This window comes from Urocampus carinirostris, chromosome 7 (assembly GCF_059441175.1).
Source record: "Urocampus carinirostris isolate Australia breed hairy pipefish chromosome 7, RoL_Ucar_1.0, whole genome shotgun sequence".
Classification (NCBI taxonomy): domain Eukaryota; kingdom Metazoa; phylum Chordata; class Actinopteri; order Syngnathiformes; family Syngnathidae; genus Urocampus; species Urocampus carinirostris.
In genome coordinates this window covers 5,168,791-5,290,686 of record NC_142355.1, presented here as the reverse complement: position 1 = coordinate 5,290,686, position 121,896 = coordinate 5,168,791, and the positions used below count along the sequence as shown (strand labels likewise).

The window sequence follows — 121,896 nt, the reverse complement described above, 5'->3', positions numbered from 1 at the left end:
ATGTCCAGCATGGTCGCCGTGGCGACCGGCTGGCCCCGCCCCCTTGGCACCGGCAGATTTTCTAATTTGCGTCTGTGCTTCTTAAGGGCGGGTTTTGGGGATTGCCGGTTGCGGGTTCATTGCATTACTTTGCATTATTCTGTTCTGTTTGACTTGAGGAAACCTGTACTTGCCCGTTCTGAGTAAAAACCTGTTTTGTGAGTATTCCTAGTCTGAGTTCCTGTTTGCCTGTAAGCCTGTTTTTGTTTTTGTCCCTGAGTGTTGGACGACTTTTATTTCCTTAATAAAAGTAACTGATCGTTAACGCGAATGAGTTCACCCTTCCTGCCTCCTGCCTCTGATCTGGTCCGGTCCCTTGACAAAGTAGGAATATTAGGAAAACGTACACAAAGTTTTCTCATTTAACAGATTGTAGACAAAGGTCTCCACCCCAGAAGTATTTAGCTGAAAATAGCTCACCAGGGATTGGTTAGTGTGATTTTCCAGGAAATTAGACTTCTAACTGGCATGATGTTTTTTAGTGGTTGACTGAGCCTATTTGAACTCAATTTCAAATAGTTACAACCTTATAGGAACATAGTAACGACATAGTAAGAACATAATATGGTTGTAATTTTAGAAATACATATTAAACTGGTAGGCCTTCGTGCCAATCAGTAACAAAAAGTAGCTCTCAGCTTAATTAAGGCCGATGACCCATGTTGGAGACCATTTTAATTCATATATCATAATTATTAGGGCAGCACGGCGGCGCAGTGGTTAGCGCAAGTGCGGCACAGTTCATGTCATGGGAACCTCCTGCGTGGGTTCAAATCCAGCTCCAGACTTCCTGTGCGGAGTTTGCATGTTCTCCCTGTGCTTGCGTGGGTTTCCTCCGGGCACTCCGGTTTCCTCCCACATTCCAAAAACATGCATTTCAGGTGAATTGGCCGGTCCAAATTGTCCCTAGGTGTGACTGAGCGAGTGAGTTGTCCGTCCCTGTGTGCCCTGCGATTGGCTGGCAATCAGTTCAGGGTGTCCCCTGCCCACTGCCTGAAGATGGCTGGGATGGGCTCCAGCCCCCCCGCGACCCTAATGAGGATAAGCGGTACAGATGATGAGATGAGATATTTATTATTTTGAGTATTCTTTTTCAAATTTGATTATTACATCCATCCATCCATCCATTATCTGTACCGCTTATCCTCAGTAGGGTCACGGGCTTGCTGGAGCCCATCTCAGCTATCTTCGGGCAGTGGGCAGGGGACACCCTGAACTGGTTGCCAGCCGCAGGGCTCGCTCATTCACAACTGGGGACAATTTGGACAGGCCAATTAACCTGACATGTTTTTAGAATGTGGGAGGAAACCAGAGTGTCTTAAGGAAATCCACACGAGCACAGGGAGGGACATGCAAACTCTGCACAGGAGGATCCGATCCCATGACCTCAGAACTGTGCCACACATGCGCCGCTGTGCTTTCTTGATTATTACATATTTATTACATATTCATTTTCTTATTTTATTCGACAAGAAAAATATTCTGCCAAAGGGGCGATTGAGTATATTTTGCAGTGTGTTATTGCTCAATGCACATCATTAAAAAATATCCTTGAAATCATTTCAGTTCCAAAATGTTTGTGATAATACGCTTGGTCCAATAGAACAACCAGAAGTCGCACATGTGAAAACAGGCAATAAATATACATGAAACAGATTATACTCATTGTGGAAATGCGCTCATGTACGCTGATGATGTTTTTTGTGTTTTTTTTTTTCGATTTGTTGTTTTGTTTTTGTTGTGTCATGTTTGAAATACAGTGGAACCTCGGTTTTCGAACGCCTCTCAGTTCGAACGAATCGTTTCTCGGCCAAAAGTTTCGAGAAATTCTTGCTTCGCTTTTCTTTCAAAAATCGGAGTTCGAACGCCGGTACGCTAGGGTGCGATGCTGAGCGGCGTACGGGTGTAGATCGTGTAGATTGCCCCCACCCCTCGTGACCCACTGTTATCACGTGCGCACTTGCTTCTTTTCGCTTTTCGAGTGTTTTAGCCCCTAATTATGCCTCCGAAGAAGGTCGGTGCAAGCAGCAAAGTTGCTACAGGTGAAAAATGAAGAGTAGTGCGTACAACTATTGCATTTAAGAAAGAAATAATAGCAACATTTGAAGATGGTGTGCGAGTTTCCCTTCTTTCGAGGGAATAGAGCATGGTTTCTGCAGACCACCACAAAGGTAAGAAATCCTATTCATAATTCTTTTCTTCATCCTTTAACAGCTCACCACTTTTTGTGGAGACCTGGGTGCTAAATGACGTGTAAACGACCTGATTTTTTTATTTTTACACGTTCATTTTAACGCGAACGTACGATTAGCTTCATGTTTACGTTCATGGTAAACATTCAGGGTGTTGGAACGGATTAAAACGATTTTACATTACTTTTAATGGGAAAAACGATTTCGGTGATAGAACAAATCCGTTTTCGAACAGGGTTCTGGAACGGATTATGGTCGAGAACCGAGGTTCCACTGTAAAAGTTTTATGGAAGAATGGTGAGGCTGAATTTTCTAAGCTGGACAGAACGGAAGCATTCACAATGTCCTTTGTTTATTAAGCTTATTTTGGCATTGACACAGAGATGAGTAAAAAACAGCTTCTTAAATAAATCTTTCAGGAGAGCCGACATGACGAAAAAAAGTGAGGCATTCCCTTTTCTGTACGTCAGTATTTTTTTCGCTGTGTATTTGTGACGTCGCTGCTTTGCTCCAAGTTCCGTGCAGTGCTCGTCTTGTGCCTCCGTCGCCTAAAATGTCGTCGGGCTGGTCAGTCCACGAAGTCCACGTCATGTGCTATTTGACACTTGCTGTCCCAGAGCAGCTGAGAAAACATGACCCGAGCTGCTCTTGCCAGAAGAAATATGCTTTCAAGCCATTCACTATTGAAAGAGTCCGTAGCATGAAGAGACAAAAAACGAGAGTGGTCAGTTTATGGATCAGACGCTGCGGGGGGCTCGCTCCAGCTCGTGGGTCCTCCGGTTGCGCCCCTTTTGCCTCTCCTGAAGGTGTTTCCACTTGGCGGCCAGGCCCTGGTTCTGCAGATGGCTGTGGACATTCAGCACGGCCTTCTGCTGCGTCAGGTGAGCTTTCTGCTTCTTGTGCTTGCGCTCACGCTTCCAGACCTGCTCGCAGAACTCGTCCACGCTGTTCAGGGTGGGGTGATTGACCAAAGACAAAAAGTCTTGGTACCACAGCTTGCGGTTGTCCGTCTCTCGGGGAGGCGCGAGGTCCGGCACCTCGCCGCGGCCACCGTGCAGCAGGTCCTCGAGACGTTCGGTGTCGATCACCTCCAAGGTCACCTTCAGAAGAGTCTGCATGAAGCCGTGTTCCACGGCTTGGCACAGGTAGACCCCGGCGTCTTTCTTTCGGAGCACCCGAATCAGCAGGCCTTGTTCCGTGCAGATGAAACGGTCCTCGGATTTAATCTGTGGGGTGACAGTAAGGATTTTTAGATACGATACAACAGCATTGGCCCTGCGATTGGCTGGCAAGCAGTTCAGGGTGTCCCCTGCCCACTGCCCGATGATTGCTGGGATGGGCTCCAGCACCCCCGCGTCTACATTTTGTGCAGGCTTGGGGAGTAACGGAACACATGGAAGGGCAAAAATGATGTTGGCAAGCTGTTTGGATTTATTTTCATTTTGTTTCTGTTTTGCCGGAGATCAAAGAGATCAAAGCCAGGAGAGAAAGCTTACCACGTGTTGTGAGTCATCATTTTATTCATATTTAGTTTCTTTTGTCTTTTATTAGCCTATTTGGTATTGGAGTAATCCAAAAGTAATTGAAATTAATCAAGTTAAAGTAACCCTACCCAACCCTGTTTATATATATATATATATGTGTACCGTAAATTCCGGACTATGAGCCGCTACTTTTTTCCCAAATGTTCAGCCCTGCGGCTTATTCAGTGAAGCGGCCAATTTATGTAATTTTTCTAACGGCCACCAGCGGCGCTCGAGTACAAAAGGTAAAATTTAGACCGGTGGAATTGTTATTGTTATTAGTTTATGTTCGAATTGTTCATGTGACAGAGGACCGTTCCGATTATGTGGAAGACGCCCTTGATAGCGACAGTTATGAGGAGAACAACGAGGGCGGTTTACCGTGAATTTCGCAATTGCGGTACGGCTTTTTATAACAGTTACGCTTTGTGTGTAGCAAGCGTGTTAGGAGTAGCGTGGTGGTACCTTTCACAGGCACGGTTTGGGATGAAAGTTATATTATTATTATTATTAAAGCTTTGAAAACTCTCTCGGTGTACCGTCTTTCTTTGTAAATATGTGTAACCATGCATAATATGTATTTGCAACTGTATATTTTTGTAATGTATTTATTTTAGAGACTTATTGTGAGCGAATCAAAAAGAAGGGGCGGAGCAAACTCGGGCTGACGGGAAGTGGGGTAAAGCTGAGTTAAATCTCTTCGTTGTTGCAGCGGACAATAGTGGATATATATTTTTCCCCACCCTTAACTTTGGAAATATACATTTTTTTTTGTTGGATTACTTTCAACGGGACCTGGACTTTAAAGGTTTGCATTAAATTCTAACTACCGATATCATTTTCCGTTCATGTTGCCGATTGTGGTGGATGAATTGTGTACTATTATTGCAGTTACAATCACGGCACCTAAAGTCAGGTTTGGGATGAATTTGTGACTGTGTTACATGTTTAAATGTTAGCGCATGCGGCTTATATACAGATGCAGCTTGTGTAAGGACAAAACCAATAATGTCCGCAAATGTGGTGCGTGCGGCTTATAATCAGGTGCGCCCTATAGTCCGGATTTTACGGTACTTGAAAATGCCATTCGAAACCACATCGTTTTGTCCTTTAGTTGATTTTAGTTTCCAATAGCATTGGCCTCATTTGAGTGAATCCATACAGTGAATGTCTTTCAGTGAGAACTGCAAACAGTAGTTTTAAGCTCCAAAAGCGTGGAAGAATTGCCCACCTCCCGTTTGCGTTCATCAGGAGATTGCTGAAAGTGCCAGTAAGTCAGCGCTCTCTGCGACTTGGGACTGCACTCCAGGAAGGTGCTGCTGTTCTCCACTCCATAAACGCTCTTGTCCTCCAGGGTTTTCTGCTGGTTGAGTTCATCTTGGACAAATAATCAGAGCGTATGCTGTAAGTCACGCATGTTTATACCTCACTTCAGAGCTCATAACTCACTCGACTGACTGGAGTTGAAAAGCGTGAAGATGTTAGGCTGATGTTGGATACGATCCATGATCCAATTATGCATGATGTGAAGCACATGTTGCTGTGTCAACTCATCTGTGCGCTCTAACATTGTACGGTCGTTTTTACCAAATCATTTGAATTTGGGCGTTTGCACGAGAAGAAAATGGCCATATCTAGACTATAGGTACCTTGTGAACAGTGTTCCCTCTAAGCTGCGCGCGTGCGTAATTGCGCACTGCTCGCACATTCTCAGCGCACAAGAAAATCTAGCCAGCGCACAAAAATAAGGGCTCAAAATTACTCATTAAGAAGCGACTTAAGTCAAAGTTACAGTGCATGAAGGTAAAAATACACGGGTTCCCCTGACGTTGTGTCCTAAATGCGGTATTTTGAAGTCGAGTCGAAGTAGAACGAAGTTGAGTAAAGTTAGTAGAGTTTGTCGAGAACCGGCTTCTTCGGCTCGGCTCATTAAAAGGAACCGGCTATTTCGGGTCCTAAACGGCTCTTCGGGTTGTTTTTGCTTCTTTAATCCCAACATGACCGAATATTATGTAAAACTATGCACAAAATGACTTAAAGGAAGGGGAAATAGAAGAAAAAAGAAAAAATACCAAAATGAAAAAAGTAGTGAAAAGCTGAGAAAAAAGAAACAAAAGGAAGAGAAAAAAAGAAGAAAAAGTTTAGAATAAAGCCAGAAAAAAAGAAAAGAAAGAAACGTAGGAAAAAAGTAAATAGAGAACAAAAAAAAAAGTAACAGCTCGGAAAAAATAAACACAATGAGGGTTTTTTTAAAGGAATTTAAAAAAAAGTAGAGAAAATACACGGAAAAAAGAAGAAAAAGTTTGTGTCGCATTCAAATAATTTCCAATTATATCAAGTGAATCATGTTGCCAACATTGTACTTCCACTAAAAAATGTGATTAAGTACAGTTCTGTATCTTACAACCAACTAAATAAGCCCCCCAAAATGTTAATATTATGCGACAAAATAAAAAAAATAAAAAAAAAGAAATGGATATCTTGTGAAAGAATTGTAAGAACAAACGACGTTTTTAGGCCGTACAACCTTTGCAATAGTACATGAGTCAATTCATTCAAAAGAGAAAAATAATTTTGCATTGCTGGAAACTCAGCTAAATGTAACTTGATGTTAAGTTTTGGACATGTTTGATAATGATTTAGTTTCCACACTTGGGATTGCTGTTGCTTACTGTTGTTTCAAGCGTTGCTCACCGACTTGGTGTGAACGCTCAGACCCGTGGAAAATTACAGGGAACATTTCTTGTAAAGCATATGTGTCAAACTCATGGTGCGAAGGCCGAATGTAGCCCAACAATTATTTTGAGTGGCCAGTGAGACAATACTGAGAGAAAAATGAGCCGCTGACAATAACTTTCAGTTATAAATGTATTCAATGGATGCCGCCAAAGCCAGGCGCAAAGTACCCAAATGTAGCTGTATTTGCTGACTATCATTAATCAACCAGAGAACATATTATATCCCAATATTATTTCACTTAAAAAAAGTCACAGATGTGCTGATCAAGGCAATGCAAAAATCTACTATTTAAAAAAAAAATACTACCTGGGTTTTTGGACCAAGCTCATTTTAGTGTGTCACTCACTTTTTTAAGATATTAACATTCTCCCTGAAATAGTATGTATATTTTTAAAAGATGGATACATTATCTTCATCTCATCTCATCTCATCTCATTAGCCGTACCGCTTATCCCAGCCATCTCTGGGCAGTGGGCAGGGGACACCCTGAACTGGTTGCCAGCCAATCGCAGGGCACACAGGGGCGGACAACTCATTCGCTCATTCACACCTAGGGACAATTTGGACCGGCCAATTCACCTGAAATGCATGTTTTTGGAATTTTTTTATGAATTATTGTAACATTTTATAACCCCTTAGATACCAAACCCTATTTGAGAACCACTGCCCCAGATATTCCAAGTTCTATTCATTGATGGTGCCAGAGATATTGTGAGCCATCCCAAAATTGATCGGCCATTCAGGCAAACTCGTAAAATTATAAATCTCGACCTTGCAATTTTAAGTTACAGGAGTATTATGTTTTCTCCCTTGTTTATTTTTTTGCAAAATGATACAGTATACGGGCAGCACGGCGGCGCAGTGGTTAGCGCATGTGCGGCACAGTTCAAGTCATGGGAACCTTCTGCGTGGGTTCAAATCCAGCTCCAGACTTCCTGTGTGGAGTTTGTATGTTCTCCCTGTGCTTGCGTGGGTTTCCTCCGGGGACTCCGGTTTCCTCCCACATTCCAAAAACATGCATTTCAGGTGGATTGGCCGGTCCAAATTGTCCCTAGGTGTGAATGAGCGAGCGAGTGGTCTGTCCCTGTGTGCCCCGCGATTGGCTGGCAACCAGTTCAGGGTGTCCCCTGCCCACTGCCCGATGATTGCTGGGATGGGCTCCAGCACTCCCGTGACCCTACTGAGGATGAGCGGTGCAGCTAATGAGATGAGATGAGATACAGTATACCCAACTCACAATTATGCACACAGTTCGATACGTTTTTCGATAGTCTCTAATTTCAAGTTAACCCTCTGAAAATATGTGCTCAGACGTTGTCTCGGAATTTGTAATCAGGATATTAAATGTTGTACCGTGCTCCTGCAGATCTGAACATTGCGTTAGAGGGTCTCCATTCCTGATATCTTGTCTCCTTGTTCGTCTAGAAAACAAAAAGAGCAGTCAGCTTTGAGGTTATCTTTTGTTGTTTTTCATTTTTTTCCCAGAGATTCTGAGTTGATCTATGACCTCAATCTGTTCAGTGTGTAAAAAGCTAGTCTTGTTTTGTATTTTACATTTCTTTGTAGATATGTAAATATTTTAATTTACATTTAGCGTATTTTCCAGGGATTCTATATTTGACTTCACATTTTTAAGGTGTTACAATGCTAAAAGTGTATTTCATGCTGTATTTGTTTGTACTGAAAAGTAAATATTTTTACTTTACGTTGTGTTGCGTCGTGTAGCTTTAGGGGATTCTGTGTTGCTCGACATGAAAAACGCTCAGTATAAACAACTAAAAGGTTTAAATTCTGCAAAGGTTTACTGTGCATTGAAACAATTACCAATATTATAATTAAGTGGCATAATACATGTCTTAAAAAAGACTATTAATTAATTTGGCTCATAATGTTTCCTTATTGGTATTATCTTAGATAAACAAAAACATGTGAGGAGCTGTTTGGGAAAAGAAAGAGCTTTGCAGTGAGCTGAGCTGAAAGAGCCGGTTCTCTAAAAAGAGCCGGACTTCCTATCACTACAGCATGGACCTTTAAACTTGTAGAGATTATTACTTGGAAGATTTGAGCTTCACATTGCAGTTTTTAATAAATAGCTTTTTTTTTTTCTTTAGGCTTCATGTTAAATACATTTTTGTGCATTTCACGAACAGTGCTGTTTTGGGAAAAAAAAGAGCTTTGCAGTGAGCTGAGCTGAAAGAGCCGGTTGTCTAAAAAGAGCCGGACTTCCTATCACTACAGCATGGACCTTTAAACTTGTAGAGATTATTACTTGGAAGATTTGAGCTTCACATTACAGTTTTTAATAAACAGCTTTTTTTTTCTTTAGGCTTCATGTTAAATACATTTGTGTGCATTTCACAAACGAAAAAAAAATGCCCCCCCAAAAAATCGACCTTTAACATCGCTAACTATATTTCTTGATACATAAAACACAAGCAATTGCAAAAAATTATACGTAGTCGTGGATAAACCAATTGCGGGTATGTCTGGCTAATAAAATGCATGATTTCAATGACTGTGATGAATTCCGTGTAATAATAAAAATACCAAAAAGTCATTTTGTAATTCTCATAACATCATCTCAAATCGCTCATTAAATTGCCGTAAATTCCGTACTATAGAGCGCACCTGATTATAAGCCGCACCCACCATATTTTAAGAGAATAACCGCTTTTGTGCTTACACAAGCCGCACCTGTATATAAGCCGCATGCGCCCACATTAAAACACGTAACACAATCACAAAATTAACCCAAACCCGACTTTGAATCCCGCAATTGTAATTGAATATAAAGTACACAGTCCAAAAACCACAGCCGGCAAAATGAAGGGGATGATACCGGTACTTAAGGTTTGATGCAGACCTGCAGAGTCCAGGTCCCGTTGAAAATAATCCAAGGAAAAAAAATGTATATTTCCAAAGGTAAGGGTGGGGAAAATATATATAAAACTATTGTCCGCTGCGTCCACGAACACGTCTCACCTTTACTCCACTTCCTGTCAGCCCCCGTTGTTTTTGCCCCTTCTTTTTGATTCGCCCGTGGAAAACATATCAGATAAAGTCTCTAAAATAAATACATTACAAAAATATACAGTTGCAAATACATATCATACATGGTTACACATATTTACAAAGAAAGACGGTACATCGAGAGAGTTTTCAAAGCTTTAATAATAATATTATAACTTTCATCCTAAACCGTGTCTGTGAAGGGTAACAAAATGCTACTAGCAACACGCTCGCAAAACAGCTAGCGATTCTGTTAAAAAAAACATACCGTGCTTGTAGAAATCATGGTAAACCGTCCCAATCTTCCTCCTTAGAACTGACGTAATCAAAGTCGTCTTCCCCAGTATGGGAAAGACACTTTGTCATATAGACGTCGTCCCACGCTCCCTTATTCAAAAACACGCTAGCAACACGCTCGCAAATTAATCGATTGATTTTAGCTTGAAAGCTGCGTCATATGCCTTCCTTTTTGCAATTTGCATGATGAGGATCTGTCTACGCTAATTTAATTTGTGCACAAACTGAGAAGTTGCAGTCTTCCTCGGCGCATATATTCCATCGATCTAAATCTTACCTTTTGTACTCGAGCGCTGCTGGCGGCTATTTGAAAAATGACATAAATTGGCCGCATCACTGAATAAGCCGCAGGGTTGAACGTTTGGGAAAAAAGTAGCGGCTTATAGTCCGGAATTTACGGTAATCAACCTTATCAAAAGTTAAGTGCTTTGATGTGATAGCTTGTTCCCAAAGTAAACCTTCTATCTGGTAGTTATTAGCTAGAAGAAAATGGCACAATTAGCAACTATGTTTAACTTTCTGTATCTTGGCATTCTCCATTTAACATCTCTCTCATCTCATTAGCCGTACCGCTTATCCTCATTAGGGTCGCGGGGGGGCTGGAGCCCATCCCAGCCATCTTTGGGCAGTGGGCAGGGGACACCCTGAACTGGTTGCCAGCCAATCGCAGGGCACACAGGGACAGACAACTCATTCGCTCATTCACACCTAGGGACAATTTGGACCAGCCAATTCACCTGAAATGCATGTTTTTGGAATGTGGGAGGAAAAACATCACCATTACCTCTTAGCCATGGGGAAATATCTGGAGCACTCAGTTCCATCCCATGCACAGTAGGGGTCCCTTGCAAGACAGCACTCAGCGCAGGCCTTTCCGTAAACCTCACAGCGATGCAAAGGCATTTGGGACACACCCATATCCGAGCCCAAGTACAGTTGTTGCTGTGCAGAAGGATCAGAAAGTATTATTTTTAGAGCAAAAAAAACACAGTTTTTTGTTGTCAATGTTTAAAACACAGGGTTCGTACGGGTGCATGAAATCCTTAAATATTCTTGAATTTTAATATTGAGTTTTCAAGGATTAAAAAGTGGTGGAATTTTGGGTGAAGTGCTTGTAATTGTTGCCAAGCTTCTCAACAGGTCGGCTTAAACATTATGCTGAAATTGCTTCCTAGTGGCTTAACTTTACTTTTGCATTTTTTTTTTCAAATGTGTTTATTTAGGTAGTTTAACATGATATATTGTAGATGTGTTTCGTTATCATATATATTGTTATCTAACATTTTGTTGTGAGGTACTGAGTTGCTCGACATGAATGAGGTTTATTATTAAAAAAAGTTCAAAAATTAGGTAACTTGGAACGGTCACTGTATAAGGAAAAAATATATGCAAATATAATTACGTGGAATAATACATTTTCTTATTCAAATTATGATTTCATTTTCTGCATTAAATAATTGTTGGTAATATACTGATTAGAAGGGATAACCACAAACCTGTCTTTCATTTTCTCCTTTTATACTTCCTTTTTTTCTTAACTTCTTTACACAACATAATAATTCATAATATAATGCATCAAAGCAAGTGAGCCGTTTGAGAGCCGGCTCTCTTTAATGAGTTGAGCCGAAAAAGCTGGTTCTCTAAAGAGAGACGGACTTCCTTTCACTACATAATGACCACATGAAATCCGAGGCGGCAGACGCATGCGCACAGTAGCATCAAACCGCTTGCTTCGTTTGCAATGAAAAACAAACGATACCGAGATAAAGGCTACCGCGGCGAACTCGTTTGACTTGATTGATTTGCCGTTTCGTGATAGTCTGTGTATACCGGATGGTACCAATAATTGACAAATCTGCGTTTTTCCGTACAGATTTTCTTGTACGTGGTACACGTCTTAAAATGCATAATAAACATACTTTGTACGGCAAAAACGTACACGTTGACAGAAGATTCGTAGTATTTGGTAGAACTCCATCTACTCTTCTCGTATGAAAGAAATAAAATCTCAAATGTAAGCTTTGGAGCACAACCACCAAACTGTAAGTCTGCTGAATGTGCTACTATTAAGAGTCCCGTCAAAAGCAAATGGCATAAACTATTACTCTGATTCTCCCTTTCTGTCAAACATACTTTTTTCCCATAACTTAAAACATATATATATATATATATATACTGTATAATATATATATATATATATATACCACAGCCATATCCCCGTAGTGGGAGGTGGCTAGAGTCATTTCTGACTCTTTCTGGGAGATTGATTTAGAGGAGGGGATTCCCAGCCCCTTCGCTCAACCCAACTGAGGTGTTGGGAGTCATTAGGTGACCAAACCCCCCAATTCCAACCCCTAATGCCGAACGCCAAGCAGGGAGGCAACGGGTACCAATCTTTAAGTCTTAGGTATGACTCGGCCGAGGCTTGAACCACGACCTCCCAGTCTCGGGGCGGGCGCCATACCCCCAAGGCCAAAGACGTCGATATTTGCAATTTCAAATACCTGCTTTGTCGAAAGCTCCATCGCTGTGATGGCCGTTGGCTTCTGTAACACATGAAATGTGAAGCTTAGAAGACCCGCGGGGCGAAGAATAACAAAAGTGAAGGTAGAATAACCTACTCTGAAAACTGTCATTTCCTCAAGCAGCACTTCCTCCAGGTCGTGCCACGAGCCCCTCGGGATGCAAACCACTTTTAGAATTGTTCCTATGTCTGGTATGAATAACGAGTTTTATTATTTGAAAAGCAATCAGCCTCTGAGTTCTCGGGCGAAGGGTTCTACCTGTGCCAATGAACAGGACATCATACTGTCCGTCTTCTGCTTCTACTTTATCCACTACTATCTGCGTGAACTGATAATCAACGTCGGTCCGAACAATAATGGGTTGGTTGTTGACGGGGTAGACGGGATTGAACATAGCCGGGTGGCTTCGGGCAAAGACTACCACTTCATCTGGTAGGTCCTTGGTCGTGCCAAATCCTCCGAATGTTTTGCTCGGACACTGTAGAGAAGAAGTGAGAGTCATTCGTTTAAGTCAAATGTATCCCGTTCAATGTTCCCTGTAATTTTCCACGGGTCTGAGCGTTCACACAAAGTCGGTGAGCAACGGCAATCCCAAGTGTGGCAACTGAGTCGTTATCAAACATGTCCAAAACTTGACATCAAGTTACATTTTGCTGAGTTTCCGGCAATGCAAAAATAAAATTTCACTTTTGAATGAATTGACTCATGTATTATTGCAAAGGTTGTACGGCCTATTTGTTTTTACAACAATTCTTTCACAAGATTTTCATTTCTTTCTTATTCCTGGTATCTTTTGTCGCATACTACTAACATTTTGGGGGGCTTATTTAGTCAGTTGCACGATACAGAACTGTATTTAATCACATTTTTTAAGTGGAAGTACAATGTTGGCAACACGATTGACTTGGTATAATTGGAAATTATTTGAATGCAACACAAACTTTATATTCCTTTTCCCTGTTTTTTTTTTTTTCATTTTTTTTTCCTAGCTGTTACTTTTTCTTTTTGGTCTCTATTTACTTTTTTCCTTTGTTTCTTTCTTTTCTTTTTTTCTGGCTTTTTTTCTGAATTTTTACTTCTTTTTCTCTTCCTTTTGTTTTTTTTTCTCAGCTTTTCACTAATTTTTAATTTTGGTATTTTTTTCTTTTTTGTTCTATTCCCCCTTCCTTTAAGTCATTTTGTGCATAATTTTACATAATATTTGGTCATGTTGGGATTAAACAAGCAAAAACAACCCGAAGAGCCGTTTAGGACCCGAAAGAGCCGGTTCCTTTTAGTGAGCCGAGCCGAAGAAGCCGGTTCCCCAAAAACTCTACTAACTTTACTCAACTTCGTTCTTCTTCGACCCGACTTCCAAATACCGCATTTAGGACACAACGTCAGGGGAACCCGTGTATTTTTACCTTCATGCACTGTAACTCTGACTTGAGTCGCTTCTTAACTAGTAATTTTGAGCCCTGATTTTTGTGCGCTGGCTAGATTTTCTTGTGCGCTGAGAATGTGCGAGCAGTGCGCAATTGCGCACGCGCGCAGCTTAGAGGGAACACTGAGTGAGACTCATTCACTTAAGTCAAATATATCACATTATGATTAATACACTCACTGTGCCGGGCCTTGGGTAAGGAACCCGCCCCTGGAAAGGCACCCACTGATAGTTGGGTCCGTCTCTATGGGCATAGGGACCTAGAAAGACCCTGCGGATGTCCGTCATGCTGTACATGCACACTGCTGAACCCTTGAAGATGTTGCTAACAGAAAAAAAAGAAGACATCCAAGTTTGGCAACTGTAATTACAATGACATTACTCCACAGTGTGCTCGGGTACCTAGATGTGGTGAAAACGGCATAGATGATTGGGCTCTTGGGATCCTTGGTGCTGATTAAAAAAACGTCCTCTAAAGGGAAAAAAGAGTGACATATCATCAAGACTTTTGCAAGTACTGCACATAAATTTGAAATTTATTTTCGGTAACTCACGTAGTTCATCGAAATGCGTGTTGATGCCGTTACTTCCTGGTACGGAGCACACAAGTCGAGCCTTTAAGAAGGTGGTCCACTTATTCACCAAACTCCTGTGCCCACCGAGGTCATTCTGAGGAATTGAGAGGGATATTTTTCATATGTGGTTCTCAAATGGGGGTATGTGCACCCCTGGGGGTACGTCAATGCACACCAGGGGAATGTGTGATTAAAAAACAAATTGAAAACCGTTTTAATCTGAAAAAGTTGGGACAAAAATTAACATATTCATGTAACGAGTTGCTCAGGAGGAAGAGCGCTCGTCTTGGGATCAAGTTCGAATCCCGGGTCGTCCGTGTTACATGTCGAAGTGTCCTTGGGTAAGACACTGAACCCCTAATACCTCCAATAAGCAGGTTAGCGTCTTACATGGCTGCAAGGCCGCTATTGGGAAATGTGGAGCACACTGTAAAGCGCTTTGGGAAGTCTTGACTTGAAAAGCGCTATTTAAATGCAGATCATTTCATTTCATTTAAAGCCACCTGGGTTAAATTGTCAAAATATTTGGTCGATATATAAAAAATAATACAAAAAACCCCCAAATGTGTTGTTTTTTTAAACAGAAAAACAAATAACTGAGTAATTTGTCTCATCTCATCTCATCTCATTAGCCGTACCGCTCATCCTCATTAGGGTCGCGGGGGGGGGGGCTGGAGCCCATCCCAGCCATCTCCGGGCAGTGGGCAGGGGACACCCTGAACTGGTTGCCAGCCAATCGCAGGGCACTTGCTCATTCACACCTAGGGACAATTTGGACCGGCCAATTCACCTGAAATGCATGTTTTTGGAACGTGGGAGGAAACCGGAGTGCCCGGAGGAAACCCACGCAAGCACGGGGAGAACATACAAACTCCGCACAGGAAGTCCGGAGCTGGATTTGAACCCACGACCGGTTCCCATGACATGAACTGCGCCGCCCTGAGTAATCTGTTTCAAACCAAAACTATTGTGCTGTGACAATTATTATTTTTTATAAATGATGAATCGGTCAGTTATTTTTTCCATTACTCTATATATCAAATCTAAAAAACACACATTTTTAATTTACTGCTCTTAATATTAAAGTTTTGTATGGATAGAATCATACTGCTCAAATCAACAGAATATTCTACCTACCTACCCTGGTCATATCCCTCGAGAGGGGTGACCGACAGCAAGTCAAAAACAAATTAAATAAAAAGGAAAAAAGTATTAAAAAAAAACACACACACATTTTTTCTTTTTGACCATGGTCAACCCAAATGCCCAAACACCAAAACAAGTTAAGCACCTCGGCACCTAAGTTAGTCATGCTTTTGTCCCTCCAGATAAAACAAGACACAAGAAAGCGGCCGTGTCACTCGGGTCAGGGTAACACAACACACTCTTCTATTCAACAACAGGGCCCGGCAGCTTTCACTGGTTTACCCCTGCCAGGGCAAATAATACACAGAAATACTAATGCCCTGCCCATCCCTTAGAACACGTCTAAACATCCCACTATCCTATTACAACACCTCTCCACTCATTCCTATCACCAACAAGAGCTATCTGTTGATATCTATGACAATAAAGACATTTCAATAAAAAAAAAATGAGTTTTGGGTTTAAAATACCCCAATTGAGGACATAATTTAACGCAAAAAAACAAACAAAACAAAAAAACAAACAAAAAAAAACAAGTTGGATCAAAATGGAACCAATTTGGGTATTTAATCCTCCCCCAAAGCACAAATATCTTAGGGGGTGCTTTTCTGAAAAACTCTGGAATAGCTCTCCTCCCTCTTATTAATCAACTCCAACTTCTGCAAAGATTATGTGAACTATTCAGTACTGCATACTTCTGTAGGGATCATGTTGGTGACATTGAAATTCTGAGCTCTTTTTGACATTACAGTGGAACCTCGGTATTTGAACGCCTCTCAGTTCGTACAAATCGGTGTCCAACCAAAAATTTCGAGAAATGTTTCGCTGTTCGGTCAAAAAATCGGAGTTCGAACGCCGGTAATGCGTGAGTGCGTACGCTAGGGTGCGATGCTGAGCGGCGTACGGGTGTAGATCGTGTAGATCGCCCCCACCCCTCGTGACCAACTGTTATCACGTGCGCACTTGCCTCTTTTTGCTTTCGCTTTTAATATCGGTGAACGGAGTGTTTTAGCCCCTAATTATGCCTCGGAAGAAGGTCGGTGCAAGCAGGACAGGAGAAAAAACAAAAGTCGTTGGTACAACTATTGCCTTTAAGAAAGACATAATAGCTAAATATGAAAGGTGTGGGAGTTTCCGATCTTGCTATACATACAGCATGGCTTCTGCTGAGCACCACAAAGGTAAGAAATCCTATTCATAATTATTTTCTTTATCTCTCCTTTTTTTTAATTTTTACACGTTAATGTTAGCGTAATCTTTCATACGGAATGCGATTAGCGATTAGGTACGATTAACCTGGGTTAGCTTTGTTTACGTAAAACATCCAGGGTGTTGGAACGGAGCCCCCTTTCTAATGAAGCGCTAGCCACTTGTGGAGACCCGGGTGCTAAATGACTTGTAAACGACCTGATTTTTTATTTTTACACGTTCATGTTAGCGTAGTCTTTCGTACGGAAGATTACGCTAACGCGAACGCACGATTAGCCTGGGTTAGCTTCATGTTTACGTTCATGGTAAACATTCAGGGTGTTGGAAAGGATTAAAACGATTCACATTACTTTTAATGGGAAAAACGATTTCGGTGATTGAACAAATCGGTTTTCGAACAGGGTTCTGGAACGGATTATGGTCGAGAACCGAGGTTCCACTGTACTTTCCATTAAGGTTTTGAGGCCCAATTGACTCTGGGATCTAAATATAACAGTAGAACATTTGAAACTTGTTTTCAGACTCCAGTCAAGTGTTCGCCCCAAAAACTGAAGCTTCCTGACCTAAAGAAGAGTGTGAGTGAGCCTGTGCGGATTTGTGAGTATGGATTATTTTTCCTACTTTGCAAAGCTGGCCAATTCGAGCGTGTGTGGCTTTTCCGGCATGCTCGCCATCGATGGCGTTCTCCCTGAAGAACAGGTAGATTTTATCATCTTCTGGGTTGTCGCTCTCTGGAATCAGATGGACACCCACGAATCTTGGATCTAGCCCATGGAAAAAAGAGAGAACCACATCAGGATTAGATCTTTTCATAATCACCCATTGGATGTGTAGCATGGAATTTGATTTATTGTTCCTATCAAGTGAAATAGCTGAGATAGGCATTATGACAAAAACAAACGTCAAAATGTTGGCATTGTTCGGTTGAAGTCTGAATTTGGGTTTCTGGATTGGTGGTAATTACCCGTTTACATGGGTGAAAGAGAAGGGCTACTGACATTTATATGTTCATCATTAAAAACCCAAGTTTCAATCGATGGCTGACATGGTTTTACAAACCCCAAATCTCCCAAATAATAAATTGTAAAAATGCCTTTGACTGTATAACGGCAAAGTCAGTGACTATGTTTACTTGCAGGGTATAGTCACAAGCAATGTTCCCTGTAATTTTCCATGGGTCTGAATGTTCACACAAAGTCGGTGAGCAATGCTTGAAACAACAGTGAGCAATCATAATCCCAAGTGTGGCAAGATAATTAATCATCAAACATGTCCAAAACATCACGATACATTTTGCTGAGTTTCTGGCAATGCAAAATTATTTTTCTCTTTTGAATGAATTGACTCATGTATTATTGCAAAGGTTGTCCGGCCTACAAACGTCGTTTGTTCTTACAATTCTTTCACAAGATATCCATTTCTTTTTATTTCCTGATATATTTTGTCGCATAATATTAACATTTTTGGGGGGCTTATTTTGTCGGTTGTAAGATACAGAACTGTACTTAATCACATTTTTAGTGGAAGTACAATGTTGGCAACAAGATTCACTTGATATAAATGGAAATTATTTGAATGCAACACAAACTTTTTCTTCTTTTTTCCGTGTTTTTGTTCTACTTTTTTTTAAAAATTCCTTTAAAAAAAAATCTCACTGCGTTTATTTTTTCCGAGCTGTTCCTTTTTTCTTTTTGTTCTCTATTTACTTTTTTTCTACATTTCTTTCCTTTCTTTTTTTCTGTCTTTTTTCTAAATGTTTCCTTTTTTTTTTCCTCTTCCTTTTGTTTCTTTTTTTCTCAGCTTTTCACTACTTTTTCATTTTGGTATTTTTTTCTATTTTGTTCTATTCCCCCCTTCCTTTAAGTCATTTTGTGAATAATTTTTCATATTTGGTCATATAGGGATGAAAGAAGCAAAAACAACCTGAAGAGCCGCTTAGAACCCGAAAGAGCCGGTTCCTTTAGTGAGCCGAGCCGAAGAGGCCGGTTCTCGACAAACTCTACTAACTTTACTCAACTTCGTTCTACTTCGACTCGACTTCAAAATACCGCATTTAGGACACAACGTCGGGGGAACCTGTGTATTTTTACCTTCGTGCACTGTAACTTTGATTTAAGTCGCTTCTTAATTAGTTATTTGTTTACAAAACGGGGAGACCCTGTATATATGCTATTTGGAAACAAACTGAGCAGGGAGACAACAACAAAAACCATCACTAAACAGATAAATGAAATTTCCACATTTAACTTTAGAAATTCAATAAAGAAAGATTTCATTCATTTTTCCAAAAATCAACTAAGTACCTCCGTTGTTTCTCTCGCCCCAAAGAGTGTGCTGTAATCTGATTCCTCCCTATTTACATATTGTGTTGATACCATATGCAGAAGCATAGACATACTATATAAGGATACCACTGTGGCATTTTCACCGTCAAGGCAGAAAGTAAATTGGAAATGTCCCAGAGAAATAAAACCAATACACATGAAGCTGTTTTATCGAATAGGCCAGTGTTTGCGTGTATCATTTGATTCTGTACTTCAAGTCTACTGTTCTTTGTGGTACCCAAAATACCTAGACAACATAAACTACGCGTGTGCAGTAATGCACAGGGTTGGGTAGGGTTACTTTAACTGGATTACTTTCAATTACTTTTGGATCACTCCGATACCAAATATGCTAATAAAAGACAAAAGAAACTAAGTATGAATAAAATTACTAAATTTTGTGAAGGCTTGGGGAGTAACGGAAAAATGATGTTGGCAAGCTGTTTGGATTTATTTTCATTTTGTTTCTGTCGCATTTTATGGTAGTTTTGCGGAGATCAAGGAGATCAAAGCCAGGAGAGAAAGCTTACCACGTGTTGTGAGTCATCATTTTATTCATATTTAGTTTCTTTTGTCTTTTAGTAGCATGTTTGGTATTGGAGTAATCCAAAATTAATTGAAAGTAATCCAGTTAAAGTAACCCTACCCGACTGGTAATGCGCACACAAATTTGGACTTCTTCAAGTAATTGGATAATAAAAAGATGAACCAAACTGTTTGAGTCGAAATGTTTGCATTTGGACTAATCCCTCAATTAGATATTTGTGAATTGTTTCTATGGCTTTAAATTGCCAAAATACTAGAAATAGTTTGATTCCGAATCATGAATCCGATCGTGTGTATTGCAGTGTAAAAATGAGATTCAATCTCTAAAGCGAGGCTTGTCATAATTCAGATATCTTGGAACTGTCTGGTAATCCTGGAAGGGGGATACCACATGTGCGGTCCCTTCTCAAGGTTTCTTCATTTTCCTCATGTTGGGGTTTTTTGAGTTTTTCCTTGCCCTCATGTTGGTTCCAGATCAGCGGATGGTGTAATAATAGTCTGAAAAAAATAGTCTGTGTAATAACCTGTGAAGCCCTTTGAGACTCTTTGTGATTAAGGGCTATACAAATAAAAATGACTTGACTTAACTTGACTTAACACATTGGACAAGGTTGCATTTTCTTCTTACGTGATATTGTACAAATCCATTTCAGGGAATGGAAATGTCTCACCATTGAGCCAGCGGGAGTCATGCTGTTCCGTCCTGATTGGGTGATGTTTGCCCAAAGTACGAAAGATGGCAAAATCCCTTCCCATAAAGTCAGCCGACGTGCCGGCGTACAATTCCCCATCTGAGAGCACAAGGACAGAATTTGAGAATCAGTACAATTGGCTCTTTTTAGGGTGTTTTCCCCTCTGGAATTGTCTAAAAATAAGAAAAAGAGCAGAAGTGAAAGAATGACACAAGGGAGTAGGACTGAGTCCACACTCACGGGGTTGTTCATCATAAGGTGCAGATAGGAAAGCAATTGCGAGAAGTGACAGGCTGGAAAGCAGCCCTCTGTCATTTTAAATGGTGCTATGTCACAGAAACTGACACGCAATAATTGGTGACAGATCACTGTCTCGCTCTTTGTCCAGAAAATACTGACTGATCACTTATTGCAACACATGGCTGAGGACGTTACCTGTGTAACAGAGTTGAAATGTGATTGTTGTGAATGTTTTTTTGAATTCTCACAAAAGCCGTGTTTTTGTTGTATTACTGTTAATATTCCGGTACCTCATTCAATTGTTAAGTCATGGGCGTCTGCGACTGTCATTTTAGTTTGGCACTTTATGGGCTTCAGGGCTTGCCGTAGCTTCAGCTAATTTGCATCGCGCTGAAGGTAAGATGTGCCCAATATCAATTGGATAAAAAATGCATCTTTTGCTAGATATAGGAGCTCCTTTCACAAATTATTTTTGTATATAAAGATATATAAGTTGTGCTAAATGATGTATTTTAAAAAAGCACTAAATAAGAAATAAAGCACCGTATTTTCCGCACTATAAGGCGCACCTAAAAGTCTTAATTTTTTTCAAAAGCTGACCATGCGCCTTATAATACAGTGCGCCTTATATATGGCTCAATATTAAGTTGCAAGGTCTCGCAACTTACGCAACAGCCGCCGACTCGATTTTCCCCCGAACGTGGAGTAGTCCGCGGTGTATGCTGGGATTTATATACCGGCGTTTCATTGGCTAACCAATGTGTCAATCATCATTTGAATCGATCGCTATTGGCTGAAGTTATTCGGAGCCTCGGATAGGCTAGACGGCCAAAACAAACCCTGCAATTGGCCGAAAAAGATGTGTCAATCATCAGTTAAATCGATCGCTATTGGCTGAAGTTATTCGGAGCCTCGGATAGGCTAGAGGGCCAAAACAAACCCTGCAATTGGCCGAAAAAGATGACTGTGAATAGCAAGCTTGCTAAAGTACGCCATAAAGAAACATGTTTCATTAGTCTGTACTTGTAAATATTTTACTCTCCTGGATGTACTTCACTCACGGTTGTAAGAAGACCATGGTTGGGTATCATTATTGAACGTGAGAACTTAGGTGAGCTATGCGGCTTTATATTTTCCCGGTATCTTGTTTTAGAACGATCTTGATGTTGCTGTGATGAGTTGAGTGAATTAAACTCAATTCCAAGTGTTTATTGTCATATGCACAGTAAAGTTGTGAGCGAAAAAGAAAATAGAGACTAAGGAATGGTTGGCATTTCTTGAATCCTAAAACTTTAACCTTCCGAATGATATTTGAAACGATGCATTTGAGTGACATCGTACGGACACCGCATCCGCACGTGTCAGAGACACGTATTTGCTTCTTTGCAAGCTTTGGGAATGTTAAGGGGGTAATAAGTTTGACTGAATCATCTGACTGTTTTGTCGACGCTCCCATTGTAGCGCCTTATAATCCGGTGCGCCTTATCTATGGAAGATATAGGACCGAAAACTATTTTTTGGGGGTGCGCCCTATAACCCGGTGCGCCCTATAGTGTGGAAAATACGGCTTGAAACGATGATGCAACATGTTTTGATGCAAACACGCCACGAGGTGCAGCCTTTTGAGTGATGACCCGTTTTAGTATTTTTAATGTTTTAGATGATCGCGGTCGTGAACAGATGCCCCGACTTTTGTATTGTTTTGTTTACTGAATGCAGATACATGGGAAAGTTATGTTCATTGTTATTATTAAAGTTTCACCATTAATGTGCTCGCATGTTGTCTGCTTGCCGTAGCTTCAGCTAATTTGCATCGCGCTGAAGATGATTGCAGTCGCGAACAGATGCCCTGACTTTTGTATTGTTTTTTTTACTGAATGCAGAAAATAAACAGAGTGACTGTGAAACCTTGTGTTGCGTATGATTGAAGGGTCGTTACACCTGCAACAATAAAAAAATAATATTTCAAAAGGAGATGCCCAGATTTAAAAGTTTACAGTTCTGCCATTCATAAATTCCAATGTTCTACAATGCATATCTGCACAAAGCATAAACAGTATGTATGCCCGCTTCTTTCATTTTTGGCATTGAAAAAGAGCAAGGAAGAAAAAGCTCTCTGGACTCCTATTTTTTGTTGTTGTTTTATGGGAGTGAAAATAAGTATTTTTGGGACTCACCAATAAGCATAGATGCAGTTAAAAGCCTCGGATCGTAGGGACTTTTTCCTCTGCCGTTTTCAGTGTGAGGAAGGAGTCGGAAAATGCTGTCCTGAGTCAAGGAAACACACATTTTGCTGGAATATTAGCTTTTCGGATAGGGATGGCCTGATATTACCTGAGGAAATCAGTCCTAAGTGTGACCAAGGCATGCACAACTGAATTTAGGTTGCAAGATATTGTCACTACCTTCTACGCTGCAAAATAGAAGAAAAATACAAATACATCTTAACCCATTCGCAAAAAAGTATATTCATTTTAATCAAGATTAAGTAAGTAAAATGAGAAAAACTCTATCTAAATTGACAATTCTTATAGGACAACAGGTTAAAACATAACAATAACAGATTTCTAGGAAAACAAAAATGAATCTCATTATAATTAAAAATTATCTGATATGACAGATGGCAGATTATCTTCCTCCTTTTAAGAAATATAATTATTAATTGTCATGATTGCCGATTGAACGCACCTGCGTCTGCTTAATTGGCACCAACAGCCTCGACAGCTGATTGGCTGATGCTCTCTTTTTAAACCCCCGGCTTCCAAGTGGAAGCCGTCAGATCGTTATGCGAACTTTTCCCCCTAGCTCAGCAAGCCTTTTCGTCCGACTCTGTTCCTGCCCTGCTTTTCTCTGCCTGACCTTCGTTGCCAACCTTTTTCCGGACCTGACTTTGCCCCGTTCTGCCTGCCTGTTACCTAACCTGTTTTGCCCCGTTACCTGCCTGCCTCTTGTTACCGACCTTGTTTACAAACTCGACACCGCCTTTGGTCTCCAGTCCCGGCCGATGACTTGCTATGTCCCGCCTGTCTCCGATCCTCCTCGCTAGACACGGATATGCTAACTTCAGCACCGCCCGCTCCTCTTGTCTGTGAGCCATCGGATCGAGGAAGCAAGCCCTACTCTCCCTCTTTATTAATAAAAACTGAGAAAACCAGCGCAATTGGGTCCTGTGTCCGTTTTTGGTCTTTGACAATAATGAAAATTATTGGTCGTCTGCCCTATCAGAAAACTTCTTTTGTGTTATTTGAAGTATTATTTTGCTGATTTTTTTTAAAAATATGATTAAATGAAAAAACCTAAAAATGGAATAAAGTCTGCCAGTGGGTAAGCAGTGTTTTTTAATTATGTAAAGCAACCTATTTAGTCTCATTCCTTATAAAAGTAGCCGAACATTTAGACAAACCTCTGGGAGTCTTTTTTTTTTGTTTTCTCTTGTTTTATAGCCATCGTTCATTAAAACAGTATCTTGGTCTAATGCATCGGTTCTCTTGGGCACGACCCATAGGGGGCGATGCCACTTCACATGATACTGCCACACAAATGTTTGCTAGCTGCCGTTAATCACGAGGGAAGAAGAAATGCATTGGCACCAGAGAGCAGTCATTTTTTAAGAAGACATGTTTAACTTTTCTTTGTTTAATGTGCGGTCTATTGAGTCAGCCTGCCGAGATACATTTACAAACACTTCACCCAAAATTCCAGAAAAAAAATTTAAACCTTGTGAACACAACATTAAAATTTTTGGATATTCAAAGATTTTAAGCACCCGTACCAACCCGGAAAAAGGAAGGAAACATTGAAGACGTACCTCTAATTTCCTGCCCACCTCAAGGTAGGAACACACTGGGTGGAATGCTCCTGTTCCACATACATAGAGGTGAGTCTGGTTGAATGGCTGCAACACTTTGACAAAATTTGCACACTCTCTCTGAAAAGGAAAAAAAGAAAAATATATAAAATTTCCTTACCTCCCTGGTCCACTTCCACGAATGCACACTAAAACGATTTTGTCATGATTGCAGATTCAGAGCACCTGCGTCTGATTAATTGGCGCCAACAGCCCGGACAGCTGATTGGCTGATGCACTCCTTTTAAACCCCCGGCCTCCAAGAGGAAGCCGTCAGATCGTTATGCGAACTGTTGCCACCAGCTCAGTAGGCCCTTACGTCCGGCTCTGTTCCTGCCCTGCTTTTCTCTGCCTGATCTTTGTTGCCAGCCTGTTTCCGGACCTGACTTTGCCCTGTTCTGCCTGCCTGTTACCTAATCTGTTTTGCCCGTTACCTGCCTGCCTCCTGTTGCCGACCTCGTTTCCGAACTTGACACCGCCCTTGCTCTACAGTCCCGGCCAACGACTTGTAATTCCTGTCCGTCTTCGATCCTTCTCGATAGACACGGAAGTGTCACTTCCGCATCTCCTGCTCCCCTTGGTCCGTCGATCCTTGGATTGTGGAAGCAAGCTTTTCTCTCCCTCTTATAAAAAAAAAAAACGAGTAAACGAACGCTACTGGGTCCTGTCTCCGTTCCTGGTTTGTGACAGATTTGCACACATTGCAACTAATGTCCACTAACGTGAAATGCCTGATTAGGCTGCTCATCAACATATTTTGTTATGCACCAGTTTAAAAAAGAAAGGCCCTCTCTCATGTCGCTCTGCATTACCCAAGGTGTCATGATTACTGATGCGGGGCATCTAAGACGCCAACGGCCTCGAAAGCTGTTTGGTTGCTGACCTCTTTTTAAACCCCCGTCTTCCTGTCAACGATTGTCAGTTCGTCTGCGAACCTCAGCCCCACGCTAGGCAAGCAATTTTGAGTCCTGACTCAATCCTGTCCTGTTTCCCATTTGATTCCCGGCACCGACCTCTTTTGTTAACCCGTTTACGTTTCTGCTTCTCCGTCCCGGCCATCGACCTGTTTTTGCCCCGCTCTCGACACTGCTGTCGCTCGCCACGGAAGTACAACTTCCGCGTTCCAAGCGATCTGTTACCCGTGACCGACGATCACCGGATCGTGGGTGCAAGCCCTTTCCTCCTTCTAAATAAAGCCGAGTAAATCGAACGCAAGTGGGTCCCGTCTCTGTTCCTGGTCTCTGACACAAGGTCTCATGAATGACAAGCCTTCATTTTCAAGTCATTTTATTCATAATGCTGCTTTCTTGTTGGATCTGAATGTGTTTGTATCTACAGTGGCACAGCCATATGGCCTATTTATTTCCTTGCAGCATTTGGCAGGCGGCCTTGACCTCAAATCAAACCAACAGTATCATCACATATTAAAAAAGGCAGCCAAAAAAGTCACAAATGATGCATAAGTAAAGTTCATTTTACTTTATAGGTTCAACCACTGTCTATTGCAGTTGTTACGCCCAAGTATTATTGATTAAATCAATGCAGTTTTAAAAACTTGTCAAGTCACTAGGACGTTTTGTCTATGGGTGGGGTGCTTGGTTTGAAGTGTCTTGAGGTGGTTTGTTCTTCTAATACACAGGTGTCAAACTGGCGGCCCGCGGGCCAGATCAGGCCCGCTAAGGGATTGAATCCGGCCCGCGAGACAACACTCAGAGAAGCGCAAGAGAAAAACGAGCTGCAGGTAGAAAAATGTCAACTTGATGTTGCCAAAGTTAGGTGCCTTGAACAAAGACACTGTACTTGTATTTCATTTTCTCTCTCTCTCTCTCTCTCTCTCTCTCTCTCTCTCTCTCTCTCTCTTCTCCACCCCTTTTCTCCCACTCTCTGTCTCTGACTCTTTCACTCTCTGTTTCTCTTTTTCTCTTCCTTTGTTGCTCTGTCTTTTTCTCTCTCTGTGTCTTTTTAACGTCTTTTGCTCTAACTTTCTTTTTTCCTTTTTTCTCTTTTCTCTGTCTCTCTTCCTACCCTTCACGCTTTCTTTTCTCTTTTCTCTCCTTCTGTCTTTCTATTTCTCTTTGGATTTCTTTCTTCCTCTCCCTTTCTTTCCCCCTTTCTCATGACTTTTTATCTCTATTGTTTCTCATGCTCTCTCCCTCTCTCTCTTTTTCTTTCTTTGTCCTGCCCTCTCTCCTTTTTCCTCCCTCTTTCTCTTATTTCTTTATCTCTCTTTTTCTTTCTCTTTAATCTACTAGTCCGGCCCCCGACAGAATGTTTGTTCTATCGTGTGGCCCCCGAGTTAAAATGAGTTTGACACCCCTGTTCTAATATATATGGAAACAATGCCCAACCGAGTTTAAAGAACCTTTATATACAATTTTTCCCATCACGCCTATCTGCTTTTATCTTGCTTTTATTATCGGTGCCCTGGTAAGGGAGAACATTAGGCGGGGGGATTCGGGTGAGGAGAGACATATCACGCTCGTGTTTATTCCAGGATTGAAATGATGACAGTAAGAAAATAATTGTTTCAAACACAAATCCCCCCAATAATGCAAGAAGAAGAGTTAATTTGGGCGCTTCCAAGACTTTCACATACTTGTATGCGCAACAAGAGGAGCTGCAAGGATGATTTTAGTAATACTATGGCATCAGCAAGTAGAATATTTTGACATTATGGACACCACATGTAAATATTTAGGAAAGGGAAAGATTAAAACAATTACATATCTGCTACATTTGCAATACATGAGGAAATAAAGTCAAAAGAGGCCTATCCAATATTTCTGCTAAAATATATTAATAATATACAAGCAGACATGTGCATGTTAAATTTCATCCTATGTTTATTTATAAATAGACCATTTCATCAAATTGATTTTGAAACACTCAGAATTGAAGCAAAGAACAAAAGCATATTTTAAGCACTAAATTTGATAGTACCCGTTGAAAAACTCCAAATGGAATTGGACTAGGTCAGACGTGTTTTGTTGCATGAAATTTGATAAATCTCTTGCAAAATGAAAAATACACATGGTTTAAAAGATGGCAAGTAGACTCACATCTAGCAAGCTATTTGCGCGTTGTCATGTATATATATATATATATATATATATATATATATATATATATATATATATATATATATATATATATATATATATATATATATATATATATATATATGTTCGATGTATGTATGTATGTACGTATGTATATATATAAATATATGATCGTCATATTTTTAGCATTTTCACGCGGCTTAAAAAGCCTGATGGGCTGCATGTGGCTTGTGGGCATTAGTTTGCCCACCCTTGGTTTGGACCAGGGGTCTCCAAGCTTTTTAACGGAGAGTTACTTCTTGTTACTAATTAGCGCAATGGGCACCCAGTCTGATATGCATTTTTAAATAGCAATGTATCATGTCATTACCATGTCGTTACTATGTTATTACTAGGTAGATAATTGGAAGTAGGTTAACTAGACTCAGTCATCCACTAAAAATAATTTTACTAGAAAATCACAATGAACAAGCATTGGTGACTATTTTCAGAACCGGTTGGTGGGCACCACAGCTGTCTTTAGGGGTACCCTGGTGCCTGCGGGCAACAGTTGACGACTCCTGGTCTAGACACTTTCCTCAATACAGCAATATACTTAGGAAACCGATTTATAATAACAGAGTATTAAACCGGTGTGAAAAGCGTCTTTCATCATGGAAGTCGAATGAGTGACGGATTGACCTCTGAGAGTATGCCGCAGGGTAGAAAAACATTCAATAATTTATGAAATGAATACAAGGAAGCAAAAAGTACTTTGCATTACTTTAGTATCTGTTCTTTATTTGCTAACATCATTTCTAGTATTGACACATAAAATTTGTGGTCGAATCCTCAACACAACCTGTTCAACGTACTCTTAGTGTCAAAAGCATGAGCTGTAGAGTTTGTTACTTTTATGGTTGAAGTAGTTACACACCTCTGAGATTGGTTTAAATTTGATTATTATTAAAGCACAAGTTACTAGAATAACAATATATATATATATTGGCAAATACTGCAGCAACCAACAGCAAGTGAAACTTCAAAAAATCAAGCAATAAAATAGTTTATTTTATTTCAACTAGGTAATATAATAATCTTTAATCTTGGTGCACAATTTTAGCCTCCTTAAGTATTAATTTTATTTTTAAGTAAATAAAAAAATAAATAATATAACACGTTTATAGAATGCACAAAATATTTGTATTTAAAGGAAAGTGTTTAAGAACGAAAAAAAAAAACCCAAATCGATTAAAAAATATTTCAATTTTTTAGTTATGATATTTACATAATTAAAATTAATATGATTATTCCCCTTCCCGTAAGAAGAATGAGTTTGCTCATTTTAAGTAACGTTATTTTACAAAATAAAAACAATGAAATGAAATGAAATGATCTGCATTTATATAGCGCTTTTCAAGTCAAGATTTCCCAAAGCGCTTTACAGTTTGCTTGACATTTTTCCCAATAGCGTCCGTGCAGCCATGTAAGGCGCTGACCTGCTTATTGGGGGTATTAGGGGTTCAGTGTCTTACCCAAGGACACTTCGACATGTAACACGGAGGAGCCGGGATTCGAATCGTGATCTCTTGATCCAATGAAAATCATGAAAAGGAAAGTTTTTATTATTTGAGCACTACATGTCGCCAGAATGTGCAGTTCAACTGAAAACGAATGCTAAGAAGCAGAAGAAAGAATATACACTACGCAGACCCCAAGTGACGAGAAATCCCAAATTTTCTTATAATATTTTTTCCCAGCCTTTGACGATGTTTTTTGTTTATTCGGTTACGCGTAGCAGCAAAATGACAGACAATGATGCCATCTCCCTCTAGGGAGGCTCATGTTATACTATCCATCTATCCATCCATTATCTGCACCCCTTATCCTCAGTAGGGTCGCGGGGGTGCTAGAGCCCATCCCAGTTATCTTCGGGCAGTGGGCAGGGGACACCCTCAACTGGTTGCCAGCCAGTTGCAGGGCACACAGAGACAGACAATACACTCCTTCATTCACACCTAGGGACAATTTGGACCGGCCAATTAATCTGACATGCTTGTCTTTGTAATGTGGGAGGAAACCGGACTGCCTGTAGGAAACCCACGCACGCACGGGGAGAACATGCACACTCCCCACAGGAGGTTCGATCTCATGACCTTCAGAACTGTGCCGCACACGCACTAACCACTGCATCGCCGTGCTGCCCCCATGTTATACTAAATAAATACAAATTTCTCGACACACTAGTATGTAAAAAATGCACGTTTATATAAAACTTTGTGTAGTTTTGCTAATTACTCAAATTATTACAGTTTTGTTTCAAATAAATGAAGTTTTACCACTAAGAGACACTAAATGATGTACACTGTCCCTTTCATAATAGCAAAAATGATTTGCTTTTGCGGCGGGCACAACCAGGATAATCTCTCATTTCATCATATCAGATTTTTTATTTTTACTGTGCATATAATTTTCCAGAAAACGTTCTACTGTCTTACAACTTTTTTTCTGTAAAATTCCTACTGTTACAAAATGTTTATCTCATAGCATCATTTTACCATCTGCACATGTCCCGATGGCTAACCCTTTGGATAAATCAAATTTCAACAAGAAAAGTGGGTTAAATGTTCAAATGTATCTTATGGGTGTAACGGGTGTAATAATTACTTTTGTTTTATTGAAATTCCTGCTGAAATATGTGTATAGTTTTTGGTAATTGTCCTGCAATGATGAGTCCAATAGTGCCACCTGCTGGTATGGAGTAGGGTTTGGTTTTTGCTTTTGACATGTGACCAGGAGGCGGGGTTTGTTGGCAGTCTACAGAGAGAGCTGCCAACGGTAAAACCCATCTTTTGGTGCACCACAAAAAAAAGTTAATTTTAAACATTATAACCACAGCTGACAAATCTCTCAACATGCACAGTAATGTGATTGATGTTGTCAAGCTGTTTGGATTTATTTTCATTTTGTTTCAGTTGTACTAAAATGTTAATTCCCCTTATAGAGATCAAAGAGATCAAAGCCAGCAGAGAAGCTAATGTTGTGACTCATTTCATCTGCAGGTAAATTGTATCCGTTTTTATACTCATTATTGTTCTTATTTCTTTTTTCTCATATAAATTAAAAAGGATGATGTTGGTTGGAATTTAGACTAAAGAAAAATATGTTGAAATTATTGTAAACGTTAAAAATCCACTTTACGATCTCTTGTTAAAAGTATCTTGTTAAAATGGATGTAAAAATGTATTGTGATATTCTAAAATTTATTTCATGTAAATTGAAAAGAAAGCTCTTTGATATGCTTTGGGCAGTCTACAGAGAGAGCTGCCAACGAGGTCGAAGAGATCAAAGCCAGCAGAGAAGCTAATGTTGTGACTCATTTCATCTGCAGAAACTGTAATAAAAAAAACCTCATCATCCAGTCCAGCGTGAATGTGGATCTTTGGTGGGACAGGTACACCGCGGTTACATGGGTACAAGAATAACCAACTTTCAATGTGCAATGTATTGCAATACCATGCAAATATTTGCACCCTTAAGGGGAGTCCTGCCATCAGTACATATTTTATTTCTCATGATTCTTTCAATTCATCTGGAATTCCCGATCTATGCTTGATTATTTACATGGGAAAAAAACACCCTCAGGCCTACTCTTATTCAACTGTGGCAAAAATAGAATTCAAAGGAACCCATGCTCCTTCAACTCCGTCATAGAAAAGCGTTGTTCTCCAAACTGTGATCTCGGGTTCGAGCAGAAGCATGGCCTGAAGCATCATATCAACTTGATGTGCTTACAAGAGATTTAAGAAATGTCATACTTGACTACTAGAGGTTCATGATTTTTCTTATGGTCTTACCACAATGCAAAACTTTTACTAGGTGATATACTCCCAAAGTAATTACAACAAATCATTCTGATAACATCAAGAAATAATATAAAACAGCATAACATTCTGACTCACAACATGTGGTAAGCTTTCTCTCCTGGCTTTGATCTCCGGCAAAACTAACATAAAATGTGACGGAAAGAAATAGAAAACAAATCCAAACAGCTTGCCAACATCATTTTTGCCGTTCCATGTATTCCGTTACTCCCCAAGCCTGCACACAATTGAGTCATTTTATTTATATTTAGTTTCTTTTGTCTTTTATTCGCATATTTGGTATTGGAGTAATCCAAAAGTCATTGAAAGTAATCAAGTTAAAGTAACCCTACCCAACCCTGTACATGACACATGGCACCAACCTAAGTGGTGATTCCAAGGTGTAGAAGAAATACAAATTCTCGACCTAAGTTTTTTCAAAATCTTTTTCATAAAAATTAACATTGGTAAGATAGTTCATATATTTTAAAACTGAATGAATATTTGACTAATATTTCAGCAATATTATTTTGTATAATGTACAATATTTTTGTGAACTGAAAAATCTGAAGTGATAACTGCTTTGTATTACCAATTAACTGTGATGATTAAAACGGAATGAATATGTAGATTATATATTTGTCGCCGATTTACAATTTCAACCGCGATAAGACTAAAATTTTGGGGAGCCATAGATCTCTGTTGGGACCCATAGATTTTTGAGCATGCGAGTCCCCGGGACCCATCACTTTTCACAGCTCAAATGAACACTGAGAAGGACATAAAAACATTTTAGAAAATGTCTCGTTGGTAAACGCTTAGTCCATTTTGTCCCTTTCTTCACATGTGCAATATGAAAACCAAACAGCCGTGATATGTACTAACTCCCCTTCATTGAACGCCAGCTTCGCACAGCTTGCCTCACGAGACGTGACGTCATCCGACACAACAGCATTCTTTCAGAAGCCTTTTTTTCGGTTTTATTTTTCTCGCTTGGACATTTTCCCAGAAAAAAAAAATTGGTGCTTAACATTTATTGCATATATAACAAAAGATTGGGCAGCACGGCGGGGCAGTGTTTGGCGTGTGTGCGGCACAGTTCTAAGGTCTGAGATCGAACCTCCTGTGCGGAGTTTGCATGTTCTCCCCGTGCTTGCGTGGGTTTCCATCGAGCATTCCGATTTCCTCCCACACATTCCAAAAACATGCATTTCAGGTGAATTGGCCATCCCAAATTGTCCCTAGGTGTGAATGAGCGAGTGAGTTGTCTGTCTCTGTGTGCCCTGCGACTGGATGGCAACGAGTTCAGGGTGTCCCCTGCCCACTGCCCGAAGATAGTTGGGATGGGCTCCAGCACTCCCGCGACCCTACTGAGGATAAGCGGTGCAGATAATGGATGGATGGATAACAAAAGATTTAAGAAGTAGATTAAAAATTTACCTGCGGTGGGTCTTTTTAAAGAACAATGGAAACCTTTAGCTGTGATTAAAGGCATGTGTTTATATCAGTTGTCTTGTGTTACACAAGTATGCCAGTGCTTCTTACTCATAATTGTTAGAAATATGAATGGTATTATACGATGCTTTGTCTAAAACGAAGTAGTAAAACTATTTTTCATTGCACTGTTATGTCAGCCATTGTTTTTCAAAGTGGGTATTTATGGCAATGTGTTGTTTTCTACAGTAACAAACCACATTTACATTGGTTTGACTATCAAGCCTGATTTATATGCCAGTTTAAAAAAAAAAAGAAAATACCGAGAGATCTTTGCCAGCCCACTTGCATTCATCTCGCCTGATGGGGGATGCTGGCCAAGGGATCTGCAAAGACAAACCAAACAGACCAAAGTAATGATTTATTCCGTATGCATCCATGCTTGTGTGTACAGTATGTGCAGATTGAGAGGCCCATGGTGCAATTTGTCCTCTACTTTGTTTCAATATACTGTATTATTCATTCAGATGAAGACAGTGCAGCCAAGTCACCCGGCATAGCTAGCATGGCGTGCGACTGTGTCTCTTTTGTAATATTAATGAGACATTTTCCAGTTGAAACCAAACAGGAGTAGCCAGAGGTGCATTAGACTCTGATTACAGAAAGTCAGCCAGACGTGACCCTGAAGGGTTTTTTTTTCACCTGTACGATATCTTTGCTGATGTTGAGGAGGTTGAAGGAGAAAATGTGGTCTTTGGCTCCCACCACCAGTCTTCCTTTCTCTTCGTCCAACAGGAGAGTGTGGTAAGACGAACTGTTTAGCAGACCCTCGAAAGTCACAAGGTTGTTGGACTCCAACATGTCTGCGGGCAAAGATAATGTGTTCATTGGTTTTGAGTGATTGTCAGACGAATGCTTTAAGATGTTGCTTCAGTCTTAAATTTGTAATATATCTGTTGTGCTACTGCTTTTAGATACCGACCCTTGGTCTCTGCCTGTCCTCCATGTTTGTGAATTTCCCTTCGGGGATGAATAAAGTATCTATCTATCTATCTATCTATCTATCTATCTATCTATCTATCTATCTATCTATCTATCTATCTATCTATCTATCTATCTATCTATCTATCTATCTATCTATCTATCTATCTATCTATCTATCTATCTATCTCTCTCTATCCATCTATCTATCTATCTATCTATCTATCTATCTATCTATTTATCTATCTATCTATCTATATATCTCTCTCTTTCTCTGTCTCTCAATCTCTCTCTCTCTCTCTCTCTATCTATCTATCTATCTATCTATCTATCTATCTATCTATCTATCTATCTATCTATCTATCTATCTATCTATCTATCTATCTCTCTCTTTCTCTCTCTCTTTCTATCTCTCTCTCTATCCATCTATCTATCTATCTATCTATCTATCTATCTATCTATCTATCTATCTATCTATCTATCTATCTATCTATCTATCTATCTATCTATCTATCTATCTATCTATCTATCTATCTATCTATCTCTCTCTCTATCCATCCATCCATCCATCCATCCATCTATCTATCTATCTATCTATCTATCTATCTATCTATCTATCTATCTATCTATCTATCTATCTATCTATCTATCTATCTATCTATCTATCTATCTATCTATCTATCTATCTATCTATCTATCTATCTATCTATCTATCTATCTATCTATCTATCTATCTATCTATCTATCTATCTATCTATCTATCTATCTATGTTTGAGATGTGCAAAAATGTTAAAGGTTTTACATTTTTAGAAGCAGTTTTTTTACAAAACCATTCCTTGGGGGAATCGCCTTTGAATTACAGTTGAATTTTCAGTCTCAATTTCAAAGCTGCTTAGAGAGTAATCAGTTTACAACAATAAACACAATGTTTTATTTCACCATTAGACAGTGTATGTATTATTCAATGCACTGACAGAACCGAGGACCAAAATGATGTACAGTGGGACCTCGCTACTTCGCGGTTTGACGTTCGCGGCTTCAGGTCACTCCCGGGCCGCGCGACGGAGCGAGTTCGGTGGACGCGGCGTCACGCAGCGCGGCGCGGGAATAGGCGGCGGGCGTGATCGGGCTACCCCCGTAACTGGGGGGAGCCCGTTCGTCCGACGACCCCAGTAGCGCGGCGCGAGACAGGCGGCCGTCCGCGCGCAGCGGGCGAAAGGCGGTAGACGGGTGCGGGACCCCCGTAACTGTGTCGGTGTCGTGGGTATTGCGCCCGAAAGTACCCGCGCCGCGGGTTAGGGGCTCGCTCGCGGGAGCAACCGAACAGCACCCGCGGTGCGGCGCAAGTAAAAGCCCTGTCGTGAATTTGTCTCCGATCGTCCCGGGCGGACGTAAAATCGCCCAGCTGTACGAATCTTAGCGGTGGATCACTCGGCTCATGCGTCGATGAAGAACGCAGCAAGGTGCGAGAACTAATGTGATTTGCAGCTGCAATTGGCTGGCAACCAGTTCAGGGTGTCCCATGCCCACTGCCCAGAGATGGCTGGGATGGGCTGTGCAGATAACGAGCTGAGATGAGATTTTTTTTTTTTTCTTTTTGAAGGGGCGTTGCTACTTCGCAGATTTTCACTTTTTGCGGGTGGTTTTGTTCCCCATAAACCGGGTCTAAAAAAAAATAAGAAAAAAATATACATATATATATATATATATATATATATATATATATATATATATATATATATATATTTTTTTTTTTTTTTTTTTGAAGGTGCGCCGCTACTTCGCGGATTTTCACTTATCACGGGTGGTTTTGGTCCCCATTAACTGCGATAACCGAGGTCTTACTGTATTGACCAAAATGATGATGCCTGAAAATGGTCTGCACACCATCTATCATGTGACTCTCGATAGTTAATAAATAGCATCTTTGATGACTATGGCCACGTATTGCAAAAAAAAAAAGAAAAAAAAGTGAAAATATACTAAAAAACATTGGGAAACAAATTGGGAAAAAATTGGGATTTGGGAAAGGATATTAAAATGAAATACAGACAGAACTGCAATGAAAACGGCGGAATGGTAATAACCCCGAATACCCCTCAGCCCTCAATGAGTAGCAAATATTAATTTTTTTAGGGTTCAGCAGCTATCGGAATATATTGCATTTATGTTTGAAGTTTGTCGTTAATTAGTTGTTGTTATCGCCAATGTCCTATGGAAATATTGAACAACCGTGTCAAAAATGTTCCCAATTTCTCAGCAACAGGTATCAAAATTTAAATCAAACAATGGAATGAAATGGGATGTTGGACATTCATAGCTTTGAACAATCCTTCGTGCCGAACACAAGTTGGAAAATGTGTCCAAAAGATTTTTTCCAGAACGTAAATGTTGGTTAAAATTAATATCCTAGAGATGTCTGGGTTGTTCTACAAATATGAACACTTAACAAAGAAGCTATTCTCCTTATAAGTATATGCCAGTAGTGTACACCTTTGAAGATGTTATTCCACTGTAGGCTACAGTATAGTATAACATAACTGGGTGCTGAAAATGCAATTTCTGTCAGCTTTGCCATATTGCTGTGGTTTTTTTCTCTTTATTTTCTCAAAGACACCTTTAAATTTGTCAAACTGGGCCAAGGAGCACAGCCAGAAAAAACTGAGGCAGCAGTTCCAAACCTAACTATTCTGCCCAGGTGATGCCAGCCACTGTGGAGCCAGTCATTAAGATCCATCGAGATGGTCAGCTTTCAAGACCAGCAAAGCTGAAAACATACTGTGTTCACAATGGAAAACTGTGGGGAACATATACCATAGAAATATACTCCACACCTCAAACTGCAATATTTCCAGAATTACGGCTAACCACAGCGGCTATTAGGACTCATTAAGTATGGGTTGCAGATCACGTTTTGCTGCATAATAGGAGGGTTTGCCAAAGTGACATTTGCTTTCACAGCGGAAAGCTCGACATGTCTAAGTGTCGATGAAAGCCCTGTTCTATGAATATTCCATTAAGCATGTAATTATCACATTATAAGGGCCTTTGTGTAATGAAAATAAATGACATCATCAACTCAGACGTAAGTCAGAATCTAATGGAATACTGACAAAAAAGAAAAAGCTGAGCATGCTTTGTAAAAAAACATTTTCAAAGCTCATGAAAGCGTCTTTTTATTTCATACGTTATCATTGAAATGGATGAATTCTTGGTGATACGACAATTGAATAAAAAATATGAATTTGCTGCGCCAATTTTGCTAATATTTTGACAGTTGAGCAGTCAGCAGAAGAGAAACATTTAGACAGCATTGGAAATGTAAAGCCGAGGCTGCATTAACCCGCAGCCCTGAGGTATGGACAAAACACTCTCTCAGAACCTGATATGTTTTCCCTGATTCGGAAATCCCAGGAGGATTCGAAAGAATGCCTGAAGTTGTGAAGCCAAGAAATTCTGATAAATGGAATTGTTTACAAAAGAACGATCTTGTCAATCATAAATCTGGACATTCATTCAGCGTTTAACAATAAAATCTATTCGTCATGCATCTACATCTAAACCTAAAACAAAAAGTACATTCCAGATTTTGTTCTCTTTTAGACGTGGTGATCCATCACAAGTAAATACATTCCCAGTAAAAAGCTTAAGCTTAACACCTACCCTATCCATTTCCATCTCCACTGTGGCTAAGATGAGAAAGATGGATTAGAAATTCTGTTATATAAACAATTCAATATCGATGTGGAAACACCTATTACTTCCCGACAATTTGTCATGTAAAAGGAATTGTTATAATGAGTGAGTTTGGCTAACATCACTCATTCCTCATCATCATTAGATTATACATCCATGCATCCATCAACTTTGTTGTATCCAGATTTGGGTCGCTGGGAAAGCAGCCTCAGCAGGGAAGCCCTGACATCCGTACTCTCTGGCATTCCCAGGGCAGCTTAGAAACGTAGTCTCTCCCGCGTGTCCTGGGTCGTTCCCGAGGGCCTCAAACCAGTGGGATCTTTCGGTCATGACCAGTGTTCCCTCTAAGCTGCGCGCGTGCGCAATTGCGCACTGCTCGCACATTCTCAGTGCACAAGAAAATCTAGCCAGCGCACAAAAATGAGGGCTCAAAATTACTCATTAAGAAGCGACTTAAATCAAAGTTACAGTACAGTGCACGAAGGTAAAAATACACGGGTTCCCTGACGTTGTGTCCTAAATGCGGTATTTGGAAGTCGAGTCGAAGTAGAACGAAGTTGAGTAAAGTTAGTAGAGTTTGTCGAGAACCGGCTTCTTCGGCTCGGCTCACTAAAAGTAACCGGCTCTTTCGGGTCCTAAACGGCTCTTTAGGTTGTTTTTGCTTCTTTAATCCCAACATGACCAAATATTATGTAAAATTATGCACAAAATGACTTAAAGGAAGGGGGAAATAGAACAAAAAAGTAGTGAAAAGCTGAGAAAAAAAGAAACAAAAGGAAGAGAAAATAAGAAGGAAAAATTTAGAAAAAAGACAGAAAAAAAGAAAAGAAAGAAATGTAGGAAAAAAGTAAATAGAGAACAAAAAGAAAAAAGTAACAGCTCGGAAAAAATAAACACAATGAGGTTTTTTTAAAGGGATTTAAAAAAAAACTAGAAAAAAAACACAGAAAAAAAGAAGAAAAAAATTGTGTTGCATTCAAATCATTTCCAATTATATCAAGTGAATCTTGTTGCCAACATTGTACTTCCACTAAAAAATGTGATTAAGTACAGTTCTGTATCTTACAACCGACTCAATAAGCCCCCAAAAATGTTAATATTATGTGACAAAATATATCAGGAAATAAAAATAAATGGATATCTTGTGAAAGAATTGTAAGAACAAACGACGTTTGTAGGCCGTACAACCTTTGCAATAGTACATGAGTCAATTCATTCAAAAGAGAAAAATAATTTTGCATTGCCGGAAACTCAGCAAAATGTAACTTGTCAAGTTTTGGACATGTTTGATCATTAATTATCTTGCCACACTTGGGATTATGGTTTCTCACTGTTGTTTTAAGCGTTGCTCACCGACTTTGTGTGAACGCTCAGACCCGTGGAAAATTACAGGGAACATTGGTCATGACAGTTCATGACCATAAGTAAGGGTAAGAACCGATAAATTAAGAACTTTGCCTTTCGGTAAACTCTGCAATGATCCATCCTGGGAAGAACCCGGGAAGAGCAAGCCACCTTTTCCTTGCTGAGAACCATGGTCTCTGATTTGGAGATCTTTATCACGCTCGCTTGCACTTAGCTGCGAACCTGTCCGGTGAGAGCTGACGATCAGGGCTTGAAGAAGTCAACAGCACCATATCATCTGCAAAAAGCAGAGATGCGTTGCTGAGCCCCCCAAACTAGAACCCTTCAACGCCACAGCTGCACCTATAAATTCTGTTCACAACACCCATATTGGCCAGAAATTTGAATGTGCGCCTGTTATGGAGACAAAATTCGAAACGTGTTACCATATTTAAACAATTACTGATCAGTCTGACCATAATTGTATAACAATGGTGGAAACAGGGATTGAACCAGATGGCAATAGTAAGAGGACTGAATCCTAACCAACAGGCTACTATAACTGCAACATAATGGATGCAACAGGAATCGTGCACAGACTTTAGCAATGAGAGCTCCAGATCCTACCCACTACACCAGTGGTTTGCAACCATTGTGCTGTGGCACACTAGTGTGCCGTGAGAGTTTGTCTAGTGTGCCACACTAAATCACTCAATTTTATCTTTACAAAAAAGCATGTCAGTTAGCTGCAGATCCCGTTTTCAGTGTTTTTTCTTCCCGTTTTGACAACTACACTATGGATTACTTCTATCCTATGGGACATGGGTTTTAGCGCACAAAAAATGCGTGTATTCAAGGAATTTCAACTCCTTACCCTGAAGAATTCTCGTGCCGGCGTGATGAAGGGGCCTATCGTGGAAGAAGAGCCGGAGCTAGCGAAGCGGCTAGCGGCGTTATAAGTCTTCGGTACCATCCGTAATCATGGTAAATGCGAACTCACGACCAAATAAGATCATCGAGTGCTTGTGGAAAACATCGAAGCGCACAGGGAGCGCAGTTGCTGTGTTTTGCGGAAACGTGGCTCACGTTTAGCATTCCGGACGCTAACGTGTAGCCACCCGGAGCTACCCGGAGCTATCCGGCTTCAACACCGCTAAACAGAGACACGAAAGCTGGGGGGAATCGGAGAGGAGGCGGACTTGCTAACACGAGGTGGTGTATCCCTGGATTTTCACAAAGAAAAGTTTTCCATCTGCCGCAGGGATGTCGAACTTTTGGACTGGCGTGACGTCATCCACTTCGCTACAAGCACCCCTAGGGCATCATGTTCATCTGTTAATAAACAACGGGGTAGACTGCTGGAAGTGTGAATTTCCCTACGGGGATGAATAAAGTATCTATTTATCTATCTATCTATCTATCTATCTGCTCATGAGGTTGTACAGTATATGTATTGCCTTATTTGATTTTATCAGTGTTCTCGTTTGCCCGCGTCCCTGCGTCCTAGACGCATCATTTTTGCTGGGGACGCATAGTCTCAAATCAACGTGCGTCCCTGGGACGCACCCTTTTTGACACAAAATTGTCATTATTACCCGATTACTTTTTTTTTTACAAATATTTACCGCACTCCAAACTTTTCGTCAGGCAGATCCGCCATTGTGGTTTTGGTCTCGCGGTTCGAGTTTTCGTCTGCACGCCGATCTCGGCAAACGAGATCTCGTTGCTTCGAGATTATGTCATTGTTGTGGTACTTGTTGTTGAGGGAAGGTGAAAATCAACACAAAATTGGTAATCTCTTCAGTGTCAGTAATAAGTCGAAACATAATGCAGAAAGTGATTATTGAGTCCCCGGGACCCGTCACTTTTCAGAGGTAAAATGAACAGTTTTATGACTAAAATAATTTAGGATTGCATTGCAAAAAATAATGAAATATATTTGACATCATCAAAATCTTGTACATAATTCTGCTGGTTTTAATCATTCTACGCCTGTAAATTAATTAAGTAGTAAAAAAAATTCCATTGGCAGATCATGTTTTCTCAATTTAAGTGCATACATGTCATTTTTGTTTTACAAAAACAAGACAAAAATACTTGTGAAACTTGAAAAAAAAACAGACAAAAACAAAATAAAATTGAGCAAAAATAAAGCAAAAATTATTCTGGGTATTAACTCCAAAGCCACCGTGACCACAAATGAGAAGAAAAACTTTACACGATCATTTTAGTCAACATGGTACTTGTGCCAAGAATTCATTTGTAACACTTTAGATGGATAGAAGGATATCTTGATGAAATTACAGACAACACATGAAAAGGTATTAGGTCTTATCTCTCTTATACTTTCGGAAACAGATATGTTAGAGAAATAAAAAAAAAAAACAATAACTGATGTAAAATCAGAATAAAATTAAAACTAAGCATTGTAAATGTCGTTTTGAGTATGTGAGGACTTTTGCGTTTATTTTTGCTTTCAGGACAACCAAATTAATTCCCACAATGCTGTTCTCTTCATTCAGTTCAGAATCTCAAGTGCTTTGGACAGACTTTGCGAGTCAGCAATGCAAAACTGTAAAGCAGTGGTCCCCAACCTTTTCTGTACCAAGGACCAATGTTCCCTGTAATTTTCCACGGGTCTGAGCGTTCACTCAAAGTCGGTGAGCAACGCTTGAAACAGCGGTGAGCAACGGCAATCCCAAGTGTGGCAACTGAGTCATTATCAAACATGTCCAAAACTTGACAATACGTCACATTTTGCTGAGTTTCCGGCAATGCAAAATAATTTTTCACTTTTGAATGAATTGACTCATGTATTATTGCAAAGGTTGTACTGCTTACAAATGTCGTTTGTTTTTACAACAATTATTTCACAAGATTTTTTTTCCTGGTATCTTTTGTCGCTTAATACTAACAATTTTGGGGGCTTATTTAGTCGGTTGCACGATACAGAGCTGTATTTAATCACATTTTTGGGGGGGGGAAGTACAATGTTGGCAACAAGATTGACTTGGTATCATTGGAAAGTATTTGAATGCAACACAAACTTTTTCTTCCTTTTCCTTGTATTTTTCCATTTTTTAATCCCTTTTAAAAAAATATAATGGTGTTTATTTTTTCCTAGCTGTTACTTTTTTTCCTTTGTTTCTTTCTTTTCTTTTTTTCTGTTTTTTCTTCTGAATTTTTCCTTCTTTTTTCTCTTCCTTGTGTTTCTTTTTTCTCAGCTTTTTCATTTTGGTATTTTTTTTCTTTTTTGTTCTATTTCCCCCCCTTCCTTTAAGTCATTTTGTGCACAATTTTACATAATATTTGGTCATATAGGGATGAAAGAAGCAAAAATAATCTGAAGAGCCGTTTAGGACCCGAAAGAGCCGGTTCCTTTTAGTGAGCTGAGCCGAAGAAGCCGGTTCTCGAAAAACTTCACACACGCAGCTTAGAGGAAACATTGCGCTGGCTAGGATTTTCTTGTGCGCTGAGAATGTGCAGGCAGTGCGCGATTGCGCACGCGCGCATCTTAGAGGGAACACTGCCAAGGACTGGTGTAAATTCTGACAATATTTCCGCTGCCCGACCTAATACAAATATCAGCAATTTGCTGTCGACTAAAAATAGTGCGATGGAACCTATGGCCATTTCATGTGATGTGTGTATCCCTAACCTTCGAGTGGATACAATCCAGCATGCTCCCTGCTGTGATCCAGGTTCAATTCCCATTTATTCAATCAACAGTCAAATATGGTACTTTTTTATTTTTTTGTACAACCCTATCCCATATTTTAGTTTTAATTCCATGCACCTTATAGTCCGGTGCACCTTATATTTTTAACACACAACACAAAAGACTGTAAGACAATGACTTCATAACAGACTTCTTATCTCATCTCATCTCATCTCATCTCATCTCATTAGCTACACCGCTTATCCTCAGTAGGGTCGCGGGGGTGCTGGAGCCCATCCCAGCAATCATCGGGCAGTGGGCAGGGGACACCCTGAACTGGTTGCCAGTCAATCGCAGGGCACACGGGGACAGACAACTCACTCGCTCATTCACACCTAGGGACAATTTGGACCGGCCAATTCACTTGAAATACATGTTTTTGGAATGTGGGAGGAAACCGGAGTGCCCGGAGGAAACCCACGCAAGCACGGGGAGAACATACAAACTCCGCACAGGAAGTCTGGAGCTGGATATGAACCCACGCAGGAGGTTCCCAAGACATGAACTGTGCCGCACATGCGCTAACCACTGCGCTGCCGTGCTGCCCTCATAACAGACTTGTTGCCTTAAATTAATTTAAGGTATGCAATGCTCTATGGGATGGCTTTAAATATATTGATAAAAACAATGCAACCATTAGTGATTTTTTATTGGATTCATGTATGCTTGCATTGCTACCTGCATGTTTTCAAAGAAACAGGAAGACTAAAACCGCTGATCTATAAGTTTCCATGTGATTGACATCCAGGGTTGGGCTGGGTTACTTTAACTGGATTACTTTCAATTACTTTTGGATTACTTCAATACCAAATATGCTAATAAAAGACATGAGAAACTAAATATGAATACAATTACTCATTTTGGTGCAGGCTTGGGGAGTAACGGAATACATGGAACGGCAAAAATGATGCTGGGGTTCGATTTAATGACCTCAGAACTGTGCTGCACACGCACTAACCACTGCGACACCGTGCTGCCCATAGGATAAGTATCTAATTAATATTTTGAAAGACAAAAACTTTGTCTGGTAATGCCAAATAATTAGTCCTTGGGAGGTTGATGTGGGTAAGAATGGTTACAGTAACCTACAAAAACCTTAACTACGTAATTCCAACTTCATTGTTCGGATACAATTTGATATACAACAGAAAACAAATTGACAATAAAATCATACCACAAATATAATTTGATGTCAGTGTACTCCCCGAAGTTCACAAAACTGGTGATATATGAGCTGTATTTGTGTGCATGTCCAAATATGTCACACTCCACAACTTTATCACAAGGGTTGGGTAGGGTTACTTTAACTGGATTACTTTCAATTACTTTTGGATTACTCCAATACAAAATATGCTAATAAAAGACAAAAGAAACTAAATATGAATAAAAGTACTAAATTCTGTGCAGGCTTGGGGAGTACGGAATACATGGAACGGCAAAAATGATGTTGGCAAGCTGTTTGGATTTATCTTCATTTTGTTTCTGTCGTATTTTATGTTAGTTTTGCCGGAGATCAAAGAGATCAAAGCCAGGAGAGAAAGCTTACCACGTGTTGTGAGTCATCATTTTATTCATATTTAGTTTCTTTTGTATTTTATTATCATATTTGGTATTGGAGTACTCCAAAAGTAATTGAAAGTAATCAAGTTAAAGTAACCCTACCCAACCCTTCATTTTGTCTTAGTTTTGCCGGAGATCAAAGCGATCAAAGCCAGGAGAGAAAGCTTACCACGTGTTGTGAGTCATCATTTGATTCATATTTAGTTTCTTTTGTCTTTTATTAGCATATTTGGTATTGGAGTAATCCAAAAGTAATTGAAAGTAATCAAGTTAAAGTAACCCTACCCAACCCTGGAGATGGTGTAAGTGTGTGTATGGTGCCCACTTGGATTTGTGTTATCGAGGAAAAAAAGGGATGTTTTTTCCGCATGGTATGGGCCTCTGCATGTTGGAACTAGTTTCCCCTATGGAGATCCAATTACTTATTTGTATGTGTAATATCATAGTTTAAAACGGTGCGTTTAAATGTTTTCAAAATGTTCACAAAACAACGATGTTGTGTCACTTTGAACAGGTGTCAGCTGCTTTCGTGCCAATGGCTAACTTTTTTTCTTTGACCTGTCCCTTGAACTGCTTTTGCCATCCAGCAGGGTTGGGTAGTGTTACTTTAACTGGATTACTTTCAATTACTTTTGGATTACTCCAATATGAAATAGGCTAATAAAAGACAAAAGAAACTAAATATGAATAAAATGATGACTCACAACACGTGGTAAGCTTTCTCTCCTGGCTTTGATCTCCGGCAAAACTAACATAAAATGAGACAGAAACAAAATGAAAATCAATCCAAACAGCTTGCCAACATCATTTTTGCCGTTCCATGTGTTCCGTTACTCCCCAAGCCTGCACAAAATTTAGTCATTTTATTCATATTTAGTTTCTTTTGTCTTTTATGAGCATATTTGGTATTGGGGTCAACCAAAAGTAATTGAAAGTAATCCAGTTAAAGTAACCCTACCCAACCCTGGTCAGGTCTGATTTTTTTATTTTAACCTGTCATTTTTTTTCTTGCCCCCTTGTTCGTTCATTACTTTTTTCCTGGTTTTGTTAATAAATACAAGCCTTATTTTGAGCACCCATGCATTGGTTTCAGCTTTCTCTTCACTTGGGTCCATCCTCAAAAGCAGATACTGAAATTCTTCACTTTTGACATTTGCAACGTCTCTTATACCGGTACAAACATCCAATGTGATTTCCCATTAATTATGACAGTTGATGTTTGTTTTTCACTCATCCACCCTTTTATTTTACATTACTACACTCGTGTTAGTTTGTTACTTTGTTCCTTGCATTTTCCATTTCCAGTCTTGGTTTTTGGGAATGGTTTGGACTTAGTCAGGTCCAGGGTTGGGTAGGGTTACTTTAACTTGAATACTTTCAATTACTTTTGGATGACTCCAATACCAAATATGCTAATAAAAGACAAAAAAAAAACTAAATATGAATACAATGATGACTCACAACACGTGGGAAGCTTTCTCTACTGGCTTTGATCTCCGGCAAAACTAACATCAAATGCGACAGAAACAAAATGAAAATCAATCCAAACAGCTTGCCAACATCATTTTTGCCGTTCCATGTATTCCGTTACTCCCCAAGCCTGCACAAAATTTTGTAATTTCATTCATATTTAGTTTATTTTGTCTTTTATGAGCATATTTGGTATTGGAGTAATCCAAAAGTAATTGAAAGTAATCCAGTTAAAGTAACCCTACCCAACCCTGCCATCCAGGAATAATTTCCTCACTTTCTCTGTCTTTGGTTGTTTCAACAGCTGCTCTTTCTTTAACTTCTGGCTCACTCACTCAGTCTTACTGCATCTTCCGTCGCAAAGAAGGCAAACTCAGCAATGGGACGACGGAAAGAATTCATGCAAAGAAACAAGATTCCCATGTGAGACCGGTAAAAATAAACTCTTTTACCCTACATTCTTCTCCTCTCCTTTATTGACTGGGGGCAGTGGTAGTGGTAGTGTGTTATCTAAGTGCTTCCAGTGAAACAGAAGGAACATATCTTGACAAAAGCCCACGTGTGGCATGTGCTGTATGTGGGAACACTGATGCATCACTCACGTTATGCAGTCATACTATTGATTGTGAGAACATATGCATTGAATAACACAAGCAGACTACAGACGCTTGGTTTATGCCTGAGGAAATGCACCTCAAAGCTTAATTAGTGAAGAATGTTCTCCAGTACAAAGACGCTGAAATGCAGAACACATCTCCTCTGCCTATTTTTACTTTTTGCATGCTGGTTGGTTTAATGCAAATGGGGGTTGTCATTACTGTTCTGTAAGATGCAAGCCTAAGGGACGTGCCTTGAGCTGCTTTCAAACTTTCAATTTTTGCTTTTTAAAAGTTCCCGATTTTTTCGATTCTTTTGGATATTTATTGCAAGAGAATAAGTATCTATTTAATATTTGGAAAGACAAGAACTGTGTCTGGTAAAGCCAAATAATTACAGTATTTTCCGCACTATAAAGCGCACCGGGTTATAGGGCGCACCCCCCAAAAATAGTTTTTGGTCCTATAGTTTCCATACATAAGGCGCACCGGATTATAAGGCGCTACAATGGGAACGTCCACAAAACAGTCAGATAGTTCAGTCAAACTTATTACCCCCTTAACATTCCCAAAGCTTGCAAAGAAGCAAATACGTGTCTCAGACACGTGCGGATGCGGTGTCCGTACGATGTCACCAAACAAATATTTCTTAGTTTCCATTTTATTTTTTGCTAGCCACTGTGTGGACAGCAAAGTAAGAATTTTATTGTGCAGGGAAACGGGGTTCTTTACTGTGCATATGACAATAAACACTTTGAATTGAATTTAGTTTAAAAATAGACTCATCACAGAAACATCAAGATCGTTCTAAAACAAGATCCCGGGAAAATATAAAGCCGCATAGCTCACCTAAGTTCTCTTGCAGCCATCACGTTCAACAATGATACGTAACCATGGTCTTCTTACAACCGTGAGTGTAGTAAATCCAGGAAAGTAAAATAATTACAAATACAGAATAAAAAAATGTTTTCTCTATGCTGTAGTGCAACCCGGCCAATTGCAGGCTTTGTTTCGCCCCTTTAGCCTATGCGAGCCTGTAAATGATAAAAAGGATCCGCCCCCTTTACCTCCGAATAACTTTAGCCAATAGTGACTAATTCAAATGATGATTGACACATTGGTTAGCCAATGAAACGCCGGTTTATAAATCCCAGCATACACCGCGGACGACTTCGCCTTCGGGGGAAAATCGAGTCGGCGGCTGCTTGCCTTAGTTGCAAGACTTTGCGACTTAATATTGATCTATATATAAGACGCACTGTATTATAAGGCGCATGGTCAGCTTTTGAAAAAAATAAAGGCTTTTAGGTGTGCCTTATAGTGCGGAAAATACGGTAGTCCTCGTGAGGTTGGTGTGGGTAAGAATGGTTACAGTAACCTACAAAAACCTTAACTACGTAATTCAAACTTCATCGTTCAGATACAACTTGATATACAACAGAAAACAAATTGACAATAAAATCATACCACAAATATAATTTGATGTCAGTGTACTCCCCGAAGTTCACAATACTGGTGATATATGAGCTGTATTTGTGTGCACGTCCAAATATGTCACACTCCATCACTTTATGACCAGGGTTGGGTAGGATTACTTTAACTTGATTACTTTCAATTACTTTTGGATTACTCCAATACAAAATGTGCTAATAAAAGACAAAAGAAACTAAATATGAATACAATTACTAAATTCTTTGCAGGCTTGGGGAGTAACGGAACACATGGAACACCTCATTTGGATGATTGTATGTCCTTTCGAGCAGTACAAACTCGTCAAGATACACTCCTCCAATAGGAAATGCTCAAAGATCCAAGATTTTGTTTGTTTCATTCTTCTTTTAAGTATGATTTTTAAGGGTTACCTTTGTTTTTCTAATAATCCTTAAAATAAGCCAATTGATATTATTCCCTGTTTTCAAAGAAAGATCGTGCGAATGAATAAAATGATCTACTTATCTGCTGGAGTAGACAAATATGTTGGTTTTAAGTATAAATGTTCTTATTTTAAGTCAAGTCATGGTAGTATTAAGTATTTTTATAGCCCTTAATCACAAAAAGTCTCAAAGGGCTGCACAGACAACAGATTATTGCAGACCACGGACTATTATGACACCATCCCCTGATCTAAAACCTACATGAGGGCAAGGGAAAACTCAAAAACCTCAACATGAGGAAAATGAAGAAACCTTGAGAAGGGACCGCACATGAGGATGACCAGGCTGCAATGGATATTGTCAATATGAAAATATAGGTTATTCATATGCTTTAGAATAGAAGTGTGTTTTAAGCCTAGATATAAGATTTTCCCTAATAAAAAAAACCTTTACCAGCTTGCTTTTCCTTATAAAATACTTCAGAATTTGAAAAAGTACACTAAAAATCATCAACAACACAATAGAATACGTTTTGTGTGTGTTTTTATACAGGGTTGGGTAGGGTTACTTTAACTTGATTACTTTCAATTACTTTTGGATTACTCCAATACCAAATATGCTAATAAAAGACAAAATAAACTAAATATGAATACAATGACTAAATTCTGTGCAGGCTAGGGGAGTAACGGAATACACGGAACGGCAAAAATGATGTCGGCAAACTGTTTGGATTTATTTTCATTTTGTTTCTGTGGCATTTTATGTTCGTTTTGCCGGAGATCAAAGAGATTAAAGCCAGGAGAGAAAGCTTAACACGTGTTGTGAGTCATCATTTTATTCATAATTAGTTTCTTTTGTCTTTTATTAGCATATTTGGTATTGGAGTAATCCAAAAGTAATTGAAAGTAATCAAGTTAAAGTAACCCTACCCAACCCTGCATTTTATGTTCGTTTTGCCGGAGATCAAAGAGATTAAAGCCAGGAGAGAAAGCTTAACACGTGTTGTGAGTCATCATTTTATTCATAATTAGTTTCTTTTGTCTTTTATTAGCATATTTGGTATTGGAGTAATCCAAAAGTCATTGAAAGTAATCAAGTTTAAGTAACCCTACCCAACCCTGCATTTTATGTTCGTTTTGCCGGAGATCAAAGAGATTAAAGCCAGGAGAGAAAGCTTAACACGTGTTGTGAGTCATCATTTTATTCATAATTAGTTTCTTTTGTCTTTTATTAGCATATTTGGTATTGGAGTAATCCAAAAGTAATTGAAAGTAATCAAGTTAAAGTAACCCTACCCAACCCTGTTTATGACTGATGTTACAGTCAAGTGAAATACATTGTCAATGGAGAAAATCAATTTTAACCTCAAAATTCCTTACACCCTTATCTGATCCCAAGTCCCACATTGAGGCAAAACCGCTGTTGTGGTTTTCGTGGAACTGCATAGCGTGACACATTTCTCCTGATTTTCAAAATGGGAAACCGTCCATGTGAGTTTACAAACTTGAAATTAGCAAAGTGAAATTATGTAATAAATAAATTCGATAACAAATTGCATCTGATATATTTGTTCCCCAAAATCAGACATTTTTTTGGAACGCAAAGTCATTGAGCTGGTATAGTTCCAGTTTTCCTCATTTGAAGTTGTAATGGGAATTTAGAGTCAAATGTTCCATCCACTTCTATTCCAAATGATCACTTTATGTTGTAGTACCGTAAATTCCGGACTATAAGCCGCTACTTTTTTCCCTAACTTTCAACCCTGCGGCTAATTCAGTGATGCGGCCAATTTATGTAATTTTTCTAATGGCCGACAGCGGCGCTCGAGTGTTGCTACCATTAACTGCCCTGTCACAGCCACTGTTTGGGATGAAAGCTATATTATTGTTATTAAAGCTTTGAAAACTCTCTCGGTGTACCGCCTTTCTTTGTAAATATGTGTAACCCATGTATAATATGTATTTGCAACAGTAAATTTTTGTAACGTATTTATTTGTATTTATTTTAGACACTTATTCTGATATGTTTTGCACGGGTGAATGAAAAATGAGGGGCGGAACAAACGCGGGGTGCCGAGTTTAAATGGGGAGCGCTAAAGGTGAGGGACAAACAAGGAAAGAAGAGGGGGTAAAAAGTTAGTTAAAGAAAAAGGAGTTGTGTGAGTAAATGTGTCCATCTGATATATTTTTCCCACCCTTACCTTTGGAAATATACACTTTTTTCCTTGGATTACTTTCAACGGAACCCGGACTCTGCCGGTCTGCATCAAACCTTAAGTACCGGTATCATTTTCCGTTCATTTTGCCGGCTGTGATTTTTGGATTGTGGACTTTAATGAAGGACATTTAGTTTCAATCGCGGGACATGAAGTCAGGTTTGGGTTAATTTTGTGTTTGTGTTACATGTTTAAATGTGGGCGCATGCGGCTTATATACAGGTGCGGCTTGTGTATGTACAAAATCGGTTTTCCTCTTAAAAGGTGGTGGGCACGGCTTATAATCAGGTGCGCTCTATAGTCCGGAATTTACGGTACTTCAGACAGTGTATTCCTATAAAAGTGAAGTTGCAACTCATCAATCTTTTGGCTTAGAAAGCAAACAGAGTCTCGTTTATTCCCAGGATAATAAATTAACTCGCGAATATGTATTTTTCTGTTGTCATCTTTTATATGGGACAGCATTCTTTTAATGCTGTCACCCACTTGAGGCACCTCAGTATCACCTCACAGTGTGATTGTTGATACAGTTGGACCTTAGCTCGTGTTTAGGTAGCCGTGGGGTACCGTTGTTATCTTTCCTCCCACACCGCTGACATTGTGGCCTTTACTTTTAAAGATCAATCAGGAAAAATGTCGGGTTCAGTTAAACGTGTGTTTGAGAAAATACAGTACGTCTCAGACAGTGTTCCCTCTAAGCTGCGCGCAATTGCGCACTGCTCGCACATTCTCAGTGCACAAGAAAATCTAGCCGGCGCACAAAAATGAGGGCTCAAAATTACTAATTAAGAAGCGACTTAAGTCAAAGTTACAGGGCATGAAGGTAAAAATACACGGGTTCCCCTGACGTTGTGTCCTAAATGCGGTATTTTGAAGTCGAGTCGAAGTAGAACGAAGTAAAGTTAGTAGAGTTTTTCGAGAACTGGCTTTTTTGGCTCGGCAAACAAAAAAGAACCGGCTCTTTCAGGTCCTAAACGGCTCTTCAGGTTGTTTTTGCTTTTTTCATCCCAACATGACCAAATATTATGTAAAATTATGCACAAAATGACTTAAAGGAAGGGGGAATAGAACAAAAAATAAAAAAATACCAACATGAAAAAATAGTGAAAAGCTGAGAAAAAAAAGAATCAAAAGGAAGAAAAAAAAGAAGGAAAAATTTAGAAAAAAAAGCCAAAAAAAAAAGAAAGAAATGTAGGAAAAAAGTAAATAGAGAACAAAAAGAAAAAAATAAACACAATGAGATTTTTTTTAAAGGAATTTAAATAAAGGAGAAAAAAAACACGGAAAAAGAAGAAAACGTTTGTGTTGCATTCAAATCATTTCCAATTATATCAAGTCAATCTTGTTGCCAACATTGTACTTCCACTAAAAAATTTTGATTAAATACAGTTCTGTATCTTACAACCGACTAAATAAGCCCCCAAAAATGTTAATATTATGCGACAAAATATATCAGGAATGAAAAAGAAATGGATATCTTGTGAAAGATTTGTCAGAACAAATGACGTTTGTAGGCCGTACAACCTTTGTAATAGTACATGAGTCAATTCATTCAAAAGAGAAAAATAATTTTGCATCGCCGGAAACTCAGCAAAATGTAACTTGATGTCAAGTTTTGGACATGTTTGATAATGATTTAGTTGCCACACTTGGGGTTCCTGTTGCTCACTGTTGTTTCAAGCGTTGCTCACCGACTTTGTGTGAACGCTCACACCCCTGGAAAATTACAGGGAACATTGCTCTCAGATTTTCCATCTGTGTTTAGGGAGAGATTCATACTATGGAAGCAGCAGGCACTTTGTGATACACATCTTAATGCTACAAGGGAAGCCTTTGTAGTTGTGCATATTGGTCTGGCTTCCCACTAGAGAAGACCTGTGCCACGTAGTGACCTCTGAGGGTCAGAGTTCTTTCTGTTCAGCGCCCCTCGTGTTGCTGATAATGCAGGATTGGACCATATGTCACTGTCACGGAAAAAGTACATTTCAATGCTTCACTGTCAGTTAGAAAATGAAGTCATTCCAAAGAGTATGTGATTTATTCAGGAATGAGGTATTTTTTCTTCCTTTAACTGTGAAGTATTGAATCAACTTAGATGAAATGAAATGAAATGATCTGCATTTATATAGCGCTTTTCAAGTCAATGACTTCCCAAAGCGCTTTACAATGTGCTCCACATTTCCCAATAGCGGCCTTGCAGCCATGTAAGGCGCTAACCTGCTTATTGGGGGTATTAGGGGTTCAGTGTCTTACCCAAGGACACTTCGACATGTAACACGGACGAGCCGGAACTTGAACTGGGATCCCTTGATCCCAAGACGAGCGTTCTACCTCCTGAGCTACTGCCGCCCCGTGATATCATTATAATATTTATGGATAGCCTACTCGAAATAATGCAGTGTTCTCGTTTGCCCGCGTCCCTGCGTCCTAGACGCATGATTTTTGCTGGGGACGCATTGGGTCAAATCAACGTGCCTCCGCAACGTTTTTGACACCAAATTGTCATTATTACCCGATTACTTTTTTTTTTTTTAAACAAAGATTTACCGCACTCCAAACTTTTCGTCAGGCAGATCCGCCATCTGCCATTGTTGTTTTGGTCTCGCGCCGATCTCGGCAAACGAGATCTCGTTGCTTCGAGATGACGTCATTGTTGTGGCGGTTGTCGAGTAAAAGGGAAGTATGCCTCCAAAAAAACAGTTGGTACTAGGTGCAAATCAACAAAAAATAGGTAATTTCTTCAGTGTCGGTAATAAGTCAAAACATAACACAGAAAGTGGTAACAACGGCAATAATTCCGGCACGAAAAAAACGGCGGAAAAAATTCTTCAGAAGACTGCGAAGGCAAGGAAAACACATGTTTTGAAGCGAACGATTCGACAAAAGAAAATAAACCAAACAATACTAGCAAGAAAAGGACTTTTCTGCCCAAATGGACTAAATTATAGTTACGGTTACGCTATGAGGAGGATGATAATGGATTGGACCTTGAGAAGGCATTACAACTATGGCGGGACGGCAAACCACAGAGAATATGTGAACTGAAAAATTTGAAGTGATAACTGCTTTGTATTACTAATTAACTGTGATGATTAAAACTGCAAGAATATATACATATTTCAGCAATATTATTTTGTATAGTGTACAAACTCGTGAACTGAAAAATCTGAAGTGATAACTGATTTGTATTACCAATAAACTGTGATGATCAAACCTGAATGAATACATATATATAGATTATATATTTGTCACCGATTTACAATTTCAACCGCGATAACACTAAATTTTGGGGAGCCATAGATCTCTGTTGGGACCCATAGATTTTTGAGCATGCGAGTCCCTGGGATCCATCACTTTGCAGGGGTAAAATGAGTACTGATAATGTATCATTTACTTTAAATCAATATATTCCACATAAGCATACACAAAGTTTAGCTTTATGTTCTTCTACACCGAAAGGACGAAAGGCCCTTAAAACTGTAATTTCCCAACCTAACCAAAAAGCATGTGTTTTGTTTTAGGTTTTTCTTTAAATGTAAGTCAGAACCTTAGTAGGGTTCTTTGGGGTGGGTTTAGAACTATATAAGAATAAGCTTATCTATTTTTAAAAGTAGTTTTTTTTTATATGCTTCATTGACTAATAATAAAGGCGTTTTTTTAAAATACACAACACATTTTTCATTTTATTTCATTTTTATTACATTCTATGTGACACAAACCACATGATCATATATAATCATATATATACATCCAACTGTTATAATGCTAATGAGTTGAAATAATTGATTCCAAAAGTTATGTAGGGTATTGGTTATCAACTGACTTCAGGACACACCGTCCTACCCTAATTACAAGCTACGATACAAATAAAGAAAAAAAAAAATCCACTTCTAGAATGTATTCAATGGAAGGATTGTGCAATTTGAAGCAGGGATAACAGCATATATTCATATTATTTTAAATAACTGCTTTACTGTTAAATAGCCAAATACTAAATACAATTTAAATATTTCTCAATATTTTGAGCATGTACCCAAACATCGATAATTATTTAATTGTGTAGTTGATAAAGATTAATATAATAGAAAAAAGCTATTTTTTTAACCATTTTCTGTACTTTATGGCAGTGCTTCAATGTCAGACAGTCAAACACTAGTTTCGTATTTTGCAATCGTTTCCGTCTTCTGATTTTTTATTGTTGTCACTATTTACACTTTTTCTTCTCCTTATCACAAATTTTCTCGAGACCCAATAATATGGGCATAAAAAGGAAATAAAACCAACAAAATCCCAATGATGATTGAAAAGAACAGGAAGAAAAGATTGCGCAGGGCATTATCGCCATCTACTGTTAAGGAGTGTAATTTTCCCTTCGTTTTTTTCTTTATCTTAGCATTAATTTACCAAGGCAAAAGCGCGCAAAGCCGGTCCGCGACACAGTTTTGGTCCCTTTTTTTTCTTCTCGGTGATTGGTTGATTTTGTGATGTGATGTTTGTTTGCAGCGTGCTTGAAAATAAAACATATATGAAAAATGCAAAATCCTGAATTGGTGGACTCCAAACTAATGGGGGCCATTGTTTGAATGCCATTGGCCCCTGATAAGTAGCTGATTTTTTCATGCAGTCTAATTCAGGTTAGTAGCTTAACCTACATATTATGATGCTGTATGACAAGCATAACACATTTATTCCTCAAAAAATGTGAAAACATGATTTTCATGCTTGGCATTGAATGCCTTAACTATTTTATTTTAACAGTTGCGTTAATGCAGTCTTACACCTTAACCAATTCACCACGCTACACAAACTCAAGTGGGAGCTATAAAAATATATCAAATTTGTACCTTTATTTTGCTACTGGTTTGAAATTATTTAAAAAGAAATACAAAATTAAAGTTTTAGCAGTGCATGGGCAATAATATTCGACTTCATCATATCCATCTACTAGACTGGGCCTTGCTAGACTTCGCCACATATTTTGGTTTTTACTAAAGCTGAGAGTAAATCCTTTACTGCCTTCTAGCGCCCAGAGAGAGATTTGGTTTGCATTTATTAAAAATAATCATAACTTTGGCTGGTCTTATTGCTTAATGCAATTTTGTTTTAATACACCATTGCTTCTATCCTGAAAAAGATTTCTCTCTATTATATTATTGTTATTATTATAATAATTATCTTTTTGTTTTTATGAATAGAATGTTGTATAGAATAAGGCGCACACATGCAAATAAATCAAACAATAGCCAAAAAGCAGATATGGTTTTTAAAAAAAAGCAGTGACAATTAAAAAAACAAAATTAAGCAAAATTAAGCAACCAAATTTAGTAATTTATGCTTAATATCGACTGTAGAGTACATTTTACCAGTCACAGACTAGAACCTAATCACTTTAAAAGTCTGATAAATCTTAAAACCATATACTAATTTACTTAACCTTATTTAGTTTTTACAACACACCAGAGCCTTGTTTTGGCCCTCTAGTCTATCCGAGGCTCCGAATAACTTCAGCCAATAGCGATCGATTTAAGTGATGATTGACACATTGGTTAGCCAATGAAACGCCGGTATAAAAAACCAGCATACAGCGCGGACTACTCCACGTTCGGGGGAAAATCGAGTCGGCGGCTGTTGCGTAAGTTGCGAGACATTGCGATTTAATATTGAGCCACATATAAGGCGCACTGTATTATAAGGCGCATGGTCAGCTTTTGAAAACAATTAAGACTTTTAGGTGCGCCTTATAGTGCGGAAAATACGGTATTTCTTTTTGAAACATATCCAGGAAGGTTACACCAGCAGGAATTGCTACCGTAGAGGACAGTACATTTGCTAAATAGTGCCCTTCCAGACTGCCTCATGCAAATGAGGGCCTCATTGAGAAGAGCACAATTAAATAAGCAGGTGGGCTTCCTCTATAATAGAGCCATCACTCCGTGTGGGTGTGCATCCACCAACTGACAACGTGTACTTTTTAACTGACTGTTATGCTCACAGGTATCATTAGCTATTTACAGATGGCAATGTGAACATGAGTGTGACTGTCCATGCGTGTGTGTAATTATGGATCTCCCAATGCTGAGCGAGGAGTATTTCTCTTGGAGGGTAAAGCCATCTGCTGAAACAGACCTGCGCCCTTCATTCCAAACGTAATTGCCGAACAGAGGGGGGAAAATGACACCAGGAAAAAAGAGGAATAAATGACACTCGGCTGGCAGGGAGTCGGCATCTGGCACCGATTTACAGGACGCGTACACACCAGCGAACAGCGCTTCGTCATAATTCAGGAAGAGATAATCCGATGAGAGTGAATCTCAGACAAGCTTGCGCGATGAACAATGGAGCAGAAGCATAAAAACTTGACCGGCACATGGACAGGAACTACAGCCACAACGGATGAAATGAAATGAAATGAAATGATTTGCATTTATATAGCGCTTTTCAAGTCAATGACTTCCCAAAGCGCTTTACAATGTGCTTCACATTTCCCAATAGCGGCCGTGCAGCCATGTAAGGCGCTAACCTGCTTATTGGGGGTATTAGGGGTTCAGTGTCTTACCCAAGGACACTTAGATGTGTAACACGGACGAGCCGGGATTCGAACTGGGATCCCTTGATCCCAAGACGAGCGTTCTACCTCCTGAGCTACTGCCGGATCTTGGAAGATAATAAAGCTGGTGACATTATGATCTGATCTGATCTGCATTTTTATATAGCGCTTTTCAAGTCAATGACTTCCCAAAGCGCTTTACAGTGTGCTTCACATTTCCCAATAGCAGCCGTGCAGCCATGTAAGGCGCTAACCTGCTTATTGGGGGTATAAGGGGTTCAGTGTCTTACCCAAGGACACTTAGACGTGTAACACGGACGAGCCGGGATTCGAACTGGGATCCCTTGATCCCAAGACGAGCGCTCTACCTCCTGAGCTACTGTCGGATCTTGGAAGATAATAAAGCTGGTGACATCACAGTAATTGCATGTCATTTGAGTCATGTGATCGTATTCAAATTAAGTGTTTCTTAAATATATTCTGGCCTTTAAAGAAGGTACCCCATTTTGACCTTTCAATCCACTTTATACAGATCCTCGAAAGATTTTCATAATACAGTGGAACCTCGGTTTTCGAACACCTCTCAGTTCGGACGAATCGGTGTTAGACCAAAAATTTCGAGAAATTCTCGCTTCGCTGTTCGGACAAATAATCGGAGTTCGAACGCCGGTACGCTAGGGTGCGATGCTGAGCGGCGTACGGGTATTTTAGCCCCTAATTATGCAGCCGAAGAAGGTCGGTGCAAGCAGGACAGGTGAAAAAAGACAAGTTGTACATACAACTATTGGCTTTAAGAAAGACATAATAGCTAAATATGAAAGAGGTGTACGAATTTCCGATCTTGCTAGTGAATACAGCATGGCTAAATCTACTATCAGTACGATAGTAAAGAATAAGGAGGCTGTGAAATCGAGTGATGCGGCTAAGGAAGTTAGCGCTATAAGCAAGCAACTGCCGCAAGTTTTGGAAGAGGTTGAAAAACTTTTGATGATTTTTCTCTCCCCACCGTCCACCACAAAGGTAAGAAATTCTATTTATAATCCCTTTTTAACTTTTTACACGTTCATGTTAGCGTAATCTTTCGTACGGAAGATTACAATAACGCGAACATACGATTAGCCTGGGTTAGCTTTGTTTACGTAAAACATTCAGGGTGTTGGAATGGAGCTCCCTTTCCGATGAAGCGCTAGCACCTTTTTGTGGAGACCCGTGTGCTAAATGACGTGTAAACGACCTGATTTTTTTATTTTTACACGTTCATGTTAGCGTAATCTTTCGTAGGAAGATTACGATAACGCGAACGCACGATTAGCCTGGGTTAGCTTTGTTTAGGTAAAACATTCAGGGTGTTGGAATGGAGCTTCCTTTCCAATGAAGCCCTAGCACCTTTTTGTGGAGACCCGGGTGCTAAATGACGTGAAAACGACCTGATTTTTTTATTTTTACACGTTCATGTTAGCGTAATCTTTCGTACGGAAGATTACGATAACGCGAACGCACGATTAGCCTGGGTTAGCTTTGTTTAGGTAAAACATTCAGGGTGTTGGAATGGAGCTTCCTTTCCAATGAAGCCCTAGCACCTTTTTGTGGAGACCCGGGTGCTAAATGACGTGAAAACGACCTGATTTTTTTATTTTTACACGTTCATGTTAGCGTAATCTTTCGTACGGAAGATTACGATAACGCGAACGCACGATTAGCCTGGGTTAGCTTTGTTAACGTAAAACATTCAGGGTGTTTGAACGGAGCTCCCTTTCCAATGAAGCGCTAGCACCTTTTTGTGGAGACCCGTGTGCTAAATGACGTGTAAACGACCTGATTTTTTTATTTTTACACGTTCATGTTAGCGTAATCTTTCGTACGGAAGATTACGCTAACGCGAACGTACGATTAGCCTGGGTTAGCTTCATGTTTACGTTCATGGTAAACATTCAGGGTGTTGGAACGGATTAAAACGATTTTACATTACTTTTAATGGGAAAAACGATTTCGGTGATTGAACAAATCGGTTTTTGAACAGGTTTCTGGAACGGATTATGGTCGAGAACCGAGGTTCCACTGTAATAATGAGTAAAGACTCCTGTTGAGTGGAGTGTGTTAAGATTGATTCTTTTTTTCTCTTTATTTCCTTACCTATTAGTAAAAATAGATATATTTTAATTGCAAATACAGTCTGCAAGTCAAGTCAAGTCAAATTTATTCATACAGCCCTTAATCACAAAAAATGTCTCAAAGGACTGCACAGGATTACAATGACACAATGACCTGATCTTAAACCAACATGCGGGCAAGGAACAACTCAAAACCTCAGCGTGAGGAAAAAGAGAAACCTTGAGAGGGGACCTCACAAGTGGTATCCGAAAGCAAATACATTACTTCTGACAAGCGTAAGCGTTTGTCAATCCTTGTCAATGATAACCAAATTATAAAAAGGTGTCCGAACGATTATCTTTGCAATTTTTCATCCCAAATCACAAAATCTGTTGCACGGATAGAAATCAAAAACTAACTGGATGAGTCATGTGTAATACATACAAATGAAATTACAGGTTGACCAATTGACTTACAATTTTGTCACGCAAAAATTAAATGTTAGGTCGCACAATGGCATCTAGGTTTGTGATTTATCTTTTTAACATACAAAATAATGTATGCCTATTGACTATTAATATGGTCGAATACGGGTGAGACCAAGTCTTTTGCATTGTCACCAACTAAACAATTAAGTCGCACCAGTGCCACTGGCGAAAAGGTTGGTGAAGTTCCCTTAATAATAATCTAAATACTTCAGATTACAGATTAGATCTTATTATTTGTTGACATCATTATATCGTACCACATACTGATGTACAAAAGTATTTGGGACACTATGTCAAATTAACATAACACACAAAAAAAAAAATCACATGAAATACACTACCGTAAATTCCGGACTATAAGCCGCTACTTTTTCCCCAAACTTTCAACCCTGCGGCTTATACAGTGATGCGGCCAATTTATGTAATTTTTCTAACGACCGCCAGCGGCGCTCGAGTACAAAAGGTAAGATTTAGACCGGTGGAATATATGCGCCGAGGAAGACTGTAACTTCTTAGCTTGTGCACAAATTAAATTAGCGTAGACATATCCTCATCATGCAAATGGGAAAAAGAAAGGCACATGACGTAGCTTTCAAACTAAACGCAATCGAGCAGCCCGATAAAGAACGAAACAGAGCTACTGCACGTAAACTTTACCTTGCGAGCGTATTGCTAGCGTGTTTTTGAATAAGGGAGCGTGGGACGACGTCTTTATGACAAAGTCTCTTTCCCATGCTGAAGACGGCTAATATACAGGTGCGGCTTGTGTATGTACAAGATCGGTTTTCCTCCCGAAATGTGGTGGGTGCGGCTTATAATCAGGTGCGCTCTACAGTCCGGAATTCACGGTAATTCAAAATGGACTCCTCTCAATCGGTCAAAGACCAAATCAAAAATTAAATATAGCATTCGGCCTGTGATATATAAATGTGTTAAAATGACACATTGTTGAATCCAGTTTCTCAAGTTGTTCAACCAGAGCAATTGTTATCAGGGCTGGGAAGGGTTACTTTAACTGGATTACTTTCAATTACTTTTGGATTACTCCAATACCAAATATGCTAATAAAAGACAAAATAAACTAAATATGACTAAAATTATGACTCACAACACGTGGTAAGCTTTCTCTCCTGGCTTTGCGACAGAAACATAATGAAAATAAATCCAAACCGCTTGCCAACATCCTTTTTGCTGTTCCATGTATTCTGTTACTCCCCAAGCCTGCACAAAATTTTGTAATTTTATTCATATTTAGTTTCTTTTGTCTTTTATTAGCATATTTGGTAATGGAGTAATCCAAAAGTAATTGAAAGTAATCAAGTTAAAGTAACCCAACCCAACCCTGATTGTTATTAAATTACACATTTTAGCAGACAAAAATGTGAAGACAAGACTCTAAAAAATGAATGTCGGTGCATAAAGGTTTCAATGGTATGGAGGATTCACCTTTGTAGGACAGTTTGAGTCTCGGAACGTTGTCTTTGGCCTGCTGGGCTCCGTCGACCCCTTTCAGAGACAGAATCACACCACAGGTCAGCACCAGGGTGCCCCAGAAAAGAGTGCCCATGGTCCTTAGCGGAGTAAAGCCAATAAGGTTTTTCTTCTGCAAGCCTCCAGGCTCCTTCTACTCTTCTACTCCGAAAAGTATCGTCTGATCGGTAAGTCTGGAGGGGCGGTTGAAATCCAGGTAGAATGATGAGTCTGGCATGGGTGGCAAGGGTCACCGTAACGGCGTCGGTGCCCGTCCCAGCAGCAATCCCAAGGTGAACTTATTAAAGGAGAGTGGAGAAGGAGTGAGGTAGAGCTTCCATTGGTCTCTACCATCTACGCCAACTAAAACAAAAAGACTTATGTTTGTTTTCTGATTTTAATCCTCCGTCTTCAGTGTTGGGTCCTTCCTTTTATCCACTTTTTTCTCGTCTCGGATCTTCTTGTCCCGTTGAGCTAGCACAGCTCTGTCCTGTCCACTCTGCACAATGCAAGTGAGCACAGCTGAGGCAGACAGTGCTTGCAGTCAGGAAGGCAGAGGGAGAGCAGGAGGGGGAGAGAGAGGAAGCGCAAGTTAAGGTTAGGGCAAGGCTCATGCAAAAAACAGGAAATTATGAATGCGACGTATGTAAAATGCTTTTGTGTGGGAATACTTCTTTTACATGTCGGATTGACAAAAAACTCAAGATTATTGTATTGACCAACACTTGGGGTTCTATTAAATCAGGGGTCGGGAAAGTCAAAGTTACAGTGCATGAAGGTAAAAATACATGGGTTCCCCTGATGTTGTTTCCTAAATGCGGTATTTTGAAGTCGAGTCGAAGTAGAACAAAGTTGAGTAAAGTTAGTAGAGTTTGTCGAGAACCGGCTTCTTCGGCTCGGTTCACTAAAAGGAACCAGCTCTTTTGGGTCCTAAACGGCTCTTTAGGTTTTTGCTTCTTTAATCCCAACATGACCAGATGTTATGTAAAATTATGCACAAAATGACTTAAAGGAAGGGGGGAATAAAACAAAAAAGAAAAAAATACCAAAATGAAAAAGTAGTGAAACGCTGAGAAAAAAAGAAACAAAAGGAAGAGAAAAAAAGAAGGACAATTTAGAAAAAAGCCAGAAAAAAAGAAAAGAAAGAAATGTAGGAAAAATAGTAAATAAAGAACAAAAAGAAAAAAGTAACAGCTCGGAAAAAATAAACACAATGAGATTTTTTAAAGGAATTAAAAAAAAAGTAGAAAAAAAACACAGAAAAAAGAAGAAAAAGTTTGAGTTGCATTCAAATAATTTCCAATTATATCAAGTCAATCTTGTTGCCAACATTGTACTTCCACTAAAAAATGTGATTAAGTACAGTTCTGTATCTTGCAACCGACTAAATAAGCCCCCAAAAATGTTAATATTATGCGACAAAATATATCAGGAAATAAAAAATGGATATTTCAGATTTTTCATTGCCGCCGGACACCATCGTATCTTGTCATCGTTCCAGGTTTCAGCATCAAGCAATGTTCAACATCTCCACGGGCAGGTCATCTGTCTTTAGGGGGGCACCACGTTGGAGACCCCTGTACTAGAAGTTGGATGGGTTCAAAGGAGTTTAGAGATATAGCTATTGTGTGGTAACATTCAGAGCCACTGTTATTCTTTTTAAATCTAAGGTTGAGACTGTCAGGTTTTCAATGTAAATCTCTTGAATTTCTGTCTCAAGGTAATTAGATTGTTTTTATATTACTAAATATAAAAACAATGTTTCTCATTCACACACACACACACATGAAGTAACGTTTCAATAATCAGTCTAATTGCATCTCTTGTACGTTTATCAATCTTATATTCTTTTATTGTGAAATGCTCATGTGAACTTTCTCCCTGAAGTATAATAAATTACGCCCACGTTGTGGGCGGGGTCTCTTTCCTTTGTAACAACATCACATGAAGGACGTGAGGAAATCTGCTCTTGGAATGATTCGATTTTAACTATATATGTATTTTATTCGGGTAAATATGGCCACAAAATAGTCTTAATAATGATTGACTTTAACAAGACTTGTGCTTAATCTTTGTCAGGTTTTAAGTAGGTTACTCGTATTTAAGGATGAGCGAAAACGGATCCTAAGTATATTTTTTAAGCAATCACACTCACAATAGGAGCTGTTCCCAGTGTTGGATGCTTTGCAGTGGCCATTTAGCAACCAGACATTTAAATTATAGTAATGTTAAATTGATATTCAATAGATACAATATTAAAGGTGCTGTCCAGAATCTAACAAAAATATACAGTATATACTCCCTGCTGCAATCTACCGGCTTAAAGTCATGACTGCAGCCTCAGTCAGACCATTCATGAGTACGTTCATCTTAGATGCGGTTTAACCAATTTTACACTTTTTTTTAAACTTTTTGGGGGTTTGCGTTGGCATTTGAAACGGGCATTTTATTACTTTCAACATTTTCCTGCTACACTAACAAAAACTCTCTCCCCTTTCCCCCTACCTAATGTGTTGCGAATCTCGGAACAGTATAGGTAAAAGTAAGATAAAAGTGGATAAGTACAGAGGAAAAAAAAATTACAAAGGCTCTTTGAACTCAATGATTCCTTAGTAACACATACTTAATAGACAAGTCAAGTCAAGTCATTTTTTATTTGTATAGCCCTAAATCACGAAGAGTCTCAAAGGGCTTTACAGATTATTACACTATATTACACAGACTATTTTTCAGACAACGAGAAGAGTAGGTTATTCATATCCTATGGAGTAGAAGTGAGTTTTAAGCTTAGATTTAAACATTTCCACCGAGGTTGCGGATCGGATCTCAGGGGGAAGAGCATTCCACAGCACCGGTGCCCGGATGGAGAACGCTCTCGAACCAGCAGAACTCTTCTTTGCTTTTGGGATCACCAGAAGACCGGCACTCTCAGATCGTAGGTTTCGGACCGGGACATAGGGGCAAATCAGATCTGAAAGATAAGAGGGAGCAAGTCCATGTATGATTTTGTATAATACTAAGAGAACCTTGAAATCACATCTAAGGCTAACTGGGAGCCAATGCAGGTTAGCCAAAATCGGTGTTATGTGATCGTACTTTTTTGTCCTAGTTAAAAGCCTCGCTGCGGCATTTTGTACCAGCTGCAGAGACTTGATTCTAGACTTCGGGAGACCAGAGAGTAGTGCATTACAGTAATCAAGACGGGAGGTAACAAACGCATGAATTATAATTTCTGCATCCGACTGAGAAAGTGTTGAACGGATTTTAGCAATGTTACGAAGATGGAAGAAAGCGGTTCTAGTCATTTTCTAATAGAGAAAATATTCTACCATGAACTTTGAAAGGATACCTCAAACAATGCACCCCATCTGAGGGAAAATGTAATTTCGGGATATTAAAGTATTTCGTCAGAAATCTCAGTCATTTCTTAAAGAGGGAAGGGAATTTTTGTACTCGAGGTATACTTAGAGTATATGAGGGAGGACAATCTTTTTTTCCTCCACGTGTTCATCCGGCATGTGGGTTGTGAGAAACAATGGATACAACAAACGCGGGTATGTAGCAGTTCCGTTGAGGTTTTGTATTACAATAAAAACAAATAACACAGGATTTACTAAACTTGTGCCTACAAAACGAGTCTGTATGGGTTTCACAAGTGTGCTTTCAAAATGGCTGAAAATCATTTACCGTATTATCCGCACTATAAGGCGCACCTAAAAGCCTATATTTTTTTTAAAAGCTGACCATGCGCCTTATAATACAGTGCGCCTTATTTATGGATCAACATTAAGTCGCAAAGTCTTCCAACTAACTTGCAGCCGCCGACCTGATTTTCTCCCGAACGCCAAGTAGTCCGCGGTGTATGCTGGGATTTATTTACCGGCGTTTCATTGGCTAACCAACGTGTCAATCATCATTTGAATCGATCACTATTGGCTAAAGTTATTCGGAGGTGAAGGGGCGGATCTTTTTTATCATTTACCCGCTGGCATAGGCTTAAACGGCAAAACAAAGCCTGCAATTGGCCGAAAAAGATGAATGTGTATAGCACGTGGTTGACGGCATAAAGAAAGCATTTTTTACTATTCTGTATTTGTAAATATTTAATTCTCCTGGATTTACTACACTCACGGATATAAGAGGAACATGTCTGCACATTATTACGAACACAACGACTTCGGTGAGCTACTCTGGCTATATATTATCCCTGTATCTTGTTTCAGACTGAACTCGATGTTTCTGTGATAAGCGGTGCAGATAATGGATGGAATGAATTGTCTATTTTTAAATTAAACTCAATTCCAAGTGTTTATTGTCATATGCACAGTAAAGTTGCGAGCGAAAAAGAAAATAGAAACTAAGGAATGGTTGGCATTTCTTGAATCCCAAGACTTTAACCTTCCGGATGATGGAACGATGCATTTGAGTGACATCGTACGGACACCGCATCCGCATGTGTTCTCGACATGTATTTGCGTCTTTGCAATATTTGGGAATGTTAGGGGGGTAATAAGTTTGACTGAACTATCTGACTGTTTTGTCGACGTTCCCATTGTAGCGCCTTATAATCAGGTGCGTCTTATGTATATCAAAATTAGGACCAAAAACTATTTTTTAGGGGTGCGCCCTATAACCCGGTGCGCCTTATAGTGCGGAAAATACGGTATATACCAGTCAGGCCGATTGAGGCCGGCTATGTCAAAAATTAAACGTAAATCAGAGGAAAAATCATTAAATCCCAGCTTCATCAGTTCTTTGTCCACACTGTTTCCTTTAGCTTGTTCAATAAGACTCAAAACTTTCCCCCATCAGTAAATCAGAACACCACTTGGAAAAATGACTAGACTAGAGGAATGGATACATTGCAATTCAAAGTGAATAAAACAAGAAGGAAACGAGTAAATAACTACATCCAAATATATGATTATCTATAATGACTATGTATTGTAAAAGTCGGACTATAAGCCACAACTTTCTTCCCAAGCTTTCAACCCTGCGGCTTAAGCAATGATGCGGCTAATTTATGCATTTTATCTGACGGCCGTCAGGGGCGCCTGATTAGTGAGGATAAGAGTGAGATAGGTGGAATCTATATGTCGAGGAAAAAGCAGGTTTAATGTAACTTCTTGTTTCGTGCATGTGTAACGGGTGTAATAATAACTTTTGTTTTATTGGAATTCCTGCTGAAATATGTTGTATAGTTTTTGTGTAAGTGTCCTGCAATGATGAGTCCAACAGTGCCACCTGCTGGTATGGGGTAGGGTTTGGTTTGGCTTTTGACCTGTGACCGGAAGGCAGGGTTTTTAGCAGTCTACAACGAGCTGCCCACGGTAAGACATGATCTTTTGGTGCTCTGCAAAAAGTTAATTTTAAACATTAAAACCACAGCTGACAAATCGCTCAACATGCACAGTAATGTGATTGATGTTGTCAAGCTGTTTGGATTTATTTTCGTTTTGTTTCTGTCGCCTTTTATGTTAGTTTTGCCGGACGTTGCAGGTTGTGCTAAAATGCTAATTCCCCTTATAGAGATCAAAGCCAGCAGAGAAGCTTAGCACGTGTTGTGACTTCATTTGCAAGTAAATTGTACCCGTTTTTACACTCATTACTGTTATTATTTCTATTTTCTCATACATACCAGCTCAGTAGCCTAGATGGTAAGGCGCCCGCTTTGAGACTGGGAGGTTCGGGTTCGCGCCCCGGCCGAGTCATTCCTAAGACTTAAAAAGTGGTCGGCGGCGCCCTCTCTTGGCTGCGGCTGGGAGGTTCGGGTTCGCGCCCCGGCCGAGTCATCCAATTTCGTTGTCACAATATGTTAGCCCATTTGTAACAATGACAATAAAGGTATATTCTATTCTATTCTATTCTATTCTATTCTATTCCTAAGACTTAAAAAGTGGTCGGCGGCGCCCTCTCTTGGCTGCGGCTGCATCGGGTCAGATGCAATCGACATTTCGTTCTGTGTACATTGTTACACAGAATGACAATACAAGGAAATTATTATTATTATTATTATATAATGATGTTGGTTGAAATTCAGATTAAAGAAAAATATGTTGAATTCATTGTAAACGTTAAAAAGCCACTATACGATCTTTTGTTAAAAGTATCTTGTTAAAATGGATGTAAAAATGTATTATGATGGTTGATATTCTAAAATATATTTTATGGAAACTGAAAAGAAAGCTCTTTGATATGTTTTGGGCAGTCTAACAGCGTGCTGCCAACGAGATCAAAGCCAGCAGAGAAGCTTACCACGTGTTGTGTTGTGTTGTGACTCATTGATTTGCAGCAACTGTAATAAAAACCTCATCATCCAGTCCAGCGTGAATGTGGATCTTTGGTGGGACAGGTACACCGCGGTTACACATCGATGAAAACAAGCATGAACAGACCCCCATCATGGAGAAGGTGTCAGTCAAAATGGGAGGGCTTACTACCATATCAGGAATAATTCTACGAGTCAAGTCATGTTTAGAATAGAATAGAATAGAATAGAATATGCCTTTATTGTCATTGTTACAACATGGGATAATAGCCCTTAATCACAAAGAGTCTCAAAGGGCTGCACAGACCACAGATGATTGCAAACCACAGACTATTATTACACCATCCCCTGATCTAAAACCGAGGCTGTTTTTTTGTAAACGGAAATAATGTGGGAAAGTGAACGGATTACATTAAGCAATGTCCAATGATGCAGAAATGTTTAAGGCGGATTTCTATTTATTTTCTCGGCATTATCGTGTTTCTTATTTTACACTGTTGGAATCTATAGATTTTCCTTGATGAGAATAAGCCATTTTTGGGGACAGTCAAGGAAGTTGAAGACGGCCAGGGGCAATGTTCCCTTTAAGCTGCCCGCGTGCGCAATTGCAAATGCCTGCACCTTCTCAGCGCACAAGAAAATCTAGCCAGCTCACAAAAATCAGGGCTTGAAATTGCTAATTAAGAAGCGAATTAAGTCAAAGTTACAGTGCATGAAGGTAAAAATACAAGGGTTCCCCTGACGTTGTTTTCTAAATGTGGTATTTTGAAGTCAAGGTCGAAGTAGAACGAAGATGAGTAAAGTCAGTAGAATGTTTTGAGAACCGGCTTCTTCGGCTCGGCTCACTAAAAGGAACCGGCTCTTTCGGGTCCTAAACGGCTCTTCAGGTGGTTTTTGCTTCTTTCATCCCTATATGACCAAATATTTTGTAAAACTATGCACAAAATGACTTAAAGGAAGGGGGAATAGAGCAAAAAAGTATTGAAAAGCTGAGAAAAAAAAAAAAAGGAAGAGAAAATAAGAAGGAAAAATGTAGAAAAAAGACAGAAAAAAAGAAAAGAAAGAAACAAAGAAAAAAAGTAAATAGAGAACAGAAAGAAAAAAAGTAACAGCTCGGAAAAATAAACACAATGGGATTCTTTTAAAGGCATTAGAAAAAAGAAGAAAAAGTTTGTGTTGCGTTCGAATAATTTCCAATTACCAAGTCAATCTGGTTGTCAACATTGTACTTCCACTCAAAAATATGATTAAATACAGTTGTGTATCATGCAACCGACTAAATAAGCCCCCAAAAATGTTAATATTATGCGACAAAACATACCAGAAAAAAAAAGAAATGGAAATCTTGTGAAAGAATTGTTGTAAAAACCAGTGACGTTTGTAGGCCATACAACCTTTAGAATAATACATTAGTCAATTAATTTAAAAGTGAAAAATAATTTTGCATTGCCGGAAACTCAGCAAAATGTAACTTGATGTGAAGTTTTAGACAGTTTGATAATGATTTAGTTGCCACACTTGGGATTGCTGTTGCTTACTGTTGTTTCAAGCGTTGCTCACCGACTTTGTAGTGAGTTGCTTTATAGTTTTCGGGTGTTTTGTTTCAGACTGATAGTGACATTTCTATGATGAGTATATTTTGAAATCATCGTTATAATCCCAAAAGTTTAACCCTTCCAATGATATGTGGCTTGACGTATTTCCGTGACTGGTGACATCGTACAGACCCGTGTTTGTTTATCAAAAGTCCGACGGCCCACTGGCGACCCTCAGAGGTTAAGGCACCGAAAATGATTAAAACTCTTTCTGTGTACCGTCTTTCTTTGTCATATCTCACTTTTCAATGTGGGAACATGCGGCTTATAGTCAGGTGCGGCTTATGAAATGAAAATGAAATGATCTGCATTTTTATAGCGCTTTTCAAGTCAATGACTTCTCAAAGCGCTTTACAATGTGATCCACATTTCCCAATAGTGGCCTTGCAGCCATGTAAGGCGCTAACCTGCTTATTGGGGGTATTAGGGGTTCAGTGTCTTACCCAAGGACACTTCGACATGTAACACGGACGAGCCGGGATTCGGACAGGGATCCCTTGATCCCAAGACGAGCGCTCTACCTCCTGAGCTACACCCGTACGACGCTCAGCATGGCACCCTAGCGTACGCACTCCCGCATTACCGGCGTTCGAACTCCGATTTTTTGACCAAACAGCAAAGCAAGAATTTCTCGAAATTTTTGGTCGGACTCCGATTTGTTCGAACTGAGAGGCGTTCGAAAACCGAGGTTCCACTGTAAACAGTTCAGATAAATTCGTATGCATGCTTATTGTTTAGTACAAATGTCATGCCTACAAAAGATGCTAATCCATGTTTGTTTTTATAGAACACATGCAACAAGGACGTTACAGTTTTGAGACTAATGGTTTGAAAATGACTAGGACACGTCAATGATTTAACGTCATACCAAGACAAGCATGTTAAGGCATCTTCAATCATACTGTAAGAACGCAAGTCCAAAATCTGGAGACTGTTCTGTGAAAACATTAATGCAGATCTACCGTAAATTCCGGAGTATAAGCCGCTACTTTTTTCCCAAACGTTCAACCCTGCGGCTTATTCAGTGATGCGGCCAATTTATGTCATTTTTCTAACAGCCGCCAGCGGCGCTCGAGTACAAAAGGTAAGATTTAGACCGCTGGAATATATGCGCCGAGGAAGACTGCATCTTCTTAGATTAATCTCAAATTAAATTAGCGTAGATTTATCCTCACCATGCAAATTGCAAAAAGAAAGGCACATGACGCAGCTTTCAAGTTAAATGCAACCGAACAGTCCGATAAAGAAGGAAATAGAGCTACTGCACGTAAACTTTACTTTGCAGGAGTGTTGCTAGCGTGTTTTTGAATAAGGGAGCGTGGAATGACGTCTATATGACATAGTCTCTTTCCCATAGTGGGGAAGATGACTTTGATGGCGTCAGTTAAAAGGAGGAAGATGAGGACGGTTTACCGTGAATAATACAAGTACTGTATGTTTTTTTAACAGAGCCGTTTACTGTGTCGCGAGTGTGTTGCTAGTAGCGTTTTGCTACCCTTCACAGGCACGGTTTGGGATGAAAGTTACAAATTATTATTAAAGCTTTGAAAACTCTCTCGATGTACCGTCTTTCTTTGTAAATATGTGTAACCATGTATAATATGTATTTGCAACCGTATATTTTTGTAATGTATTTATTTTAGACACTTATTCTGATATGTTTTCCACAGGCGAGTCAAAAAGAAGGGGCAAAAACAACGGGAGCTGACAGGAAGTGGAGTAAAGGTGAGACGTGTTTGTGGATGCAGTGGACAATAGTGGATATATACTTTTCCCACCCTTACCTTTGGAAATATACATTTTTTTATTTTGGATTATTTTCAACGGGACCCGGACTCTGCAGGTCTGCATCAAACTTTAAGTACCGGTATCATTTTCCGTTCATTCTGCCGGCTGTGGTTTTTGGACTGTGTACTTTATATTCAGTTACAATCGCGGGACTCAAAGTCGGGTTTGGGTTGGATTTGTGATTGTGTTACATGTTTCATTGTGGGCCGCATGCGGCTTATATACAGATGCGCCTTGTGTCAGTACAAAAGCGGTTATCTTATTAAAATGTGGTGGGTGCGGCTTATAATCAGGTGCGCTTTGTAGTCTGGAATTTACGGTAACTCATGTAAATTCCAACATGGTGAAGAGAAATGACCTGGAAAATGATCTTTGAGAAAACAAAATACTGACGTTGTGACGTCAAAGATTCACAAAGATTTTCAGCAGATCTGATTCGCAAGCAACATTTTACCTTCCTAATCTTTTCTTATTTAAATGCGTAATGGTTTCGGTGTCAAATTCCAAGCACCATCATTTGTATTTATCAAGATATACAATGATTTTGATCGACACCAAGTCATTTAAATGCATTTTAAACAATAGGAGCCACCAGCAGACCAGATGAACGTTCTTAAATAGTGAAGACAGATTGACTAGATACTCCATCATCGTCAAAGAGGGAGTTCCCTGTCCTTTCTCTTTGAGCGTGCCAAATGTGATGTCAATCTCCCTGCAAAAAGCGGAACCTTAGTGAGCCAATTCCTCTTGGTGTTGCATGATAATGATGCCAGAGTCCATAGTGGTGTTTAGGACCCTCTACAGGGTTAGATCTGAGTGGATAAAGAGCCATCAGATGGTGGGAGGAGAGCAGAACTAATCCAGTAGAGAGTGGATGAGGCCGGCCCGTTATGCTAATGTCCGTTGGGAGCCAGGATCACGTCACAGACTCTGGTACACCCCTGTGGGATTTTCATCACTTTGCCAAGGATCTTGTAACACAATCTGCCATTGCTCTGGAGCAATTGTTGGAGACAAATTTAGGCTGAATAGGATGCTTGAGAATGTTTACTGCTGTCCCTCTTGCATCCACTTTGCATGTTAACTACAAAAAGTCCTATGGTGGGTACAACCAGTCATATTCTGGCAGTCGATAACATTTATGTGGAAAACAGTTTAGGGACATAGATATAAAATGAAATACATGAATTTGGCGGGAACCAGAGCTTGACACAGATTGGGGAAAATTTCATCAGGTACAGTGGGACCTCGCTACTTTGTGCTTCGCCGGCCTAAAAAATAATAATAATAAAATAAAATAGTTTTTAAAAATAGTTTTAAAAAAAAAAACTTTTTTTTTAAGCATTTTTGAAGGGGCGTCGCTACTTCGTAGTTCCATGTTCGCGGGTTCAGAGCTTCGCAGGTCTAAAAAAAAAAAAAAAAGAAAATAAATAAATATATATATATATATATATCATCTCATCTCATTAGCTACACCGCTTATCCTCAGTAGGGTCGCGGGGGTGCTGGAGCCCGTCCCAGCAATCATCGGGCAGTGGGCAGGGGACACCCTGAACTGGTTGCCAGCCAATCGCAGGGCACACAGGGACAGACAACTCATTCGCTCATTCACACCTAGGGACAATTTGGACCGGCCAATTCACCTGAAATGCATGTCTTTGGAATGTGGGAGGAAACCGGAGTGCCCGGAGGAAACCCACGCAAGCATGGGGAGAACATACAAACTCCGCACAGGAAGTATAGAGCTGGATTTGAACCCACGCAGGAGGTTCCGAAGACATGAACTGTGCCGCACATCCGCTAGCCACTGTATATTACATATATATATATATATATATATATATATATATATATATATATATATATATATATATATATATATATATATATATATATATATATATATATATATATATATATATATATATATATATATATATATATATATATATATATATATATTTTTTTTTTTTTTTTTTTTTTTAAAGCATTTTTGAAGGGGCGTCGCTACTTCCTGGTTCTGCGTTCACGGGTTCAGAGCTTTGCAGGTCCAAAAAATAATAATAATAGAATAATATCATAAAAAAAAAAAAAAAACATTTTTGAAGGGGCGTCGCTACTTCGCAGATTTTCACTTTTCGCGGGTGGTTTTGGTCCCCACTAACCGGGTCTAAAAAATAATAATAATAAAATTAAAAAAAAAAAAAAAACTTTTTTTTTTTAAGGTGCGCCGCTACTTCACGGATTTTCACTTATCGCGGGTGGTTTTGGTCCCCATTAACCGCGATAACTGAGGTTCCATTGTATTTTACTAGGTGATGACATTATTTCACTTTGGGGGTTGATGAGGGGGGTGAGGGACAAACAGAGTTGCTGGATACAACCGGATTGTTTGATGTTTGATCTTACATTACACATAGTCCAGTGTTTTTTCCGAATTGCTCAGTCCACAATTGAATGGATTTGGGAGTGCAGTCCATAAACATAAAGATCTACCGGTAACTTAGCTTTACCACATTTCCCATCAGCCCGCGTTTGATCGGCCCCTTCTTTTTCATTCGTCCGTAGAACACATAACAGAATAAATACATTACAAAAATACACAGTTGGAAATACATATTATACATGGTTACACATATTTACGAAGAAAGACGGTACACCGAGAGAGTTTTCAACGCTTTAATAATAATAATATAACTTTCATCCCAAACTGTGCCTTTGAAAGGTACCAACACGCGTGCAATGTATCAAACAAACCTGTGAAGAAAAAGCATCCCATAAGAGTGAAATTCACGGTAGATCGCCTTCGATTTGCTTCTCACAACTATCATTATTATGGGCATCTTCCTCAGTGTTGGAAAATATCCTAACTTTACAGGAAAATACATGCTAAAACTTGGCGCACATGTTCTACTGATCTTAATTTTGCCTCTTAAATTCCCGCGCCGCTGGTGGCCGACAGAAAATTTCCATAAATTAGCTGCTTCACTGAATAAGCCGCAGGGCTGAACGTTTGGGAAATAAGTAGCGGCTTATAGTCCGGAATTTACGGTAATAGCTATGGCCACACCATTGTTCCTACGTATACTTGCTTTTCGACTAAAATAAACCAAAAGGAATAGATCTTTAGTGGCGTCTCTTGACTATCTTTTGGGGTGGGATGGCCTCGTCCCAGTATACCACTTAAAGTCCTTCTTGTTTTCATACCATGCAGTCTGTGAGTATATCCATTAATAAACAATCTGTCCACTTAACTCAGATGACATAAAGAATGTAGTGCCCACTTCAGTAGCCATGTCCACAAGAGCCCGTCATTCCTAAGTTCTTTTCCTCTCTGTGGCCCACATACAGTACACCAGTCAGTCCTTGCTTCACCATCCCACAACACTACAAATGTGCTCCTGAAAAGCCACTTTCTGCATTCAACCTTTTGTATAGCACGGCCCCTTTGACCTCCACCCACTCCCTACACAGGCATGGGAACATAATCCTCTAAATGAGAAAATTTGGCTCAGCAAAGTGAACCGCAAGCTTCCAGACAAGCAATTTAACCAAACTTGCAGCCCACATGCCCTATACAGTAATCAACCCATAAAGTTTTACCCAATGCATTCGCCCTACTGGTGTTTGCATTAAGTTTAGTTGGGTAGCTACGTGGCAACAATTCAAAAGAAAAATCCTGTGTTTAATAGTGTATAATCCGCAATGTTTTTAACCTACCGTGAATTCCGGACTATAAGCCGCTACTTTTTTCCCAAACGTTCAACCCTGCGACTTATTCAGTGATGCGGCCAATTTATGTCATTTTTCTAACGGCCGCCAGCGGCGCTTGAGTACAATAAGTAAGATTTAGACCGCTGGAATATATGTGTCGAGGAAGACTGCAACTTCTTAGCTTGTGCACAAATTAAATTAGCGTAAAGTTACCCTCATCATGCAAATTGCAAAAAGAAAGGCACATGACGCGGCTTTCTAGCTAAAAGCAAACGAGCAATCCGATAAAGAAGGAAACAGAGCTATTGCACGTAAACCTTACTTTGCGAGCGTGTTGCTAGCGTGTTTTAGAATAAGGGAGCGTGGGACGATGTCTATATGACAAAGTTTCTTTCCGATACTGAGGAAGACAACTTTGATGGCGTCAGTTATAAGGATGAAGATGAGGACGGTTTACCGCGATCTTTAAAGGTAAGGTATATTTTTTTAACAGTCCCGTTTGCTGTTTTGCGAGTGTGTTCCTAGTAGCGTGTTGCTACCTGTCACAGTTACGGTTTGGGATGAAAGTTATATTATTATTATTAAAGCTTTGAAAACTCTCTCGGTGTACTGTCTTTGTAAATATGTGTAACCATGTATAATATGTATTTGCAACTGTATATTATTGTAATGTATTTATTTTAGAAACTTATTCTGATATGTTTTGCACGAGCAAATGAGAAAGAAGGGGCGGGGCAAACGCGGGTTGACGGGAAGTGGAGTAAAGGTGAGACGTGTTTGTGGACGCGGCCGACAATAGTGGATATATATTTTTCCCACCCTTACCTTTGGAAGTATACACTTTTTTACCTTGGATCACTTTCAACGGGACCCGGACTCTGCAGGTCTGCATCAAACCTTAAGTAACGGTATCATTTTCCGTTCATTTTGCCGGCTGTGATTTTTGGACTGTGTACTTCAATGAAGGACATTCAGTTTCAATCGCGGGACTTAATGTCGGGTTTGGGTTAATTTTGTGTTTGTGTTATTTTTTTAATGTGGGCACATGTGGCTTATATACAGGTGCGGCTTGTGTAAGTACAAAATCGGTTTTCCTCTTAAAATGTGGTGGGTGCGTCTTATAATCAGGTGCGCTCTATAATCCGGAATTTACAGTACACACAAAATCAGATATAATGAGATTTCCTATAAAATAAAATGACTTACCCCTTTGTTTATTTTATTTACTGTTGATACAGTTATTATTATCCTTACTATCCAGCCACATCCCATCAGCAGGGGGCCCAGGGAAGACCAAAAACATGCTAGAGAGACGAAGCCTTTTTTCCCCAATACTAGTGCAACTTGCCACACTGGACATCCTAATTTGTTCTTCTAAAACAGGCACCAACAAGAAGTGGGCAGGATTATATTTACTTGCATTTTGGTTGTACCACTCTTGCAATGACTGAGAAAACGAGGACGGAAACCAAATCCACGGAAATGTGTGACTATGGTTTTTTGGGAACTGTGAGCAGTAATAGCTCACCTTGAGTCTTGGTTATGGAGGTTTTATAACTGGTGCACACTTCACAGGCCAGAATGTGATCCATTGCCTCTCACTCAGGGCCAAAAAGAGAATATAAATGACCTATAGGGGGCACACAGTCCATAACCATTTGTATGGCACAATCGTTTTGCCAATGATGGTGGAGCCTTAGCCTTGATGAACACTCTAGGTAATGATATTGAGATAGGATGTCAGAGAGTATCCTGTGATCGATTGGGGGTGCTGGGGAAGATCCAAAACAGGAGGGCCAACAAGACCTACCCCAAGAGATAATCCTTCCTGACCCCCTAATTGAATTGAGGATTGTGTACTGTTAACCACGGTAAACCTAAAACCAATGAATGGAGAACCCTATCCAATACATGAAAGCAGGTCTCGTTACAATGTCTATCGGCAAACTTGACACACACAAGGTTAGTAACATGGGTAACCACACCTATTAAAAAAAAACGTCAATGACCCTTCTATCTACCTAACTGTGGTCATTGTGATTCCTGTTTATGTTCCACCGTATGCTAACTTTAGCATAGAGCTATATCTCCTGCTCGCTGCTATCAACAAACAGCAGCTTGCACACCCCGACGGAGCTTTCATCGTCGACGGTGACTTCAATCAGGCATAAATTCATTCAATACGTGGACTGTGCAACCAGGGGAAAAAAAAACACTGGACCGTGTGTACGGTAACATCAAACATGCGTACAGAGCTTCCCCCTTCCCCCCACCTAGCTGGATCTGACCATCTCTGTCTGTCCCTCACCCCCTCATACACCCCACCTCTGGAGAAAACAAAGCCTGCAACAAGGACAATACAAACATCTTCGTTCCTTTATCTTCTTTGTTCTTTTCTATCCTCACTGTAAAATGTGAACTGGAGTGCCACGTCCAATTTCGTTGTCACAATATGTTCAACCCATTTTGTAACAATGACAATAAAGGTATATTCTATTCTATTCTATTCTATTCTATTCTATTCTATTCTATTCTTATGTGGGTGTGGGAGAGGCTGCAGTGCTACTTTCATAGTCCTGGCCAGAGAAGTATTCATAGAGTTAAAGTCAGTACCAGATTCAATAAACATGGGTATGTCTTTGGCCTCTTGGGTGGGGCAGAAACATAACTGATGCCCCCTCTTACCATCGTAAAAACAGCCTCCTTCTAGATGTTATTTGTTTATTTTTGTAAAAAAAAATCCACAATTGAAAAAACAGCAGAATGATGAAAGACTGTATGAAAAGAGTAAAATGTCTTTGTGCCCCTTTAGGGATATTGTCAATCACAAACTGAAAAACATGAACAAAGTACTCCTGCGTATATTTGGATCCACCATATTGACAGCATAGACATCCTTATTTCTTTATAGATTGTTAGCGAAAGCAAAACAGCTGTAACGGGAGACAGCAAGCACGCATGACAAAAAGAGGAAGTAGTTTAGCAGGGTGTCAAACGTATCGCCTGCAGGACAAATATGGCCCACAAAGGATTTAATCCAGCCTGCGAAAGAATACTGAGAGAAACACCAGAGAAATGTCTCTCTGAACCACAGCATTTGCTACCAAATTATGCTTTTCACCCTGGATGTCTTTGCCGAAGTTTAAAGAAGCTTAACAGCTAAGTGTTACCTGTGGTGTTCTGCAGGGTTCAGTACTTGGCCCCCTTCTTTTCAGCATTTACATGCTTCCATTAAGTGACATTATTCACAAGTATAATATCAGTTTTCATTGCTACACAGATGACACTATATTTATAACTATATCTTCCGATGGAAGAATCTTCCACACTAAACTGTGGAAATTTGGAGGCCTGCCTCACTGAGATACAAGAATTGATGTTAAACTTCTTGAGCCTTAACTCTGAAAAGACCGAAATTCTAGTTATTGGTCCATCTAAATGCCGTGACTTGTTCTCAAAAACGGCTCTGAACATTGACAAATGTGATATCACCCAGAGTGACTCAGTCCAAAATTTAGGTGTCATATTTGACCCCGATCTGCCCTTTCAAACAAACTTAAGAATATTACTAGATCAGCTTTTTTTCCATCCTCGCAACATTGCTAAAATTCACCCTATGCTGTCTCAGTTGGATGCGAAGATTGCAATTCATGCGTTTGTTACCCCCCGTCTCGATTACTGTAATGCACTACTCTCCGGTCTCCCGAAGTCCAGAATCAAGAGTCTTCAGCTGGGACAAAATGCTGCAGCGAGGCTTTTAACTAAGACAAAAAAGTTTGATCACACTACCCCGATTTTAGCTAACCTGCATTGGCTCCCTTTTAGCTTAAGATGTGATTTTAAGGTTCTGTTGGTAGTATACAAAATCATGCATGGATTTGCTCCTCATATCTTTCAGATTTAATTTCGCCCTATGTTCCGGTCCGGAGCATTTGCTCTAAAAACACTGGTCTACCAGTGATCCCAAGAGCCAAGAAGAGATCCGCAGGTTCCAGAGCGTTCTCCATCCGGGCCCCAGTGCTGTGCAATGCTCTTCCCCCTAAGATCCGATCTGCAACCTGAGTGGAAATGTTTCAATCTAAGCTTAAAACACACTTCTATTCCACAGCATATGAATAACCTATATTTTATGTTGACAATATCAGGGGATGGGGTCATAATAGTCTGTAATAATAGTTTGCAATAGTCCTTGATCTGTGCAGCCCTTTGAGACTCTTTGTGATTAAGAGCTATACAAATAAACATGACTTGACTTGACTTACAGTAGGTAATTTTCATTAAAAAAAACATTAAAAAAGCATAAAATTACTTTTAAGTCATTAAATCATTTGCACTAACCTAGTATTTTTGTGCTGACTTAGTCACTTTCCATTTTGCACAAGTTAAATAAATTGTAGAATAAACTAATTATGTGGTGTTTTGTCTTTTTAATTTGTACTAATGCAGTTTATAAACACTACAATACATTCAATCTCAGTGAAGGAAAAAAAACATAGAATCGAATATAATAGGAACCTCCTGCGTGGGTTCAAATCCAGCTCCAGACTTCCTGTGCGGAGTTTGTATGTTCTCCCCGTGCTTGCGTGGGTTTCCTCTGGGCACTCCTGTTTCCTCCCACATTCCAAAAACATGCATTTCAGGTGAATTGGCCGGTCCAAATTGTCCCTAGGTGTGAATGAGCGAGCGAGTTGTCTGGTCCCCGTGTGCCCTGCGATTGGCTGGCAACCAGTTCAGGGTGTCCCCTGCCCACTGCCCGATGATTGCTGGGATGGGCTCCAGCACCCCCGTGACCCTACTGAGGATAAGCGGTGCAGCTAATGAGATGAGATGAGATGAGAATAGAATATACCTTTATTGTCATTCTTACAAAGTGGGTTAACATATTGTGACAACGAAATTGGGCATGACACTCCAGGTTCACACATTCTCAGTGAGGTAAAAAACCCAAGAAAATAAAGGAACAGAGAAGATAAGGTTGTAAAACAAGGAGGATAAGGTTATAGTTAAAATTTACACAAAATTTACACAAGCAATGTCGGCATGTCGGATGTTACATACAGTTTGGTATCAATGAATTAAAAAAACCCTCAACAATCACTGTATAATCAAATCTTACACTGCTGAGTCGTAATAGGCTTCCGAAAGATCCCCGGCCCGACAGCAAAGTCACAATTTTTATGCCATTTTTTACCCACTGTGTTTGACAACCCTGCCGTATAGTCTTTGCGTGTCCCGACGGATCACCACCTTATCGTGGTGGGGCACTTTGCGCGTCTCCATGACCCCTAGAGCTATGTCGGCGGGAATCTCGTACTCCTGGTAGGGTTACCCAAGTCGAACAGGTCGAAGGGTAGAGTCCAGACTAAGAGTGATCCCAAAAGCTGGTGGCGGCACGCTTTGAGGCGGTTTCCTACAGACCTGGATCCCGTTAGCCGCCTGCAGTTGTAGAAAGATGCCGGTCGTCTAGGATCTCCCTTGCCACTGGAACCATCTTCTTTACAATCAAGATAGTGGCGTTGGGGAAAGCGCACCCCTTACGCCACTTTAAAAACCATCATTGCGCAGGTATCCTCTTTTACCTGAGTCTCCGACCACAATCCAGGATCGGACTGTTCAAACATCAGCAGACTCACAAATAAAAGAAGATGGTCATCATCGAATCGATGGACAACCCCAACATAGTCTTTGAAAAATACCAATATTTACTATTCCCATTCACAACCTTCTTGCCCCAGGCAATTCAAAGACAAATTACAAGAGAGACACGTGTGTTACCTGGTTTTAGCGGCTAACTTAGACAAAACAAAACCATAACTTATCTGACATTGCTGTCCTTAAAACAAATTGGGGCAAGCTCTTTTTTCACGCCATCTCTTCAATTCTAGACGACACGCGAGAGTGGCACATGCACAATTCATGACTAAACAAACCACACGCCGTTGGTTATTTACCGTTTCGTAATGAAAAATGGATGAAAACGCAGCAAAGACCTCAAAGCTATAAATTAATCACTGCCAAGTTTGAACTGTATCAGCCCAACACCCGAGCTAACCACACCCTGGTTATATGACAACCACATTCTCTGCGATTGTGCAGGAACAGAAACATTTACAGTCACCAAAACGAGGGAGCATTTTGTATCATTCCAGACCATGCACTTGCATCGTCCATCAATATTTTAATCGCTCAGGCTTTCTGATTCACATCTCCATAGAGATCAACAAAAACACGCATGCAGGCTGTATTTCACTTGGTCTGTGGTATTGAGGTTAGCGCCAGTGCCCACAGACTTGCTCCAATCTTCATTCAGTTGGCTGAAGTGTTATTTAAATAAAGATAAGTTGATAATTGGATATAACCAAACCCTGGCATGGCAGACTTTTTCCAGTTTTTTAATCACACAGGCGCAGCTGTGAAATGATTTTCTCACAAGCCTTTTTATTTTTACTGATGCAGTTTAGAAACACAACAACACATTCAATCTTAGTGAAGGAAAGTGTACTAGTTGCACCTACCTCAACCCGATTGCGGCACAAAACATTGAGATTTGGAATCGTCATATCAGTGTTATCGTTTGCCTGCGTCCCTGTGTCCTGGACGCATTATTTTTGCTTGGGACGCATCGTGTCAAATCAACGTGCGTCCCCGGGACGCAACTTTTTTGACACGAAATTGTCATTATCATTTTTTAACAAAGATTTACCGCACTCCAAACTTTTCGTCAGGCAGATCCGCCATTGTTGTTTTGGTCTCGCGGTTCGAGTTTTCATCTGCACGCCGATCGCCAGTTCGAGTTGTGTAGTGAAAGTCCGTTTCTTTTTAGAGAACCGGCTTTTTCGGCTCAACTCATTAAAGAGAGCTGGCTCTCAAACGGCTCACTTGCTTTGATGCATTATATTACGAATGATTATGTTGTATAAAGAAGTTAAGAAAAAAAGGAAGTATAAAAGGAGAAAATGAAATAAGACAGGTTTGTGGTGATCTCTTTTAATCAGTATATTACCAACAATAATTGAATGCAGAAAATGAATTAATAATTTGAATAAGAAAATGTATTATTCTACTTAAGTATAGTTGCATGTATTTTTTCCTTCTACAGTGAACGTCCAAGCGACTTCATTTTTGAACTTTTTTTTATAATAAACCTCATTCATGTCGAGCAACTCGGTGTCTCACAACAAAATGTTTATTAACAATATGTATGATATAAGATAGATAGATAGATAAATAGATAGATTCTTTATTCATCCCCCGTCTACCCTGTTGTTTATCAACAGATTAACATGATGCCCCAGGGGTGCTAGTAGCGGAGTGGATGACGTCACACGCCAGTCCAAAAGTTCGACATCCCTGCGGCAGATGGAAATCTTTTTCTTTGTGTCCAGGGATACACCACCTCGTGTTAGCGAGTCCGTCTCCTCTCCGATTCCCGTAGGCTTTCGTGTCTCTGTATAGCGGCGCTGAAGCCGGATAGCTCCGGGTAGCTCCGGGTGGCTACATGTTTTTTATTTTTATTTTTTTTTTTAAGGGAAAATACGACAGTTTGTAAGGGCATGGAGCACACTACATTTTGGGGACCCATAGATCTCTGTTGGGACCCATAGATTTTTGAGCATGCGAGTCCCCGGGACCCATCACTTTTCACAGGTAAAATGAACATTCTATCTATCTATCTATCTATCTATCTATCTATCTATCTATCTATCTATCTGTCTATCTATCTATCTATCTATCTATCTATCTATCTATCTATCTATCTATCTATCTATCTATCTATCTATCTATCTATCTATCTATCTAAGATTTCAATACATGACCAATATTTTCATTCTTAAATACAAGTCTGGGTTGAAGAAACGATGTGTGCTTCATTTTAAAAGTGCTTAATGACGCTACTTTTCACTTGACGTGTCTTATTCATGCTCTTGGACACAAGAAGCCATTATTAAGCCTGGGTATGAAACAGAAATATTTTGGAAAGAGTGGTGGGAAATGAATCATCAAAACCTAAATGAAATAGCATTCCTTTGAGAAGTAGACATAACAGTCGATTCTCAGCAAATGTGACTGGCTACCCCCCATTGCGGTTGCGGTAGAAGATGCATAGTAGCTTCTGTTTTTCCACTCCTCGTAATATATGTCCATGCTCACAACAGATTCAGTTCAGGATTAAGACTCACATGTTAATGAAAGCAAGCAATGTGCATGTCGTTAGAAGATATAGCAAAGTCTCAGGATTGGGATTACACGCATACTCAGTATTGATTGCTGTGTCTCTGCATTAGAATGAGCCTTTAATCCCAGTGTCACTACTTTTATAACAACCACAAATGAAAGGTGCCCCACCAATAAAATGAAATGTAATAATAACTTTTGTTTTATTGAAATTCCTGCTGAAATTTGTTGTATAGTTTTTGGTAAGTGTCCAGAAATTATGAGACCAACAGTGCCACCTGCTGGTATGGGGTAAGGTTTGGTTTTGGCTTTTGACTTGTGACCGAAAGGCGGGATTTGTTGGAAGTCTAACAGCGTGCTGGCAACGGTAAGACACGATCTTTTGGTGCTCCGCAAAAAGTTAATTTCAAACATTAAGCTGACAAATCTCTCAACATTTACAGTAATGTGATGTTGCAAAGCTTTTTGGATTTATTTTCATTTTGTTTCTGTCAACTTTTGTTTTAGTTTTGCCGGACGTTGCATGTTGTGCTAAAATGCTAATTCACCTTATAGGGATCAAAGCCAGCAGAGAAGCTTACCACATGTCTAGTTGCGATTCATTTGCAGGTAAATTGTACCTGTTCTTTATACTCGTTATCGTTATTATTTCTATTTTCTCATATACAAAAAAAGGAATATATATAAAATTCAATTTAAATAAAAATGTGTTGAATTCATTCTAAACGTTAAAAAACCACTATATGATCTCTTGTTAAAAGTATCTCGTTAAAATGGATGTAAACATGTATTGTGATGGTTGATATTCTAAAATATATTTTATGTAAACTGAAAAGAAAGCTCTTTGATATGTCTCGGGCAGTCTAACAGCGTGCTGTCAACGAAATTAAAGCCAGCAGAGGAGCTAACCACGTGTTGTGTGTGACTCATTCATTTGCAGCAACTGTAATAAAAACCTCATCATCCAGTCCAGAGTGAATGCGGATCTTGGGGTGGGACAGGTACACCGCAGTTACACAACCACAAATGAAAGGTGTCTCACCAATAAAACGAAAATGTATTGATTCATTTCGATGACCTGTTTGCACCTCTAGACCTTACACATCCCCTTTTAGTAAACCCACAAGTGCTCCTGAAAATATTCTATGGGACAGTTGTGGCAAGTGCCCTCTTCTATGCGGCAGCGTGTTGGGGAGGCAGCGTCATGAAGAAGGATGCCTCTCGTTTCAATAAACTGGCAAGAAAAGCAGGCTCTGTTGTGGGCACGGAGCTGGACAGCCTGACAACAGTAGCTGAGAGACGGGCACTGAAAAAGCTGCGGTCAATCATGGACAATTCACCACATCCACTACACAGCATCATCTCCAGACAGAAGAGCAGCTTCAGCGACAGACTGCTGTCACTGTCTTGCACCACGGACAGACTGAAGAGATCTTTTCTTCCTCATGCCATGAGGCTCTTTAACTCCACCCGGCGGAGTAAAGACCCTCATTAAACCACACCCCCTATATTGCATATTACCGTATTTTTATTGCAGTGTGTATTTTATGTAGCACTATTTAAATACTCTATACAACACGCTACAGTGGGTATTAGCACGTCACGTCACATTGGGTATTTGTATATTGTATTCTTTTTGCTTTATTATTGTATTGTTCTCAGCAAGGGATGCTGCTGGAAATGTGAATATCCCTGCGGGGATGAATAAAGTATCTATCTATCTATCTATCTATCTATCTATCTATCTATCTATCTATCTATCTATCTATCTATCTATCTATCTATCTATCTATCTATCTATCTATCTATCTATCTATCTATCTATCTATCTATCTATCTATCTATCTATCTATCTATCTATCTATCTATCTATCTATCTATCTAAAGAAGTAAATGATGCATGCGCTTCTCAGTGCATTTTAATAGGACTGAGAGTTCTTCATTTATCACGGATCTGCCCATATTTTGCATCCCCAGAGCCCTTAAACTTCACGGATTGCGACAGCTCATGATGGAGAAGAATGACCTTGTCGCATCTGGCGAGCCACGATCAATCGATTTGCGGTCATCTTTTTTAATGTGCCTCCTGGTGTTAAGGTGAGGTCAAAACAAAAGAGTTGCGCAGTATGTGGCTGCAGCCGGCAGCCAAGATTAATACCCTCTCCCAGAACCTTAACACATACATGAATCCACTAATCTTTGTGCAGCCTTCAAATGTCATACATCAGTCCTTAAACCTCATTTAACTTTGTAAACTGGAAAAAAAAAAAAGTGAAAAAACGCTCGGATGCCCTTTCTGACTTTTGGCGTTAACTATTCATCATAACACAATTATTCCCATTTTAGTCTGTGGTGACGTATTTTAACTAACTGAAGAATACCTACTCTCCTGGACCATTATCATGGGTAATTGTGAACCTCTACATATGAACTTTGGACCTGAGACCTGACAAAGTGGTATACTGGGTCTCTAACCAATTAACTATGAATACCATTTAGAAAAAAAATGATCAGACTTAAAATACATACAGTAATCCCTCGGTTATCGCGGTTAATGGGGACCGAGACCAGCCGCAAAAACTGAAAATCCGCGAAGTAGCGCCGCCCCTTCAAAAATGCTTAAAAAACGTTATACAGGTATACAGTACACCCCCTCCCCACCATTAAACCGAAGTGTTGGCTGGCATGATGGCAAGGATATAAGTGAAAGAGCTACCTTCCGACAATAACAACATACTTTAGCTAGGGTCATCGAACAGCTTTTACAACAAATACACGGAACCACACACAATTAGCCATGTTTAGGTAGTACAAACAACCGCTCGCTTTTGGTATAATAAAGTCAAACTTGAGATGAAATGTGACAGAAGAGAATATACTGTACTTACGTCGTGTCGCCGAGTTCCTCCATGATAAACAGCGCCACATAAGAAAGGGGTGAGGAGGGAGGAGTTGAAGGAGGGGGGGTGAGCGAAATGTTAACTCACCATGACTAAGCATTGTGTCAGGGCCTCCCCCTCCCCTTCACAATAAGAGTGTCCACACCGTGTCCTTAGTTGACATAAGCTCGCGCTTGCTCAAGTCAATAAATGCTTTTATTGAGAAGGTAAGGTATACTTTTTAGACCTGCGAAACTCTGAACCCGCAAAAGTGGAACCGCGAACTAGCGAGGTTCCACTGTATATACATATATATATATATATATATATATATATATATATATATATATATATATATATATATATATATGCACAGTTAATAATCTAATTGATAGAAATACAGCTCTTGGGACAGCAGTATCTCCGGAGGTAAAGCGCTCGTTTTGGGATAAAAAGGTCGCAAGTTCGATTCCCGGCTCCTCTGTGTTATATGTCGAATTGTCCTTGGGCAAGGCAATCCTTTACACCCCCAATAAGTAGGTAGTTGCCTTGCCTGGCTGACACTGCTATCAGTGTGCGTGAAAGGGTAAGTGTGAAGCTCATTGTAAAGTGCTTTGGGAGGTCTTCATCAGTGTTCCCTCTAAGCTGCGCGCGTGCGCAATCGCGCACTGCCTGCACATTCTCAGCGCACAAGAAAATCTATCCAGCGCAATGTTCCCTCTAAACTGCGTGTGTGAGTTTTTAGAGTTTTTCGAGAACCGGCTTCTTCGGCTCGGTTCACTAAAAGGAACCGGCTCTTTTTGGTCCTAAACGCCTCTTCAGGTTGTTTTTGCTTCTTCCATCCCTATATGACCAAATATTATGTAAAATTATGCACAAAATGACTTAAAGGAAGGGGGAATAGAACAAAAAAGAAAAAAATACCAGAATGAAAAAGTAGTGAAAAGTTGAGAAAAAAAGGAACAAAAAGAAGAGAAAAAAGAAGGAATAATTCAGAAAAAAGCCAGAAAAAAAGAAAAGAAATAGACAAAGGAAAAAAAAAGTAAATAGAGAACAAAAAGAAAAAAGTATCAGCTTGGAAAAAATAAACACAATGAGATTTTTTAAAAAGGGATTAAAAAAAATAGAAAAAAACAGGGAAAAAGAAGAAAAAGTTTGTGTTGCATTCAAATAATTTCCAATTATATCAAGTGAATCTTGTTGCCAACATTGTACTTCCACTCAAAAATGTGATTAAATACAGTTGTGTATCGTGCAACTGACTAAATAAGCCCCCAAAAATGTTAGTATTATGAAACAAAAGATACCAGGAAAAAAAACAAATGGAAATCTTGTGAAAGAATTGTTGTAAAAACAAACGACGTTTGTAGGCCGTACAACCTTTGCAATAATACATGAGTCAATTCATTCAAAAGTGAAAACATTTTTTGCATTGCCGGAAACTCAGCAAAATATAAAGTGATGTCAGGTTTTGAACATGACTTAGTTGCCACACTTGGGATTGCTGTTGCTCACAGTTGTTTCAAGCGTTGCTCACCAACTTTGTGTAAACGCTCAGACCGGTGGAAAATTACAGGGAACATTGGTCTTCATTGATTTAAAAAGCGCTATATAAATGCAGACCATTTACAATTACTTTAAAGTCCAACTCAGGAAGATTATAATCTCGTAGACTAGAAATTCAATGAGTGGGTGCAGGGATGAGGGATGGAAACGACAATCATTACCTGAGGCCAAAGGCTTTTTTTTGCCTGCTGTTTTGACTGAGATGTGAATAGATAGAAGTTATTCTTCGACCCACATTCACCCGTATTGCAGGCGCTTCCTCTCAGTGAGACGTAGTTGATCGACAAGATCTCAGTAACAGTTTCTTTCGTCCCAAATATAATAAAAGAAAAAAAACGTCTTTGAAGCCTTTGCTAGAAAAAAAATATTGAATATTTTAATAAATAAATTACCGTAAATTCCCGACTATAAGCCGCTACTTTTTTCCCTAACTTTCAACCCTGCGGCTTATTCAGTGAAGCGGCCAATTTATGTAATTTTTCTAACGGCCGCTAGCGGCGCTCGAGTGTTGCTACCATTAACTGCCCTGTCAAAGCTATATTATTATCGTTAAAGCTTTGAAAACTCTCTCACTGTACCGTCTTTCTTTGTAAATATGTGTAACCCATGTTTAATATGGATTTGCAACTGTATATTTTTGTAATGTATTTATTTGTATTTATTTTAGACACTTATTCTGATATGTTTTGCACGGGTGAACGAACAAGGAGGGGCGGAACAAACGCGGGGTGCCGAGTTTAAGTGGGGACCGCTAAAGGTGAGGGACAGACAAGGAAAGAAGAGGGGGTAAAAAGTTGGTTAAAGAAAAAGGAGTTGCGTGAGTAAATGTGTTCATCTGATATATTTTTCCCACCCTTACCTTTGGAAATAGACACTTTTTCCTTGGATTACTTTCAACGGGACCTGGACTCTGCAGGTCTGCACCAAACCTTAAGTACCGGTATCGTTTTCCGTTCATTTTGCCGGCTGTGATTTTTGGACTGCGGACTTTAATGAAGGATGATCGCAGCAATGCTTTGAGGCTAGGACCTTAGCTTGGCCATTTAGCTGAGAGTAAGAGTCCCGGCCTCTTGGCTTTGTAGCGTATTATGAACTAACCGATAACGGATAATAGACAATAAATAAAGAAAATTGAACCATAACCCTTTAAAAATCCCCCCCATTTAGTTTCAATCGCGGGACTTGAAGTCGGGTTTGGGTTGATTTTGTGTTTATGTTACATGTTTAAATGTGGGCGCCTGCGGCTTATATACAGGTGCAGCTTGTGAATGTACAAAATCGGTTCTCCCCTTAAAATGAGGTGGGTGCGGCTTATAATCAGGTGTGCTCTATAGTCCGGAAAAACGTACAGATAATTTCTATGTTTGGACAATATTAGCTTTACGGTACCTATTTTAATTTTCTGCTAAATATGAACTCAAAACTCTGCAACATGTTCTAAAATGCTAGTTCAATATATCATTGTACAAAAACCTAATTAATATTTACTCACTCATTTGGCCCCATTCTATACATTTTTCAGACCGATTGCAATTATGACACATTCTTAAATCAAATTCTTGTTTGGCTTTGTAAAAATTTAGTTATGAAACAAAAAAAAGCCTTCAAAGATCATTTAATTATCAATCATACACCCTGAATCGTAAACCTATTAAAATCACAAGGTACCTGAAAATAGCCACCCCTTATTTGCTGTAAGGCACACATATTTTAACTGGAAAATAATTAAAATCTGTTTCTTATTACAAATATACAATATTTAAATATTGCAAGTGATGAACGTTTGGAAATGTGTGAAATTCCCTACTCCTAACCCCAAAAAAACCCAATTTTATTTTGATCGTATCGTGGTGCACTGTAAAAACTCACACCCCTAATTGTTTCATAATCAAATTACTTTCCCTGAAGTGTAATCGAATCATGGCCTCTCCTGGTCAGCAAACACCGGAGCGGTGGTAGGGAAGGCCAGCAGCAACTCCATTTCCTGAGAGTTCTCAGGAAAAATCATCTGAAACAGCAGCTGCTGGTGTCCTTTTACAAAGCCACAGTAGAGACCATTCTAACATACTGCATTACGGTGTGGCATGCTTGGTGCACGCCATCAGACAAGAAAACACGTCATCAACACAGCCCAGAGAATCGTTGGTTGCTGTCTACCCAATTTGGAGGACATTGCCTGCTCTCGCTACCTCAGCAGAGCAGAAAACATCATCAAGGACTTTTCTTACACCAGCCGTCACCTCTTTGACCTGTTGCCTTCCGGCAGACGCTACAGGTCACACAAAACAAAAACAAACAGATTCAGAGACAGTTTCTTCCACAGAGCCATTACCACTCTTAACATACACACTGCACAAAAAACTGAAACCCTTGCAAACGCACTACCTCATACAGGTGTAAAATTGTATTCATGCCTATGCTCACTTTGCACAATGTTGACTGTATTGCACTAATACGATCCCAAAACTGTATGTAACATCCTCCCTGCCCACATTTCTTGTGTAAATATTGTGTAAATTATAACCTTTATCTTCTTTTTTCCTTTATCTTCTTTGTTTTCTTTTATCCTCACTGTTAAATGTGACACTGGAGTGCCACGTCCAATTTCGTTGTCACAATAAGTTCAACCCATTTTGTAACAATGACAATAAAGGTATATTCTATTCTATTCTATTCTATTCTATTCTATTCTATTCTATTCTATTCTATTCTATTCTAGGTACTCAGAGAACTCTGACCCTAATTGTGACCAATCTTATGGTGCCAACATCTATGAAATGTTTAGTTTCAATTCAACCAAAGAACCAAATATCATTTGTTTACATATAAATTTGATAAAAGTGGATTTATGTTTTTATAATCCAATTATTTAGAGTAATTTTATAACAAGTGTTTGACTAATTAATATTACCTCATTGTCGAATCCATTTTGAGAGAAGCAGGTTTGATACAGCGGTAGGAGGCCAACAAATTGTTTTCTGATTACAGATAAAAAAAAACATTTATAACGTATTCACAGGTTTGGGTAGGTTTATTTTGTATCCTAACACTTGCTTTGAAGCTTCAATTGTCACGATTACCCATTCCCCTCACCTGTGCCCGCTCGTTTGGCGCCAGCTGCTGCTCGTTGCCTGATTGGTCCCCCTCCTATTTCAACTCGACGCTTCCAGTCACTCCTGGTCAGTCCGTCAACGAACCTCTGCGCTTGCAAGGCAAGCATTTTGACTCTGTCCCGTCCTGTCCGGTATCCTGTTCGTGTATCCAATATCCGGTATTGATCCTGTCTGTCCCGTCCTGTCCGGTATCCTGCTCGTCTGCACCCGGCTGTCTGTTTTCCCGCGCCTGAGTTATCTGCCCCGCTTCTTCTGCCCAGCGATCACCGAATCATTGGCGTTTCTGTTCCCACGCAGTACTGCCTCGCTTCCTTAAATAAAGTTAATGTGAAAATGTTACCGTCTGTTCAGGTTCTGACAGTACGGACTGACTAGGAGTGAGTGGAAGCGTGGAGTTTAAATAGGGGAACTAATCAGCAGGGTTGGGTAGGGTTACTTTAACTGGATTACTTTCAATGACTTTTGGATTACTCCAATACCAAATATGCTGATAAAAGACAAAAGAAACTAAATATGAATAAAATGACAAAGTTTTGTGCAGGCTTGGGGAGTAAAGCATTTTATGCTAGTTTTGCCGGAGATCAAAGAGATCAAAGCCAGAAGAGAAAGCTTACCACGTGTTGTGAGTCATCATTTGATTCGGGCGGGACGATGAAAGAAAAAGACAGAGAGGGAGAGAGCGTGAGAAACAAAGGATAAAAAGTCACGAGAGAGGGGGAAAAGAAAGGGAGAGGAAGAAAGCAATCCAAAGATAAATAGAAAGACAGAAGGAGAGAAAAGAGAAAAGAAAGCGTGAAGGGTATGACGAGAGAAAGACAAAAGAGAGAAAAGGAAAATAGGAAGTTAGAACAAGAGGTTAAAAGACACAGAGAGAGAAAGAGACAAAGAGCAACAAAGGGAGAGCAAAAGAGAGACACAGAGAGTGAAAGAGACAGAGTGGGAGAAAAGGGGTGGAAAAGAAAGAGAGAGAGAGAGAGAGAGAGAGAGAGAGAGAGAGAGAGAGAGAGAGAGAGAGAGAGAGAGAGAGAGAGAGAGAGAGGGAGAGAGAGAGAGAGAGAAAGACAGATAGAGAGTGAGAGGGAGAAACAAAGGTAAAAAGTCACGAGAGAGGGAGGAAAGAAAGGGAGAGGAAGAAAGAAATCCAAAGAGAAATAGAAAGACAGAAGGAGAGCAAAGAGAAAAGAAAGTGTGAAGGGTATGAAGAGAGAAGGAGAGAAGAGAGAAATGGAAAAAAGGAAGTTAGAGCAAAAGAGGTTAAAAGACACAGAGAGAGAAAGAGACAAAGAGCAACAAAGGGAGAGCAAAAGAGAGACACAGAGAGTGAAAGAGACTGTGACAGAGTGGGAGAAAAGGGATGGAAAAGAAAGAGAGAGAGAGAGAGAGAGAGAGAGAGAGAGAGAGAGAGAGAGAGAGAGAGGGGGAGAGGGAGAAACAAAAGATAAAAAGTCGTGAGAGAGGGAGGAAAGAAAGGGAGAGGAAGAAAGAAATCCAAAGATAAATAGAAAGACAGAAGGAGAGCAAAGAGAAAAGAAAGTGTGAAGGGTATGAAGAGAGAAAGAGAGAAGAGAGAAATGGAAAAAAGGAAGTTAGAGCAAAAGAGGTTAAAAGACACAGAGAGAGAAAGAGACAAAGAGCAACAAAGGGAGAGCAAAAGAGAGACACAGTTGGAGAAAAGGGGTGGAAAAGAAGAGAGAGAGAGAGAGAGAGAGAGAGAGAGAGAGAGAGAAAGACAGAGAGGGAGAGAGCGTGAGAAACAAAGGATAAAAAGTTGCGAGAGAGGGGGAAAAGAAAGGGAGAGGAAGAAATAAATCCAAAGAAAAATAGAAAGATAGAAGGGGAGAAAAGAGAAAAAAAAGCATATATATTTATATATATATATATATATATATATATATATATATATATATATATATATATATATATATATATATATATATATATATATATATATATATATATATATATATATATATAGTTTGATTTAATTTAATTTGATGTTTGACTAACTTAACCAAGTGTTCATTGGTTTTGTTCTTCAGTTTTGTGGAATTAGATACAATTCCCAAGTGTCAAGCCTGAAATGGACATTTGGTCTGTGTGATTGCGTGCACAGGCACGTCCACAAGTGTGCGTTTCAGTCTGTAATGTGATGAATAATGCAAAGAAACCAGACTTGTTCATTTTTTTCCACGCTACCTGCACATACACACACACACAAAAAACGGGTCATTGACATTTTTACAATCACAAACATCCGTCAGGACGTTAAGGTTCACTGACGATGGCTCCGTCAGCTGACCCTCTGCACGAGTCTTTGCAAACTGTCGAAATGTTGAAAATGACAATGGCGGCTAATGGATGATGAAAGGACTAATAGCATCCAGACAGAAGGCAGGGGGCAACAACGATGAAGGACGATCCGGGGTTGGGGGGTGGGTTTAAGGACAACCACATGTTCAAGAACAATATGAGGACAGTGGTTCAAAACCCTGACATTGTAACCACGAAGAAACACAGTGAAATAAAAGATGGGGTCCTTTTCAAGCTAGCAAAGGCTCCGTGAAGATTGCGGTTTTGTTTAGCAACATACCAAAAGAAGTAACAATAGACAGAGAGGGAAGACCCAATTGCTTATTCACTGACATCATTGTATTTACATTTCAGTCCAAAATATGAATGCAATGCTTGTGGAAAGTATACTTCTACCTCAATCATCTGGCAACAATCTCAAGGTTAGACAAGAAAATAACCAGCATGGTGGAATTTTCTCATCTCATCTCATCTCATTAGCTGTACCGCTTATCCTTATTAGGGTCGCGGGGGGGCTGGAGCCCATCCCAACCATCTCCGGGCAGTGGGCAGGGGACACCCTGAACTGGTTGCCAGCCAATTGCAGGGCACACGGGGACAGACAACTCACTCGCCCATTCACACCTAGGGACAATTTAGACCGGCCAATTCACCTGAAATGCATGTTTTTTGAAAGTGGGAGGAAACCGGAGTGCCCGAAGGAAACCCACACAAGCACAAGGAGAACATACAAACTCCGCACAGGAAGTCTGGAGCTGGATTTGAACCCACGCAGGAGGTTCCCATGACACGAACTGTGCCGCACATGCGCTAACCACTGCGCCGCCGTGCTGCCCTTGTATTTACATTTCAGTCCAAAATATGAATGCAATGCTTGTGGAAAGTATACTTCTACCTCAATCATCTGGCAACAATCTTAAGGTTAGACAAGAAAATAACCAGCATGGTGGAATTTTCTCATCTCATCTCATCTCATTAGCTGTACCGCTTATCCTTATTAGGGTCGCGGGGGGGGGCTGGAGCCCATCCCAACCATCTCCGGGCAGTGGGCAGGGGACACCCTGAACTGGTTGCCAGCCAATCGCAGGGCACACGGGGACAGACAACTCACTCGCCCATTCACACCTAGGGACTATTTAGACCGGCCAATTCACCTGAAATGCATGTTTTTGGATTGTGGGAGGAAACCGGAGTGCTCGGAGGAAACCCACGCAAGCACGGGGAGAACATACAAACTCCGCACAGGAAGTCTGGAGTCATTTTATTCATATTTAGTTTCTTTTGTCTTTTATTAGCCTATTTGGTATTGGAGTAATCCAAAAGTAATTGAAAGTAATCAAGTTAAAGTAACCCTACCCAACCCTGTTCATAACCATTACATTCTGGGTATGTGAGTAGAGAGCAAGGCTGTATGGTTTTGCAACATGTGCCATCAAAAAAAGCTGACAATCACTGACAAAAACGAAACATTCGTGGTTCAGTGGAAAAATCCCTCCCTTACACCAGCTTTTTTTCCAGACTAGGTCTGACAGGTGCTGATAAAACTCAAATGGTATTAGTATTTTGGGTTCAAATCCAGCTACTAGCCTTCCTGTGCAGAATTTGCATGTTCTCCGGTGCCTGCGTGGGATTCCTCCAGGCACTCCGGATTTGTCCCACATTCCCAAAAACATGCGTGGCAGGGGAATTGGTGACTCCAAATTGTCCCTAGGTATAAGTAAGCATATGAATGGTTGTCTGTGTGCCCAGCGAGTGGCTGGCCACCAATTCAGGGTGTCCACTGCCCGAGACGGCAGGGATGGGTTCCAGCACCCCCGGGATTTTAGTAAGGATAGTGGAAAGATATTTCAAGAAGTAAAGGAATTACACAATAAGTAATTAATGTCTTGGTTGCCATGGCACCCAATTGGCCCTGCCCGTGTGTCACAGTTGCCATGGCGCCCAATTGGTCCTGCTTGTGTGGCACCAGCTGCAGCTTGTTGATAGATTGGCTCCCTGTCAGTATTTGAACTCTGTCTTGTCGGTCCCTTTTTGTCGGTCCGTCTGTGAATCTCCGTTTTTACACGGCTAGCCCTTTTTGGCCTGTCCTGTGATTTTGCTCCTGTTTTCCTCCCGCTATGATCCGTTTGCTCTCTCGTCCCGAACTACGACCTGTTTTGATCTCGACCACGTCTGTTCTCCTGTCCCGAATAAAAACCCATTTTCTGATATCGACCACGTTTTTGCTCTTCTATCCCATATTTCCCGTTCCCGACACCGCCATCGCTCGCCACGGAAGTTCCACTTCCGCGTCTGAGCAACCTACTCCCCGCGACCAGCGATCCCTGGATCGTGTGTGCACTCTTTTCCCTTCTTCCCAATAAAACTGTGAGAAATATTACACGAGTGGATCCTGTCTCCGTTCTGGTCGTGACAATTAATTACACTCAAATATAGGAACAATTTGGAGGTTCAATAATTTTGACTAAGTACGTTAATGAGATTACTCAATCAATTGCTGATATAATAAAAATGTTATTCATGAAAAACTCATCCAATCATGACTCTATATGTAATACATTTCAATATTACAACAATGTCGATTTACTTGATATAAAACCAATAATATTACTCTGCATGCGCATTAGTGGAAACGCAAAAAGTTTTGCCATATTTATTAATGTCACGAACCGGATCGGGAAGCAGGAAGTAGGAACTCATTTGCGTAGACGTCCTCACACTTTAATTGAGAAAGAAAAGTTGTCCAAAACACAAACGGGCCGGACCAAAAAACAAAACGGGTCAAACACAGGCAAAACTACAAACTACGCTTTTCCAGAATTAATCAGAACTTGCAGGAATCTCTCAGAATGTTACACCGAAGTGCAACAAAGTCCAACAAACACAACAAGTATAAACAGGTATCAACAATTATGAACAAGTTTTTAACAGCGATCTGGCAAAGCGCAGTTCAAAAGAGTACGTTAAAGTACCCACAAAATGATCGGTAAATGTGAGTCAGCTGGTGTCAAGGGGCGGTGCCAACTGGGCGCCATTGCAACTCTGCAGAATCTGACAGTACCCCCCCTTCAAGGGACAGCCCCTGAGGTCCCCCCAAAAAAAAAAAAAATACCTCGCCCCCCAGAATGGGTCGACGCTCCCAAAGAGAGCTTGCTCGTCCTGCAGCTGAAGGGTGGCAACCTCACTGGGCGATCGCCAAAAGGCGTCCTCCGTCCGATCCAACTGCTGGAGAGCGTAGGGAGTCTCCAGCTTTCCCCAAATTGTGTTGGGAAGTGCAACAAGTTTTCAACAACGAACTGGCAAAGCGCAGTTTAAAAGACTATGTTTAAGTACCCACAAAAGTAGTCGGTAAATGCGAGTCAGCCGGTGTCAAGGGGCAAAAAAAGCCCAAATACCTCGCCCCCCACAATGGGTCGACGCTCCCGAAGAGGGCAACCCCACTCCCTACCCCGAAAACGCAGGAACGGGAAGAGGCAGGGGCGGCAGGCGGACGAATCGGAGCGACGAGCAGACGTGTCGGGCGTTGCAGTAGAGCCGAACGGGCGAGTCGAAGAGTCCGAATGGCAGGCAGACGAATCGGAGTGGCGAGCAGAAGAATCAAATGTGCGGACGGGCGAATCAGGCAGGCAGACAGGTCGACAAACAGGCATGGCAGGCGGACATCGGGACAGGCAGACGGGCAAACGTCGATACAGGCGGAAGGACGGACCTCGAGACCGGTGGGAAGGCAGACGGACGGGCGGACGTCGAGGCAGGCGGACGGGCGGATCTCGAGACTGGTGGGAAGGCAGGCGGACGGACGGACGGCGAGACAGGCGGAAGGACGGAACTCGAGACCTGTGGGAAGGCAGGTGGACGGACGGACGTCGAGACAGGCTGGGGTTGAGGTCGTCGGGGACCTCGGACAGCTCGGCGCCGAGTCTTTCCGGAAACCCCACCGGAGGCACAGCAATTGCCACGACGGGCGGGGCCGTGGTTCCAGTGGACAGGAAAGGTGACAACGCGGCCAGAGAAGAAGCCATGTGACGCGACATGAGCTAATTGCTCAATCTGGCGTTGGAAGCTCCGTTGAGGTTGCTCGTCCTGCAGCTGAAGGGCGGCGACCTCACCGAGCAATCGCCAAAAGGCGTTCTCTGTCCGATCCAACTGCTGGAGAGCATAGGGAGTCTCCAGCTTTCCCCAAATTGTGTTGGGATCGTTCGCTGAGTTCTCATCGTTTGGCCAGATCATTCTGTCACGAAACAGAACGGGAAGCAGGAAGAAGGAACTCATTTGCGTGGACGTCCTCACACTTTAATTGAGAAAGAAAAGTTGTCCAAAACACAAACGGACCAGACCAAAAAACAAAACGGGTCAAACACAGGCAAAACTACAAACTAGGCATTTCCAGAATTAAACAGAACTTGCAGGAATCTCTCAGAATGTTACACCGAAGTGCAACAAAGTCCAACAAGCACAACAAGTATAACCAAGCATAAACACGTTTTCAACAATGATCTGGCCAAGCGCAGTTCAAGTACCCAGAGAAGTAATCAGAAAATGCGAGTCAGCTGGTGTCAAGGGGCGGTGCCAGCTGGGCACCACGGCAACCGTGCAGAACCTGACAATTGAAAGAGAGGTGAAGAGGTGGCTTATATATTTTTTTCAGCATTGTGTTCCACAATCTGAATGCTGGCTTAGTGAGTATGATAAATAATAATCAAGCTATGGAAAATGATAACGATGAACCTTGTAATCTCTTATGATGGGAACTAGAGATGATGCATTTTATAAAATATCCTCCAACTAATCAGTTCCACATTGACAGGGACCAAATAGCATCTGCTTTTCCAACAAAAAGGCTCCAGTGAGAGAAATATGTGCAGACATTGAATGGGATGGATTGTTTGTTGGCCAGCGTGACCACAACAACCACTTAACTGGCATTTGCGGTGCATGCTGGTGACAGACGACGCTGGAAGCTAGCCGACAACGCGCTCACACTTTGCCGTCATGAGTCCCAATTAGCTCCAGTGCCTGCCAATAAAAACATTGGCCAAGGACAGGAACAAAGTGGGATTCTCGACATCATTAAAAAAACCATCGAAAGTTCTGCAAATTTTGGGCGATTTATCAAAGCTGGATTCATGGAAGCAACACGGGTTTTTGTGTGTTACGAAATTCATTATGCACCCAACAGAGATCCCAGAAATGACAAACTTGTACCGTAAATTCCAGACTATAAGCCGCAATATGCGTTATGCAACATTGTGCAAAGTGAGCATAGGCATGAATACAATTTTACATCTGTATGAGGTAGTGTGTTTGCAAGAGTTTCAGTTTTTTGTGCGGTGTGTGTTAAGGGTGGTAATGGCTCTGGGGAAGAAACTGTCTCTTAGTGTGTTTGTTTTTGTTTTGACCTGTAGCGTCTGCTGGAAGGCAGCAGGTTAAGAGGTGACGGCTGGGGTGAGAAAAGTCCTTGATGATGTTTTCTGCTCTGCTGAGGTAGCGAGAGCAGGCAATGTCCTCCAAACTGGCTAGAGAGCAACCAACGATTCTCTGGGCTGTGTTGATGACCCTCTGAAGTGTTGTCTGCTGCCGTGCACCCAGTACGTTTACAGACCAGGGGAGGTCATCGGAGATGTGCACACCCAGATATTTGAAAGAGTGGACTCTTCTTTTATAATGAGTGGCCTTTAGTTGGTTGTTTTGACTTGGTATCCCAGTATGCTTGACTTCAACAACCTTCCCATGCCATTCGTACGCAGTCCAAATCTTCGATAAAGCTGACTGTGAACGGCCGCCATCTTTGGCAACCATACTAGCAGAGTTAAATTTTTCAACAAGTTTGGTGATCCTGTTTTAGGTCCGAAGAGACATCTCTCTTACTTGAGCAATTGTTATTCCCAATCCACTTAGTCCATGAACCCCCCAAGGTGTTATAACTGCACTTCTTTTAACTGCTGACTAATGAGTAGACTTAATCTAAGCCAGGTGCCCAAGTAAGAAGGGGAAATTGACTGGGTGTGCCCTTATTTTCTACTCAAAATTTCATGTTTTTCCTCAGAATTGAGTGATTTAATATTTACCGACTGTTGCAATGTATTTTCTTAATGTGTTTTAGTGTTTCTGAATGCCAATTTGTTGCACTTTGGAATGACCTTACTATTGTTTCATGTTTATGATCTGGGTTTTTTTTCTACAGAATAACATACCCGAGTGAGACAGGTAATACAGTAATCCCTCGGTTATCGCGGTTAATGGGGACCGAGACCACCTGCGAAAACTGAAAAGCCGCGAAGTAGCGGAGCCCCTTCAAAAATGCTTAAAAAACGTATACAGGTATACAGTATACCCCCCGCAATTAAACCAAAGTGATCGCTGGCATGATGTTATTGGGTGACTCATCCAGAACTCTTCACACTGGAACTGAATGTACCAAAACATGACCCACAAGTGTAGCCATGTCTTACATAATCAATTTACACGGAATAGGACCGCGGCGAAACCACTACGAACCATTCAGTATGATTGTATAAACCGCTCTCAACCTCATGCAGCCATCGCAGTTTATTTCGCTTGTTAACACTACCGGTTACATATTAAAAAAAAAAACTGTGAAAATGTGATATTTGATGAGTGTTTGTGAAGCGTTTTGGGAAACAACAGTTAAAAAAATGGTCTGTTTTTATTTTAATGAAAGTGAAAGAGCTACCTTCTGACAATAACAACATATTTTAGCCAGCGGCATCGGACGGCTTTTACAACAAATTCACAAAACCACACACAATTAGCCGTGTTTAGGTAGTACAAACAACCGGTCGCTGGTTTGGTATAATAAAGTCAAACTTGAGATGAAATTTGACGGAAGAGAATATACTTACGTCGCGTCGCCGAGTTCCTACATGAGAAACTGAGCGCAACATAAGAAGGGGGTGAGGTGGGAGGAGTTGAAGGAGGGGGGGGGGGGGGGTGAGCAAAGCGGTAACTCACCATGACTAAGCATTGTGTCAGGGCCTCCCCCTCTCCTTCACAATAAGAGTGTCCACACCGTGTCCTCGGTTGACATAAGCTCGCGCTCAATGGCGTCAACTCAATAAATGCTTTTATTGAAAAGGTAAGGTATATTTTTTAGACCCGTGAAGCTCTGAACCCGCAAAAGTGGAACCGCGAACTAGCGGGGTTGTATATGCATTCTAACAATTGTTATTTTCGAATTCAAATTACACTCAGGAGTAAGATTAATCAGCTTGTGGCCTATTTTGCATTGTTTTTAAGATGTGTTAACGATTCAAAGATGCTGTCTTTACTGAGTTAATTTGAGTAATTCAAAATATTGAAAAACAGCAAATGATTTTCTTATATTTTAAATCAGTACCATATGTATCTCCTTTATGACCTTGGAAAGCTCGCCTACATCAAGTCTTCAAATCAGTGGTGGTCTATGATGGTGTTAACATGATGTAGTGGGAAAGTATTTTTTATCACATTATTGTCGTTGAAACAATTGGGTTAAGCAGACACACTCCCAGAACGTTTTATGAGAGCAATTCAAGATTTTGATCAAACATCAAAGATTCTTACGCAGATACCGGATTCAGTTTATGTATTGTTGCTATGGCAGGAACACTGACTTTTTGTTAGTACGGATTGAAAAGATTGATGAAGTTCAGTAGACCCCCGAATTATGCCATCCATAGCTCACGATATGTTCATGATACGATGTGGCATATGATGTTTTTCAAACTGTCCCTACCAATGTTCCCTGTAATTTTCCACGAGTCTGAGCATTCACTCAAAGTCGGTGAGCAACGCTTGAAACAACAGTGAGAAACCATAATCCCAAGTGTGGCAAGATAATTAATTATCAAACATGTCCAAAACTTGACATCAAGTTACATGTTGCTGAGTTTCCGGCAATGCAAAATTATGTTTTTCTTTTGAATGAATTGACTCATGTACTATTGCAAAGGTTGTACGGCCTACAAACATCGTTTGTTCTTACAATACGTTCACAAGATATCCATTTCGTTTATTTATTGATATATTTTGTCACATAATATTCACATTTTTGGGGGCTTATTTAGTCGGTTGTAAGATACAAAACTGTAATCACATTTTTAGTGGAAGTACAATGTTGGCAACAAGATTCACTTGATATAATTGGAAATTATTTCAATGAAATACAAACTTTTTCTTCTCTTTTACGTGTTTTTTTTTAAATTCCTTTAAAATAATCTCAGCTATTACTTTTTTCTTTTTGTTCTCTGTTTACTTTTTTCCTACATTTCTTTCTTTTTTTTCTGGCTTTTTAAAAAATTTTCCTTCTTTTTTTCTCTTACTTTTGTTTCTTTTTTTCTTAGCTTTTCACTACCTTTTCATTTTGGTATTTTTTTCTTTTTTGTTCTATTCCCCCATTCCTTTAAGTCATTTTGTGCATAATTTTACATAATATTCGGTCATGTTGGGATTAAAGAAGCAAAAACAACCTAAAGAGCCGTTTAGGACCCGAAAGAGCCGGTTCCTTTTAGTGAGCCGAGCCGAAGAAGCCGTGTCTCGACAAACTCTACTAACTTTACTCAACTTCGTTCTACTTCAAAATACCGCATTTAGGACACAACATCAGGGGAACCCGTGTATTTTTACCTTCATGCACTGTAACTTTGACTTAAGTCGCTTCTTAATTAGTAATTTTGAGCCCTCATTTTTGTGCGCTGGCTAGATTTTCTTGTGCGCTGAGAAGCAGTGAGCAATTGCGCACGCGTGCAGCTTAGGGGAAACACTGGTCCCTACTGCATTTTCCCCAGCAAACCACACAACACACAACATATTTTGTCACAGCCTCACAAAGCTGCTAAATTTGGCCAAATTATTTCCCACAATGTTCATTTTTTTTCTCTGTATTTCTTAATATGAGACACTGGGTTGGGCTAATTTCACATTTTTTATAAAATCATGAAACCTCAGTGAGCTGAAAAATTAGCTTTTGTCCGGAGAGCTGGTTTTGTTGCATTTGTCTTAAAACTATATGGTGTTGCTTGCTCTCTCTCTCCCCCCCCCCAAAAAAAAAAATCAAAATATTTTGTTTTCACGGCTGTTTGCTTCTGAAAGGTTACCAGCCCCTGGGTTAAACCAACAACTCTATCCGACACTAATGTTATGCCTCAGAAGTCTTTGTGAAGGCCTCCGGGCAGATTACTGACCCTGTTAACAAGTAATGACTGAAATGTGATTGGTTAAATGCTTAAACATGAAAGCACTCATCTAGAAACAGCGGGGCCAAGAGGAAATCAATGAAAGGAAGCAAACATTTTGGGATTATTTCGTATTCATGGAAAAAAAAAAATCACATCACATGGTTCAGATATTTATAGATTGGCAGAGAAGGCCTTGCAGGCTCTAACGGCCCACCACTGATATATACACACATAACATGTACGCAGCACTTACTATAAACTATTTTGTTCCTGATTTTTAATATATACTGTAAATTCCGGACTATAAGCCGCTACTTTTTTCCCAAACCTTCAACCCTGAGGCTTATTCAGTGATGCGGCCAAATTATGTAATTTTTCAAACGGCCGCCAGCGGCACTCGAGTACAAAAGGTAAGATTTAGGCCGGTGGAATATATGCGCAGAGGAAGACTGCAACCGTTTACTCTGTTGCGAGCGTGTTTCTAGTAGCGTTTTGCTACCTTTCACAGGCACGGTTTGGGATGACAGTTATAATATTATAATTAAAGATTTGAAAACTCTCTTGGTGTACCGTCTTTCTTTGTAAATATGTGTAACCGATGTATAATATGTATTTGCACCTGTATATTTTTGTAATGTATTTATTTGAGACACTTATTCTGATATGTTTTGCGAATTAAAAAAGAGGGGCGGAGCAAACGCGGGCTGACGGGAAGCGGGGTAAAGGTGAGTGAGACCTGTTGTCGCGGCGGACAATAGTGGATCTATATTTTTCCCACCCTTACCTTTGTAAATATAGACTTTTTTTCCTTGGATTAGTTTCAACAGGCACCCGGACTCTGCAAGTCTGCATCAAACCTTAAGTACCGGTATCATTTTTTATTCATTTTGCCGGCTGTGGTTTTTGGACTGTGTACTTTATATTCAGTTACAATCAAGGGACTGAAAGCCAGGTTTGGGCTAATTTTGTGATTGTGTTACATGTTTTAATGTGGGCGCATGCGGCTTATATACAGGTGCGGCTTGTGTAAGTACAAAATCGGTTTTCCTCTTAAAATGTGGTGGGTGCGGCTTATAATCAGGTGCGCTCTATAGTCCGGAATTTACGGTACATATAATTTTTATGTTCGGACAATATTAGCTAATTATCATAGTTTTTTTCATCCCCGCCGCCAAACGACAATATTACCTTACGATCCCCACATCGAACTGATTAATATTGTACCCAGTGGTCTCTCTCTCTCTCTCTACCAACCTATCTATCTATCTATCTATCTATCTATCTATCTATCTATCTATCTATCTATCTATCTATCTATCTATCTATCTATCTATCTATCTATCTATCTATCTATCTATCTATCTATCTATTTCCAGAGCGACCTGCTTCCCGCGACCAGCGATCACCGGATCGTGGGTGCAAGCATTTCCTTTCTTCCAATAAAACTGAGAGAAACGTAATGCAAGCGGGTCCTGTCTCCGTTTTCGTCCTGACACAAACTACATATGCACGTAACATGCACGTAAAAGCAATTACACAGTTGCAATAGCGATCCAGATTTGACAGCTCATTGTACATCATATTTTGTTGTAGAATTGCTGGTCAAATTCCCAATTTGTCAAACACAAAATCATTGTTGCTGTAAAGAAGACACTACCGTTTGCACTACAAGCAGGGTTGGGTAGGGTTACTTTAACATGATTACTTTCAATTACTTTCGGATTACTCCAATACCAAATATGCTAATAAAAGACAAAAGAAACTAAATATTAATAAAATGACTAAATTTTGTGCAGGCTTGGGGAGTAACGGAATACATGGAACGGCAAAAATGATGTTGGCAAGCTGTTTGGATTTATTTTCATTTTGTTTCTCATCTCATCTCATCAGCTACACCGCTTATCCTCAGTAGGGTCGCGGGGGTGCTGGAGCCCATCCTAGCAATCATCGGGCAGTGGGCAGGGGACACCCTGAACTGGTTGCCAGCCAATCGCAGGGCACACGGGGACAGACAACTCACTCGCTCATTCACACCTAGGGACAATTTGGACTGGCCAATTCACCTGAAATGCATGTTTTTGGAATGTGGGAGGAAACCGGAGGGCCCGGAGGAACCCACGCAAGCACGGGGAGAACATACAAACTCCGCACAGGAAGTCTGGAGCTGGATTTGAACCCACGCAGGAGGTTCCCAAGACATGCGCTAACCACTGCGCCGCCGTGCTGTCCCATTTTGTTTCTGTCGCATTTTATCTTAGAGATCAAAAGCCAGGAGAGAAAGCTTACCACGTGTTGTGAGTCATCATTGTATTCATATTTAATTTCTTTTGTCTTTTATTAGCATATTTGGGATTAGAGTCATCCAAATGTAATTGAAAGTAATCAAGTAGAAGTAACCAACCCTGACTACAAGTTATGTTTGTGTTACCAGGCGGACAATTTCTCGCGTAATACGAGTCTCCACAGACTCTATAAAACCCCCAAGTTTATGAGCAAACACGGGCGCTCCATCATTCCATTAAGTGGGCTGCATGCATTAATAAAGCACACGCTTTCTCATAGTTATTACCCATGCATGTATTTACCACGTATTTACATCTTGCTATGAGACCCAATTATATTTTCTCGCCCCGGGGTGATTTCTCTATCACTTTCATAGTTTGTGTTGTGCCATGCAGTGCTATGACTTATTTTGCTATTGGGGAAAAAGGTATGGATTTTCCATCTTAGATATGAGAATGGAGATAAGAAAAACGGGCTAAGTGGATAATAACATGCACGGGAACCATGTATTAAATGCAAAAAATATTTGTTATATCACAGCATCTAAAATTCATTGTGCCTACTAAACAGGTAATTATGGACAGGGTTGGGTAGGGTTACTTTACTGGATTACTTCCAATTACTTTTGGATTACTCCAATACCAAATATGCTAATAAAATACAAAATAAACTAAATATGAGTAAAATTACTAAATTTTGTGCAGGCTTGGGGAGTAACGGAATACATGGAACGGCAAAAATGATGTTGGTAAGCTGTTTGGATTTATTTTCATTTTGTTTCTGTCACATATTATGTTAATTTTGCCGTAGATCAAAGAGATCAAAGCCAGGAGAGAAAACTTACCACGTGTTGTAAATCATAATATTATTCATATTTAGTTTATTTTGTCTTTTATTAGCCTATTTGGTGTTGGAGTAATCCAAAAGTAATTGAAAGTAATCAAGTTAAAGTAACCCTACCCAACCATGTTAATGGAATGATTTAGATGATGAGCTTCAAAATGTCCTTAATTTATATCCATAAAAAACAGTCATAGAGGTATTTTTTTATAGGTATGCCAAAGAAAAAATATATATCAAGAGTTTTTTTTTAGGTATTCAATGTTATGGAAGGGCAGCACGGCGGATGAGTGGTTATCACGTACAGTTCTGAGGTCATGAGATCGAACCTTCCTGTGTGGAGTTTGCATGGTCTCCCCGTGCTAGTGTGGGTTTCCTCCGGGCACTCTGGTTTCCTCCCACAATCCAAAAACATGCATGTCAGGTTAATTGGCCGATCCAAATTGTCTTTAGGTGAATGAGTGAGTCAGTTGTTCCTGTGTGCCCTGTGACTGGCAGGCAACCAGTTCAGGGTGTCCCCTGCCAGCATCCCCGCAACCCTACTGAGTACAGTGGAACCTTGGTTTTCGAACGCCTCTCAGTTCGAACAAATCGAAGTCCGGCCAAAAATTTTGAGAAATTCTTGCTCCGCTGTTGGGGCAAAAAATCGGAGTTCGAACGCCGGTAATGCGTGAGTGCGTACGCTAGGGTGCCATGCTGAGTGGCGCACGGGTGTTTTAGCCCCTTATTATGCCTCCGAAGAAAGTCAGTGCAAGCAGCAAAGTTGCTACAGGTGAAAAAAAAAGTAGTGCGTACAACTACTCCACCTACGCCTTCTGCTGACCACCACAAAGGTAAGAAATCTTATTCATAATTCTTTTCTTTATCCTTTTTTTTTTTAATTTTTACACGTTCATGTTAGCGTAATCTTTCGTACGGAAGATTACGATAACGCGAACGTACGATTAGCCTGGGTTAGCTTTGTATACGTTGAACATTCGAGGTAAACATTCAAGGTGTTGCAACGGAGCCCAACTTTCAGGGTGTTGGAATGGAGCCCCCTTTCCGATGAACCGCTCACAGCTAGTTGTGGAGACCCGGGTGCTAAATGACTTGTAAACGACCTGATTTTTTTATTTTTACACGTTTATGTTAGCGTAATCTTTCGTACGGAAGATTACGATAACGCGAACGTACGATTAGCCTGGGTTAGCTTTACGTTAAACATTCAAGGTAAACATTCAGGGTGTTGGAACGGATTAAAACGATTTACATTATTTTCAATGGGAAAAAATGATTTCGGTGATCGAACAAATCGGTTTTCGAACAGGGTTCTGGAACGGATTATGCTCGAGAACCGAGGTTCCACTGTATAAGCGGTGCAGATAATGGATGGATGAATGGAAGCTATAGGATGCACTAGCATCATAATTGAAAGGTTTTGTTGTATTGCAGGGTTTTGTTTTCTTTGTTTGATTTTGAATATGCAAGAAAAATTGTAACAGCTTTAGGCAACTAAAAGCTTCTGCTTCAGCCAAACCCCTTTGGGCACATGATTGTGCAATATGTTATTGTTTTTCAAAGCGGTTTTTGTGCAAATATTTTATTGTTTCTATTTGTTGATGCTGTTCTTGTGCTGTGCCTATAAAAAACTCTTAAAGTGTTGCAATGATACTCTAAGAATGAAACTGTTCAGAGTCAAGATTGATAATGAATTAACATTGAAATAGAAAAATATGTTGAATGTAAAATGTGTTGGACTTCATTAGAATAGAATAGAATATACCTTTATTGTCATTGTTACAAAATGGGTTAACATATTGTGACAACAAAATTGGGCATGACACTCCAGTGTCACACATTCACAGTGAGGTAAAAAAGCCAAGAAGATAAAGGAACAGAGAAGATAAGGTTATAAAACAAGGAGGATAAGGTTATAGTTATAATTCACACAATATTTACACAAGAAATGTGGGCATGTAGGATGTTACATACAGTTTGGTATCGTAATACAGTTGGTATTGTAAGGGTTTGTGCAATTGTGCATTTGGTGCAAAAATAGTTATCATAGTGCAAAAAATAGTCAAAAAGAAAATAAGTTTAATGTTTTAATTTTACCCAACTGAAGGTTGACTGTGAAAAAGGTTCCGGAAATTTTCCATGATCATCAAAAATAATCCTTATGGGATCTGAAATTTGATTTAACGCAAATAACTTCAGAAATGGTTGATGTGCAGTTCATTTCCATTATCAAATATTTTGTGACGTTCGAGTAAAATTTTTTTTGCTGAATATTTAAATTGAAAAAGACTTAACTTTGTAAATTACCAGAAGTGCTAAAATAGAAGAAACAATGAGATAAAAGCCGCAGACTTTCTGTGAAATAAATGGGTAAACTGATAAAACATAAATATCCAAGTAAAATGAATTGTCAGTACATGAAAAAAATCCCTCAGCTCCAATGTCTTACTCACATTTATTTCTTTTGTATGCAAGGGGCGTAGGTTTCTGTCTTGGCATAGATAGATAGATAGATAGATACTTTATTCATCCCCGTAGGGAAATTCACACTTCCAGCAGTCTACCCCGTTGTTTATTAACAGATGAACATGATGCCCTAGGGGTGCTTGTAGCGAAGTGTCCAAAAAAAAAAAAAAAAAAAAGTGGATGACGTCACGCCAGTCCAAAAATTTGACATCCCTGCGGCAGATGGAAATCTTTTCTTTGTGAAAATCCAGGGATACACCACCTCGTGTTAGCAAGTCCGCCTCCTCTCCGATTCCCCCCGGCTTTCGTGTCTCTGTTTAGCGGCGTTGAAGCCGGATTGCTCCGGGTAGCTCCGGGTGGCTACACGTTAGCGTCCGGAATGCTAAACGTGAGCCACGTTTCCGCAAAACACAGCAACTGCGCTCCCTGTGCGCTTCGATGTTTTCCACCAGCACTCGATGATCTTATTTGGTCGTGAGTTAGCATTTACCATGATTACGGATGGTACCGAAGACTTATAACGCCGCTAGCCGCTTCGCTAGCTCCGGCTTTTCCTCCACCATAGGCCCCTTCATCACGCCGGCACGAGAAATCTTCAGGGCAAGGAGTTGGAATTCCTTGAATAAACGCATTTCTTGTGCGTTAAAACCCATGTCCATAGGATAGAAGTAATCCATAGTGTAGTTGTCAAAACGGGAAGAAAAAACACAGAAGATAGGAGCAGACAATAAAACAATAGGGCAGCTGCTGGAAAAGGCAGCCGCTCGTGGCAGCGCCGCTTTGATGCAGTGCTCAGCGTCAGGGTGAAAGAGATGTAGCAGCGAGAGAAATCCATAATCCAGGTACAGATGGAGGGGGAGAATTCCCAGTTGGAAGACTTTCTCTACCAGGATTTCTGGAACAATGGTCTTGAACGGAGAGCTGAAGTCTAGGAAGAGAATCTGACATTGCGGTGTTTATCGCGTCATAAGTGGAGCTGTTTGCCCTGTAGGCAAACAGATGTGGGTCCAGTGTGAAGTGAAGGGGACCTTTGTTAAGCTGGAACACCAACCTCTTGAAGCACTTCATAGAATAGAATAGAATAGAATAGAAGAATAAAATGTACTTTTATTGTCATTCTTTGTAACCATGCACACAGAACAAAATGTCGACACACCTGATCCGTACAGTGAAATTGTAACGAGCCGATGCAGCCGCAGCCAAACAGGGCGCCGCCATTTTAGACCCAACTGCTGTGTTGGGAGTCATTGGGTGACCAAACCCCCCAATTCCAACCCTTAATGCCGAGCACCAAGCTGGGAGGCAATGAGTACCAATGTTGTAAGTCTTAGGTATGACTCGGCCGAGGCTTGAACCACCGACCTCCCAGTCTCGGAGCGGGCGCCCTACCATCTAGGCTACCGAGCTGGTACAGGTTTGAATGCGACAGGCCTGTAGTCATTGAGGCCGACCGCTGATGACTTCTTTGTGATGGAACGATGGTGGATGTCCTAGCTTGTGACAGAGACTGGTTAAAGAGCCATTAAAAGTCAGTGGTAATGTAATTCAAACACATATACCCTTAAAAGTAAGAGTACAAATCGTCAACAAACTTCTGTGCATACATTAAAAAAGATCATAACATTTATTTCATTCTAATAATATACATATGCTGCTGTTATTTTTCCACTGTCCCCCAATCCCTTGATATTAAATATTTTGGCAGGAGCCGAGGTACAATAAAACCAATATACCAAGAGATCGTTATGAAAACGTAAACATTGATTCCTTCCTGCAGTTTCCCACAGAGGCACCGGTAGCTTTTGTAGCTCGGAATAACCCTGATTGTTGGCACTACTCTGGACACGCCTCATCATAGACACTCTGTGAACTTGTCAGTCCGGCGCAGGTCCAGTTACCGCAGGTTTCCATCTCTGCTTGAAACAATAAACTGAAAAACTAGGCAGGGTCAGATTTGAGCGGTTGGCCTGTGTGTGTTTTTAAACATCAGCAGATAAACGTTACCTACTGAAGCTCTAATTCTGCGCAGATGGTTCCACTCGTTCAAATGCGTAAACGGAAAATTGCAGACTCTTCATCCTGGTTATTTGATATGCTGACGCGATATTACATTTTATGAAAAATGTTTATCAAGAAATGTAAAATGAAAATGAAATAGCGCTTTTCAAGTCAATGACTTCCCAAAGCGCTTTACAATGTGCTTCTCATTTCCCAATAGCGGCCTTGCAGCCATGTAAGGCGCTAACCTGCTTATTGGGGGTATTAGGGGTTCAGTGTCTTACCCAAGGACACTTCGACATGTAACACGGACGAGCTGGGATTCGAACTGGGATCCCAAGACGAGCGTTCTACCTCCTGAGCTACTGCCGCCCATTCTTTGTAAACAAATATTGCACCATGCGGATGCAATGTTTCCGATTACTGCACTGTGGAATTCTCTGAAATCAATTTTAATTTCTCTCACAATCCAAAAACAGTCCGTGTCCCAGCAAATTTAGATGTAGTAGAGGAGATTGACATTTTTTTCGTCCCAACGTTTTTCTTTTTTTCTATTTGTAGGTGTGGCATAAAAATGGCGAAAGTAAGAAGCGTCAAGTCAAATCCCAACACCAACCCACACACCAAGAAATATACTGTAAAGTTGACTGTTTTGATATATGTGCTTTTCTTAGAACTCAATGAACCTGTTTTTATATTCCTAATATAAAAACATTCTCTCTCACACACACACATATGGTCACGTTTAAAACCTCAGTCTAATTTCATTTTTCATGTCTATACGTTTTTCCTTTTATTGTGAAGTCGCGCTCGTGTGTGTGTTCCTTTTCCTGTTTTCTACTGACGAGAAATAAACCACACCCCCGACCGGAAGTAGGCAGTTCTGTCGAGGAGATTTTGGCGAGATGCCTCCCGACAGTGCTCTTGATTTAAAAACTTAATGACTGCTTTTATTTGAGTAATTCTGCCAACAGAGAGTTTATATAATATTTAACTTTAACAGATACAGAGGATGTTTTTTTCAAGCGTGTCTAAGAAATGCACATACTTGCAAGCACATCATGAAAGAGTTTGACTGAGGCTGCAACGATGACACAAGCCATAAGTGGCCGGCACGAGTTAAAAAGTTGCAAATTTTGTACAACTTTATCAGTCCTTTATCATTTAGCTTGAATCTTGTGACATTTTCTTTTTCAGAATCGCTGAATTTTCACATTATAGTATAAACATTATTAATATTACTGTGCTTAGTGTCTGCACATACACAGTGAAGCATGCATTTCTCTTGCCTCATGGCAAAGGGGGATAGTGAGACTAAGGATTTTGGTTTAGCCCACACCTATGTCCAAAACAATATACAGTGGAACCTCGGTTTTCGAACGCCTCTCAGTTCGAACAAATCGGAGTCCGACCAAAAATTTCGAGAAATTCTTGCTTCGCTGTTTGATCAAAAAAGTTCGAACGCCGGTAATGCGTGAGTGCGTACGCTAGGGTGCGATGCTGAGCGGCGTACGGGTGTTTTAACCCCTTATTATGCCTCCGAAGAAAGTCAGTGCAAGTAGCAAAGTTGCTACGGGTGAAAAAGGAAAAGTAGTGCGTACGACTATTGCAATTAAGAAAGAAATAATAGCCAAATATGAAGGAGGTGTGCGAGCGCCTTCTGCTGACCACCACAAAGGTAAGAAATCCTATTCATAAGATTACGATAACGCGAACGTACGATTAGCCTGGGGTAGCTTTAAGAACAGAGCCCCCTTTCCAATGAACCGCTAACTTGTTGTGGAGACCCGGGTGCTAAATGACTTGTAAACGACCTGATTTTTTTATTTTTACACGTTCATGTTAGGGGAATCTTTCGTACGGAAGATTACGATAACGCGGACGTACGATTAGCCTGGGTTAGCTTTATGTTTACGTTAAACATTCAAGGTAAACATTCAGGGTGTTGGAACGGATTAAAACGATTTACATTATTTTTAATGGGAAAAATGAACGGTGATCGAACAAATCGGTTTTCGAACAGGGTTCTAGAACGGATTATGGTCGAGAACCGAGGTTCCACTGTAATTGGGAATAGCATTAGCAAGATAACAGCAAATCAAGACATCCAATAATATGTTTCTCAATGCAAGGACTTTTTTTCCCCAAGAAAAGGAGGATTACCTATCCGTAGTACTTTTTATGAAAAGGAGCAGCGCATAGACTTCATCAAGTAAGACAAAAGCATTGTTTTGCCCCATGTTATACTTTACACATTGCTTCATGATAATTAATTTGTAAATCTGACTGCGCCTCACCATACTTAAACCTCACTACTTGTCAGTAAATGCAAATAAAACCCGAGAATAACAAATTTGAAAGCTTTTCCTTAAAGGTAGTTACAATGATCTGAGCAGCACCTGTTTTACAGTATATTATATATGCTGGTAGAATGAGCTGTTGCCTTGCAAATGTATTCTGTGCCATATTATCAGCCTGGTAGCAACTCATTATGGGTAGCTAGCTAGTTTCTGTTACCTATTTCCTTTTTTTTAGATAGGAAGAGGTGTTGTGAAAGGATAGTGGGATTGTGGACTCGTTCTAAAGCATGGGCTGGGCACCCTTATGATGCGGCAGGGGTAAACCAGGGAAAGCTGTCGGGCCCTGGTGTTGAAGAGAAGTGTGTGTTGTGTCCAGTGTTCCCTCTAAGCTGTGCAGAAAATCTAGCCAGCGCACAAAAATGAGGGCTCAAAATTACTAATGAAGAATCGACTTAAGTCAAAGTTACAGTGCATGAAGGTAAAAATACACGGGTTCCCCTGACGTTGGGTCCTAAATGCGGTATTTTGAAGTCGAGTCGAAAAAGAACGAAGTTGAGTAAAGTTGGTAAAGTTTGGCGAGAACGGGCTCCTTCGGCTCGGCTCACTAAAAGGAACAGGCTCTTTCGGGTCCTAAAAGGCTCTTCAGGTTGTTTTTGCTTCCTTAATCCGAAAATGACCAAATATGTAAAATTATGCACAAAATGACTTAAAGGAAGGGGGAAATAGAACAAAAAAGAAAAAAAAAACAAAAACAAAATGAAAAAGTAGTGAAAAGCTGGGGCAGCACGGCGGCGCAGTGGTTAGCGCTTGTGCAACACACTTCATGTCATGGGAACCTGTCGTGGGTTCAAATCCAGCTCCAGACTTCCTGTGCGGAGTTTGTATGTTCTCCCCGTGCTTGCGTGGGTTTCCTCCGGGCACTCCGGTTTCCTCCCACGTTCCAAAAACATGCATTTCAGTTGGATTGGCCGGTCCAAATTGTCCCTAGGTGTGAATGAGCGAATGAGTTGTCTGTCCCTGTGTGCCCTGCGATTGGCTGGCAACCAGTTCAGGGTGTCCCCTGCCCACTGCCCGGAGATGGCTGGGATGGGCTCCAGCCCCCCCGCGACCCTAATGAGGATAAGCGGTACGGATAATGAGATGAGATGAGATGAGTGAAAAGCTGAGAAAAAAAGAAAGAATAGGAAGAGAAAAAAAGAAGGACATTTTAGAAAAAAGCCAGAAAAACAGAAAAGAAAGAAATGTAGGAAAAAAGTAAATAGAGAACAAAAAGAAAAAGTAACAGCTCAGAAAAAATAAAGACAATGAGAGTTTAGCGAGTTTAGCGAAGCAAGAATTTCTCGAAATTTTTGGTCGGACACCGATTTGTTCGAACTGAGAGGCCTTCGAGAGAAGTAGAAAAAAACACGGAAAAAAGAACAAAAAGTCTGTGTTGCATTCAAATAATTTCCAATTATATCAAGTGAATCTTGTTGCCAACATTGTACTTCCACTAAAAATGTGACTAAGTACAGTTCTGTATCTTACAACCGACGAAATAAGCCCCCCTAAATGCTAATATTATGCGACAAAATATATCAGGAAATAAAAACAAATGGATATTTTGTGAAAGAATTCTAAGAACAAATGACGTTTGTAGGCCGTACAACCTTTGCAATAGTACATGAGTCAATTCATTCAAAAGAGAAAAATCATTTTGCATTGCTGGAAACTCAGTAAAATGTAACTTGATGTCAAGTATTGGACATGTTTGATAATTAATTATCTTGCCACACTTGGGATTATTGTGGCTCACTGTTGCTCACCGACTTTGTGTGAACGCTCAGACCCGTGGAAAATTAGAGGGAACATTGGTGGGGTTGTGGACTCGTTCTAAAGGATGGGCTGGGCACCCCTATGATGCGGCAGGGGTAAACCAGTGAAAGCTGTCGGGCCCTGGTGTTGAACAGAAGAGTGTGTTGTGTCACCCTGACCAGAGTGACACGGCCGCTTTCTTGTGTCCCGTTTTATCTGGAGGGACGAAAGCATGACCAATTTATGTGCCGAGGTGCCTAACTTGTTTGGGTGTTTGGGCAATTGGGTTGGCCATGGTGCAAAAATGTTTGTGTGTGTTTTTTTGCTATTTGACCCTTTATTTTCATTGTTTTTGTATGTTTGCCTTGCTGTCGGTCACCCCTCTTGAGGGATATGACCAAGATAGATAGATAGATAGAATTTCCTTTTTTGTGAAATGTACGACAGTCACAAAATGAAGCAATTAGAATCGCCCCCATTGTCATTGATAACAATGTAATGAACATCGGTTGAACCAAGAATAGACGTGGCACTGAAGGATGACAATGTAATCTGATTTAAAGAGAAAAATGCGATAAAAATAGGCCACCAAAATGGATCTAATCAGCAGCAGCGTTCATATTTTTGTGCTTTTAAATGGTCAACAGAGATGGCAATTAGCATTACACCCAGCCAATTGTCCTTTATTTTTCGATGGGTTTTAAAATATACATTAATCTTGTGATTTGGGGGAAAACTGTTCATTTAAAGCAGCCGCACTGTATTAATTAATAACAAAAACTATTTATTTGGGTCACTTGGGCATTACGGTTTGACATGAAGCCCATAAAAACTGTAATTCACAAGCAGGAACAGAACATTGTTGTTTATCTACACACGGATGCATGAAAACATCAAAGGAGTTTACAAGCTGTATATAGATTTATTTTCTCCGTGGTGAGTGAGATGCAAAAATATGGTTCTGTTTGCATACCAAACCATATTTTATTTGAACTCTTACATTAAGAAGGTTGAGAAGTTTTGTGTGGGGTGGAAACGTATTAACATAACAAACAATTCATTGCAAATGTTCATGTGGAGCCATAAAATAAAAACAAAGCTTCACACGAGGAATCTTGTAGATATTAATCCCACATGCCTACATTGGGCCAACAAGTCCGATGAAAACAATTAAATAGTCTTGGGCAAGTGACACGGAAAGAGGCAAACTTTAATTTGAATTCCCACACAAATTATTTCATTCGCCAGGGTCATTTTAACTGCGTATTGATAGCTCAGGAGGTAGAGCGCTCGTCTTGGGATCAAGGGATCCCAGTTCGAATCCCGGCTCGTTCGTGTTACATGTCGAAGTGTCCTTGGGTAAGACACTGAACCCCTAATACCCCCAATAAGTAGGTTAGCGCCTTACATGGCTGCAAGGCTGCTATTGGGAAATGTGAAGCACAATGTAAAGCGCTTTGGGAAGTCATTGACTCGAAAAGCGCTATAGAAATGCAGATCATTTCATTTCATTTACGAACAATAGATACATATTAAAAGAATCAATCATAATAGTAATAAGGTTAATATAAGTATTAATTTGCTGTTTTCTTATTGGTTCTTTTACTAGCCACCAATGTTCCCTGTAATTTTCCACGGGTCTGAGCGTTCACACAAAGTCAGTGAGCAGCGCTTGAAACAACAGTGAGCAACCATAATCACAAGTGTGGCAAGATAATTTATTATCAAACATGTCCAAAACTTGACATCAAGTTACATTTTGCTGAGTTTTCGGCAATGCAAAATGATTTTTCTCTTTTGAATGAATTGACTCATCTACCATTGCAAAGGTTGTCCGGCCTACAAACGTCGTTTGTTCTTACAATTCTTTCACAAGATATCCATTTCTTTTTATTTCCTGATATATTTTGTCGCATAATATTAACATTTTGGGGGGCTTATTTCGTCGGTTGTAAGATACAGAACTGTACTTAATCACATTTTTTAGTGGAAGTACAATGCTGGCAACAAGATCCACTTGATATCATTGGAAATTATTTGAATGCAACAAAACTACTTTTTCTCCTTTTGTTTTTTTTCTACTTCTTTTTAAATTCCTTTAAAAAAATCTCATTGTGTTTATTTTTTCCGAGCTTTTTTCTTTTTGTTCTCTATTTACTTTTTTTTCCTACATTTCTTTCTTTCCTTTTTTTCTGGCTTTTTTCTATTTTTTTTTTTTTTTTACTCTTCCTTTTGTTTCTTTTTTTCTCAGCTTTTCACTACTTTTTCATTTTGGTATTTTTTTCTTTTTTGTTCTATTACCCCTTCCTTTAAGTCATGTTGTGCATAATTTTACATAATATTTGGTCGTGTTGGGATTAAAGAAGCAAAGACAACCCAAAGAGTCGTTTAGGACCCGAAAGAGCCGGTTCCCTTTAGTGAGCCGAGCCGAAGAAGCCGGTTCCCCGACAAACTAACTTTACTCAACTTCGTTCTCCTTCGACTCGACTTCAAAATACCGCATTTAGGACCCAACGTCAGGGGAACCCGTGTATTTTTACCTTCATGCACTGTAACTTTGACTTGAGTCGCTTCTTAATTAGTAATTTTGAGCCCTCATTTTTGTGCGCTGGCTTTATTTTCTTGTGCGCTGAGAATGTGCGAGCAGTGCGCAATTGCGCACTCGTGCAGCTTAGAGGGGACACTGCTAGCCACACAGATTTAATTTGTGGTTCTGTGGCTCAGTAAAGAGATGCCAAATGACATAACTCAGCATTTAATTTACATTTCATTGTGTTCCTCCTGTGACAATGAAAAGGAAATGTCAAAAAGATGTCCTCAGTACCACTTTCACTGATTTCAAAGATGGAAAATTGATTAATTAGTCAGCAGAGTGTTTCTCTCCAGTGCCTTGCAAAAGTATTGCCCACCCACCAAAACCTTTCGATCTACAGTGGTACCTCTACTTACAAATGGCTCTATGTACGGAAGTTTCAGGTTGTGAAGTACCTTAACGGGTGGATATCGCCTCTAGTTACAAAGGCGTTTCAGGATACAAAGTCAAGAATACAGTACAGTACGCACTGCTATTAGCCGCTCCCAGTTTCCCGAACGTGAACAAACTAGGTATTGCTTAAAATCTGTCTGGCAGCTCAGTGCTCATGTGTGCACCCAACACGTTCCTGTCACAGTTCAGAGTTCATAGAGGAGGAGGAGAGGTTCCAGGAAGATAGCGAGGAGGAAGACGCAGCTATCACTCAATCGTTTTAACATTTTGACAAAATTCCTTGAAGTCTCAGGATTTGTGAAAAGGAATCACTCGGGAAAATGTTGAAAAGTGTGGCTATCGCTACATGTGAATCACACATTTCTGACGGATCGTCAAAAGCAGACGTCATTGGATCAGTTCTTCATTAAACGCGAGGCAAAAAGTTTAATCAATATTAATCTTTGTTTTTTTACAATACGTGCCTCTCATCTTTTGTTGTTTTTTTTTGTTTTGTTTGGTTTTTTTTTTGCGTTAAATTGTGTCTTCTATTGGGGTATTTTAAACCCAAAACTCAATTTTTTTTAATTGAAATGTCTTTATTGTCAAAGATCAACGTTGTGAAACATTGTATGCAATACATTTTGAAATGGCATGTCAGGGTAAAAATGAAATAAAGAATTTAAAGGGAAAAATAAGTCAAGTCAAGTCATTTTTATTTGTATAGCCCTTAATCACAAGGAGTCTCTTGCACAGGTTATTGCATGGACTATTATTACAGACAATTATGACACCATCCCCTGATCTGAAACGAACATGAGGGCAAGGAAAAACTCAAAAAGCTCAACATGAGGAAAATGAAGAAACCTTGAGAAGGGACCGCACATGAGGTCATCCCCCTTCCAGGATGACCAGGCTGCAATGGATGTTGCAATTACAAATAATACACAGATATTGTCACAAAGAATATAGGTTATTCATATGCTATAGAGTAGAAGTGTGTTTTAAGCATAGTGTGGTAATCTAATTTTAACATGTATTTGTGTCACGGGACTGGAACAGATCGGAGGCAGGAGGCAGGAAGGGTGAACTCATTCGCGTTAACGATCAGTTACTTTTATTAAGGAAATAAAAGTTGCCCAACACTCAGGGACAAAAACAAAAACAGGCTTACAGGCAAACAGGAACTAGGAATACTCACAAAACAGGCTTTTACTCAGAACGGGCAAGTACAGGTTTCCTCAAGTCAAACAGACCAGAATAATGCAAAGTAATGCAATGAACCCGCAACCGGCAATCCCCAAAACCCGCCCTTAAGAAGCACACACGCAAATTAAAAAATCCGCTACAGCCGGTGCCAAGGGGGCGGGGCCAGCCGGTCGCCACGGCGACCATGCTGGACATGACATTTGTTTGATATTCTAATGCTCTTTTATGATTTAAAGATAACATATCACATTGTACTTTTACTTAGTACAGATTAGTGCATTTACATACAAATGAATTTTAAGGTTACAAAACTACTCCATAATGTATAGATAAAAAAACAGCACGATGTGAGACACAATCGAGATAAAAAAAATGAATGAAACAGTTTAAATGGTGCTCATAGATAAAATTCTGAAATGTAGGCATTGCGAATTACTGCCCCCCTTTGAGTTAATATAATGATTGCTCGTTGTTGATAGGGACACATCACCTAGGTTCACGCCAAATCTGAGCTCTTGTTTGGCCGTTTTTGCTAAAAAAAAAACTCAAGTGTGATTGGGGTGTAATGTCTTTAAGTGACTTTTTTGGCATCATGCTGTCCTCTGCCAACATTTTTAGACACATTGAGCGCACCGGTCTTTCCTCGTCTCAGGTACAACATACGATTCATCACATTTTCTCATCTTGGCTTTCAGTAGATGACTTTCGTCTGGGTATTGATTTGAAATTTTAACCAATCACACAATAATGATGGATCAAAACAATGATTACTCGATATTGGTGGGAACACGTCCCATACATCCATGCCAAAACTAAGCCCTTGTGCTCTTGCCTGAAAATGTAAGAGACTGGTGGGCCAGCAGCTGCTAGTGGCAGCTACCATATGCTTTTGTCAGAGCATCGGCTCGGTGCTCCTGATATTGCAACGGTTAAGAAAAAACTTGGGCTTACCATGTCTGGGCTTTGTTTCATGCTAGGTGTTGATTTACAAACCAGGAACCGCACATTGCACTAGGCGAGAAGGAAAAACCCTGTGTGTATGGATTCGACCAGAAATGGAGTAACAAAATAAGGTGCTAAATGTGAATAAATATTTTCTCAGCATACTCGAGGTGATTTGCAAATGGTGTGGGCTCTTAAACACACAATTCATGACACTTGTATTCAGCAACAGTGTTAGCATTCCTAAGACCAGTGTTTTTCAAATTTTGTTATTTATCTACCCGTGGTGAAACCTTTTTTTTTTGCCATGGTAGAATGACCCCCTGTTGTGAAAGGATAGTGGGATTGTGGACGCGTTCTTAAGGATGGGCTGGGCACCCGTATGATGCGGCAGGGGTAAACCAGTGAAAGCTGTCGGGCCCTGCTGTTGAACAAAAGAGTGTGTTGTGTCACCCTGACCCGAGTGACATGGCAGCTGCGATTGGCTGGCAACCAGTTCAGAGTGTCCCCTGCCCACTGCCCGGAGATGGCTGGGATGGGCTCCAGCCCCCCCCCCCCCCCCCCCCCCCCCCCGCGACCCTAATATGGAAAAGCGTTGCAGATAGTGATATGAGATGAGATTTTCTTTTTGTTTGTTTTTTTTGAAGGGGCGTCGCTACTTCGCAGATTTTCACTTTTTGCGGGTGGTTTTGGTCCCCATTAACCGCGATAAACCGAGGTCCCACTGTAGTTTACTCATTTTCAATTCAACCCTTGCAATATCATATTTGTGAAATGAAATGAAATGAAATGATCTGCATTTATATAGCGCTTTTCAAGTCAATTACTTCCCAAAGCGCTTTACAATGTGCTCCACATTTCCCAATAGCGGCCTTGCAGCCATGTAAGGCGCTAACCTGCTTATTGGGGGTATTAGGGGTTCAGTGTCTTACCCAAGGACACTTCGACATGTAACACGGACGAGCCGGGATTCGAACTGAGATCCCTTGATCCCAAGACGAGCGCTCTACCTCCTGAGCTACTGCATCCTTTCAATATAATTTTGCCATAAATACAATTCTTAATGAACAATTAAAACACAATTTTAAATCTAGCATAATAAATACAACAATAGAAGTACAATAATAAGATTGACTTGTTATTTTCTTTTTATGATTTACTTTTATTTGCAAATATATTTTTTTACTTTTCTTTTTGTAACAATGGTTGGTTGGTTGGTTGAATCCCTTAACCACACGGGTCATAGGGCACCATTTCCTGTGGTGTGTCTTGGGGAAGTACAGCCTGGTGGTGCCCATTCTGCTCAAGGCTAACATACAGTACATACAATTAACATTTTACCATGAAATAATTGTAACATCCACGCAAGTACATTATACATATGATTCTGTTTTTTTTTAATTGTTATATTTTAGTACGATATATTTGGAAACCGGGCAGCACGGCGGGGCAGTGGTTAGCGCATGTGCGGCACAGTTCATGTCTTGGTAACCTCCTGCGTGGGTTCAAATCCAGCTCCAGACTTCCTGTGCGGAGTTTGTATGTTCTCCCCGTGCTTGCGTGTGTTTCCTCCGGGCACTCCGGTTTCCTCCCACATTCCAAAAAACATGCATTTCAGGTGGATTGGCCGGTCCAAATTGTCCCTAGGTGTGAATGAGCGAGTGAGTTGTCTGTCCCTATGTGCCCTGTGATTGGCTGGCACCCAGTTCAGGGTGTCCCCTGCCCACTGCCCGATGATTGCTGGGATGGGCTCCAGCACCCCCGCGACCCTACTGAGGATAAGCGGTGCAGCTAATGAGATGAGATATTTGAAAACCTTTACTATGATATAGAATCAGCAAAGGAAATATGTCTTGGATCAAGATGATTTATTGATTTATTTTGCAGTCTGTGGAACATATTATTTTCAATTTTCCGCACATTCTCTTTTTTGCAATATATTCTAAAAATGAAAAGAACCCCTACAGAGCCTCCAAGTTCCATCAAAGGTTTGAGAATGACTGTCTATTTTGAAAAAACTGAGGCTATAAGAAAATGTATGTTATAATGCAACCATTACCTAATGTGTTCATGTGAATATGAATGTTTGTTTTTTTTTTAGGCACAGGACAAAACAATAGTAATTAATTAATCATTACCGTAAATTCCGGACTATAAGCGGCTACTTTTTTCCCAAACTTTCAACCCTGCGGTTTATTCAGTGATGCGGCCAATTTATTTAATTTTTCTGACGGCCGCCAGCGGCGCTCGAGTACAAAAGGTAAGATTTAGACCGGTGGAATATATGCGCCGAGGAAGACTGCAACTTCTTAGCTTGTGCACACATTAAATTAGCGTAGACATATCCTCATCATGCAAATTGAAACATGGAAATCAAACGATGCAACTTTCAAGCTAAACGCAACCGAGCAGTCCGAAATAGAAGGAAACAGAGCTACACCACGTAAACATTACTTTGCGAGCGTGATGCTAGCGTGTTTTTGAATAAGGGAGCGTGGGTCAACGTCTATATGACAAAGTCTCTTTCCCATACTGAAGGAAGATGACTTTCATGACGTCAGTTTTTAGGAGGAAAATGAGGACGGCATACCTTTTTTTGGTTTGATCAATTTAAGTACGGTATGTTTATTTTAACAGAGCTGTTTGCTGAGTTGCGAGCGTGTTGCTAGTAGCGTTTTGCTACCCTTCACTGGCACGGTTTGGGATGAAAGTTATAATATTATTATTATTAAAGCTTTGAAAACTCTCGGTGTACCGTTTTTCTTTGTAAATATGTGTAACCATGTATAATATGTATTTGCAACTGTATATTTTTGTAATGTATTTATTTTAGAAACTTAATGTGATATGTTCTGCACGGGTAAATGAGAAAGAAGGGGTGGAGCAAACGCGGGCTGACGGGAAGTGGAGTAAAGCTGAGACGTGTTTGTGGACGCGGCCGACAATAGTGGATATATATTTTTCCCACCCTTACCTTTGGAAATATACACTTTTTTCCTTGGATTACTTTCAACAGGCACCCGGACTCTGCAGGTCTGCATTAAATCTTAAATACTGGTATAATTTTCTGTTCATTTTGCCGGCTGTGTTTTTAGGACTGTATCAGAAATGGGTTAATTTCGTGTTTGTATTGCGTTTTTATCAATGTGGGTGCATGCGGCTAATATACAGGTGCGGCTTGTGTATGTACAAAATCGGTTCCTGAAATGTGGTGGGTGCGGCTTATAATCAGGGGCGCTCTATAGTCCGGAATTTACGGTAATTAACAAAAAGAAACAAACTATTTGCATAAAAACAGCTGTTCAGTACAATAATTCAGATTCAGATTCAGATCTACTTTATTGTCATTCTAGTACACGTGTATACAGAACGAAATGTCGATGGATCTGACTCCCACAGTTTCCCTCAGTGTCCTTCAGTGTACAGATATAAATAAAGCTGTATTGTGTTATTTACCATAGTGCCGATAGTGCAAGAAGAGACGCTAACCAGATGTGCAAGATGGGCAGTCAGGTTAACAAGTCAGGTACACAGTACCATTATATTGTAAACAATAACACTGTAAGTAATAACACTGTAAGTAACAATAGTGCAGAGATCAAATGTGCAAGGAGTGGCAAGCTATAAAAAAACTGCCACTAGTGCAAAAGTCAAATTAGCAGCCGTTTAGATTTTAGTTAACTATATGTTAGATTGACCATTTAACAGTCTAATGGCCAGGGGGACTAGACTATTGCATACACATAATACGTGTATGATCGATAAACATGTGCCCAAAGGGAGTAGGCCTAGATGTAAGCTGA

At 40.1% G+C, this 121,896-nt stretch overlaps 1 protein-coding gene and 1 pseudogene across 1 annotated transcript; one reads left to right on the top strand and one right to left on the bottom strand.

Annotated features, from left to right (window-relative positions):
• Positions 1 to 2,856: 2,856 nt before the first annotated feature.
• On the bottom strand, positions 2,857 to 61,202 carry sema3ab (sema domain, immunoglobulin domain (Ig), short basic domain, secreted, (semaphorin) 3Ab). The gene is made up of 17 exons (XM_088339580.1): positions 60,689 to 61,202; positions 33,364 to 33,524; positions 32,985 to 33,047; positions 24,288 to 24,407; positions 22,657 to 22,747; positions 20,219 to 20,338; positions 17,299 to 17,441; positions 14,302 to 14,416; positions 14,150 to 14,219; positions 13,928 to 14,072; positions 12,583 to 12,802; positions 12,421 to 12,512; positions 12,304 to 12,345; positions 10,584 to 10,741; positions 7,847 to 7,914; positions 4,986 to 5,131; positions 2,857 to 3,457 (listed from the first exon to the last, which is right to left on the bottom strand). The coding sequence occupies exons 1-17, from the start codon at positions 60,807 to 60,809 to the stop codon at positions 2,969 to 2,971; spliced, it is 2,364 nt and encodes a 787-aa protein (XP_088195706.1). The 5' UTR covers positions 60,810 to 61,202; the 3' UTR covers positions 2,857 to 2,968.
• LOC148362162 (5.8S ribosomal RNA) lies at positions 35,055 to 35,215 on the top strand (annotated as a pseudogene).
• Positions 61,203 to 121,896: the final 60,694 nt, after the last annotated feature.

What these genes read in the sequence shown, in the direction of transcription:
- sema3ab (XM_088339580.1), bottom strand. Translation starts at nt 60,809, where the DNA reads ATGGGCACTCTTTTCTGGGGCACCCTGGTGCTGACCTGTGGTGTGATT. An exon ending in AACTGCATCTATGCTTATTG is followed by an intron (nt 20,339 to 22,656) that starts GTGAGTCCCAAA and finishes TTGTGCTCTCAG; the next exon opens with ATGGGGAATTGTACGCCGGC. An exon ending in TGTCCTGTTCATTGGCACAG is followed by an intron (nt 12,513 to 12,582) that starts GTAGAACCCTTC and finishes TATTCATACCAG; the next exon opens with ACATAGGAACAATTCTAAAA.